The following is a 144,179-nucleotide window of genomic DNA, read 5'->3' as shown; positions in this document are numbered from 1 at the left end:
CGGCGGGTGTCGTGACCCAAGATGCCATGCCTCTCGAAGAGTTCGGTCACACCGAGCCGCGGACGCCGTGCCGTGACCAATCGGCTTCATACATAGACTCCGAGGGATGTACGCAGGCAGCCCCTTGCCGCGGGACATGGGGGCGTCTTTCTTCCTCGTCAAGAGCACTTCGACGTAGCTCTCTCTCTATGCGTGCTGCGTGCAGATCATGCGCGGTGTGGAAGAGAGCTCGAGCAAGAAACTGAGCCAATTTTCGGAACATTCGAGTGATGTTGAAGAGTTCCGCTGCCGCATCTGCAGCTCTTTGACACCACGGAAACGCAAATTATATTCCGCTTTACCCCAAGTGCAAGACAAAAAATAAAGTGACAAAAAAAAATTATGTTGTGTGTGTGTTTACACGGCGGGAAGTTTGTCAGCCCCATCTGAACGTCTGCGACTACGCTGTGGATGAGAAATTTAGGCAGCGCTGTACCACAGCTGACCTGGGACTTTTTTAACGTGCATCGCGCAAGTATAGTGCCACACTACCGCACACCTGGACGATGCTCATTCATGTTTAAATGGGCAGGGGCGGAGATTGCAGTCCCGTTCTTGGACAGACGGAACAGCAAATTAGTCAGCTCGCTCTTCGCATTTCGAAGATTTTTGGGCGCGAAAGCTAGGGTTCAAATCAACAACGGACTTTTGTCGCGATGCCGAAGATATGGTGGAGCGTAGATCGTTTGAATCGGCCTTCAAGGTGCGTGAGCGTACAGGTACCCACGAGAAAATTGTCCCATATTGTAGGCTGTTGTCACGTAACCGCTATTAAACGTCGCTGTTATATATGTTATATATAAATCAAAGGTTCGTATACCTGGAGCTTCTGACACTCACTTTGACTGAAACCCGTCTCTTCATTACTTTATTTAAATCGCGCACGAGCCCACTGTGGCAGTAAGTATTTTATTACCCTCTGCAAACACGTAAAGGAGTGGGAACATTGAAGCACCCGAATCCTGATGCCCATTTTTTCCTTTTAGCGCGTTACTTTTTTGGCTTCGATTCCTTTCATGGGCCTCGCTCCAAGAAAACCAGCTGGTCGGAAAGAAGAACTAGCAAAGAAACCTACTTTTACTACGCCGCTTATGAAAACCAACTATCCTTCGAAGACCATTAGGAGAAAGAAAGTAGCAGCTCCCCCCCCCCCCCCCCCTCTCTCCATGTTTCCATCCCCACGTAGCTATACCCCTCTTTTTCTCCTTGTAGTGTGTTTCCTACCCCTCTTTTTCTCCCACCGTTCTCCTTCCCCAGAGACGCGAACACACGAGAGTCACGCGTCCCGATGAAAAACAATCGCGCACGCAACTTGAAGAATGAAGTGGGGGGAGGGAGGGGAGGGGGCTTCCCCGCAGTGCCCACCTCCTGTTCAATCGTCTCCGTGATCGGCTTCCATTGGCCACCCAGAGGCAGGGAGGGGAGTGCAAAAGGCCCCCCCGAGAACGGCCTCACCACGACGACTCCCGTCACTTGGCCATGGGCAGCTGCTAACGTCAAGACGTGCCTTACCTTTCCACTAGCCGAAGCGGGGCGGAGACTACCGTGCGCTAAAGCACGCATCACGTTGCAGACTTGCGAGAATCGACGAGTGATGAGGTGTGCTTGAAGAGTGCGGAAGGATCGTTCAAGACATCTGGTGCTCAGGTCAGCCGGGCTTTGCGGAAGAGAAGCATGGTGCAGACGATTGCTGCAAATTGCTGACGAGCTGAGTGGACTCTCAAGCTTCGACAAGTGATGTGGTGTATTTGAAGAGTGCAGAAGGACCATTTAAGAGATCTGGTGTTCAAGACAACCCGGCCTGACGGAAGAGGACCATGATTCAGCCGCTTGCTAATGAGTGCTGACAAGCGTCCTGGAGTCTCAAAGTTCCACAAGTGACGAGCTGTACTTGGAAAAGTGCGGAAGGACCGGCTAAGACGGCTGGTGCTCAGGACTACCAAACTTGACAGAAGATGACCAGGCTGTAGCTGCTTGCTGAAGAATGCTGATGAGCTGCGTAGAGTGTCAAGATTCAGCCAGTGATGAGGTGTACTTGAAGAGTGCAGAAGAATTCTTTACGACGTCGGGTGCGCAGATACAGAAACTAACTATGGTGCATTCGCTCGCAGAAAAGTTCTGACGAGCTGTGCGGGGTCTCAAGCATAAAGGTGCGCGGACGCACATCACGCATGTGTGCAGACGGAGGCCTTGGTGCTCCTTGTGTTATCAAGAAGGCTGAAAATGCGCTAGATTTTACTGAAGAGAACCGTGGAGCCCTGCATGGTGATATTTGCTGAAGAGTTACGTTGATGAAAGCAGCTTTAAGCGGATCGCCGGCGAAGAATTTCGTAAAGTCTGAAGAGCTGGAAGATTATTGCGCTTCAAGTTTCAAATTGTCGTGAAGATATACGCAGTGCCAGTGATGAGTTTTGTTGCAGACTGGAGATGAGTCAAGCATCTGCTTGAGCTCGGAAACCTAAAGAGTCCCGAGACTTCAGAAGCGCTGAAAAGGTTATTACTTTCGAGGAATACGAAGAAAAGAAATTTATAAGTAAAACACAACTGAAAAAGCCAACAATCTCTTGCTTTTCCGGTGACTGGACATCATCACATTCTCGGTGGAACTTTCGTTTGTGAACGACTAAACAAATGTGCACACGTGACGCTTCAGGTTGTTTGGGGTAGCATTACAGGTAACTACGGCGAATGAAAAACTGCTGAGAATCCGAGCCGTCAGAAGTAATTTATATTGTCACAGTAGCCTCCCTTAATCTTTAAGTAAAATTACCTTCGGTGCCGTCATGTGAGAACATCCAGTGCGTGAGACAGTGACCATACAACGTTTTCAGCCTGTGAAAATATCCTTAGACAACTAAGGCTGTTTTTAAGTGAGTAAGAGTTTGTGCCAGGAAAATGAATGTGGCAGAACCCCATTAGCAACCCGGATTTTGCGTCACAAAGACGTCTGTCCTCTTTTATCATCACAAGGACCCTACGCCTACAGTGGTTCTTCATTGGCTGCACCGCGAAGTAAAGTAAGTTTGCAAGATCATGCTTCATAGATTATTCACCTGCTAACTTGTAACTGCTATCTAACAAACAAACAAAAAAGCCATTCATAGCACGGCTCGAGTAGTACTAACAAAAGCTTTTTAACTCTAATTGACTCTTAAGATTCCTGCCACTGGACTGTTGGAAAATTGTTTAAAAAGACAGAGCTCAGTGACCAGAATGAATTCCTACCGGATGCTGAGGACTCCGGCAGGACAACACGTCAAGGGAAGTGATCCGCTGAGGTTCCCACGGCGACAGCGTTACCAGCAACCTCACATCATCGCATCGGGCTACACTCAAGCTGTGGCTCGTCGCAACGAGCGCGAACGCAACAGAGTGAGGCTGGTCAACATGGGCTTTGCTGCTCTGAGGCAACACGTTCCCAACTTCACACAGAACAAGAAGATGAGCAAAGTAGACACGCTGCGATCCGCCGTCGACTACATCAAGTCTCTTCAAGACCTCCTCGATCATGGAAGTCAACGTCAGCGTTCAGAGAGGATGGTCGACCACGACGAGGACGACTCGTCAGCCTTTAACAGCGCTGAAGATCGTCAGCAACTTCTCAAGGAGACAGAGAGTTTCTACCTGGCATGTGACGCAGACAGCTTGCTTTCACCGCCCGATGAACAGCCGACCATGTCTACGCAGGCGTCTGCGAACCAGCTGGACTGTTATTGCGGGACGGACGATTCTCAACTCATGGAGTTCTGCCAGCCGTGGCTTGTGTAGTAGCGGCACTGCCGACGTCTCTCTGCTACGTGCAGCGGCAGAAGGGACGCATGGCATATAAGACTCCACGAAGAGCTCTTCAGAGGTGTGTGCATGTTTGCTGACGACGATGAACTCATCATCTTCAGTTTAAGACACTTAAAAAGGGACGATAGCCATGTTTACGTTGATCAATCACTAGCAAGCGCCGCCGCTGTTTCTTTCTTTTTTTTATAATTTCACACAGCCAATTTGTTAATGGCTGGATGTTAAAATATATATATATTTTTATCTATGTTTAAGCGATTGAATATACGGAAGAGTTGTTTCAAGATTTTATTAAACGAACTTATTATTCCCGACTCTTTACTCCCGGGTCACTTGTATTTGTGCTTTAAATATTCAGATTACAACTATAAAACGTAATATTAGGAAATAAATACAAAACAATCGAGCAGCGTTCTTAATTTTAAAGATTTAGCAAAACCGAAGAACACTAACTACCTTTCGCTGAACTTTTGTATTATCCTAACACTGGTGGTATTGGTTTTCGGGCATCTTGAGCTGCAGGGCTAATATGCATTTTCTATTCAGCTACTCAACATATTTAACAACGATAGGCCCTTTGCTGCTCTGCAAATCGCACCATATATTTCTGCAGCTAATTACTCACAGCAGTTATGCGTAATATATGGAGGGTACCACGTAGACCACCAGCGACCTGATTCAGCTATGTAATTAAACTCTTCGGGCCACAGAAACTCACTCTCGACGTCTAGTTTACAGATTCAATGCCAAAAAAGTTTGGCCTTATGATTTAAGTACAGATAGCGACACAGTTAGTAAAAACAAATAAACCACCGCGTCTCCTATTCTTCTTTGAGAACAAGAAAGCTGACATTAAAATTACAAAGTTATCCGAGTCTGCTCATCCTGGAGCATCCATTTAGGGAGTACAATATGGCGCTCGTCAGTATACCCTCTGCAAAGTGCGAAAACCCGTAACTGTCAAGTTCGCTAACTATGTTGTGCAGCTGTACCATCTTATGTGTTGATCACGTTGAAAATTACCAGAAGCTGTGGTAAAAAGATGGGAAACTTGGACGAAGAAAAAGGCCACAAGAAAGAAGCGTCTCAAGGTGAGACGTTCCTTTCCTGGGTCGGTTTTCTTCGACTAAGTTTCCCATCTTTTACCACAATCTCGGGAATCTTCAACATGACCGACACCCACCAGCTCGCCCTCACGCCCACTGTATTTTTGCTAATATCTGTATTTTTGCTAATCTTGGACGCCTGATACAATTGGGCGTTGGGAAAATAGCCTATTACTTTTGCTAATCTTGCACGCGTGATACAATTAGACGTTGGAAAAGTAGCCTGTTTGTGCAATGCTTTTAGACGGTATTATAAAAGACGTTACATACTGTATACAAACGCGAAAACTTCATCATCGAAACAGAAGCGAATCGAGAAACAAAGAAAGCAGTCCATTATCTGCCGCTGGCGCAGGAAAGTGACAACGGCCGACGAAATATCGCAGCATTTTCATTAACGCCATTAATATGTCAACAGTAAAGGACGATTCGCACATACAGCGCAGCGTTTTCATGAGCCGAATCGGCTCATGAAAACGGCGCTGATGCGGCTCCCCCCCCCCCCCCCCCCCCCCCCATGACTTGCACGTGACTTACCTCCGTTTCGGCGCTCAGTGCTGTATACGTGTGAACAGGCCTTAAAGCCACAGTCTCACTGCTCTTACATAATATAAGAGACGCCGCTCTCCGCGGATATTTGTGACAAAATTTTCCGCGGACAAGCCTGAAACATGTTCAAACATGTCTGCAGAGAGTTCATGTATGAACAATGTCGCAGAATCGCCATGCAAAAAAGAAACACGCCCCATACACTGTCTGCAGAACGCATTTTGTGTGACGCATTACCAGTGTAACCGCGGCATAAACTGGTGTGGTCATTCACAAAACAAGAAGCGCGTGGTATCTTCTTTGAATGCCCTTATAAAGCCTATTAATAAAATTCGTGCTCGCGTTTTTTTACAGCCGTTGGCGGGGTGCGAACGCGCGAGACACTTTCCACGAGCGAGTACTGCGCCGCCATTTGCTGCCAAGGGACGCACGGGACAGGCTTGTTTCTACCTGCGTAAGACAAAGAAAAAGCGCATCTATACTCGCATTTACCTCAACAACCGTAGTAAAAAGTAACCCAATAATCGCGGAGCATTACTGATTTACTCCTCGGTGTCGTGAATCAAGATATATATGAAAGTGAATTTTGGCTTAGCTTATCGTTATTTTACCGAGATGTACACGTTTTGAACGCCATAAGCATTGTTTCTTCTTCCGACAACAAAAGCTTATTGTAAGAACTACTTCGCACTTCGTAAATAATGCGCGGAATTTCCTCTTTTTTATGTGAAAATGAGTTAGTGACCCGCCTTTTGTGATGGATGTTTTGACTGCGCACGCATGCCTGAAGGTATGAGGCAACGAAGTATTTATGAAGGAGAAGCTGACGGAACAACTGAAGGTCCTCACCGCCGTTCTTATCCAGGTAGTGGCCACAGGTAGTGACCATAGTCGGTGACATGCTATCAATGCAGTAAAACAATGTATAGTGCTTGCTCTTCCAGACTTTGATAACACTTCTTCGTCTCGTCAGCTAAAGTACGAAGGAAGGAAAGGAGCACGTGCTGGGAGGGGAGCTTCCACTGCATTTTTAACCTGACACGACACAAGTCGCTGAGTGCTAAGAGCTAACGTCGCTGGATCCTGGGAAAAAAGCGCCAGCTCTCCTTTTGGCCGCCATTTCGGTCCGTGGAATTGAGCAGTTTCTCTTTGACACCTCTCTTCTCGGTGAGCATGTCCAAATTCGCAGTGACACGTCGCATAATAACGACACTTCCTTGTATACTAATATTTCGATGTCCCCAGACCCGAGAAACAAATAGTGCGCCTCTTTGCACCACCATTAAATGCAGCATCGGTGCTTGGTGCGACATCGGAAAATAACTTTCCTGCCTCGAAATATTATGTGAGAACAACATCGATGCGAGAGATTCGTGAAGATAAGCATGTTTGATAAGTTGAACGCATGCACAGTGCCAAAAACCTTTACATCTGCGAGGAAAACTTTCAGTACGATGAAACGCCATAACGATATGGCGCGCCTGGTTTAGAGCAAGTTTTTCGAAGCTTCGAAGATTCGAAAGGATCAAAACGGCGATTGGCCATTGCAATGCGAGACCAACAAGCCAATCGCTGCGCGAGGTTTTGGCTTTAACCTTCTGTATATTGGTATCTGTTTGTGTCCTGCTAGTAGGCAGGGAAGCAAATGTCGCTACTTTCCCAGGATCCAGATACTGCAATGCGGACCGCAAGTTCGTCTGCTTCTTGTACAGGGGTTCAATGTTGTCAGAAGGCCGAACTCTCATTGGCTGATTAAAAAAATAATAGTATAGACCTCAAGAACTACACTGCATTGAGGACTACCCATTACACTTTTAATCAAAGCCAATCAGGGTTCAGCGTCATTCTGACGTCACCGCAACTCCTGTGCAAGAAGCAGCCGACTTGCTCTCCGTATAAGAGCCGCAGGGACGTCTTGCAGTTGTGTTGACTCCAGCGCGAACTTGCTGTCTTCAATAAGACCTCGGCGTCTCGTGAACTGCGAGCGTGCACGATCAGTCGAAGCACGACAGAAGACAACTGTGCTGGTGGCTGGGCATCCGAAAAAAAGGTCCTGCGCTCCTTGCCTTCGCAGTGACTTTATGGCGCTGGAAAAGAGGATAAGTGGACAACTTTATGTCACCCTTACCAAAAGAGTAACATTAAGTTGCTATTTATTTTTTTTTAACATGGCGGTTTCAGTGTGTCTAAGGTATGTGTTTGGTGTGTGTATCTTTTCGGTTTGGGTAAATGCACACTGAGGTTTCAGAGAACGGGTGTGCTATAGATTGTAAATTGCTTTCAATTAATCTTCTTCATTATCAAATCTACAGGATTTCGTCACCTGCCGAGCCAGGTACACAAGCCCTTGAGGCTTATTCCGGCTCGCAATAGTATTTTGAAACATGGTTGTTCTATCAATAAAGACATATGTTCTAAGTTCTATAGATAGCATTGAATTTCGGAACGGGCATTCATCACAAGCCCTTTTCGAAGCTATAACCAGCTCATAGTGCCGTGTCGCTGAGCTCATGTTGCCTCTAAATGTAAGCACTGCAGAAAGATACTCCTAATTCCTATAAGGAGCGCAAGTTCGTCTTCTTCTTTTGCAGAGATTGTGGTGATGTCACAACGCAGAGCTCTGATTGGTTCTGATTGAAGGACAGTGAGTAGACCTCAAGGCATGCTTGAATTGAGGTCTGCCCACTGTCCTTCGGTCATAGCCAATCAGAGCTCTACGTTCTGACGTCACCACAACCCCTGCAAAAGAAGCAGACGAACTTGCGCTCCGCATAGGATACTTTCTGCCGGCGACGGGAAATTGTGAAAATATATTAGGGACCTTCAGCAAACCGTTGCCGTGCTCCGCGTACCGCAGCCTATGAAGCATGCTTTTAAGCGCGCGCCCGGGTGGCACCGTGAGCGCAGGGCGCGCGCTTAAAAGCATGCTTCAAAGGCTCCGGTAGTGCGGTACGCGGAGCACGGCAACGGTTTGCTAAAGGTCCCTATTTTCTCCAAATGCACGCGTGCACCCGCCTCCGTGTCGAGTACAATTCGTTATTGAGAGAGGCTCCTCTTTACGAGACATGAATCACGGCCCTTTCAGTTTCCTCATCTCCTTCCTGTCCCGAGCTTTGCCATGGTCCCAAGCCTGGCTGCATATAGCTACCATGCGATACCTGGGTGGGCTCAGCGCTTCCAACGCGCTTCTTTTGGACACACACTTGGCCTCCGTGCACAGTGCCTCCGTATACCACGGGCTACAAAACATTATGGCAACCCGGAAGCGTACAAAAAAAGACGTCTGCAAGTACGACCTCTGGGCTCCGCCATCTTACTTGCTGCCGGCGTGTGTAGATCGTCTGATAACCAAGTCTTGCCAAGGCGTGCACACTGTTGCCAGACAGGCGCCCAAACAAAGCACCTTTCTTTCACGGTGGCCAGACTAGCTTTCAAAGCGTGGCTGCACGCAAGCGCCTCTATACGGTCCAAACTCATTCGTCTAAATAATATATCGAGTTACACGTCAACTCACTCGGCGCGCTTGCGTTGTGGGTATCTACCTGGCTAACTCCAAAACAGTTTGCAACTCCGGCTCGCGGACGAAGCCAATTGGGCACATCCCCGCAGACTCGCGAGCTGGAAGCATCGTAGGCTATGAGGGAACCCACGACGGGGCGCTCAAAATTAGCATCACGAGCAGGCCATTAGTCCGACAGCGGCAGTTAATTGAAGCGGTTCACTTTTGTGCTCGCGCGCCACCGAAAGGGAGATGTCTCGTGGGACGTATCCATTTATCTTTGACCTGTTAGCAAGCGGCGGCACGGTATATAGGCGCCGAAAACCTTTTATAATCATCACGGCTACTCCAGTTTTAGAAGTCGATTTTGACCGTGGTGTCTACCGGCCTCTAAAAGGAGTCATGAGTAATAGATTTCACCTCGAAAACCAGCAGTTATATTTATAAAGAGGAGCGTGTCGGTAAACGAATATACTTTAACGAAAGAGAGACACAACGGGACTGCTTCCTACTTTCAACCTATCTGTACGCACGTATCCGTATTTCAAAACGTAAAACCCATATCTTTTGGAACCACTTTTGACACGTGAAGTGATATCACTCAGTATTTTTTGCAGTTGATGTAATATCACATGAGCATCACTGGGGATTTCAACTGGTTTAAATAATATCACTTGGAAAGTGTTATGGACTCAATGTGATTTTGTTGACATCCATTTGCGGTTTCCTGACACTCGAAGTGTTCTGGAAGATATCACTTTAGAATTACTTGGCCATTCGAGTGTTCTAATTGATGTCACATTAGAATCACTTGGAACTCTTGAAGTGACATCGCTTCTTATTTTCGTCTGGTTACGTTTACTGACTTTCAACAAACGTAGCTGGTGAAGGAAGTCGAAAGGTGTTTTGTTTTTTGCGTATTTCTAGTTTGCGTGTACTAATTACACGTGCACGCTTATTCTACGGAAAATGAACAACTCATTTACACAATTAATCTCTAAGGTAACTCTGTTATGCGTACCGCGCTATGCTGTAGGTAAACAGGTCGTTATCCAGCGGCCACTATGACCAGACTGTGACAAAAACGGGTGTGACAGTGAGCGGAAACGACTGTATACACACCGGCACGTCGCTTTGTGCACAAGGGCGGAAAGCGTAAGCGCTAACGAACTGCTTCGCCTCTTCCGGCTCAAGCACGTCAGAAAGTGAAAGTTGCTTAACGAGTATGTCGAGCGAGGGCTGGGAATACGGATTTTCTTTCTGGTTTTATCTCTCTATTCCATTTTTTTTTTTTTTTATGTTTTACGCGTCAAGACACGAGTTTATGGGGATCCGAACGCGAGCGATTTGCTTGCGAACAACGGAAGCCAACTGTTTTTTGGGTATTGAGTCTTGACTGACTCGTTCCGGTCGATAGGCGCCGGGAGCAGGCTGGGGTGACGAGAGGAACCAGAGACTAGAAGAAGGAGAAAAAACCCGCAGACAATGACTAGAACAGAGACCCTGGGACTCGCCCTGCTCGAAGTTTTCTAACATACTCTGGTTGTTTCCCGGTAAATTTTGAAAAAAAAAGAAAAAAAGAAGCAACAGATGTGAAGCGAAAGGATTCATTTCTACAAAGATCTGCTCCTCGTCAGCAATCAAGGGTGTCATTCTGTATGTTAGAACTCACTAGACATTTTAGTTTTTTTTTTTGTTTTTTTGTTGGTTTTTTTAAACGACGTAGAACGCGCGCGCGTGTCGCTTTGCTTTTTAATGGAGCAAAGAACAACATACCGTATTTTCCGGACTACAGTCCGCGGACTATACATGTTTAAAAGTTCAAAATTCACCCGATGCACACTATGCAATGATTTGATTTTTTTTTTTTGTAGATTGTTCACTGTGACAAGTCGTGAAGGATTTTATGAGTAACGGACTATGTTGATTTATGTATGATAAAGCTCCTTTGGGAGCTAATACAGTATGCATTTGCCAATGTGGGCTGTGTATGATACTTTTTTTTACGTTCGGACTACGCACTAAGGGCGGACTATGGTATATGCACGGGGTGTGGACTATGTACCGGGTGCAAGTATCTAAGCAATTGCTTTTATTTTTGACCTCAATTTTGCCCCTGCGGGCTATGCACCACGTGCGGACCGGAAAATACGGTATTTTGTTGTAAAAGAAACGTTCAGTTTTTTGTTGTTGTATTTTTTTACGTTGATTTTTGATAATTAAAGTATCTAATACAAAAAAAATAACATGCATTGGTATAGTGCGCGTTTAAAAAAAAAATGCAGTCCGTGTATTCGGCGAAATGCCCTGTTTACCCTAATACGTATACACGAAGATTCGAGGGGGCCAAGGTCAACGCCAATGTAAAGCAGACCATCAACAACAACAACAAATTCAGCAGTCCTGTCTTCATCCGCAGCAGTCACAGCGATAGCAGCAACAAGTCACGATGAAGTCGTTGGGGCATCTGACCGTGCTACGTACAACGGCATTTTGTTGTCGACTATTTTTTTCCGCAGACGGAACTTGCAGTGGGCATAGGGCACTACAGAAACCCTAAGTATGGAGTGGGTCGTTAACGTTGTGGCGTAGGTCAGAGGTAACGCCTCCTGTTCGGACACAGAATACTTAGGTTCGATTCCGGCAGGCGGCGGACAATGTCTTTTTCAAGGATTTGGAAACATCGACGACGGACGTCCTACAGGGCTAACTAGACAACAATGCCAACTATGCAACAACGACCTCCACTACAACATAAACTACAAAGTACGACATCAGCTACAACATTAACAACTACGGCATGGCTAACGCTTCTGGGGCAAAACGCTCCGAAAAAAAACATCGGTTTCTCAACGTTACCCCACTGCGATTTACCACAGAGATGCCAGCGGGTAGTGAATGTTTACAGTGAACAAATAAAAAAAAAAACTTACTTCATTAAAAAAAAAATGAAGAGTAAAAGCGGTTCTTGGCAATCTACGCCGCCAGTTTGCAGACGGCCGCACGCGTAGAGAGAAGTGCTGCCGACAGATGGCGTATTCCGCGTTGAGGGAGCGCCCGCCGATTCGGGTTCTTCTGCAAGACTGTCTATAAACCTGAATCGGTCGGCGCTATCTCGACGTAAATTATGCTGTTTTTCGTCTGCACGTTTCGCTACGCGTGCATCGTATGCGAAGTAATGGCGTAAATTGCGCATAACAGTTTGCTTGTTTTTTTTGTTTTTTTTTAACGAGGTAAATTTTTTTATTATTTTTTTTTTTCACTGTAAACTCCACTACCTGATTGCACCTTTGGAGTAAATTGCAGCGCTATACGTTGAGAAACCGATTTTTTTTTGGGCCATATGAAATGCCTTAGAAACGTTGGTTTGCATGCTGTACAACAACGGAAGTCACTCACAATCGCGGGAAGAGCCAATAAAAGCTATCCCTGTAAAAAGCATAAAAAGAATACCCAGGTTAGAAGCCTCTTCCAATGCAAAAGCTTTCAGTGCGAAACTGAGATGAGTCCATGGTAGCTTGGAGCGCTATTTCACGCAATAAGGTGGCATCGGCATCGAAAATCTTCCTGAACTTGCTATGAACGAAGCTGAGACATTATGAGCTGGGGACTGGGAGTATGGTATCACTTTGTGCATTTCTTCGCAACCGCTCTCACAGATATGACAATTTGTTCACTGATTCCTCCGACGAAAGGATATAATGTTATTGCGTTTTTGTAAATCACAACACGAGGTCATCAAAGTGAAATCAGTGAAATTGACGCGTGCAAGGGGAAGATACGGCTTGCGGTAATTCTGAACATTTTTTCTTCAATATTTTCTACCATTTTTTCTTCAATATTTTCTACCATTAGGCAGCACGCCGTTGTGCGCCGATTACTGCAAGAACGCATTGTGATTTATAAAAAACGTGACACGGCGTTCAGTAAACGCAACAAAAAAAGGAACTTGGATTAATGGTTTGTTAAATCTGCAAAACACAGCCTAACATGCGTTGAAGTTGAATAATTTTCGTTTAGAAAGTTTGCCTTCGAAACGCCTTCAGCATGTTTGCCTATGTTAAAAAAAAAAAACAAAAAAAAAACTGAAGGCATCATTTTTAAATATTGTTTTATCATTTAACTGCATGTTAAAGTACAGAGACGTATTTGTGTATCACAGGAATGCACCAGATATGTGCGACAGAAAAGCAACAAACCACTTTTACCCTCGCCTCTCAGCTAATAACCATGTATTACCATCTTTCCAATATTTTACCACATTGTTTAGCGCCGGTCCTGAGTTTCAATGTCGTTTAATGTACAACATAGCACCGCAGTTTAACCAACATCAGGGCCCGTTTTCTCGAACGCGAACCGTGGTTTAAAGTTAACTATTGTCCCTAGAAGGGGGAATTCCAGGTCACGTGACTGGGAGAGCAGGGGCGCCGAGGGAGGAGCAGTACCTAGAAGCAAAATGGCCGTGGCGTCGCTTAATTTTATTTATTTATTTATTTATTGTACATACCCTCAAGCGCCGAAGCATTGTAGAGGGGAGGGGCAAAGCAAAATAAAACAAACTGACAAAACAATAAAAAACAAACAACAAGAAATTGAAATATCAAAAACACACAGCCATTGGCAAAAGCGGCAAGCAATATATTTTACGGAAAAAAATAAACAAAATAAAATGACTCATGTTGGCTCACCAAACAGAAATGTAGACAAAGATTGGCGAAAAAGAGAATAATCAGGTATAGTTGCGATATCTGCTGGAAGGTGGTTCCAGTCGTTTGATGTATGCGGGATAAATGAATAAAAAAAAGTGTTTGTTTGGCAACGTGTTAATCCAACTTTATTCCGATGGTCCAGACGGGAAGAGTAATAGCTAGGCAATGTAAAGAAATGGTCTCGCAGCGACTGCTAATGAGGGCTAATAGTTCTGCTTGGTTCTGCTGAACATTCATTTCGATCTGGCTGTTATAATAATGACTCAACATCAACCTATTAGCACGTCAAGCAAAGCGATAGTTCAGAGGGACTACTAAACTAACCGACGGCAGCATTCCGCGAACGCATCACTCTTCAGCAGTCCGGGATCCAAGACATATGACGGTACATAAGCCTTGCAAGTGTTTTCATGGTGAGTAAAAAAAATGTTTTGCGAACGAGTGTTGGTACATATTTATACTAAGACGTTTAATTTGTTACACTATGCACGCTAACTCGTGAGCAGCGATTAATTTGCGGAGAAAGGGGGTTATCCTCAATAAAGTCTTCGTTCCGGGTGAACAGCTGAGACATTGTACTGTTTTTTTTTTGTCCACAGTGCGCCGACAGTATGCCGACAGCATTGAGGTTTCTACATATCCCCCGTGGCCCGCAATTCAACGGTGACGAGAAGCTTAGCTTCTCGTCACCGGTGAATCGGTTGGGCAAACGGAAGAGAGGGCAAACAGTTGAGATCAGCAGGAATCGCAGAAACGTGCGTCGCAAGGAACGAAAACGAGACTACAGCACTGGCGTTGCCAGACTGGAAGAAACACGGGAAAGTTATGCCTTGTTTATAGCGAAACATATTGAAGGAAATGTTTCTTACATTTTCGAATATTCGTCGACAAACTCTAAAAAAGTAGCTAAAATTTCCTCGTACCATCGGAAGCAAATAAATTGGTTTTCAAGTACAACATTACTATATTTTGACTTAAAATACCATACTAGATTGATGACAACCAGCGGAAAGGATAAACAAAATGACTGGCTTGTTTCACCGATAGATGACGCATCTTATTGCCCATTCAAAAATAATTATTGTTGTTCTATATCCAGCCGTTTATTACAGTACCTAGGTACTTTTTCCTTCCTAGGCACCGTGGTTTACCAAAAAGGGTTTACCATCGCTTCGAGAAAACCGGCCCAGGTAAAACCAACAAGCATATTTGCAAGCTTTGTTGAAGAGCGAAATATTAATGCGCTTCTAAAGGATGTCGTTTCCTTCTTCGTTGAAAGACTTATCTTTCAAATTAAAATTAAAAGTCTTTATTCTTTTCTGTTTGAAGAGGGGGGGGGGGGGGGGCAGAGAAAAAATCAACTCGGCTGCTTAACAAGCTTCTGTGTCACCCATAGCAACAGATCTAGAAACAACATAAAAATACACAATAGTCAAAAACAAAATGCCAAGATTCCAAGATGGCAGCGCCTGGGCGCTGCCACCTTGGAATCACGTGACTCGGCCGCCATTAGAATGCTTGAACTTGTTGCTCCGCTCTCGTTTCCGTGCTTTGGCGCATACGTTGTATTCGTGATTTTCGTCGCGTTTCACCGCGCTTTCTTAACTTAATGGTGGATGAAGAAAAAATAAACAATTAACACTGGGACAACGCAGCCACATCTTGTGGCTGGTTGGTCCAGTGGTTGCGTTTATTCTTTCTTCATCCATCACTTGAACAAACACGCTCTTCTCCCAAGCATTTCTTAACTCACTACGATAAAATGTAGTCCGATACTTGCGTCTACTACCTAATTGCATTATATGATAATGTGCACACCTTGTGCTATTAACTCTGTAGTATTATTTGGCTATTTTAACCATCGGCGATACCGAATGCGCGTGAAGATGAGGTAGAGAAATCAGCGTTAGCACTGAGCCAGATTGATTCTGTAGATGTCTAAGACATCATGCGTATATTTATTTCACGCATTTAGGATTGGAGGTATCAAGAATAGCCAAGCATAAGGGGACTATGTGTGTTTCCTGAAAGTAACTTCCTTTGTATTCATAATAGATCAAAAGCAGTTTCTGTTGGTTATGCGCGAGAACTCCTGGAGGAGATGGGTAACGAACGTTTAACTTGTACTTTATCTGACTCTAGGAATAACGGTACAATAGGCGGTTTGTTTGCTCATAATATCACACTCACATGTGTATATATGAGATTCTCAATATTTTTTGCGAAGCAAACATTTGGTTTGTCGATTTACTTATCAAGTTTAGGAATTGTATACCGTGCTCGGTCCCGTCTCGGCAGTCTTTCGAGTTCTTTTGTTGATTTTCTCTAGATAACCAGTTCAATCACCTCATTTGTTTTAACACAAAATTTGGGACTTCCCGTGTAAGAAACTGCCACGGACAGATTAAGAGTAGCGAGCTTTCGAATAGCGTGCGCAAAGAAAGGGTGTGATATCTATTATACAATTCAAAACACGGATTGGGCTCGACGTAATGCTGTACATAATGACAACTTTTTTTTTTGCGCATTTAGAAAATTTGCACATGGTGTTTTAACTCTCACCAATATCCGGAATTCGCAATATTTAACGCCATAAAAAAAAAAAAAAAGAACCGTCCGCATAACAATTACCCGAGACTACAGCCGTCGATGGCGATTAGAAATTTACTTGCTGGCAACGCAAAAATTTACAAAGCGCGAATCTGTTCAAACAAATAAAGATTTGTTCACGTAGGCTCATGAAGTGGTGCTATAGCGCGAGATTTCAGCCAAACTTTCCGAGGTAATTCCATTGCTACCCTTTAATTCTAATTGACCAGTTTTACAAAAGCAAATGTAGGACTTAATCTGACGCGTCTGTCAGTTTTGCCGAAGACAAATGGCAGACTTAAAGCCGCCTTGGTGGCTCCGAGGCGAGTGCGCCGGCCTACGCATTCCCATGTGGCGGGTTCGAATCCCGGCCGAGGTGCCCGCAATCTGACGGAGGCTTATTACGGAGAAGGCGCCGTGTAACCGAGCTTTCGGTTGCACGTTAAAAGATCCCCAGGTGGTCCAAATTAATCCTCAGTCCTCCGCTGGGGCGTGCCAGATGCCCGTCGTTGGTTTGGCACGCAAAACCTCCAAATTTAAAATGGCAGAATTAATGTGACGGGCCTGTCACTTATATCATATTTGGAGCAAGCAAATGTCCATATACAATAATTTATTTCCTAGGCAAATATTGGTAAATCCTGCTCATGAGCACTTTAGTAAAGTTGATAATTTAAGGATGTTTCTACTTGGCCTAGGCTGCAGTCAAAATATTCCTCGAGTAATCAATTTAAAAAAAAGAATACAAAAGAGGCCGAGACGATACTATTTTTATATAAATTATCTGCGTCATTATATGATTATTTTCTAGACTGGGAAGTTCACTAAATTTGAGTGCCCACGAAGACCAAACAATGAGTAGCAAACTCGCGAGTTCATCTGGTTTGCCCGATTCAGCGCATTGCTAATCAAGCTGTTAATATGCTTCTTCGCATTCACGCGCTAGTCTCTTTATTAGTTTATTTTTCTAGAAACTAGCGTCATCGGATACGGCCTTAGACGACTGCAATCTTCCCTGTACATCAGTCAGGCGTTTCGCAACCCGACAAGAATCATATACATGAAAACAGTTCCTAAGTAAGCCCGCCATTAAGGCTCAAAAACACCTCATAATCCTCAAACCGGCTTAATACATGGTTGTGTGCTACAAGGAAAATAACTGGATCACAAATTTAAGCAGGAACTACATAAAACAGCAATACAGCCGCGTGCACATTGAAACAGAAACCAACCAAATCGAAGCAACCTAATGGCGCCGAGTGCGTCGGCGCCCTCTCTCCGCCGGTCAGGCAACTACTGAGATGAAAAGGTCTTAACGCAAAAATGTTAGAGAAAAAAAAAGCAATCAATTAATCCAAATTTGTGCTATTCACGACGGTCAAGCATTAAACGCACCTTTTTTCTCTGCGTTTGTTCGAGAAGGATTAATGCAATTCAGCCGGATTATTAAAAAAAAAAAAAAAAAAGACAGGGTTCTATACATCTTAAAATCTGATTACCATAGTTTTGGAGTGCGGCACTAAGCACGTGTCTAGATGGTGAGTGTTATCGACCGTTTTTTCCATATTTAGGCTCAAAATGGATATCACAACATTTTTATTGTTTAATATTTTTTGCAGACGAGAAAAAGTTCATAGTTATAGGGATTTCGTATTTGTCCACTATTGAGTTTATTAAATATTAACTTTGTGTGAGTCTTACATGTAGTTTGGCATATAATAGGAACTGTTTGTTTTTCTTTTCTTTTTTTTTGTCCTTTCTGTAAGCATGTATTCTATTAAGATTTGTAGAAGCCGTAATTCCCCCCACTAAAACAGTAATCATATGTGAATAAAAAAGAAATTGTAGATAAGAAGTATAATAGAAGGTGGGATTATATGGTCCTATTTGAAAATAATGCCTAAACTCTTCAGAATTTCTGACATGCATGTGGTGTTGTTTCGCCCTGATTGTACTGATAAAAAATAATTCCTAGCAGTTTTACGCTTCGTACAATATCAATTTAACGCGTTCCAAGAGAAAGCCTGAACGTTCTCTCCCCACTATTAAAAAGGAGAAAAAATAAATGTATCTAGCTTGCGAAGTTAGCCGCTTCATCGCATTCGATCTCAATTAACTTTCACCCTAATGCGGACCAATACCTTTACATTACTGCTTTTGTTATTTCACGCCATGAGCAGCAGCTGCGTGTCCAGACGCGTCTCAGGGAGAACCCTGTCCAAAAACTGCGCAGCTGGCAATGCAGCAAAATCAAAAGCAAACAAAATGCAAACGAAGTTTTGTACGCGAACCCTCATTTCCAGCGTGTGCATAAATTACCACGTCTGCAGATTGCAAGGTATGCATAATGAAACGCAAGACCGCGCGAAGACTTTTTTGAGCTCGCCCAGCGCAGCCAGTAGCTTCGTCGTTTAAAATAAAACACCAGACCGAAAAGAAAAAAAAAAGTACAGCTCAACTTTAGAAGTTTCTACTTTTTATATAAGAGCGCTCGCTGCCAAGAGGCTAGACCCAAAACCCAATCAAGCATTTGATCGCACATCGTGTTACAGTCAAGCCGGTTTGTATATGGTTACAAGTCGGATTGTATAGTCAGGATTTGTACGGTTATAGTTATAGCCATTTCAAAGTTTGACTGCCACTTCGCTTATTCACAGTAACGCGCTCGCTTCCAAGAGGCTAGACCCAAAACCCAATCAGGCATTTGATCGCACATCGTGTTACAGTCAAGCCGGTTTGTATATGGTTACAAGTCGGATTGTATAGTCAGGATTTGTACGGTTATAGTTATAGCCATTTCAAAGTTTGACTGCCACTTCGCTTATTCACAGTAACGCGCACGCATGCGCACACAAAACACACATTGTAACACGAATGTCCCATTAACCAAAATACTTATGCTCAGGGCAACCTAGCTAATTGTTGTTCAATTAACCGGGTAACTGGCAATTGCACGAACCGGGTTGACAGTGCAGAGGAGCAGTCGGATAAACGACGTTACCATACTTCGTTTCCCTTCACGATAGACCACAGCACACGCTACGAGTCACCCTAGCCAATTATGAGCCCTGAACAGAACACGTGACCACGCACCCCGCGAGTCGTTGGGCCCCTTCCGAATGTCACGCGATGCTCACACGGCGTTGGATTGCATGGCTTCGATGGCTCGTAGCGTCCCCTGTGGTCCATAGTAAAGTGAAGCACAGTATGGAAGTGTACCATGCTGACTACAACAACAGGAGCAAGCACGAAGCCGCAGCCGCCCACAGCATGCACGGCAGCAAACCAGAGACACGCGGCTGCCGCAACAAAAACTTGTTGATTAAAACGAACGGCCGTCTCCGCAATTAGGCCCGAGGGGGTGGTGGCGGTGCGACGCTCGCCTTGCCTCTAACCCCCGACAGCCCCCGATAACCCCCCCCCCCCCCCCCCCCCCGAAGGCGGCTTCTTTTATCCGCGGCACCGATCAAAGGCGGATTGGTCGGGTCACTTCGATCCGGGGTCAGGCTAGAAGCCACGGAGGTCAAGCGCCCCTGTTAAACACGCCGAGGCCGCAGTGGCACACTCCCCCCCCCCCCCTCCCCCCTCTCCCCGAATGTGGCGCTCATGCCCCTGCTCTTTCTCCCCCTCCCCTCCAGAATGCCCCTCGTCAAACCCTCGTTTGCCATCCTTCTCTATTCAAAAAGTATCCTCACGGTTTCAGTCTACCGTTAGGCCTGCCTACCTAACCCCACGGGAGACACCGGTCTTGAGAATCTTGAGAAGGTGTCTGGCTTGCCGAGCACGCCCACTGGAAAATTGAAAATGAGCCACCCTCCTAACCGCTGTTGTTGCTTTTGTTTTGCTTTTGTTTTGGTATGCTAGCAGTTTGCTGTTTGAGATGACTTCCCGGCAGTGCGGACCTCGCGAGTCAAGCAGCAGCTTACCCTTGCAAAACAGGTTATTTGTTCTCGGATTTGACCAAACCTTCAAGAGAATTGTCTGTCAGTGTTTGCGAAGGCTGAGTTAAGATTATTTAGAGTGCAGGACCACGAAAGAAATATATTTTTCACGTTAAAAAACAAAATTTTGAAGTAAAAGCAACAGACGAGTCGTCATTACACAAGGATTTTTTTTTAATACTCGAAAATCCGTTTTCGTACTCCTACCAGCTGTCATAAACCTAGAACAACTTGTTTGTGCCCACCTGTCCTGCTCCTTATATTCATGTTTGTCTTCTCAACGGGCTATAAAGTACACTCCGTATGAGCATTCGAATAATGCGTAATATTTTCTAAGTAAGAAAAGAAAAGAAAAAGAGATTCAATAAATTAACACCTATAAGAGCCTTTTTAGGATGTTCTTTGTGTAGCCCCGTACGCGCGGCATGCATCAATCGCTGAAACACTAAAGTGTTTCAGCGACTGTTTCAGAGAATCACTTATAACTTTCGAATAAGGTATCGGATCAGGCCGAAACTTTGGCATCTGCATGGTTGTGACCTCTAGCGCTAATTTTGGGCGGAGAATCAGGGTTCGGCGATGCCTAGTTTATTTTTGCGGTGAAAAAAAACCTGGAAATTTTATTTTCTTACACCCTGTACAGCACACAAATTTGGCATGACTACTTACTATTTTGCACAATCCTTCAAGTACCGCGTTCTCAAAGTAAACACGACACCCAGCCATCTGAAACCAAACGTCTCTCGTGTGTTCTTTTTTTTTTTCTTTTTTGTTTATAGTTGCCCGTTGCCCGTTTCGCCGTCCCAGCGTAGCAAAGAGAAACACAATTATGCTGTTTTATTTACGGTTTAGTAATCATTTCCGGTCCGATTTATACCTTTCATGGTTATTTAGGCGGAAATTAGACAGTATCCCTAAAAATAGAGAATCAAAACGTGACCGAGGGCACGTCCCTCCTTCCGACCAATCGCTGACGCGTCTCTTGTGACGTCGCGCTTCTTGGCCCCGCATCTGTCACGTGACCTCCGCTTCTCCTGACTTCTCCCGCAACTCTCGGGGCGTCGCCGCAGTCGATCCCGGTACGATTATTACCGCGACTAATTGATTTGCGCGGCACACAAGCGCAGGTTTGGACTAAAATTTGGGCAACGTAGCCTGAGACGTGCCTGAAACCCAGTTCAATCGCCAAAAAAATATCCGAAATTGCCTTCATTGTCCCTTTGAGTCTTATACGTGAGGCCTCACTTTCATGGTCCGGCTTGCACATCTGCATGGAACGCAGGAGCCAATCATGCTATCGTATTTGTGTCACATGCCGTTCCCATGCCGTGGTACATGCTTTATTTTCGAGGAGACCAAGATATAGGGAGCGCTTTGTCCAGCTTGTTTTCCCACAGAGCTCGGTGTTTAGTCAGACCAAGGCCTGTTGATTGAATTTGTCGCGTCTTCTCGACAGAACACTGATTAGACTCGACAGTGCTGCGTGAGCGATAAGCTGAAACTCATCTTCAATAGGTGCTTCACTGATTCGACACGAGATCCACCCGAACACCGCGTCAGAAACATAAACAAATCACTTATGTTCTGGCTGTCCCCATAGGTATAGTCCTCAAATCAGCCGCTAGGTGCGCGATGATTCGATCTGGCTCCTTTTTATGCCTTCCCTGCCAATATTACTGCCCGCCGTCTTTACTTGAATGGAATGTTGTAAGCGTTACCGGAAAAAGAAAGCAAGGAAATAGTTTACTCGTTACATACAAATAAGAGTAACGCGTTACGGACCTACTTTACTTCAACATAAAAATAATGCGTATACAGTTCCCGATAATGAATAATGCACGTTACTTCTTTACTTTTTATTTATGAATTAAAACATTTTGCTCTTTTGACGTTACAGTTACGCATACGCGCCATTTTTAAGAAACATTATGTCCATGCAAAAACTTAATATAGTTATCTTTTCTACCTTGCCACATCAATACTCACCAAAAAAACACAAAAAAGAAAAAAAAACTAAAACGTATATGACCTTGCGCCTAGAAATACGAAAAAAAATTTTAATGTAATATCTTTTAAGTCTTGGGAAGATGTGACGAATAATGTAACTACGTTACCCCTTGCTCAAAATTAGTGACGTAAATACGTTATCCGTTACTGTCTTGAAGATGTAACGAGTACAATATTACGTTACCGCAAGAGTTAGTGCGTTACCGGTAATGTCACTGCTGGTAACGAGGTACCGCCAAAACTGCTTGAGGAGTAGTTTACTCCAGCATTTGTTTTTTAATATATACCTTATATATTTTATAACCTTACCCATTAACCTATAAACTGTAACACTGGCGAGTAAAGTCACTGCATTCAAACAAACTTAAGCCATTTCTTTTTAGCACATCTACGTTCACACACAGTGGTAGCCGCTTTATCAAGCAACAAATAAAATGCGGCCGGCGATTTACTTCACTCGAAATCTGTCCGCAGGCCACTCTCTCCGGGGCCAACATGCAAGGTTATTATACTACGAACAAGCGGCGGTTGAGTCGTTCCCCAAACGCACGTCAATTTGTCTATCAAATTAAGGAAGTGAGTTGCCATCCGTCGTACTTAGATCCGGACAGCCCAAGGACGTCGACCTCGTTCTCGCTCAGACACTTCAATAACAACTTGGACAAGTAATAGCACGCGCACTCTCGACACACGCTCAGTATGCCGAAAACACGCACCGGTCCTTGGGGAACCTCATGGAAGGATTATGACTGGCAGGCGAAGCATCTGCTAAGAGCTTCTTGAGGTGTAGTGCCGTATATAGCGTAAAGTAGACTGCCAGTCTCAGTCTTTCCACGTCCTATTAACGTTTGCAAGCATCGACACTTCAAAAGCTAGTCTGTCCACCATGTAAGAAAAATGCTTTCTTTGGGAAGCCGGTCAGTGCAACCGTGCGAGCGCCTTAGCAAGGCTTCACAGCCGAACGATCTCCTTGAACTCCTTAAAAAGGCACTGACACCCCAAAGGTCGTATTTATTTTTATTGTCTAAAACGATGCAAGTTGCAGTCATAGACACGCAAAAAAAAACGCATCGCGAAAAAAATTTTCCCGCGCGCGCGCGCGCCTTTTTATTTTTGGCGTTTGATTTTCCCGCCTCTCGCCTCCTCGCTTCTTTTGATCGGTGACGTCAAAAATCAGGAAATTTAGAAGCTTTGTAGGCGACATCTCTATAACATTTAATTACGGCAATCGTAAAACATGTTTTTTAACGCAATTGCGAACGCACTACGGCCTTTCTTTTTGAAATACCAAAAATCGGGAGTTCGTTGTGGTGCCGTCTCCTGGATTTGTATCCTCCAACGGAAAACAGGCGACACCGCTCAAAACCGGTCCGCCGTAACGCCGCCCTTCACTCCTTTCCTCCTCGCTTTGGGTCGCCATGGCAACTGCAGGGAGTGGTGAAAGAAAGTCGACCCTCAGGTCTCCGCGATTTTTGACGTCAAGGCACCGGCGCCGATCGCGCGGGAACTTCGATCGAATTCGGCATTTGGAAATTGTTTTTTTACTTCACAAATACTGAACTCCCAAATTTCAAATTTTGAGGGTAATGTCCCGGCATCGTTTTCAATCGTTTCGGATAATAAAAAAAAATATGATTTTGATGTGTCAGTGCCGCTTTAAAAGGCATACCGAGTCGAAACTTCATATTTACTGTGAAAAAATTGTAAGGGTGCAGGCGAGCTGGTGGAAGTTAACCATAGTTTTGTTTAACCCGAGACTGGGGTATTTCGGAAAAGGGACGAGAAGAAAAGAGGCCACAAGGAGGCGACGTCTCAATATTGAGACGTCGCCTCCTTGTGGCCTCTTTTCTTCTCGTCCCTTTTCATATTTACCTCTCACGTTCGGAATTCAGATAAACATGGTCAACTCTTCCTGCTGACGGCAATCGCACGCTTGTATTTTAAACGGAGGGCTATATTTTTCCTTCCAAAGGACCGATTCCAGCGAGCGCTCGAAGGTCAGCCTTTAGAGAGCGCGATGCATCGCGAGGGACGTGACGTCAACTGTCTCAGCATGGGCAAAGCTGCTTGGGGGCTGGCGTGGTTATGAGCTCTGCCACTTGCCGTTGTCAACGCGTTAAAACCTGGCCGTTTAAGTTGTCCCTCGCCGCTCCCCGAGGGAGTTGAATAGACAGGGAGAGAAGGGAAACTCCGGTTCGAAGGGCTCGCGCGCACGCAGCTCGTCGCCGTGCTTCCGCTGGGCGGCGCCACTTTTCAGTTTATAGTTACGTAACGACATTCGGCTTATACCTCTTCAAGGGGCCCTCCAATGATTCTTGAACTGGTTTGAAATTTGCGCGCGAACGAACCTCATCAAACATACACACATAGAGATTTTTGTTTTGTTTTGTTTTTTTTTAGTTTGAGTGATTTTGGGAGTTATAAGCAAATTAAAATTGCAAAAAGAAGCAACAAATTTTCGCACCGTGACACAGCCGGCAAAATTCAATGATTGGAGGGTTGGAGCGAAGCCCTTTCCGGAATTCAGTCTGGCCACTTTGATCACTATCATCATCATCTGAAAAATGGCGCATGCACCATACCAATGGCGGCCTTCTGCTTACTGATGAAGGAATAAGTTGAAGATGCTCCTAAGCAGATATACACGAACTCAACTCTCCTACGTCACGCTGCGGTGGTGGCGCGTCGGTCGCATTTCCGGTCTGGGGCGGTGGGCAGAAGTCGCCATGCGAGACATGCATTCCTGCGTTCCTTTGGGGGAAACCAGACAAAAAACCTGCATTCTCGTCAAAATGCTAGGACGGGGATGTACCAAAAGAGTCTGGAAGGGTTTGAAGATCAGTTTTCATGCGTTTCTGCCCGCTCCGTTCGTCCGAGTACGTGGATGGTAGCCGTGAGAAGGGTAAACCAGACGCTGTCAAACTACGATTGCTTGTGCGGGCAACACTTTGTGGTCGGCAGCTGTATTTGTTTTGTTCCAACATGAACGAGAGAAAACCGCCAAGTTGTCCGGGCCACCCGCGGGTCCAGTGCGTCTTCAAATTCACACGGCCGCATGATCGTTCGAACTTTCGTCTGCTCTTTCGAGCCTGCTTTTTGTCGTCTGCTCGTTCAAACAAAAGCGGCCGTGAACTAAAATCTGACCCGATGATTGCACTAAGAAGTAATTGCAGGCCTCAAAAGACTTATGTAGGCTCGGTGTAAAGAGTAAATACAAGATGTTGACCATTGGTACAAGTGGCCATCACCGACCTGTTACGCTTGGTCTGTTCCCGCTTCCGAATTTCAGTATTGACGTCGATCATCGCCGCTACCTTCTACACTTCTGCAGCACGAGCGACGTCGCGACCGAAAATATCTAGAAGAATCTCATCATGGTTTTGGCGTACATTGTGCGGCATTCACGCGATTGAATCGCCGCAGGTCAAATTATTTACGCAAAGTTTAGCGGTGTAACGAGCCTTGATAATTTCGCTCAGGCGATTAAAGTGGCAAGACATTGCTAGGAGGACGCAGAATAGACATTTCCAACGCGAAAAACAGTATGCAGACTCACACAGACGCCGACAATTTGACATTCCAATGGTTTGTTGACGCGGGACGTGGTGCTTCTTGCCCGCGTTCAAGCGTTCGAACTGTCGTCTGCTCTTTCAAACTTGTCTGCTTTTTGTCGTCAACTCGTTCAAACGACAGCGACCCGTAAACCAGACGTTGACCCGGTAATTGCGATAACAACTAAGTGCAGGCCTCAAAACACTCTTGAAGGTTGGTTGGGGTAAGTAGGCTAAGTGTAAACAGTAGATACAAGAAGATGTTTATCATTGTTACCAGTGGCCATCACCGATTTGTAATGCCCGATTCTACTTGCGGTTTTCAGTATCGACGTCCACCATCTCAGCTACGGTCCATGCTTTTGCAGCACGAGCGACGTCGCGACTGAAAATAGCGAGCAGAATCTCATCGTGAGAGTCGGGCTTTAGCGTTTATTCTGCGGCGTCCACGTGAAATGAATCGCCGCAAGTCACATTATTCACGCAAAGTTTTGCCTCGTTAATTTTGCTGGAGCCGCTCAAGTAGTCAGACATTGTTAGGAGGACGTAGAATCAACAATTCCAACGCGAAAAAGAGCACAGGGACTCCCACCGACGCCGAAAACAACGCAATTCAACGGTTTGTTTATGGGCGACGGCGGGCTTTTTGCCCACCGTCCACCGCGCATGCGCGGCGCCGGTGACATCCGCTAGGGGCGCTCCGGTTTGTTTGTAAACATGAGTTGGTGTATACATTCTAGACGTTAGCGCGAAGTGAAACAGGAATGGGATGCGAGAGCTGCGTAAACGTTCATTTCTAACTCGGGCCCAGTCAAATCTGTTAGTAGCACACGCTCGGCTTCAAAGCCTCAGCTGTATAGAACTTCGTCAAGGCGTCGGGGGTTGGCGCTTCGTTCTGACTGGTTGTAGGGTGCCTACATGTCTGTCCGTCTAAGGGTGAAGACATCCATTGTTGCTTCCAAAAGCGCATTTATCTAAAAAAAAAAAAAGTAAATTATTTTCACTGCTTATTTTATCACACAACAAAAATATCTATAATAATGACCGCTCTCCACGTGGCATGCATTGGTAGCTGCCTCTGCAATGCGCACTTACACGTTGCGACGTAAAAGGAAATATATTGGCTCTAAAAGTTTGAAATTGTTTTGACTATTTCTAGTGGACAAAACAAAAATGTCTATAATGATCACCGCTCTCTACGTGGCATGCATTGGCAGCTTCTGGAACGCGCACTGACAAGTTGTGACGTAAAAAGTAAATATATATTGGCAGCGGCCTTCATTTTTAAAGTGCTATAATGCATGAATGCAATATATTTAAGAAGCGACCGTTTCCATTTGTTTAGAATGAAATAAAAATTCTTTTCGGGAAATTAATAGCCCATATTCTTATCAATTTTCCCACTGAATTTAGCGGGCAAAATGATTTGGTGCATAGGTCAGCTGACGTCGAATTTTCCCGCTAAATTTAGAAGGAAAAATTAATTCGAGTTGCAGGTCACGCGTGACATCGATTTCCGCGCCAAAATTAACGGGGAAACAGATTTTGCGTAAATCACGTGACGTTTATTTACTCGTTAAATTTAGCGGAGAAACTGAAATGGTGCTTAAATCACGAGACGTCAATTTCCCCGCTCAATTTAGCGGGAAACGCATGGACAGACCAACGGGCGGACGGGTGGACGGAAGGACGGGCAATACTTGGGGATTGGAATTTTGCCAAAAATGCAATACTTTAAAATAAAATATCTGCTTCAGTGAAGTCTCCGTTCTGGCGTGTAATGTACCGTATAAAGTAAGGAAACTTCGCAGAAGAAAACAAAAACCGGGAAAAAAGGAAAAAAGAAAGCAAAACAAACTACTCGTTCAAACGAGACTAAAACGTTCCGTTCCTCTCTGGAATTTAATCTTGAAATTGAGCGGATCAATATTACGATCTTTCAGCGGAAAAGCCTCCGACGTCGTCCATGTACCTCGCGAGCACTCAGCCATCCGAGCCATTAGCTATACTACGACTTCCCGGCGCGGGCTTTGAGGGCCACCGAATATACTCCGCCGTAGACTCAGCTCGGCCGTAATTGAAGCCTTCCCGACTTTTGTTTCAACGAGCCGCCTCCACCGGAGCCAAAAATAGACGCTGTAAAAACGTTCTCCGGGCATACAATTCTTTCGAAACAACCAACGTCGAATAACGGCATAACTAAAAAAACGATTTTTTTTTTGTGTTAATTATTGAGGCACCAGGGTCCGTATCCCCGAAATATGTTCTCCAAAGCTGAACAGGTTTATATCGACTGCCGTATACATACCTCTCTGGTAACCGATGACGTCTACATGACGTCATCACTCGCCGGTAGCACGACGAAGGATGAGACACCGGCTACCGCAACGGCCTCCCCCTTCGATTGTGAGGACTTGAAAGCCGCAGTCGCCGATTGCTCGCACATCATACACAAAAGAGACGATGTTAGCTGCGGACATGATGACAGAATTGTCTGAAGACACGCCATAAGAAAGTTCGAAGTAGGGTTTCTTCATGCACGGATGTATCCGTCGAGCATGTCTACAGACAGTTCTTGGATGACTAACGTGACAGAAGTGTCTTCAAAGAAGGAACGCTGCTCAGGCAGTCTTGTCTATATGATATACTGTAAACGACGGAATCTTCGCGGGCTCAAATCTTAGCGAATCGGGCCAAAGTTGAAAAATTAAAATTATTCGCGGAATCTAATATTCGCGAATCCAGACTGACACCAGACCCCCCCCCCCCCCCCCCCCCCCCCCTTCCGGCCCGGTTGTCTTTCCATCTTTCTAGGATTCTGCGGCTTCAGTCAATCAGTCAAAATCTAGGAAAGGGAAGACGGCGATAGGTTGTGTGACCAATGGTCCGGAAGTCACTGCCGTTACCCGCAGCTCCGAGACGCCGACAAAGGCTGGGTTAGTGTTCACATCTGTTTTCTTCGATGTGAACCTTCCTTGAGTTCACTTTTCGAGGTCACACACTCTGCATGAAAGGACAACCGCCAAGGGCAATGGGGTCAAACCAGTGTGTGTAAATAAGTTAAGGGTTCAAACTGACTGGGTCACACACCCCTTAACCTTTCTTGGGTTCACTTTTCGAGGACACACACTCTGCATGGAAGGCCAGCGACAAAGGGCGATGGGGTCCAACGATTGTACATAAACCGACTCAAAGTAGGTTTTATGGGCCAATAAAACTTGGCTGCGTACCGTGGTCGTCGACGCCAGCACGCTCTGTGTCAGTGCGGTACGTTTTCTTGTGCCCGTCAATCTGCTGTCCCGCGATGTCCTTATTACGTTACTTCAAGCCAGTGGTCGAGAATGCAGAAGATCATCATATGCCGGGACTGCCTGACCCACAGGTATGCAAGACCACACGTGATAAGCGTTCTTTTATCTTTTTTTTTTATTAGTGGTGAGAGGGAAGAGAGAAATCCCGGTACATGTTGGCCACACCTTCTGTGGGGGGCGAGTCAGTTCCGGGGTAGGGACGGGTTAGGGATAAGGGATCAAAAGAAGGAAGTAAAAAAGAGAAAGGAGAGGAAGGAGAGATAGGGAGTGGAGGTAGTTTGGACTACCTATGAGAATGGACAGTTCACTGGCTCGGGGCGTATGGCACCATGCTTTGGAGCCGGTCTATTAGATCTGCATCTTCTAAGAACGTTATGAGTAAGGCGAATGTTCTAGTGGCATCTCTTACTGAGCCTGGGGGAGAAAGAATGTCTTCAGTTGTCCCGTGGGCAACCCCTGCGAGCTGTAGTCCATCGAGGAAAGATTTCCTCGCGTCCGCTAGATTTGGACAGACCCAGATGAGGTGCTCTAGGTCCTCGGGAATGTCACAGCTTGAGCAGTTTGGGCTGATTGTGGGGTCCAGACGATGAATGGCCTTTGCTGTAAAGGCACAACCAGTACGAAGCCTATGCAGAATGGAGGCGCTGGCTCGTGAAAGCTTTGGTGGCACACGTGCGGGTGGTCTTCCTCCAGAGACTCGCGGGTCAGGATGTTGTCGCTTTATTTCTTTGTGTATAAGTTGTCTGGCCTCGTGAATTTTCGATACATAGAGTGTTGGCACATTAAGGTGGTGCGCTTCTGCTGCAAGACGATCGGCTGTCTCGTTGCCTGTGATGCCAACATGTGAGCGCAGCCATTGAAATACTAATTGCCAGCCTTTTGTTTCCAAGTTTCTTGCTGTGTGGGCAACGTACCGTGCATATTGGGGGGCATCGTCTAGGTTGCTGAGAAGCACCAGTGCTGCTCTGGAGTCTGTTAGAAGGACGGCCTTTTCGCCGTTGGAGATATCGTCAAGTGCTTCAAGGCCAAGCCAAAGAGCTGCTAGTTCAGCGGTTGTGGAGGAGGTATGAAAACTGAGTTTTCTTGATCTGGTCACATTGAGTTCTGGGATGAAGATTGCTGCAGTAGATGATTCACAGCTGTGAAGCACCGAGCCGTCGGTGTAGACATGTACCCATTCTACAAAAGATTCTCTATTAGCTCTTCAGCGAGGCCTCGGGCGACAACTTGTGCCGTGAGTTGTTTGTTTTTGAGCATGGGAATGGACTCATTGATTTTCAGCGGTTGGGCGTATGGCGGTGGGGCTAGGTAGATCATAGCAGGAGCGTCTATAAGCCCTTCAAACTCTGTTGCGAGGTATCCTAGACGGGAGAGGGGACGGCTGCGCAATCGGTTCAGGAGAGAACCCGTTGACTGGCAGGTCGTTTGCCGTGCAATGTGGCGAAGCGTCAGTTCTTTACCGTGGTTTTGAACAAGGTTCACCCTTCCTTCTACCAGCGTCGGAATGTTGGGTGCGTACCTGGGTAGGCCTAGACATAATTGAACAGCAATTCGTTGGAGTGTTTCAATGGCTAATGACTGCGCGTTGCTGATGTGAACTAATGGCAATGCATACATCAGTCTGGAAAGAATCAGGCCCCTATACAGTTGCATCATCATTGCTTGAGGTGTTCCCCATCTGCTGCCTATGATCATACGGATGGCATTGAGGTGTCGGCGACATTTGATGAGTGTTGACTTGACTGCAGGGCGCCAGGAGATGCGGTCATCTAGTAGGAAGCCTAGGTAGGAGTACGTTCGAACCCGCGTTACTTCTGTCCCGCTGATTTCGTAGATTCTATTAATTGAATCTCGGGCCGTTAGATGGTATTGAAGGACAGCTGTTTTAGATGTGGAGAGAGTAAGTCCCAGCTTTGATATTTCGTCAACAAGTATGGTTAGAGCATCCTGTAGCGCTTGCTGCATCTTGCTGTACACCTTTGTGGGGGCAGAAGCCCAGAGGGCCACGTCATCAGCGTAAATTGCAATGTTTATTACTGGTGTATCGATGTTCATCAGCTGTATGGCCTCTGGCAAAGCGGCCATGGCAACGTTGAACAAAAACGGGCTTATTACGCTACCCTGGGGAACGCCTTGAGCTACTGCACGGTTCGAACTGCAGGCTCGTCCTAGGCGTACGCACATTGTGCGACCAGTCAGGAATGCACGTATAAATGCAAGTGCTCGGCCTTGCACACCAAGTTTGATAAGCTGGGTAATTATGGTACTGTGGGGAATTGAATCAAAGGCCTTTTTGATGTCTAGGAATATGGCTGTGAAAGCTTGCTTTGTGGCCTTGGATTCCTCCATGTCTGATACAAGGCCGCTGATCGCGTCCATCGTGCAGCGTAGTTTTCGGAAGCCAGACAGTTGATTAGGAAGGACACCAGATGACTCAAGCTGCCAGTCTAGACGCCGCAAGACCATTCGTTCCATAATCTTCCCCAGACAGCTGGTGAGGGAGATAGGCCTGTAGGAAGAAGTGTCACCGATCGGTTTTCCTGGCTTATGAATTGGAACCACCACGGACTGTAGCCATTAAGGAGGAAGGACAGACGAGCGCCAAATGTCATTGATGTTGTCTAGGAGGCCAGGGAGGGTTGCGGCAGAGAGGTTTCGAAGAGCTTGAAACGTGATACCGTCCAAACCTGGTGCACTGCGTTTTCCAGAAGAACGCCGAAGAGCATGGTGTAGTTCGCCCATTGTGAAGTCCGAGTCTGCGATAGTTAGCGTTGTTGGTACAGGGCCGGCGGTGCTAATTACAGCAAAGCCTGATGGCGGAGCAGGTATGGAGGTAAATTCATCTGCTAGTTGTTCTACAGCTTGTGCCACGGTTATGTTGTGGATTAGTGCTAGTCCAAGAGCAGGTGAGCAGGGAGTGGCATGTCCGGCGAGAACACGAGCCATATGCCACGCTCGTCTTCCACCTCCCGGAGAGTGAAGAGACTCACATCGCTGTCGCCACTGTCTACGTTGTAAGCGGTGGGTGTGTTTGCGAAATGCAGCGTCGAGTTTACGGTAACGCTGGATGTCTTCTTGCCTAGATGTAATAAAAGAGCGGCGCTGCGCCTTGCGGCGCATTGCTCGCAATTTGAGGTAGGTTAGATCAGGGTTAGGCCGATATATTGGTATTGTCACGCTTCGGGTAGCTCTGGAGAGGGCCTGAGAGATGGCAGTCTTGTGGTCTACATTGCCATGAGATATTATCTCCTCGAAGTATATCCGGTATGCGTCCCAGTTAGTCACTAAGCAATTTTTGTGGGTGATCGGACCCTGTGCCGGGGAAGTGATAATTATGGGGAGGTGATCGCTACCCCAGCTGTCTGGTTCGGGCGACCAAAGTGCTTTTATAGAAGGAGTTGCGAAACTCAGATCCAGAACACTGCGTTCAACGCCGGGCCTTACAAAAGTTGCTGTGCCGTCGTTGAGACATTGGAGACCAATGGCTGTTGCCAGATCCTCGAGCAATCTACCTCGACTAGAAGTTTGCTTATCTCCCCATGTCTCGTTATGCGAGTTTAAGTCACCGAGGAGTAATGTGGCTGGTGAGCATCGTGAGAGTATTGTGCGTAAGACAGATGGGTGCCAGTGAGAATTAGGTCGAACGTAAATAGACACAATGGTGACGTCTGAGTTGCCTTTTCTAATGTTCACAGCCACGTATTCAGCACTGTCGTCACAAAGATCCGAGAGATCCACCTGCACCTGAGTCAATCTTCGATGTACAAACAGGGATGCCTTCGGAGCGTCAGTTGATGACTGAGTTGTCCGAGGGGTGCTGTTATATATGACATAGGGAGCAAGTCGAATCGCTCCTTGTTTTATGTTAGTTTCTTGTAGGGCTAATACCTCAACTGTGTGGAATTGTAAATATTGTCTTAGGTCTTCTATTCGTTTTCGAAGCCCATTAACATTCCACTGAATAACTGAAGGAATTATACTATTTTTTTCCAGTAGGAGTATGTATTTTTGTTTGGTGGTGGCATAGCTCAGCTGTCTGAATGGCTTGCAAGAAGGTAGCTGGCTAGTTGTCCCAGGCGGCGACTAGCGGGGTGATAATGTCAATGATTGTAATCACAGCCTGTGCTACAGGGGACTTGACCGAAGTCAGGAAAGAGCGTAGCAACGAAGCAATTGTACAAAATGCGTTTCCTAGGCTTTGAGGCTTGGGCGTGTCGTTTGATCGTGAGTTTTTCTTAGCTGGGCGATCACGAGCCCATTTGGGGGGACTTTGCTGGTATTTTGAAGCTGCTCCATCAGCGGTTGTTTCCGTGCCCCTTGAAGATCCGGACTGTTGTGGTGATGTAACCGCAGAGCTCGTCGTGGCTCGGGACGTCGGGGCATCCAACGTAGGATAGTTGTTGTCACTCATCGGCGGGACAGGAGGCTGTAAGTTTTCTTTCCAGCCATGTCTGTGTTTGGGCAGGGCGTGGTGTTGTACAACGTCGGTTTCTGGATTGCTCATGATAGCTGATTTCGCTGTTGAGTAATCTACGTTGTTGGAACTTTTGTAGTTCGATATTTGTTTTTCCGCTTTGTATGTTGGACAGTTTCGTGATGTTGCATCATGGCTTTTCTTGCAGTTGATGCATTTAGGTTTTTGTGTTTCGCACTTGCTGGTGTCGTGATCAGCTCCACAACGGCTGCATTTTTTGGCTTTTGTGCAAGTGCTTGCGATATGTCCAAAGCGATTACATTTCAGGCATTGTCGCGGTTTCTCGAGGTATGGGAGTACTTGGTATCTGGTGTGCCCCACATAGACATGGTCAGGCGGTGTTCCTGTGGTAAAGATAAGTTTTACCACCTCTGATTTGCCAAGTCTTCTCGCTTGGGTTCCTGGGGATTTCACTCTTATGGATGCCCACAGGTCATCATCTGCGATCTCTACTGATACTCCCCGGATGACTCCGACAGACGAGGATGCGGGAGTAGGTTCGTAAGTGTGAACCTGGAGTGGACCAATATTTTTCAGCTGGAGTATGGCTTTTGTTGATTCCAGATTTCGGGTGTCAAGAGCAAGGAGGTTCAAACGATAGTTTGGTCGAATCTGGATGATGCCGTCTGGTGCCAGACTGTCAAGCTTTTCTTGCAGAACCAAAGGGTTCAATTTCGTGATGAGTTTTGTAGGGTCCATCGGTTTAACGATGACAGTGAGGTTGTGAGAAACTTGAGTGATTATTGTTGCCTCACTTGAATTAGACCCGTGGCGCCTTTTCTTGGTAGCTTTGACGTTCCACGGCGCTTCGTTGTCCGAGTCTTCCATAGAGCTGTCAGAGGGTTCATCAGGGATGTTCGATGTCTCGGCAGATTCGTTTGCGTTGCCGGCGGGCTGCGATGTTTTCGGTTGGCTCATGTTTAGTGATCCGAGAGGGTGGAGTCCGCGGCTTCTGCCTCAGGTGCCTCGGAAGGCGACTCCTCGTTGAAGCACAGAGTTTTCATCCGTGTTTGAAGCAGGTAACTGAAAATAATTATATAAATTTTCCGGAGCGAACAAATCGAGCGTTGCCTCTATCACGTCGTCGTCTTCTCCAGCGTTCTTTTACGTCGGCCAATCAAAGTGTTATTGCCGCTTCTACAGCCGTGGTGTCCCGAAAGCGGAAACGAGGGCCCTACTCTGCTTACAATAACGAACTTAGATGTAAGATTGGAAAATATGCTGCGGAAAATGGGACAATTGCTGCAGTGAGGAAGTTTTCCGATGGAAGAGAAAAGCTTCTCAACAAGAGCACCGTCAGGGGGATGAAGACCTCCTATATCCAAGCCTGCAGGTCCTGTCATTCAAAAGAGCTGGCTACCTTGCCTGGTAAACTTCGAGGTGTCAAGCCTGTGCTTGGAAACTTGGATGATGACGTACGGGCGTACATTGTGGAGCTCAGAGAAGGGGGCGGGGTTGTAAACTCCAGGATTTGCATCGCTGCTGCACTGGGCATTGTGCGAGGGACCAAGCCCACACTCTTGCCAGAGTTTGGTGGGACTCTCGTTCTCGACAGACCCTGCAGGCAAAATCTTTCCTGAACAGGATTGGATTCGTCAAGCGTAAGGCCACGAAGACTGCGCGAAATTTTCCAAACGATTTCGAGGGTGCCAAGAAGAAGTTCCTGCGGACTATCGACGAGAAGAGAAACCACTTCAGTATTCCCGACGACTTGGTGCTCAACTGGGACCAAACAGGTGTCAAGCTGGTTCCGGCCAGCAAGTGGACGACGGAGGCCCGAGGTTCCAAGCAAGTTGGGGTGGTTGGCTTGGACGAAAAAAGGGAAGTCATCGTTTTGATGACCACGACGCTTTCTGGCAAACTCTTGCCTCCTCAAGTGTTATATGCAGGCAAAACAGATAGGTGCCATGCCAAGGTCATGTTTCCAAATGACTGGGACGTGTGGCACAGTGACAACCATTGGAGTAACGAAGCCACAATGCTGCGATTTGTCGACACTGTTCTCCTTCCGTACGTGGAGACATGCAGGAGTCGTGTGGGCGGTGCCAGTCAACGTGCACTTTGCATTTTTGACATCTTCGTTGCACATCGTACGAAGAGTCTTCTGCAGAAACTAGCTGCAAACAACATTGAGTACGTCTTCGTCCCGGCAAGCTGCACGGGACTCCTGCAACCGAACGACCTAAACATTAAAAATGTGTTCAAAACTGCCATGATGAACCGCTTTACCCAGTGGTATGCCGGATGTGTACAAGAGGTGGTGGAGAAAGTACAAAGTGCAGCTGACGTTAAGATCGACTTGCGAGCAAGTGTTATGAATCCCGTTCACGCAGCATGGCTGATTGAAGTGTATGCGGATCTCGAGAACAGCAGAGACACGATCCGAATCGGCTATACTCTGTCAGGAATTGTCTGAAGGTACTAAATAAACTTATTGAGGTGAGCTGAATTCCGACTTATGGACGTTATTTACTTTAGGACGTTCCGACGTTATTTACTTTAGGATACTTTCCATATCATATTCACATATCGAGTATAATGACATCGTTATGCTTTTTGGACGCGTGTTTCCCCGGTGTCTCAATGCCGCTTTCAAGGTGATGAAATTTTTCCCGAATTGTTCGCGAATCGGAGGCGGTTCGCGGAATTCGCGAAAATTAGGTCCACGCGAAAATTCCGTCGTTTAGAGTGTTAGCAGCGTGTAGCTGCCGCCAGGTGCTACACATCAGCGAAGTAGTAAGCAAGGTCAGGAGAATGCTGAAGTCTGTCACTCGGGTCTTCGAGGACACAAATACTGACGCCCTCGTACGCTTTTTTATTCTTTTTTTTTTTTACTGCAGTTTTTTTCTTTCAGCTTGAAGACTGCTTTTTAATATGAGGCCTTCCCCAGGCCAACCTCACCGCGGCATTGGAGAAGGTGCAGCGCCGTGCAGCGTGTTCTATCTTATGCAAAGGTCCCACCTCACCAAGAACCACATGCCCTGGCCTTTCGACAAGAGGTGGTCTCCCTCCGGCTGCTTGCCAGTGTTTCTCGCCCTTATCATTGTCCCGGCCATCTTTTTAAAAGGGAAGATGGGGCGGTTCTGCATTTGAGAAAAAACACTTGAATTGCGTTCATTTGGCCGTTAGAATAACAGATATCACAATTATATTTCAATGAGACTCACCGGAGAGCCATAACAGCAATCTCAAAATAGGGCTGAATCCCCGCCTCCTTAGCCTTGGGCAGCCAAAAGATCCGTCGATGACGTCACGGACAGCGACTGTCTTTCGCGTTTTCTCGCGTTTAACAATTCTTGCGCAGCAAATGGTTTGGGTATTCGGGTTCATAAGGTAAAAAACCACTAGAATTCACTTCTAAGTCATTTTTTTCAAGAAGCTCCGTAGCTTCCCTTTAACTGAGAAACACCGGTAGGCTAATGCATTCCAGCCCGTTTGTCAGGGCTGAACGCCACCGGCAGTCATTCTTAATCTGAACTGTCCGTGCTCTGGCGCTCGCAGCCACACGAACCGACGTCTCCTCGGAAGTGACACAGAACTGTGAAAGAGTTCTGGAGCGACGCGTTTCATTCACAGATGTTAAACTGTACCCACGCCTCCGTCTATCTTCTTTATTCTTTCTTCCTGGCATATATGTATCTATTAGACGAGTGCAAGTGATCACACACCTTCAGGGCCTGCAACCTTACGTTACAGAGGGAAGTAACGAATTCAATTAAACACATACAAATTTGACTTTGGCTCATGGTATATGAGAAACCTAATGGTGAGTGGTAAGCGTTGGTTACAGGAAAAACCATAACGTTCAGTTGCGAACAATAGTTCACTTATGTCAAAATCTCGGCTGTCCAAAAAAATAAACAGCCGCAAAATTGCGTTTGGGAAAGGGCGGGGGGGGGGGGGGGCGCTTACTACGTGGGTGCTGTCGTTCTTGCAATCGGTCTTTCGTTTACTACGCCTTGACTGGTCCCTCTGGTACACGTGCACGTACGCTCACGTCACGTGAGCATTCACCATCACGCATCCAGCCCATTGAACAAGAGGCCCCGGAATGCCCCATGAGACGATAACTGCGCGCCGATTATGTCGGACTATTTAACGTCCGTATCTACACGACGCATCAGGAATCGGGGCAAACAAAAACCGCCGCTGCCACCACATTCATTCATTTATTACAAACTGCAGGGAAGGACTAAGAATAAAAGAGCGAGTCTTCTACAAGATATACAATGCAAGTTACTCACGGATAGTTAGAAAAAAATGAACGCTCAAAAGTAGCAAAAGCCTGTTGCACAAATCCACACAGTGACTACGTCCCCACCATATGGCGCCGCAGAATTAAACAAACCTCACCAAACAAAAAAACAAAACGGGAAAAAAACGCTACATTTTACTCTTCACTGTGTAAGAGAAGACCGCACCCAACTCTATAGCTACAGCCAATGAGACACAAGAGAACTTCCCAGTGACCACGCGCCACGCATACTCTAGCGCGCAACAGGAAGATCACGTGGGACGGTTCGGGCCCCTGATTGGCTGGCGGTAACGCTCCGCCGTCCACTTTACAAGATGAACGGAGTATCGAAGATTGCCGCGGTCCACAGCTATTGAAAGACACACCCGAAAAGCGCACGGTGGGAGACAAGCACCAGCGCCATCTGTGGGTACAAACGGAGAAACAATTGATTTAAATGGAGAATCGTGAGCATCTATCGAACGGAAATGGGGGGGGGGGGGGGGGGGGGGGAACCGCGAAGCTAAAAAGAAAATAGAAGAACAGACAAAACGAGAAGTAGATCCGAAGAGGAACATAAAGGAGGAACCATCTTTCATGTTCGAGCGAAGGAGATGCGGTAAAGAGGGGGGTGGACGTATATTTCATACCGTCTCTCCAGTCAGTTAAGAGGGGCTCTTAGATTTGTAAAGAGCACCCCAATCGATATAATTGATCCGGCTTTACAGAGCGTGGGCTTTGAAGAATGAGGTCAAGTGCGCTTCATACATGACCCTCCGTTGCACAGACGATCTTGAGGATTCCGGTTCGTTTGGAAATTGGAGCGGGCGGGGAACACCCGCGAAAGCGAATCGAACGGATTTATTGAACGCTATTGGGCGACGTCGAGAGTTTTTTTTTTTTTTTTAGCTACGTTGATCCGGGCGGTAGAAAAAAGCTCACCGGAGAAAGGTTCACCGGAAAAAGGCTCACTGCAAGACCATCGAATACGAATAAAAGCTTAAAATCTTTTGATAGGTGCGTAGAAAAGCTCACTTATAAACGATGAATCTTTTCTTCTTCTGGTATATGTCACACGCGTCAGGAATTGAGCGGCAACAATGCGATAAACATTTTCTATAAGGATCATTAAAAATTATATAAAGAGGAAATATAACCTGCGTAGTATGCTGCAGCTTGCGTAGTACCCGGCCTGTATATATTGAATTAACATTCACGCAGTAGCCGACAAGCTGTACAAAATCTTCACACTTTCGCGATTTGTTGATGAAGGTATGCTTTCGATTCTAAGTGCTTCCAATCGGGTCAATAAATAATAATGATTATACTTCCTCCATCACCGCCAAGCGAGAATTAAATATGGTGCGACACTCGTATGAAAACGGTCGCCATGAAAGAGAACGAGAGCTGCAGCAGATCGCCCTGTTCCTATGGGAACCGTGCATGAGAAGGGGCGCATGTACTTTTGGTCGCTTTACTGCTCTAAAGATGATAACGACCACCTTGCATGCGAATTGAATTCAAGGTGAGCTTTTCTCCGGTTCGTTCGAAAGACTGATGAACTTCTCTCCGGATCCGCACAAAAGTGAGTGATCTTTTTTCTCCGGGATTCCGCAGATTTTCGCCCTTCGGACCAACCTCGTTAAAGGAATGCTGAACCGAAATCTGGATTCCAGAAAGCACGGCGGCAAAAGCGTGCAACGGGATGCTACAAACATCAGAACATCAGTCATACGACGATATATCGAACAAATGACCGTATTTTCAAAAAAAAAAAAAAGGAGGCGCATTTATAGATATGTTTGCGTCTTATTTCTCCGAGAAGGAGAGGGAAGGGCCTTGCGTCTTCTCCGCCTCGTCGCCTTGACAAGGCGAAACGAAGAGAGGAGGAAACGAGATATCTTGACGTCACGCGCCTCGTCGGCCTCGTTCAATCTCAACCTTTTTTCTTCCGGAAATACGGCCGTCGATTCGAGATATCGCCTTACAGGTAGTGTTGTAGGGACTGTAGCGTCCCGCCTACATCTCCTGCATTGTTTTCTGAAATCCAAATTTCGGTTCACCATCCCTTTAAAGCCAACTGCAAACTTGAAGACGTACGCGGCGATACCTAATTAGAGTTATCGGCGAAGTGCGCGCAGGATGGAACGTCTCTGAAACATCCCGTGTACCAGAAGTATTCCAATTAACTTTAGACATTTGCGCAGCACAAAAGGACACCAAAGTTATGGCGGATAAAAATTAAGTCACATAGCTAACTGACGGTAATTAGCCACACTCATGCATTCATATGATAAAATCACTAGCAGCTCAAAAAACACAAAGCTTGGTACGTGCTCACGCCTCTTACATCGTGATTGGTTCGTTGGCATTAATTCTGAGCGGCAAATACCGCAATCCCACGGGCTGTGGAGCAATCAGAAGATGGCAAGGGCTCGACACGATTATAATACGAATGATTTTTTTTTCACTTACCATTGGCCACCTGAGAGTAAAATGCATGTGGGCATTACAATAACAAAATTAATAGAACACAAGCTAACACCATAGTCTACGTACTTATGGAAAAAAAAAAAGAAGCGCATAAAAAGACTGGGGCGCAAGGTTTTCCCGTCTGATGTTTCGCGAATTGTAGGTCGATCGCGACATTTGCGAACAGCCGCCACTCTTCGGATATCTTCCGTAACGGAAACATGTCCACCTTCGAGAAACTTGCGCGCGTCCAAAAACGAAAAAGAGGAAAAAAAAGATAAACTTTAGCGAACTAGCGTTTTGAGAAGCCATTTTCTAAGGTCTGAGCCAAGACTTCGGGTGACCCTTCCGCCATTGGGAAGAAGTCACCATTTTTTGTTCAGGTAAGTATACAATATGAGTACCAACTGCTAGCTGACATTCACTTGACGACACTCGCTAGGTTCCCTGGCATCGGCCCCCACGGTCGCCATCTTCGAAATCTCTTTCTATCCCACGTATAGGTGTCAGGTGTCGTCTGGCCGGACCTTTCAGCGTGGTTTAGCAGCATTTTACAAGTTTAAAGCGTCTTTTTGGCCGAAACGAGGGGTTATTATTATACTTTGGTGCTTTTAAAGCGCCGTAGGAATATTTTGGGTGCGTGTTTTAGTTCGTTTTTGTCGCTCTCGGACTTGTCCGCCGCGGCCGCGTTGCTCCCTCGGCTCCATGCTGCGTTCCGTGTCGCGCGCCGTGCCCACGGCGGTAGCTCTTTTGCAAGAACTGTGATTTTTCTACTTTGGTGCTTTTGTAACACGGCTTGATTACTAATTGTTTTGCTAGTTTCTTTATTGTTCTTCTCTACCGGATTTTCTGCACTACGGCCGTGTAACCGCGTTGCTCCATTGCCTCGGTGTCGTATACGTCGTGCCTTCGGTGTTCGTTCCTGTGCAGAAACATACCGTGCGTGTCAACGAGTGTGCAGCTAATGAAATATGCGGCGCATTTTTCATTAGCCCAAGCGATTTAAAAACCGCATGTAAGCGATTTGGCCGCGACGAGACAAGCGACGGCGACCCGCTTCGCTATCGCTCGATCACTCGCGCGACGAGGCAAGCCGCATGAAAGCGACGGGAGCAAACGACCAAGGCGATAAGCGCTAAGTTTTTTAGAAATCCAAAAACCAAGCTGCGCGACAAGCGACAGTGAAGGGTGAACCGTATGTAAGCGATTTAGCGAGCGAGTGAGACAGCGGCGGGAGTCAGCGACGAGCGACGGAGATTTCTCACGGTCGCTCGTCGCGTCGCTCGGTTTCTGGATTTCTAGAAAACGTCGCTCATCGCCTTGGTCGCTTGCTCCCGTCGCTTTCGTGCGGTTTGCCTCGTTGCGCGAGTGACCGAGCGACAGCGAAGCGGATCGTCGTCGCTTGTCTCGTCTCGCCGCTCCTTAAATTGCTTACATGTGGTTCAGCCTTTACACACGGTACTCAGCGGCAACAAGGAGATTAAAACGGCCCGCCCCGAGATAAACTTTTTTCTCTCTTCTGTTCAACGAAACTTCTTCAACGATATCAAATTAGCACACACTACCAACGGACGACCGCATACCCAAGCCAGACAAACCACGACCTCGAAGATGGCGGATCGACGGTGAACTCCCTGGCAAAATCGAACCTGCAGGCTCAGTGAATACCACCTATTAAGAGAGCATTCCACTGAGAGTTTCGTGGAAGTATCGCTACACTCCTTTTAATAGGCCGTGAAACGATATTCGCTTGGAATGTTTTTCACTTCTACACGAGCTGGCACAGGTATACTCGCACGCAACGACACTGACCAAGAAATTCAGGAACAAAAACGATTGTTTACTTTCTTTCTCCCCTTCGCAAAACTTGGTGACGTATAAGTGTCTTTCGTGTGTATGTTTGTACAGCCTGAAGTTAGTCTGCCTCAACTGGTGACTTGTCTCCCAGCTGTAGATGTGCAAATCAGCCTGTATAGTACAACCGCTAGACTGGGGGTCACATCCGCCATGCGTATTTGAATGCCGCTCATAGATTGAACCCGAGCATTGCATGAGCACTCGATTGATATCAATAGCTCGACCAACATTCGCGTAGTGGCCCGTGGCCAATTGTCACAATGGTGGCGCCGAACCGTAACAATGTCTGAAACTCGGCGCGTGTCCTGTGCTTTGCCAGCCCCAGCGCGTGGATATATGTTCACCATTGGCGGAATAAAATAGGCTCCAGATCACGTGGTCGCTTGTTCGGGCAGCGAGTTGGGAAGGTGAACGCAGCTAGTTTTTCTTTCATTTTTGTAGCGTGAGCTAGACTGGCCGAGGTTAGCAGTTTTGCGGGACTCGCATAATGAGCCGTGCTCCATGCTGATCATGAGCGAGGAGCAGTGACGTCACACGGCGCACACCTGGCGCGCCAAAGCCGCCGCCGCCGCGCGCTTCGCCGCCGCCGCGCCCGCCTCGCCGGTCTGCGCATTCCAGAGGAGTGACGTCATAGCCGCGGCAGACGCACTAGCGTCGCCGCGTGCCCAGCTGTGCACCTCTGTGGCGCAGTAGCCAAGTCTGACGCTGCACCGGACCCGCTTGATAGCGCCTGTCTTTTTGTGCACATAAGCTCACGCTACGTATATCCTGGCATAGCCGAGCTAAGCCACTGCAATTTTTTCCCCGACTTTTATTGCGTGTGGTGGAAAACGAACGGTTTAATATTAACGTCAGGGAATCGTACTAAGCGGTAGTTGCATGAAGTACAAAAATCGTCGCGTCGTTCCTTTTATACCTGAAAAACTGAACAAGTTTGAACTATGGCCTTCCGACTTATTACACTCACCTTCATCAATCGACTCCGGGGCTGCTAGGCGAGACTATATCAGGTGATTTTCTTTACATATAAATCTGTTTTATTTTAGCTCATATGATGGACGACACAAATGATGCTATACCGTGTTGGGTGTCTGTATACCGTGCACGTTACTACTTAAAATAATTCGATTGAAAACAAGAAAAGACAAAACCTCTCTTGGTCGATTCATTGCTCCGTCCAGGGTCGAAAACAAAAAAAAAAAGAAAGAAGAGCGTAGACGGCTCAGAACTCTATGCCAACAACCTCGACCCATATAACAAGTCGGTAGGAGGTGTTTGTTCAACGCCGTGTGTGTAACCGTGTTTTTCAATCTGGCTAATCTGGCCATCCGAGACCCCCGGTGAACTTTACACGTTCGTGCCGAGTCACTTAGCCGAGCGGGAGGTCATCCCGCGTGGGCGGCGCTCGCCCTTCGCGCCGCAAGGGAAAAGCCAACTGGCCGAGACCCGCCGAACCGGAATTCGGCACGTTACAAGTGTTACGTACGCTGTTACAGCAAACGACTGGCGGTTGTCGATGGCACTCGTCCCCGATTGCAATGAAAAAGTATAAATTAACCGGATAAAAGGCCGTACTGTCAACCCAGCATCAATAATTCTTTATTATCGTCGGAAACGCTCCAGGGCCAGTTGGCTGCTGCTGCTGATAATATTAATATTAATAAAAATTATAATAATAATAATGTTCGGTCAATAAACCACTCAATCACTTTATTTGAGTGTCTAGGAACAACCTCTAGAGACTTAGTGCTGGCACACTTGTGAGGAGAAAAAAAATGATTAAAACGGAAACACCAGGGCAGTGGTGGAACGCAGTCCACCCAATTGACACTAGAACAGTCACACATTTGAAGACAGTTCGAGCGGTAGAAACAAGCAGAAGAACAACGTAGATTAGAAGTTACACCAAAGCTTGCATATTCTAAACAAAGACAAGTACATAATAGCGTATCGACACACAAGTACTTGTCAACCCTTTTTAAGCATCAACTGCTTGCAAACAACCACGAACCAAAAATGTCGAGTGCACATCAAAGTCCGCTGATCTAAGAATAGGGCTTAATCGATTAAAATTCCGAGAGGTATAAACGATGAGTGATGAGACACATTTAACTTTAAGGCTCACTTGTAACAAGAGGCTGGGAGAGTTAATAAAACCGTGAAGAACTTTAAATAAAAACAACAAATCCGCCTTAGCCCGACATTGATGCAGGCTCAGCAAGTTCACAAGGTCGGAATCAGTTTCTTAGTTAAAGCGATGTACAGAACTCCTAACGTAGCGATGTTTAATAATGGAAATAAACTTATTCTGAACTCTGTCGAGTGCCAAGGAGTTAGTTTTAGAAATGTTGTTCCACACAACTGAGGCGTACTCAAGTTCCGATCTCACTAACGAGAGGCACAGTGTCACAAAAGTAAAAGGATTTTTTTAATTCCTATTTTATGCGACATGTGGCGCCCAACGTGCGGAGAGACGAGTTTACAACCCTTGTAATGTGATCATCAAACGTCAAGCTTGAATCAACCGTAACCCCCAGGTCCTTTATCTCAGACGCACGCGGTAACAACTGACTGCAGATGCTACGAGCGAAAATGATATTCGATGTCTTCCATGAAAATGTCATAACTTTGGTTTTCGATCGGTTAAGGAAAAAAACCATTACCCGAGCATCAATTGTAAACGCAACATGTGTTCTCTTGAAGCCTAATGCAATCATCAATGCTGACTATTTGTTTGAAGAGTTTTATGTCATCTGCATACTGCAGAAATGACGACTTGGACAAAACGGAGGAAACGTCGTTTACGAAAATAGAAAACAGGAGGGGACCTAAAACAGCTTCCTGAGGGACGCAAGAAGCAGCCCTGTAAAATGAAGAGGCGATATTGTTAACCCGGGGGAATGCGAATCTGTTTGTCAGATAGTAGCTTTTAATGCAGTCGAGAAGTGAGCTACACACTGCGGAAAGCTTTGTTAAGAGAATAGTGTGGTTAACAACGTAGAAAACCTTGCTCAAGTCAAAGTAGATAACGTCCAGCTGACCTTTACTACAAACGACCTGAGAAGCGGCGGACATAAAAGCCACAAGATTTGCAGCTGCAGTGACCTGCCAGAAAGCCGTGTTGGTTAAGGATGGCTATGTTACGAAACTTATAAGAATTGGTGTATGACAATTTCAAAGAGCTTGGAAAACGAAGGGAGAACAGAGATAGGTCCATAGTTAAGAACATCAGTCCTATTTCCTGTCTTCAACATCGGAACTACAACGGCTATTTTCCACGTTTCTGGAAATATCCCTGACCTCAAAGGAGTTATTAGATACAGCGCACAAAATGGGCGTGAATATTTTATGATACAATTTAACAATTGCTGAATGTATTCTGTCATTTCCCGCAGATAATGTGGCTCTCATTTGTTTAATACATAACCCAACATATTCTCCATACAACATTAATGTTCTTTAATTAGCAGGTCGCCGAACCCAGTCAAGTGAAGCAACGTAGGCGACGCGCCTTCGGAGCCGTTTTTATAAACTGAACTAGAGTGAGCTGCAAACAACTCAGGTACACTCCCTGCATCGCCTCCGTGAAAATCTGGAGCTATCTCTAGTAAAGTGGTTAGTTGGGCGAGTTGGTAATGATTGAACATGGTTAAAATTGCGCACAAATAGAAAGGTACAGAGAAGAGGGAAGAGAGAAGAGACAAGCGCAAACTCACAACTCGATGTATTGATGGAAGAAAAAAGAACAGCCCTCGGTATCTCCTACCTCCTATCTCCTACCTCACGTTCTTCCCAGGGCGAGAACTAACGTACAGTGCACTCCACTGTTGAAATATAACGCGGAAGAGGTGGCCGGAGAGACTGCATGCGTCATCTACCGGCTCACTCTCGCAGCTTATGCCGCTGTTGTTTTCTGGAGGTACACTCCCAGCTGCGAAACAAATCACCAGTTTGCCAATTCGTCAACGCTACCCATCACCAGCAAATGTAGACGGGCTCAACAAGAACGGAGTTGTCAAGGAGGGATTGCTCATATCATGAGCCGGAATGGCGACCGTATACGGGGAGCTTGGCGCTACTTTCCCACGATCCAGTGACTTCAGGTGGCAGAAGAAATGAGAGGGGTTAACGCGAATACTTTGTTAACTCATCAGCGATGTCGTGCGAGAGCATGCCGCAGAGCATTCGAGATCGATTGGCCGCTGTCCACAGCGATGAGCGGAGATTGTTGAATCAAGGCTGCCGGAGCGGCGTCTATCGCCGTTTCAATCAGACAGGAACGCGTTGAACGCGTCGCGTTGAAGCGAGCAAGCCAACGAACGTTACTATATAGAACCCCTCAGTTGGAAAACTGCCATAGAGACTGCGTCTTTTGTACAAACCCGTCGCCATGTGTCCCTTTCTTTCCAACTGTGACACATCGTTTTGCTTACTTCTACTTGTCATTTTTGTTTTTCCGTCCTTTCCGCGCGTGTTTGGTCGCAGAACAGGAGGATCGGGTTATTTTTCTGAACAAGCTGCCTAGGCCTGCAGATTGATCGAACTAATAATAGCAGCAAAAAAATATGCTTACAGTATTTACTATTGGGTATCGTAATCAACTTATGTGTAGCAGTTGCAAGCGAGCTGCCATGCCGCGCAATTTGTCAGCTACTCATACTGGGCTAAAATAAAGCGCACCCGGCCCGTGAAAATGAGCTTCGGGTCGGGCTGCGTCGGCTGTCGGAAATGGATAGTGGATAAACCAGAGTTCTTTTTCTTGAGATCCCATTGTTTATTTGCATATCAATTAAGTTACATCACAAAGTGCATTACGGGATACGGTGGTTTGTGCTACATGTGCCAAAGACTAGACGTTGACAAGTTAACGCCCCACCTTTGCAATGAGTACCTACAATTATCACGAAGTTTATAAAAAAAAAACGGCGAAATCTTTGCGAGGTGGTTGTACCTCACCACCAAAGGTTGTTCCCCAAACCCGGGGTCACGCTGCTTATACATCATACAAAAGAAAGTCTGCGAACAGATTCAAACTCGAGTCAAATCGAGATCTGAGCTTTGAATGCCGCAAGGCAACGACTTCAGTTAGACACTTGGCACGCAGCATTTGAACCACGGATATATCGTGGTGACTGGTATCTGCAGCTGCCTTTTGTATAATGTATAAGCAGTGTGACACCGCCTTGGAGGTACTTCTAGTAGTAGCAAACACCGCAATACGACCCGCAAAACTTGCGTAATAAATATTAAAAATATTAAAAGAAGGACAACACGGACTTCACTATGTAGTATCAAACCTCGTAAGGCTCAAAAAGCTACGCCAAACAACGTGAAAAAAAAATTGCAGCATGAATATTTTTATTTAGGGAAGTACTATTTTTTTTTCGTATACGAAGCTTTTTTTTTTTTTTGTTTTATATGTGCTACAGATTGCAATCAAATATATCAAAAGGCGCGCTTGTAGTGCTAGCCGCAACCTGTCCAGATGAATATCTCAAATTAAATAATTAAATAAGCATCACAAATTTTCTATCTACGTCCCCAGAGCAGCCGTTCACCGTTCTACCACAATACACAAAAATGTGTAAGTATAAGTTGCAGTAACTCGACGTAACAAGACTTTTTCTTGAACTCTTCAGCCTCGCGCCATGCTGTGGATGACTTAACGTCCCTGGACTCAGTGAAAAAACATCGAGGGACTTTAGGATGACTTAGAGTTCCTGTATATAGCTACCTACGGTAGCAGAGTTGCGCATTCAGCCTCGGCGAGTGGCCGTAGCGGCGGCTTTCCCGCTCGCACTGGATGCTTTGCTCCTCACGTGACTAAATTTGGCGAATAGCGGCGCCGCGCGCGCCGCCGCGCATGGAAAACAGGAGAGGAGGAGAAGGAGGGCGAAAGCAGGGGAGCATACGCCGGGGCGCGAGAAACGTCGGCGGAGCGACCGTAAAGGTGGCTTTCTTGCACGGCGGCGGATGCTTTGCTCCTCACGTGATGGATCTGGGCGAATAGCCGCGTGGCGGCGCGGGGAAAACAAATGCGCAACTCTGCTCCCCCTTCGGGGGAGCATATCGAGGAACTCTAGGATGACTCTCTGGGATGACTTAGAGTTCCTGTATACACTCCGTGCGACGCGACTGGCGCGCCGCCGCGCGGCCGATACCGAAGGTAGGCAGTGATAACCCCAGAGAAAACGAAACCGAAACCACGCCGCGTTCGTTGGTACGCATTCAAGTTGGAGCGGTGCGGTTGCGCTGGGTTCACCGCATGAAGTGCTGCCTTTGCTGCGTCACTAAGTGCTTCAATAGTTATGCGTCGTACCTCGTTTGAACAAAGTTTCACAGTTTTTCAACCCTCGCCGATGTTTTGTGGGACAGCGACAACGATGGATCCGTGCCGTACGACGCCGAAAATTTGGTCTCCCGATCAAGTCTGCCACTGTGTCGGCACGGCTGACATATTCTACGCTACCGTTTTGCGCTCTGCGTTTGTTTTCGTGGCAGTAACGCCTACATCTGTTAGCGCCGATGGGACGAACTGAAATGCCATCCCACACTCGCGGGTATGCAGTGCCAATTTCGTTGGAGGAATGCTCTCCAAAGAAGTTTCGTCTCCATCGTTCGTGTCGATGATATTTCCGGACAAGTATGGCACGCAATTTGTACTTTATGAAGAAAGATTCGAATGGTAAAAAAAAGTGACAAATATGAGTCTAAAGAAAACAACAATGAAACTCGGAATCACTGGAGAATCGATGTTTCAGTATGAAACTTTATGTGGTGTGCTTTCTTTCTTGATCAGCCTCCTTTTGGATGTGGAAACGCTGACACCCCGAGTTCTGTAGACAACAATTTTTTTCTCGGCTTTAGAGCCACCTATCGCAAAGTGCTTCAAACTGGAAGTACCGTCCACTGGTTCCTTCCTACCTGTAAAGTGTGCACCTCTCACGATGAGTGGTATTATCTTGACAGCCTTTGACGGTCAAAACCACTTCCCATTTAGTTACGCCGCCTTAACTAAATTTCCACCTGGTTTTGCTATGCCCACTCTTTTTGGTATAATAAGTGTTGAGTCTAATTACGGTCATGTCAAAGTACTTGTGCGCCGAAAATGAGCACCTCGCACTACACGTTATTACACAACAGCTGACCGCAAAAGTCCTTGTCGGCCAAACCGTGTGTTGGCCGGCAACTTTGTTTTCTCGGCTTTGGAACCACCTTTCGTAAAGTTGTTGCAATCGGAAGTACAGTCCACTAGTCCCTTCCTACCTGTAAAGTCTCCACCTCCCACGACAGTGGTATTCTCTTGACAGCCCTTTCATGGTCAAAACCGGTTTCTATTGAGTTACGCCGCCCAAACCAAATTTCCACGTGGTTTCCCTATGCCACCTCTTTTTGGTATAATAAGTGCCGTGTCATGTCACTGTCAGGTCCAAGCACCTGTGTGCCCAAATCTGCACTTTGTACAGCCCGCTATAACACAACATTTTGGGTCCAATATTTGATATCCCGTACAGCTTTTTTTATTTATTTGTTAGAAGCATAACCTTCACACCTGCTGTTTTAATGAAACTTGGCACACTTCGTGCACAAACTTAGTGAACATCTCACTCGCCTCCAAATAGCATCGTTCCAGCAGTCCTACGTTTACAGCGACGAGCGAAATAAATTTCCCACTCAGAGAAATTATGGTGGCGGCCGTCTTGCTTTTCGGAAACTTGCTCCAACTCCTTTTTCGGCCGCAACTAGAGAAATTACCCCTAATAATTAACGAATCAAATCTCAATATATAAGAAGTGGAGAACAGCTAAATGCCCTTCTGCCCCAGCACTCATGCAACGTCACCCTCAACGTATCGGATCAAAAAGCAAAAGTTTCGTCCGTGCACGCTTCCGCCGCCACAGCTTGGCACGCGAAAAGGCGCCGCAGGCTGCTGAACGCGCCTCACTGTCGAACGCCAGCTCCTCCGCTAGCGGCGCTGCGCGCGTTTTTCAAAGCGCCCCCTATAGTTCCCGCACGGAGCGTTATATCCCTACGGGAGCCAGAGTTGCGCATTTGTTTTCCCCGCGCCGCCACGCCGCTATTCGCCGAGATCCATCACGTGAGGAGCAAAGCATCCGTTGGCATGCAAGAAAGCCACCTTTACGGTCGCTCCGCCGACGTTTCTCTTCCCCCGGCCGTATGTTTCTCTGCTTTCCGCCTCCTTTTCCTCCTCTCCTGTTTTCCATGCGCGGCGGCACGCGCCGCGCCGCTATTCGCCAAATTTAGTCACGTGAGGAGCAAAGCATCCACCTCGTGCGGGAAAGCCGGCGCTACGGCCACGCGCCGAGGCTGAATGCGCAACTCTGCTACCGTAGGTAGCTATACAGGAACTCTAGGATGACTGGGTTGGGAGCGCCTCCCCGCGGAGACACGCCGCCTCCTTCTCTTTTTTCGATTACGCCCTCTTCGCACGAATGGGACGGCCGGAGAAGCGTTCGCGCGCTTCGGGATATCGGAGGCCATGCTCGGTTTTGGACTTTACACACGCGCCAGCTTACAGCCGCCATTACTGACCTTCTTTTATCTTATGGAGATACCGAGCCACTGAAACGGGTGTTGACGAGTTTCCAGAAAGGCGAATGCTGGGTAGAAGGACGCAATAGAATTTAAGATGGCCATAACCTGGCCTGCTATGGTAATGATGAAGTGAAGAAAATTCAATAAGAGGAAACAAAAACTGAAGGTCAGTTATGGCGGCGCCCATGCACAGCTGCTGCAAAGCGTCTATAGTGTGAAGCTGCCGACCCATTGCACTTTGGCTCGGCATCTGGATGCGCTTGGCGCTGGTGTGCTTGGTGCAATACTTGGGTAACTCTGATACCGCTTGCCCGCCGAAACTTCCCGGTGCACTCAACATGGGATACTGTGCTTGTGCGTGCTGTGTGTGTGTTCCGTGCACATGTGTTTGGTGACGACGCCTGGACGACCGTGTGCGCCGCCGGGATTACCGCTGCGCTCACCACTCGACTACAAAAGTATTTCGCGCGCTGCCCTTAGCCGTTACAAGCGAGAGATCGTCGCGATTTCAGACCCAGTCCGCCTGAATCTGAAATCACGACGATCTCACGGTTGTAACGGCTAAGGGCATCGCGCGAAATACTTATGCAGAGTGTAGTGGTAAATGCAGCGGGAATTTTGGGCGAGGCGCACCGGCCGGAGTCTAAAATTGGGGCACCAGTTTCTATCCCGTCTGGAACTGTGCATTTCTAGGCTGGATACAAACTGGTGCCCCAATTTTGGGTCCAGGCGGAACCGGCATTTTTCATTCCGGCCTGTATCCGACACTTTCGTACGGGATGGCCTTAGTTTTGTCTGCTTGCGGGGTTAGTGCCACAAAATCTTCCTTGGGGGTTGGCTTTTCCATAGGGGTCTTAGGTTTATGAATAGCTTTATACCTTTGCTTGCAGTCTCTGCTTCCCGTGTAATGTTGTTCATTACAGATGAGGCAGCGCGGGGTGCACGTTACATGTGACATCACACTAAATTTTGCGAAAATTTTTCCGCTAAATTTAGCGGGGAAATTGATGTCACGTGACCTCAACACCAATTAAATTTCCCCGCTAAATTTAGCGGCAAATTTTTCGCTAAATAGTAGTCGTATTCTGTACGTACCCCTTTGACCCTGGCGGGGTGGCTGTGAATCTCGCCGCAGTTCGGACACATACCAGTATTGGGGGTCGGACAGGCGTCCGATCTATGCCCTAGTTTCTAACAGCTTGTGCATGCTTGTTTGGTTTCCAGATAATCGTGGAAAGGGAAAAGCCCACAGAGAAACTTGATATAGCCGGGAGACTCTTGTGTTCCTAGCGTGATCAAGACGGAGGGGGACCTTCCCATACGTTTCGCATCTATGATGGTCGTATGTGGGTTAGACCTGATGAGGTGCTCCAGCATTTCGGCTTCGTTAACGTCCCCTGTAGGGTCAAGAAATCTCGGGACGACGATGCGGCGAAATCTGCCGGGGGTAGTTCCGTGCCCGTACAGCTCGACTTTCTTGCCGTGGATGGTGAAGTCTTTAATTCCCACATACTTGCATGCTCTTTCCGAGTTGTCCGTAAGTATGAATACCGTATTGCTTCTGCTATTGATCCGGAAGCTATCTTCGAGGTGCGCCGTAGTGACATGCACTCCAGCAGCCTTGATGAGAGAGCCGAGAGCCTGCGACACTCTTCGCGTCAAGGTTTCGCATCCTAATTACAACCGTGTGAGTCTTGTTCTCGTTCCTTACCGCCGCGGTGACCTCCCTCGCTAGCTTAGGGTTCCGTCGCTTGCCGCTGGCGGTTTGCCATTCATTTCGCGTAGTCCAAGAATTTCCTCCTCAGTCATCATTCCCTTGCTCTTGTGTGCAAGATCTTCCAAGTATCTACGGATGTTCTCGTCGTGCATGCGAGCATGCTCGTCGCCTCTCGAATCTCCCATGCCGTTCGGCAACGGCATGGCCGTGTTAGGCCAAGCCATTAGGCCTAGCGCTTCGTCCTCTTCTCGGCTCAAAAAATGGGCCACGGGGGGGAAAATCCAGAAAAGGACGTCTTCCGAGTTAGTGGAGTAGGTAGAGAGGTCAAGGCTTGCAACGCTCACCCAATAACTCCGGTTCTTAGGGCGAAAACTCGGCAACCTTTCTCGCGCCGCACGCTGCCGGTCCGTCACGGACAGCCCTGCGGACGTAATATTTTGCGTCTCACGGACGTAATATTTTGGCTGGGGTCGTACTTTGTGTCATTACAGGATTCCATTTCCCATGTATTTTGTCAATAAAGGCAACGTGGCCGTTATTTTGTTTACATGCCATGCTCGTTACATGGCACGTAAACAGCGTCTCGGTAAGGATCAAGGCCCGGGCCCGGGGAAACACGAGCCCCGATGCCTCCCCCCCCCCCCCCCCCCCCCCTCCCCCGAAGTCTACGCCTATGCCTGTGGGTGCTTTGAAAACAAATGAATGGTGAATGCTGTATCTCTACCGGCATTAGAATAGCTGGAAGCCACGTCACATCACATGATCCATTTTGTCCCACAGTCGGAGAGGGGAAAGCTGCTTTTGTACCAATTTTAAGTGACGGGTTATCTTCTAGAGGGAGGATAGCAAATTCTGGGGAAGTCTGAGACACGCAAAGGAGAATCCCGGTGAGAAGAGTCCTCTTTCTTCTCTTGTCGTCGCGGGAGATCTGACGGGATGACGTCAGGTGCAAGGCAAAATAGCTGTCGCAAGTCCGTCCTCGCTTCGATTATTCAAGTCCGACATTTGGCGAGTATGATAAGTGCATTTTAATAACGAAGAGACTAGAAGACGGGTGGAAATTATATAGGGCATCTAACATAGCTGGGTACAGGCAGGACAGAGGAAAGTAGCGACTGCCTCCCCCTCCTGCATGGCTCCGGCCCAAAGTCTCAACCCTGTCTCCCAGTGGGCCTGGTGCTGGATTAACGCCGACTAGGTTTGACCGGAGGAAAATTAGCAACTCCCTTGCCAGGGGGAAGAGGCGAGGAGCGATGTTTTTAGTTTTAGAGCGCAGCTCTTAGGGGCCCGTTTCCGGCTTGAGCGGCGTCGCCGTCGGCGTAACCGCGCGGTGCATCATGGGAAATGTCCCATAATGCACCGCGCGTGCCCCCCACCGGGGTCACGTGACCTCGTGGGGGGGGCACGTGACCCCCCCGAGGTCACGTGACCGCGCGGTGCATCATGGGAAATGTCCCAGAATGCACCGCGCGAGCCCCCCACCGGGGTCACGTGACCTTTTGGGGGCACGTGACCCCCCGAAGTCACGTGACTCCCCTTAGGTCACGTGACCCCCGCCGATGTCGCGTGACCCCCGATGACGTCATCGTCACTGATGACGTCACCGGCATCCACATCGTCACTGATGACGTCATCATCACTGACGTCACCGGCATCCACATCGTCATCATCACTGATGACGTCACCGGCACCCACATCGTCATCATCACTGATGACGTCACCGGAATCCGCATCGCCATCGTCATCATCACTGATGACGTTACCGACATCCGCATCGTCATCATCACTGATGACGTCATCAGTGACGTCACTGATGTCGTCACCGGCATCCGCATCGTCATAGTCATCATCACTGAGGACGTCATCAGCGACGTCACTGATGACGTCACCAACATTTGCATCGTCATCACTGGTGAAGTCATCAGTGACGTCACTAATGACGTCATCGGTACCCGCATCGTCATTGATGACGTCATCAGTGACGTCAGTGATGACATCATCGGCATTGGGGGTCACGTGACCCCCCCCCCCCGGTTAATTTACCCCCCCCCCAGTGCCCTTCCCTCCTCCTCCTCAAGAGCTGCGCTCTAATTCGGCGTTACAGGGAATTGTAAGTGGCTGCCACTTTTTTTTGCCTGATGTCCCCAAAGGTCATAATGGCGATATCCCACACCGCCTGGTGATAGTTACAAAAGTGCAGAGGGGAAGCGAATTTGCTTAGATGGGTAAAGGGAGGAGTCATACTTTTGGTATTTAGTTTTCAGGCTAGATGGCATAGGCTACTGCCCGATATTAAGGGCACAGCCGTTTGCATCCATCCATCCATCCATCCATTCATTGGAGCTCGGGCCGCTCGGAGAAGTTGCCGAGCATTCGGCTGGCGTGCCGTTCCTGTAGCTCGGATTCGGAGGCATTCCTGGATCTCGTAGATACGATTCAGAGGATTGGAGAGCACAAAAACTACCAGTCGGATATGCCATGAAAAGTTCAATAATCTCAACTCTCTGTCCGGGTTCCAGAAGCGAAGGAACATCCAACGAGGTTGGGAACATCACTGTTGAAGTTACTTCAGTTTCCCAGACATTCTTGCACAACACTTTTGTGGCTTGGTTTGCACCGCTCTATGTGCTGCCTAATGACGCCTTGGAGAACTGTCACTCAATGTGGAGGCCATCCACGCCACCACACACTTTGTGAACCAACTTTATTTTCAGATCCCTCGAAATTCCCCGGCAATCCCAGGTTTGTAGGCACCCCGACGACGCAAGCACAAAAACGCTGACCACGACGAAATGGAACTCACAGCAGCAAGGTTTTCGTTGCATGGCTAGAAACTTTTTTAATTTTCTTCCGTTACAAAGAGGTCCATCCTTGCACGATCCCAACTGGAATCTGCAGCATCCGCTTTGTGCTTTTGACCAACATGCCAGGTAATTAAAAAAAAAACGAAAAAAACCTCCTTGGTAAACATCAACTTATGAAATACAATCTCGAAGTACCAAAAATGATCCCGCCAATGGCGATCCAGCGAGTAGGTTTTTGATACGAGACATCGGAGCTTTGTCACCGTAATTCAGTTTCACCTTTATTTTCAAGCGCCTCCGCGGTCAGGTCCGCTCGATCACTCTTGAAAACGAGCCAGAACCCTAGAGTAGTAGTGCTCTGGCAGCGTTCCATCACTTCCGCGACAGCAGCAAATGCTTCGCTCGTTGCGCAGTACTCAAAAAAATCGTACAAGACACATTTCAAAGTTGGGGAACGAACGCAGCGCATCTGCCATACTCCACGTGATGGAATTTGCGCATCACATCCCTTACAACTTCTAGATTGCGGCAGGGTCTCAAGTGTATTACCTCGACATCCAAAAAAAAACAAAAAAACACAGCGAACTTTAGAAAAAAACAAAAACAGGACAAAAAAGAAATTGCTGCATCATCGTACCAGAAGACTTGAGCAGCTTCCAAGAAATGTAGACAATATAACCTCATACAAGTGCCGTCTGCTACACACTTAAGCGACCCACTCACTGTACTTCTCTCTTGCGAGACAAAAAAAAATATATAAAAGGAACAAAGAATTGTCTGGGTTAATTAAAGGCGATAACATGCAAAACCTCCACAGAAGGGCAATACATACAAGCATTTTTTTGTATATTTTTGTATCTGCATTACACATTCACACGTACACACACATGCATGCCGACAAACAGAAGAGTGGTCATACTGGCAACACGCATCCATTGGGCGATTTGATTGTGTCGCACCAGGAAGATTATCTTGCCCGCAATCGACAAAACGAAAAATGTGACAAGTTCTATGGCCTGCACGACGTTTTGAACCAACTAGTGCCATTTATGTCCTATCACGCACACCGTCCCGTAATCAAAACGACCCAAGTGGCGTGCAGGTCCCAAAAGGGGCAAATTTAACTCTGTCCATGGAACATAGGCGGCAATAGTTAATCTCAAAGGCAGACTTTTTTTTTTCTCTTTCCTCGAACAAATCACACAGAAAACTCTAGGGCATTAGGATACTTAACAACTAGTACTGTTATTCATTCTAAGGCTAAAAAAAAAAAACAATACCCCACCATTGGGAAGAAATGTCCACAAATTTGTAGCATGCCATCTAACACAACGTAACAAGCACACACACACACAAAAAAAAGATTTCCCTTACGAAACTGTTAAGACCATGTATGAACAAATTCCACCAAGATCCAAATAAAAAAAATGCAGAATTTTAGTGAACTCCAATTAAGTTCTTTTCCTCCACATTTTATTGTTTATAAAACTACTCCATCTAACCCCTTTTCAAACCGTGTCAAATGAACCTCTCACATTAGTGGCCCCATTTAGGTTACGAAAGCCCCCGAAATGTGCGCAGGTCTTTTCGCAGTTCCTCTAATGGCCACCTCGAAATCAAACCCCCGTTTTCCGAAAGAGCCGCTAGTCCACAAAACTCTATGGAACTATGGGAGACTGAAAAAGTTAGACGCAGGCTGCAAAAAGGCAGCCGTCATTTGTGTAAAGCTGAGAAAAGACATTTTTGATCCAAGGTGCGGGAAACAAGTGCGACGGTTTCCCAGACTTTGAAACCTCCCCCGTTAATGCAGGCAGATATCAGTAGGCTGCCATTTTGGTTTGGAGAGCTGATGCAAGACAAACGAATAACATCAATTTTCTTTTTCTTTTTAAAGCATCGACATCTGTGCAGAAAAATTAATACTGTTACTCAGTACTTCCTGTCCTCTAATCACAGAGTATTCTTTAAGTCCGCTCGTAAACGGCTTGGCCTATGCGGTCCCCGGTTCTCCCAACGAGGCTAAACCGAAGCAGCCGAAAAAAATCAGATGAAGCCCAGATTAACTGCGATCGACAAGATTTCTTGCCAATTTCTTGCTTCTCTTTTTGATGCCAACAAAACCGGTGAAAAAAAATATTTGTGTGGCGTTAACAACCACTCTTAATTCCTGTCAGTTGAAAACGCTGATAAAAAAACAAGAACAAGAACACATCATTGAACACGTGACAAATCCTCGAAACAAAGAGAACGAAAAAACCAGCGGGCCTGTCAAATCTTTTTTTTTGCATTTTTATCACTTTATAGCTTTCTCACTCTTCTTCTTCACCACCATCATCATCACCCTTCTCCTACATCCTTTTCATTTAGGACAAAAAAAAAAAAAAAAAAATTTACACGAGGTAAACGCGGCACGGCTGGCACGCACGGGCGAGAAAAGAAACGCCCGCCGCACTTCCCAACGTTGAACCAGTTGCTTTTAACCCCTTCCCTTATTCCCATTCGTTTCGTTTTATCAAGGAAAGAAAAAAAAAAACCGGGAGAAACTTCGTTTTTTTTTTTCTAAGCCTCCGTTTCGACCGCGGCAGCAGCCGCCGGGCAGTTCGATGCAGCTTCCTGGGCTTCCATCACACCCTCGCCCTCTTCCTCCCCTTCCCCACAGCCCTTCTCCCCCTCATCCTCTTCTTCTTCCTCCCCCTCCTCGAGCATGTTGGGGTTGGCTTCGGCCGGATTGGCTGCTGCCCCGTTGCGGCTCGCAAAGCCGTTGGTGCCGTCGGGGCCCCGGGGTTGCCGGACGACGATGATGCGCGGACCGGAGTCTTCGGTTGACAGCGTCCGCAGCCGGCTCACGAGACGCTCGGGACGTTGGCTTGGCTGCGACTCCCTGGGAAAGAGACGCGTCACGGAGCAAGCTCGGGTCAGGTACGAGGATTTCTCGACTTTCGGACTTAACTAGAGCATTTGCAATTGCTCACAATGATCTGAAAAACGTGCAATACAGCTACGACAGCTCTTTCCTCGGTTGCGGGAATATGGGCTCGTTGTTAACGCGATGAAATGCGAGTTAGACGTCAAAGAACTACACGTCCTTGGATATTTATCTTATTAAAGGATACTGTGGCTCACACATTTGGGCCATACCAGGTATGGGAACATAAAAAAAAACATCTTATAAAATTGGCAGCCACCTTCACCTCCAAAGTCCTTTAATGAATGGAATGTGGTGCATAAATTTGTTTAGAAGACAGAAAAAATCGTGGTGTCACATGAAAACAAGACATCACGGCTGAGAAGTGATGTAACGCTGCGTGGCAATTGAAGTGCCGGCGCTTGGCCATTTCGATTCTCTTTTGACACTTCTCAGAATTAAATTCAGTGGACAGGAGCTTACCATCTGACAGACAAGCTCTGTAAAGTTTGGTGTGCAATCCGAAACTGCCGCAATGCGGCGGAACAATTAAGAAAAAAACCTGAGCATTGAACCCTTCTTTTTACTATTGCACCATACTCCGTTCCACCTTCAGTCCGAGCGCAGTGGACGCCACGAGCTATCCCAGTCGATCCAGTGCCGGGAGAAAATCGCGTGACCTGCTGGTTGGGCAGAGCGACGCAGGGAGCTCAAGGTCGCATGACACTCTCTCCACACTGGATTGGCTGGGATGGCTGCTAGCGTCCGCTGCGCTCGGACTGAAGGTAAAACGGAGTATAGAAAAAGCTCAATTATCGAAAATTTAAGGGGGTCCGTATCACATGAGCGAATTATGTTTTAGTGAACAGCAGTCATTTGAGCGACTCAATGCTTTAGCAAATAAACTGGGGCACGTGTTAACCCACCCTCCACGCTGTGTTTACCCCACTTCGCGGCGGCAGTCTGCGGCAGCTCATTGCGAAAATGTTAATTTACGTTGGCCACCCGTAAATGCCGCTTAGCGGCAGCCGACCATTCGCTAAAGTGTGTTTTGATGAAAAGTTGGCGTTTGCTAAAACGTCGTTCGACACACTGAGTGCCACCAGGGTTATAGGGGTACTCCACCGATTTTTCGAGCTATCTCAACTAACTATATTTTCTGACTCCCCGGCCTTTAGCCTTTCCGGTATGCTATTTAGCATCGTGAAATTCATAATAGGTATTGTGAAATCGGCAAATGAAAATGGTGCAAAAACCAATATTCAAATATTCGCGCACTTTTCAGTGCCGCGACGTCAGTGGCAGGCAGGCTTGCCAGTCGAGCAAGTAGTCTAAAAATAGAATATGCCAATCATTTGTTCCGTGCTGGAGCGCGGATACTGGAGCTAGCTTCCAAAGCACTCATTTGACACCAAGAAACTGCTTCAAATCCGTTGGGAACAAGTTCTGTAGTCCAAAAAGTTAACCCCTGCCTTCCACTGCCGTCACTTTGTTGTTGTTGCCAGTAGAGACTTTCAGTTTGAAAAACATGGTGAAGACCAAAACTGTAAATTCAATAACTTCGCAAAAAAACAATATTTTGACCTAATATTTGGGATACTATTTTAGCAATGTTTGTTGGTTAGTTTAGCAAAATTTAAAGCAAATCGGAGACAATGAAAAAAACGGTGGAGTACCCCTTTAAGGGAAGACCCTGGTCTGGAAAATATTTCTGCAATTTATGATCTACAGTAATTTATATTAAATTTTCACCTCCAAGTTCTTTTGCTAAGCACACACGTACGGTGACACCGTATTTACTCGCATAATAAACGCACCCCCCATTTGGACATTTTTTTCCCCTCACATAATGAACGCAGCTCCAATTTTCGGCTCCACGAGTCTCGAATTGATCAATCACAAGTCCAGTGTAGTCCTCCACAATGCAGCCAACACCGATATGGGATGTGTAACCCCGCTTCTTCCAGGTGCCGTCATACATCACGTCAATGTTGTTGGCCGGGTTGAGGAAGTCCGCATAGAGCTCCCTCACAACTGCCACACACACTGCTTCACAGGCAACTGCTGTCAGCTCACAGGCTTTCATCACAGTTGGCGGATGGCGTTGAAAGGTCTTGTGATGGAGGACTCTATGTGAAATGTTCAAGGCTGCACAGAAGTCAGTGAGGGCAGCTGACCCCTTGCCGATAAACTGGATGCCCTTTCACGGCTCTCGTGTTCACTTCAAAGGGCGCAATTCTTGCCTCTTCTTGAGGCAAGAAATGAAATTGCACGCGGGACACGACAACTCAATGAAATCGCACGGGGGACACGACAACTCCAACTTCGCAGCCAGGCCATACTGTTGTCCCTTGGATTTCTCCAGCGTCGGAGCAACCGATCCGCACTAGCCACATTTCGTGGACGCGAAAAATGTGTTCAGCACCTTTAGGTCAACAATGATAAACTGAGTAACGGAATCGACCTCTTCATTTCTGCGGGTGACATTCAGAAGCTCAAACTTTCGTTCTGTCCCGGACTTTGCCGCCAACTCCTGCTTGCACTTGTCCACCCACGCCGCGCGTTCCATGCATTCGTCCGGCAAATAAAAATGCCTGTCGACTCGTAGCGTACTACCACCGATGGTGCTGTCCATGTCAGTGTTCGGTTCAGGAGCTGGGAAAAACGATGCAGCCACTGGAAGCAAACCTTCCTGGGAGTCCGCCGTGGGCAACCTGACTGGCGATGCGGGTGAGCTCTTGTCCCACGCGCGTCGCTTCTGTTTTTTGTATGCACGCTGCATAAACCCCTTCAAACAAGGGTCGCTAGGCATTGCAAACAATCGCGATGGCCTCGGAAAGACGCAAAGCTAAACCAAGCAGGCGAACGCCGAAAAACGTGCTTGTTGACTGAAGTCAATACGAAACAATGTGGCCATGGTAGCAGACGACAGCTGCATACGCCGTGCGCGGTAGCGAAGGAGGGAGATTAGGCCACAAAGTTTTGGAGAGGAGGTACTTGCTCTGGCCACCAGTGGTTCTCTCCATGGCCCGCGCTCGGTAACCAATCAGGAGCGCGGTATCTTCGCCGGGGAAAACTGCGATATCTGCTTTCCTAGGCCGACGACATTTTAGATGGTGACAAAACGTAAACAAAGAAAACAGCTTTCCAACGAGACCAACATGGCGGCTATCGGCCACGCAATGCTGGAATGCAAAGGGCACCAGCTTCGACGCCCATTTTCTCTTTCGGGCAGTTTCTTGGTGCATTTCTTGCGCAGAAATGATTGCATATTTTATATTCTGGGATTATATTATGAAGCGAGATTTTGCAATAAGGTGCTCAGATGTACTGTAAAACCCTTTATTTCCGCGGCCCCTACTTTTCGCGAATCGGTCAGAGGTGACATAATCGCGACCACTAAATTTCGCGAATTCCAGACGCCTCCATTGAAAATCTTAAGGACCGAAGTTTTCGCGCGCCCTTAAATTTCGCGAATTCTTCAATTCGCGAAATTCGCGAAAATTAAGGGCTCGCGAACATAAAGGGTTTTACAGTATGTGGCACCCAAATATCAGGCTTTTAAAAAATTACCTTTTTCACAATTTTTCGTGACTATGTGCCGCGACCCCCCTTAATTCGCCAAAAGTCTGATAATTGTTGGGAGGCCCCCTTTAACCCTTCGCCGTCAAATACTCTGACCAACTTAATGGTCGTTCCGGTCAGGAACTATTCTGGACGCATGGGCCCCGGAAAAGTAAAATTATTTCGACGAACAAAGGTAACGTCTCACACTGAACGTAAGGACAGGAAAGTCCAGGAGATTCTTTGTCTACAAACTCCGGAACAATGTTTGTGGTGAAGCGGCCCTGCGGCCGCTGTCTTGCGCAGTCGTTTCATATTCATCGCTACTTTCACTCACGTCAGAGGTCGCCCCTCCATCATCTGAAGGAGGGATATAGTCGCCCTCTTCACTGAAATCGCCGTCACTTTCAATTAAATCACAGAGAGTTACATAGAACGAGCGTGGCTATAACCGCCGTGCCAGCGGAATTGAAATTTGCGCTCTTCTCCAGTGCGCGAAAAAACATACGACATAGAACATGTCTTTTTTTTTTATGAGTAGTCTTGCCCTCCATGAGAAGAAACTCGAACCCTTTCTAGAGTGATGTGATTGAAGTGTTCTTCGAGAGATGGCGCCACCAATCCAGCACAAAGAGCGAAGGAGCATGTTTAAAAGGACTCTGGAACGCGTGTCGGGCGTCGCCCGACTCCTGACCGGAAGTGCGTTTCTCCGATGTCGGGCTTGGCCCGACACATGCAAAGGGTTGATGTGCTGGACCAATTTTTGGGGCAAGTCAGTGACCACCAAAATTTCACAATCCCTTTTGTTGCGCCGTTTCGTGAGGCGCCAGGCTTCATTCCTAGCCTTAGAAACATGCCGTGCGTTAAGAATCCAACCCGCGACTACTCACCCCACTTTGACGACGCTGCAGGCGGCATACTTCTTGGTGCGCTGGTGGTGCACCACCACAAACTCCACACGGTCCCCGACCTGGAGGTGGGCTGAGTTGCCACCCTTCACCTCGGACATGTGGAAGAACAGCTTCTTGCCCTCCTCGGCCTCGTGCGACAGGAACCCAAACTGGCCCTTGATGGCCTCCACGGTGGCCTGGAGGGCAAAGAAGCTGTGAGCGTCGGCCGCTCAGCCTGCCGGCCACGGCAGTCCGCGAGATTGGCGTGTCCACCGGGACGACGTTTTCAAACTCCCCCACTTTTGCGTGCTTTCCCCGACTATTCCACACAAGTTTTCTGAAAACCTTCGGAGATCAAGGTCCGAAGGTCAATTTTCGGGTGGAAAGTGTGTGTATATCCAACGGCCGAAGAAGCAGTGGTCGAGCACCACACCCTACTGCCTTCTCGGTGTATTCTTGATACGAGATAATACTGCGATTTGTTATATAAAAGGCTACACATATGAAGCAGATATTTGGTGATTTCCTCTACACAGGCGTACTAATCATAAGCAGGTATGCCACACATAAAACACTGGCAGATGTATGAAACACCATGAAGTGTTTTGGACAAACAAAATTAAGTTTGTTCATCCAGCAAAAAAAATGGACTATTTGCCCTGTTAAACGTGCTTCTTACCGAGCACCGGCGCATTGTGGAGAAGCAACACCCACGAAAGTGAGCTGTGACGACGGTGTTGCTTCTCCGCGGTGCGCCAATGCTCTGTAAGAAGCGCACTCAACGGAGCCGCGAGAACAGAAAGATGACTTACACGAAAACGCCGCTCAAATTAAGCGGCTAAAAATATACATTGAAAACATAGTGGGACAACCAAAACTTTCGAAGTTGTCTGAATTAACCAGAAATTTTTTTAAATATCCGAGTTTGAATTATTGTGGGCCCACCGTAAACCCCCCGGGAAATGTACTAGTGCGAGCACAAGGAGGGAATTTCGTCCCGATGTAGGCATTTCGGGTTCCGCCGAGACTTCAGTTTCCAAACAGAAATTTATGCCGGCACACCTACCGCACTGCGTACAATGTCCGAATCCCCCCGACAATTCCGTTGAAAGGCACCCCGGAGACACTCAACTAGAAGTATATTTAGCTCTTTTTATGCTAGGACAAGTTTCAAGCAGGGGCTAACAAACTTTTCAATCCTCTGCTGCCTCGAACGGTGGCAAGTGAATTCCTCCCACGGCCTCTTAAAAGCAGTGGAACAGTGCAGAAGCTCCCAGGTATTGTAAACAACGACGCGGCATAATGGGGAGTGTTGGACCCACAGCTACACATCAATGAATGGTTTGGATTTACTAAAATAGCAGTTAAACCGGCAGAATACTTTAGTATTCTTTAAATTTTGTTTTTTTGGGGCTTATTATTTTTTTTTTTTCATTTTGTCCATGTTGTCGTATTTTCAACTTACTGTCAAACAACTTTATTTTCACAGGTCGATGCTTTGCAAATATTGCAAAACGTGGGTTTAGAGAAATATTTCGCAGGCACAAATTGTCACAGTTGGGAGCGGTGTGCCACGCGTTCGTTACGTTCAATTTTGTGTTCAATTTTTTCAATACCAAAATTTCAATGTTCAATTTTTCCCAATGTTATTAGGTTGCAAAATTTGGAAGAAAAGGGTCCTTGCGAAAACTAGATGGTTTATGGTGCATTGCGGAAAAGAGGTGATGGAGGTGGGATTCCTCTACCTCCAGGGAGCGTGTGCGAAAGCCAAACACCTAGAAAGCATTCTGCCACTAATATGAGAAGGAAAAAAGTTAAGGGGTCCCAAAGAAAAATTGTACGGCTGAGACATTTCATAAAAACAGTCTTGTACACATTACTAAAAAAATAAAAGTAATCGATTAGATTAATTATTGCTCCTGGTTAAAAAGTATTCGATTAGTAAATTACTCGGGAGGAAAAGTGATTGAACGTAACTTGGAATACTAACCGTTACTTTTCCGATTACTCCAGATTTTCGAAACAGCACGTCTTTCTGCCGGTTTGAAAACGGGCCTCTCGTTACTGCCCAGTGTCGGATTAGAATCGCCGGATTACAAACTCTTCTACATCCACCACTTTATCTAGACAGTCCCCTTGTCGAAAATTTGGTTCGAGAATTCCTTGGAAGGAAGGTTGTGAAAGCAAAGGGCACCATTGAGAAGGAAAAGGGAAATTAGCGACGGTTAAAAGTAATTTTATTATATTTGTAAGTAGTTGGATTACTCTTACGATTACTACCTCATGAATGCAATCAAACGACCACAAAATCACTCCAAAAAGGTAATCGATTACGAGTAATTTCGGATCCGAGTTACTCTGGCAAGTCGTGTCACGTGACAACACAGATTGAAAAACGTTGGATGCGGGTAGGTTTTCGAACGCCAAGGTTTAAAACCTTTACCCCAGAGCAAGATCGAGGAAATCTTGGAACACGGCCAACGCGGCACCGTGATGTTGAGCTTTACTAAGGGCCCACACTCAGTGGCCAGATCGGTTGTATTAGTGCAGTTGCTCGTAAACGTGCGCGGAGAGGTTGTTAAGAAGCCTAGCGGGAAGAGTCTGACCTGGACGCGAGCGCGCACGGCCGAGATGTTGACGGCTCGCTCTACGCCGGCCCCGGTGACGGCCACCTGGAACTGGACCACGTCCCCCTTCTGTAGCAGGTCGTGCTTGTCCGCCAGGCTCGTGATGCCGAACTCGTAGGTTGGGGCGGTCTCCCCTTCGTCTGCACGCAGAACCGAGCACAGGCATTGGGCCTCGCGCGTTCCCCCATCTAGCGGTATGTTGGGGACTGCCAAGGGGCAGATCAGTTTTTAATTACTGTAAACGGCACAAGGCATCTATTGGCAAACGACTAAGACCCTCAAGACAGCTCGTGTCGTCTGCGTTGGCTCCTTTATTTTGCGAGGTACAATCCACCACAAAAACTCACCTGCGATGAAAATGATGTGCTTTGAGCAGGCAGCTACTGTTTTTGTCAATCGCCTCTTCTCAAATATTTTTAACCGACTAAAAAAAATGCCCTGTAAAATGAATCATACTTTTGACTTGTACCCTATTTAAATGAATTTCTGATCAATTAAGGCGGAGCGAGAGCTTATGGGTTCCGAAAATTCCACAACTAAAGTAAGGCTCACGAAATTTAATTTGTTATCAACAGTACATTGTAATTACACAAAAAAATTAAATAAATATTTTTTTTTTTTTTTTTTTGGTTTGCTCTTTTGCATATGGAACCTTGTTTATGAATGGTGTAGTCCTTTCTACCAAATGTTTTGCAATTTTGCGTTTATCCCTAGAGCTGGAACGAAACCAGAGTCGATTGTTTATCTTTTTTCCAATTGTTTTAATAAATACTAAATGGTAGAAGGTAATTTTATTTTGTCGAATGTAAAAGAATTTTGTCTTATCCATTCTTCTTTGAAAGCTCTCTTTTTGTACCAGGCATGTTGGAACACAAGAGCTCTCAGGCTACTCATTTTGATAACACTGCAATGAGTAGTTTCGTGTAAAACAGTATAAACAAAAATAACACAAAAAATAAAAAAGTCAAATACAAATTTTAGTTTGCTTCTATTGTTTTATGCATATTACCATTTATTGATAACAATTATATTAAACCTAATCAGCCTCACTTCAGGTACAAAAATTTGAGAACCCACTTCATTATTTACACTTTCAGACTCTCACCCCACCAGGGGCACTCAAGTGTTTTTTGTAAAAACTTGTTTTTGATAACATATCCTTTGTTGGGCTTCAGTCAACAAAAAGTACCAGTTCTAGGATGGAAAAACTACCTAATAAACTCGCAACAATAAAAATACATGGGCATCCTCAACACCCCCCTCCATAAATGTAGACGAATGAAAATAGTTCATTGCGTGGAGATCCTGAACGTTACTATTATTGCACTTTTAGGCACGTTGTGCATTATATTATGACAGAAACCTCAAATCTTTCTGTGTAGGAGGCATAATACCGGAACTGTTTTGTTAAAACGCCGTCCGATGCCTCACCCCGGTGCCTGCTCCAGGGCACACAGAGTGGTGCGTCATGACCTTTGATTTGATTTTTAATAGGAAAATCATCATCCTTAAAAGTACACTGAACCCGAGAAAACAAAATTTTTCATTTTCTACCTACAGGGGTGGAACTCATGAAATGTACTTGGGAGCAGCCACGGGAGCAGCTGAAACAGCTGTTTTAGAGCAGGTTGGGAGCAGCTAAAACTACATTCTGGAGCAGGCTAGGAGCAGCTCAGATCAGTTTGCATTGCACTTCAGCTTGTGTCTTAGACAAGCACGGGAGCAATTTCAATTGTGCTTAGGAGCAGAGATGAACATTGGTGGTTAGGGACCCAGGTAGATCGGATATAACAGTGTAATAGATGCGAAAACTTGAAACTTTGTGAGCCTTAATGTGAATCAAAAAGCTAGTACCTGATGTTTCTGAAGATAGCGTCCTTAATATTTTCTTAGTGGCTTTCGGCTGCTCAAAATGCAAACCAGCACTACTTATCGCACAACCCGCACGTGATTGACATAGTAATTACATGTGCGAACCATGTAACGAGCGTAAACAACGGACATGCAGTTGCACGGAGGAGCAGGGCAACAAATTTCGAGTTTATCCTATTGCGCAACTCGATATCGAAGCAGCAGGCTACGATTAACGAAGTTATCGTATTTGAAGCGATAAGCAGGAGCAAGGTTAAAGTACGCCGAGCAGATAAGTAGAGCTGCTGGCCGGCAAGGTAAGAGCTGCTGGCCGGAGAGGTTTCGGATCGGACCGCGTTTCAGTTCTATCGAATCACGATTTATCTTGCGAGAATGCGGTTCCAACTCCTAAGGATGAAGTACTAAAAGGAATCTTTTGCTCATTTGCTTTCGACTGGATGACGTCCGGATCCCGGGCCGCAGAGCCTCATGCAATCTGACGCTTAACGACTCGACCTCACCTCGGCCGACTTGCCCTACCGCTTATGGTTGAAGAATAACAATCCAGTCGCAGGTGGTGTAGCGCTTAGAATCCGAGTTTTTTTTCGCGCGCTTCCGACTCGGGATAGACAGGGGGAATAAACACAACAAAGGATTGCAAGGCCGATCAGGCTAAACGCCCTCATTGTTGCCAATTGAGTCGATAGAAACCGAAACTAAGACGAAATAAAAAGTTTTTTGGCGCACGTCTTGCGATTTGGCGTATAATGGCGCGAGGTATTGGCTGTGGCGCAGTTTCTGCAACATGGCGCAGGATGGTGCAGACACATGCGTCTGGCGCAAAATGGCGCAAATGGCGCAGCCGTTCCACCCCTGTACCTAGTTCGGAGGGGCATGTCTCGAAATAAATGTCAGTCAAAAAAAAAATATATATATATATATATATATAATACTTTTTTTTAAATATTTATATTAAATACAAACTTTCTTATTTGCAGGCGAGACCGAAACTGTATTTATGTGGGATGATGATGGCAACGTTTGTACCCAAGTAGTGTGCACTCCGAGGCCCGGCAAACTCTGAGCGCAGACTAGGAGGGTACAAACGCAATAATCGTCCTCCCACAGAAGTACAATTTCATTTTTTGTCCACAAATAAAAAACATTTGTATTGTACCGTAAATATTGGACCAAAAATTTCCGTTTTCCAACATGTATATTGAGACTTGCCTCTCCTTAAAGGAGCTGTGCAACGATTTTAACGTTGAAAGAATTGGCATTTTCTGCTTTTGATATTGTTCACTGTGTCACAAATGGTAGAAAACACACCTCCTTTCATCGCAATGTTGCAATTCCGCCGCGTAATAGCGAGGCAAAACTTGGAATATTTCCCGACCTGCAGCCACGAGCGGCGGCCATGAGAAACAAGCGGCGTGACGTCACTTGGGTCGTTGTAAGAAAGATAGCAAGTTGTGCGAATACCTGCTCGATAAAAGGTAACTTTTTTTATAAATCTTGTCGTTCCAACATATATATAAATGCGTCAACACCCTGGTATCATCGACAAAACTTTTATTATACGGAGTTTTAGTGGCGCCATCTATCCTAGGTCCACAAAACCGCGAACAGCCGCCAGAAGCCGGAGGGGGGAGGGACAGCGCCGGACGGGCAAGGACGGGTGGTCACGCGGTCGGGAGCGGATGAGTTCTCGCTGCTCGCTGATGGCTCTAAAGAGAGAACTTTTCCGGAACTCCGCGCCTACTCTAGTGACGTCACTGTGCACGTGACCCGGAAGACGATGCACGAGTTGAGAGGTGGCAAAAACCTGGATCTTTTTCATTTTTTAAAGTAAAAACTAGGGTATCCAGGCAAAATCTGTTTTCTGGAGTTCACTGCAGAAGTGTCAGGCATCAACTTCCACAATTATTTAAGCAAAGCCCTGAAGTTGTTGCACAGCTCCTTTAACCAGGTAGAAAAAAATAAACCATTTTCCCCCTAGGTTCATGAAAGAGTCCAAATTAAAGAGGATCCACCGTCACGCAGTACGCAGAGACTGCAGGGGGAAAAGAGGCGCCGCACAACAGCGCCCCCACTCACCGGTGGTGGCCAGGCGCACCACGCCTGCGTATTGCTCCTGGTCTGGGTTGAAGCAGCGCACGGGGCGCTCCACCGTGCCGCTCAGCAGCTCCGGCCGCACCGTGTCCTGGCCGCCCAGGGTGCCCGAGGCCAGCTTGCGCACGCACTCGGCGCTGCGCTTGGGCCCCTTGTGGCTCAGGGCGTACTCAACCTCCTGGCCGGGCTCCAGCAGGGTCGGGTTGCCCTCAAACACGCTGCACGAGCAAAGAGGGCCCAGAAAATCACGAGTCGAAAATGTAGAGCCCTTCATTTCACATGAAGATGGGGGACCAGCAGAGCTGTTATCTTTACGACGTCTAGGACGACGTTTAGAGGACAACGTCCTAACATGACCTCAACGACGACTTCTTGGACGACCTCAACGGTGACGCCTAGACGACGACGTCTAGGACAACCTCAAGGACGACGCCTAGGACGACCTCAGGGACGACATCAAGGACAACCTCAAGGACGTCTTCTAGGACGACCTCTAAGACAGCCTCAAGAAGGACTCCTAGGACAACCTTGAGGACAATTTCTAGGACGACCTCAAGGACAATGTCTCGTATGACCTCAAGAACAACTTCTAGGACAACCTCAAGGACAACTTCTAGGACGGTGCCTAGAGAAATTCAGCCTTTCCACTCTGGTGAAAACCCGTGAAACGTATTTGGTGTACGTCGGGTATTGCGAGGATACGAATTTTGTTTTAATTATCACATTAGAAATTCATGTAAATATGATGCAAGATAAAATTATGAAATGTCATATGTCACAAAGCAGATATTTAGTGATTTCCTCTCATAGGCCTACTGATCATAAGCAGGTATGCTAACCATAAAACATTGGTGAAATATATGGCATAAGTTCATTTATCCCTCAAAAATGCTGTTTACCGTGGACTGTTTAGACAGCAGATCACAACTCAAAACAAAATTAACTTTGTTCATCAGGCCAAGAGGTTGTCTAATGTGGACTATTAAGCAGGGAACACATGAGCAATGAAAACTGGCACCGCGCAGCAGTTATCATAGCAACTTGCGCCGACGCTGTGACGTGGACCTATGCCATTCCGCCACGTCACAGTGTCCGTGCAAGTTACTATGGAAATGTTTGCGTGGTGCTTGTTTTCAGAGCTCATGTGCGCCAGCTTGAGCCCCGTTGAGTGCGCTTCTCACCGAGCACCGGTGCACTGCGGAGAAGCAACACCCGAGGAAGCACGCCCCGCGGTTGTTGCTTCTCTGCAGCGCACCAGTGCTTGGAAAGAAGCGCACTCAACGGGGCTGCGAGAACGAAAAGTATGAACTAAGCGAAAACGCCGTTCGGATTGAGCGGCTTATAAATACATTAAAAACATAGCGGGACAACCAAAATTTTCAAATCTGTTTGAACTAACCGGAAGTTCGAATTCTCGCAAGCCTACTGCAATTTAAAAAAAAAACAGCCACGTGGTCACGCATTGTAATATTCGGATAGCTCACCTAAAATCGAAAGCCAATCGAGTGAAAATAAGAAGCAAGCTAACCTTTGGTGTGCAATAAAAGAGTTGAAAAAACACTAGTTTTAGGATTTGTAACCTGCGAGACTTGCAATCGCAGCCTAAAATCCGACACAAAATCAAAGACAACTGTCCTTCCCAGTGGGCAATGTTGTTTATCTCCCGCCGTGGCTAAGTGACACCATTTCAGTTGAGGTCACCATTGGACTAGGCCCTGCAATTACTAGAAGTGGACTATCTTTTGGCGTTTTTGGAAAATTAGCAAATCCTGCCAAAAAAAAAAAGAGGGCGGGATCTCGGGATATTACGGTAACTTTATGTTGCTGTTCCGTGATTATATGATTTGACGTCCCGTGACCACATACCTTGACACCAATGCCATTTGACATCCCTCGGGGTCACATGACAGTCGCGACATTGGTGACACATAACACTACAGGGGCGGTGTCACGTAGCCATTGTCCGCTAAATTTAGTGGGAAAGATGGAGTGCCAAAATAGAAACCCCTCAGGTTCGCATCTTGCGCAATTCAAGCCGAATATATAGGATAGAGGTGATCATCTTTTACTGTTTTTCTCTTAGAACAGAAAAGGTATTGTCGGAACCAACGTTGCGACGCCGTTGCAATGAGGAATGCCCATTCGGGGCTCCAACCTGAGCTGTAAAATTGCGTGCCGGTCAACAGCTCGCTTCGGTAAAATGCAAAGAAGCATCGATGTCTTATTGAAATTCCGTCGCACAACGTGCCATTCTCGATTCGACCCAGTCGCAATGGTCTCGGTATTCCAGACAGGAATTACTTGTCTACACGCAAAGGAACGACTCCGGCTACGAAGCAGCTGGAAAAGGAACCGGCGCGGTCCTGCTCACCCACCTGAAGTGGAAAAAGACGTCCTGGTTGTGCTCTTCGTTCTCAATGAAGCCGAAGCTTTCCTTGAGGGCGGCAATGTAGCCGCGGTGCGTGTAGCGGAAGCCGTTGCGGCCCCCGGCACGACCCTTGCCCGCCTCACCCTGCGTCGAGGAATCTTTCTGCAACCGTCGTCCCGCAAGGAAGTTGCAGGCGATCCCACAAAACGAGGCGAATTCGGGGGTTTACGTGCCAAACCCGCAGAGGGCGTCTGACACGCCCCACCGGGGGACTGAGAGTGGTTTAACGACCCGACAAGAAACCAAAATCTTGGTTACCTTCTCTGCAACAAGCCTACGCCCCGTTGCGGCCACCTTGGCCGGCGTTCAAACCTGCCAACTGGGGATCCTCGGACCAGACAAAAGAATGGCCACTGCCTTTTGGCAGACTTCATTGTAGTTATGTAGTCGTAGTCCCAAAAACCCGGAGAATTAGGTAACAGTCTTAAGACTCGTTCAAAAACTAATTCTTGACTAGGTTGCAAGGACTTACGAGTTAGGACCCAAGTCGCCGGGTAGACTGTGCTTCGCGAGTCGTGCGAGAACCAATGAAAAAAGTAGCGTCACAACGACACCCAAGCGACTCGTGGTCTTAAAGGAGTACTCCACCGTTTTTTTTCATTGTCTCCGATTTGCTTGAAATTTTGCTAATCGAACCAACAAACATTGCTAAAATAGTGTCCCAAATATTAGGTCAAAATATTGTTTTTTCGCGAAGTTATTGAATTTACAGTTTTGGTCTTCACCATGTTCTTCAAACTGAAAGTCTCTACTGGCAACAACGAAAAAGTGACGTCAGTGGAAGGCAGGGGTTAACTTTTTGGACTACAGAAAATGTTCCCAACGGATTTGAAGCAGTTTCTTGGTGTCAAATGAGTGCTTTGGAAGCTCGCTCTCGTATCCGCGCTCCAGCACGGAACAAATGATTGGCATACAGTATTCTATTTTTTAGACTGTTTGCCCGACTGACAAGCCTGCCTTCCACTGACGTCACGGCACTGAAAAGTGTGCGAATATTTGAATATTGGTTTTTGCACTATTTTCATTTGCCGATTTCACAATACCTATTATGAATTTCGCGATGCTAAATAGCATACCGGAAAGGCTAAAGGCCGGGGAGTCAGAAAATATAGTTAGTTGAGGTAGCTCAAAAAATCGGTGGAGTACCCCTTTAACTCACCGTAATTTAATCAAAGGCAAGCAGCACTTCAAAGCCCATTTTACGGCACACCAGAGACAGGTACAACCACCTTTCTAAAAACTGGCGTCTACTTTGAAATTATTTCAAAATATCGGCGAGTTAAAAAGAAAAAAAAAAAGAAAAAAAAAAGGGAAATAGTTTGGCACGTTTGACACTGCTCCACCCAACACCATCAATCAACCACCAGTAACGGAGAAAGAGACGTACCCGTGCGTTGCGCGACCCTTTGCCGTCCGCCTCTGACCCGTTCAGGGCTGAGGAGCCGTCGCCGTTGGAGAGCGAGCGACGGATGCGCTGTCCGCCGCCGTCGCTGTCTCCGTCGCACGACAGACGCCGGATGCGAGTCGCCAGGAAGCGGCTTGGGGAAGACGGGTCCTGCGCACCCCACACCCCACCCTTGGAACCCGTGCCCCAAACGGCACGTGCAGCCCCGTAAAAATGGGGGGACGTTCCGTAGGCTACGTAAAACGGGACGACAAAGCGAACGTCGCACTCTTCGTTCGAAGGTTTAGAAACGGAGGCCAATGATTCCATTTTTGGAAACCGTGCGTGCATTGTGCAGTGAAATGCAGAGCATCAGCCCCCGTCACGCTAAATGCTCGAACCCCTTGCTTAAAAAAAAAAAATAATAATTTAGAGTTTTCTATTTTGACTTTTTTTTTTTTTTTCAAATTCCATATACTTTTTTCAGTTTTTATTTTGTAAGAAAATATTTAGCTTCTTTCGGTAAAAATGTATATACATATGAAAGTTTACCGGTCTTTTGCAGATAAGTGCGACATTGCCTTTCAAACCCAAGAATGTACACATTCTCTTTTATTTGTCTATTCGCAAACTTGCAACGCAGTGCTCGATCACAAAAGAGAGGAAAGCTTTAAACCTCCCCCCACCAAGGAACCGTTTACTGTTGGACCCTCCCAACGGTAACATAGGGCAATCCCAAAGGTAGCTGACAACTCAATAAAAAAGCGAGACACAAGGTCACACGATGATAATGCCACCCCCCCCTTCCCCAATGCCCCTCACTTGTGCCATATTAGCCTAAAATACTAACCATTTTCAGTTAAAAACGAATACCGAAAAAATTAAATAGTTTATTGGTTTAAATAGAGAACACCAAACATTAAACATAAGCGAAGCTCGTATCAATCACTCCCCCCGGACTTCTGAGTCCACTTGGCAATACTTCATCTCAGCCCAAGTCCAGACGCAGCCAATGCTACAAGTGCGACCTCCGGCCTTTCAGTGTCCCTGCCAAGCACGCGTGCTCGTGCAGTCCAAGCACTGTTCGAGGACACATGCTCGTGCTCGGAGCATCGGCTGCGTCTGCACTTAGCTGAAACGAAGTATAATCTAAATGCTCCTACACGTTAACCACTTCTACGAGCATGCCAGTGCCAAGCGGCGGAGCCCCCCTATCATGCGGCCCCCTTCTGCAGGTTCTAAGAAGCACCCATGCCCCAGTCTTTCCGGATAACCTCCAAATTTTGGGTGGGCACTTGCTCTGTATATTACGGTAGTTTCCCAAGAAACTTTGGGATGTCTAACACAATTGTGTCTCCAGCTTCAATGACTTTCCCACACTTTTCCTGTCAACGAACACTCCGCCTCAATCTAGTATTGAAGCCAACGTCAGTCTGAGATGCTAAGAATGCAACGCTAGCCATTTCTCTAACCCGTGCATACTTTACCCAAGTATAGTGACATTCTAAGCAGCCACGTAGCATTCCGACACATTCTGACGACCCATCAGTCAATGCCAAAGACCATGTCACTTTTACCCTTTGCACTGTACTCCAGCAATAACATCAGTCAAAAGGTAAAGCAAACGTGTGATATCAATTGGTTGATGCAAAGCAGTAGTAAAAAATAAGATTAGCTTGTTTAAACTGTTGTAACCACCACCATGCGAAGAGCAAGCAAGTAATGACTGCATGCCAGCAATTAGCTACAAAGGGGTCAAACAAAATATTCATACTGCTTTTTGGAGAGAAAAAAAGAAAGGGAGCTCAGTTGCAGCCAAAACACTGTTCCTTTCTGACGAAAAAGAAGAGCACCTCAAGAAATGATGGGGAAATGGGGAAGGAACATGCCTCGACCAACAAAGGACTAAAAGGAAGAATATGTTTTCAACTGAGACCAAGTTATGTTCCGAGCCTTCAGCTAAGACAAGTACAAGTCAAGCCAAATCAAGCCATAAAAGCACAAGCCCAAAGCCTAGCAGCAGTGTTGCTACCACTGCACCTATGCCGGCTCAGACTTAGTTCAAAAGTCCTGCAGCAATCCACAGCCATGCGCAAGCCAGCAACAAATACATTCGCAAGATCAGGCTAAGCCACTTTGGGCCCAGCCAGATAGACGAAGCCGAGATGATCAAAGTCGATGGGAGGGCACTTGGAAGCCTGCAGGAGATTCGATTCCTTACTTGGGCCACTGTAAATTCCACCTCATCGCTGGCGTGTAGCTGGACTTCGGGATCCAAAAGTTCGCAAGTCTTGAAGTAGATCTGGCTGTCCCGAGCAGGGCAGCTGATGAAGCCAAAGGTCTCTTTCACCGTCGCAACAACGCCCTGGTGGCAGACACGGGAGTGGGGAAGACAACCACATTGCAGACAAACCCAAATTACCCTGTCTCCTGGGTTCATCTAGTTACAAAGTTGCCCCATACCAAAGCTGACTACATAGCAAAAAGAATAACTAAAAGGATAAAGGAAAGAAAGAAGAACAGCAAAAGTAACAAGTCTCTAAAATCACCTTAGTCGAAAATTCCTGTGGTACATAAAGTGTAGCCGCGGTACAAAGTCTTCAATTGTGTAGCTCTCACTACGAGCATGACCCTCACCACACTTCCGAAAAGCAAATTGTTTTCTTTCACAGCTTTGACATATTTACTTTTTTTTAATTCGAATTTCTACCATTGCGGGGTCGAGAGGAGAATTATAAATTCACCAAGTTACGTCACTCAATATTGCCATCCCTGCTGTATTTTGCTTTTGAGACAAGTTCAAAATAAATTTTGCAAAAATGCCAAAGAATGCCCATTGAATGAAGGCACTTAGGGCACTTCAAATTAAGAACTAGTCGTAGAACCAAGTTCAAGAAGCCGAGGTAAACCATGAAACCAATCAACAACACAAATCGAGAGAAGAATCCAAACCAGAAAATGAAATCCCCCATCGAGGCCACTACTTCATACCAGCACCATTTCATAACACTCTTCCATAGAAAATACCGACGCACAAAAGTACTGTCTCCGAGACACTAAAGCAGTAAGAGCACACTTATGCTGCGATGACGCAAAAAAAGTACTGTCTGTAAAATACTATAGGGGTACTATCGTGGACACAGCGACCTACGCGCTAGCACTGGCTGTCCCGCATTCTTAGTGTCACGCTCTCGGAGAGGAATCAAACTGCCATTTCTCTCGGAGATTGATTGTTTTTCCAGTTAGTGGTCGTATCCACAATTGGTCGTCTGCTAGACGCGAAGCAGACAAGGCCACAGCACTACCTAGGTTATAGCCGGCCGTGTCTGCGATAGTTTATTTGTACCGCCATACTCCACAGCCCCATTTTTACCGGCAAAACAAATGCCATTCCCAGACGAAAAGAAGATCGCCGAGGAATCTAAATGTTGGCGGCCGACCGGGAGACAAAACGTCTTCCGAACGACCCCCTCAAAAAGAAGCGGAAGAGAGCAGAACCGTCCCAAGGGGTGGAGCCACTCACCACCTGGCGCGTCTCGTTGGCAAAGGACTGGTCGACCAGCTCTATGTTGGTGGCGCGCTGTAGGCCGTCCCTCCGGTCGGTGGCGATGCAGAACTGCACCCGGTCCCCCACTTGCAGGGAGTAGTCGCATTTGGGGTCACGCTCTCCGTACGAGATGTCCAGCTCCCTGCATGCATCAGCACACCTTTCGCTTCAATTCCGTGCAAGCACCGAAGCAGACTGACACCAAAAGAAGACACACGGGGTTCTTTGATGGTACCAAAAGGTACCGACTAGCCCATCTACTTATCTTATTGCTCCTGAATTCACTTACAACAAGTCTCTTTTACTGGCCATGAATGTGGCCTTTGCTTGGTTCTGCAGGAGACGCCGTTAAGCCGCAAGAACGGTCCAAACAGACTGAGAGTTTTCAAATAAAAGCGTGAATGAAACTTCCTCAAAGCTGAGTTTACAGCTGTGAGAGTATGTTCGCCCAAAGCTGTGCCTAGAGACAAGTTTCTTTGAAAGGTGATGTGGCTTGGAGCATTCTTTCATATCACCGCGGGGTCATGTAGTGGCCTCCTGTCACATAGCTAACTACCGCAATATTTGTGGCAACCCTACCATAAGTACTGGCTATTGCCACTCTTCCGCGCGATGCCATAGGGGCTGCACAGCCTTACGGCACACTGAGGAAAGAATGCGACACAGTCCTAAGGCACCTTGTCAGGCTCGACCGACTGCAACTAAACGGCAACGTAAGACCGCATCTGGTAGAATGAATGAGGGGATGACTTGGTCGGTGCTATCCACACCAAGGTCGGCTCTCTGACTCGCCTTGCAAGTTCTAGATATAGTTTGCTTGCATCCGAACCCGCCTGACCTTTGGCCGCAAGATATACACAGAACGCAGGGTCTCGTGCGAAAGTGTAAGCACTTTACCCATGGTGAGAAGGTGAGCCAATTGGTTGTGGCATTTTGGTTAGTGGGGAACGCCTGTCTGACGATGCGTCAAGGATTTGCCAGTCCACTTAGAGGGGATGGACCAACGAGTGATTTTGGGTGGAAACGCAACAAGTGAGTTTAGTTTGTGCTGGAGCTCCAGAGCTGACACTTAGGAATCGGGTCAGGTTGCGGGATACTGAGGGACTTTTGTCCCCGTATTCAGAACGTAATCCCACGAGCCAGCCAACTCCCGAGCACCTCCTTCCCAACCCCATGCAAGGGAAGTCACCTTCTTGCAGTATTGGTGTTCTCTTATTCATTTTGTTCGCCACAAAAATTTTAAATTGTTCATTGAAAGGTAACTCCCCAGTCCAACTGACTGAGTTAGTCGTCGACCGCCAAGGGAAGCTACTTTGTTGTCGACAAAAACTACCCAGCTCCCCCACAACGAAGTTCGTCACCCCATCCGGACCTGGCAACCCGGACGGTGCAAAGTGACCCTGTGAACCTTTACTCCTACCATATCTAAAAAAGCAGAAAGGTAAAAAATGCATAGCAAAACAGCTAAAAATAAAGATTAATGCAACGTAAGCACCTTTTTCCTTTCAGTGCGCACACGTTCCGTCCAACGGGTCGACAGGACAAGACCAGGACAATATTTATTCTTCGCTCGAGTCATGCTGCCAACCAGATAACCTCCTCTCGGTTACCCCCAGCTCCGCAAAGTCCATTTTTCCTTCACCGCCTTTAAACCTACCGTAACATCCTGAGACAGCCATACTAAAATCAATAGAAAATCGGGTGAAAATATAGAGTGCGCTAACTTTTAATGTGCAATTGTGAAAAGTTGAAAAAAAAAATGCTATTTCAGGTTTTGTTAGGGGCGAAGCTCCTTAGGCACTAGCCTTGTCCGTCCGTCCGGCATCCATGCTCACATAAAAAGAAAAAATGTTTGCGCAGTCGACAGGATTCGAGCCTGTGCGGGGAGACCCCAATGGATTTCTAGTCCATCGCCTTAACCACTCGGCCACGACTGCGGGATGAGTAGGGGACTCTGAGACGTGGTAGTAACTCAAGAGCTGGGGTTTCCGTCATGGATGAAACGATGCATGTAGCCGCTCAACGTATATATAGGAGAGCGCGCTGCGGTCAAATGCGTATATAATCGCGTTAAACTTTGCATGCATTGGCTTAACGTTTATAGACGATAGGGCGCTGCAGTCAAATGCTCTAATGCATATATAACCACGTTCCATACCACACATTCTCTTTCTGACATGGACCATTGACTTAAGCGGTGGAGGTGCGTTCCAACAGCTTCTAGCGGATCCAAGCTGATCCGCTAGAAGAACCACGGGCTCTGCATTTCACTGACCATAAAGCAGTAATAATGAAGTGAAAATGCAACCCGGAACTCAGCACTACCTATGAGCAATAAAAAAAAATCAGCACCATCAGCACTACCTATGAAAAATAAAATCAGTATCATCAGTACTACCAGAGCTTTGCACCAATCAACATCATTCACCACCTGGAGATGCGGTCATTTTTCTCCTTCCAAGATCGTTATTGTTGCGAGGGGCAACGAAGCAAGGACGACTGCACTTCCCAGTCAGCAACGTTCGCTCGTATCCCACTCCAGCTAACAAGCCACATTTACACCGAGGCCATCGTTAATCCCAACACCACTATTACTAGGAGTGGACAAGCTATCATTCGGGGGTGGGACATCTCCTGGGATATTACGGCATATGCCTTTTCTAAATCCGTTTTGACCCAAGGTGCAGAGAGCGAGGCCCCGGTGGCTCAGTTTGTCATGGGAGAAAGCTGCCGCAACGAGCAACGGAGTTTCCTTCCGACCGGGGGCTTGCAGGGACAGTACTACGGACTACATAGGGGGCAGCCTCACCTGTCTCCGAGGGTGTAGACGATCCTTCCCGGGAGTGGGTCCGAGGAGGCCGAGGCCTGGGCGCCGCCCTGCCTGGACCGGTCCGCGAGGGCGGTCACCGTGCCTTCCAGCAGCTCCGTGCCGGTGTCCTCGAAGACCACCGTGCCCGTGGGCAGGCGCACGATGCCGCACGCCACCTCCTTGCCGTTGCGCAGCTGCACCGAGAACTCCACGTCCTCTCCCAGCGACAGCGAACGGAAGTCCCGGCACTCGCTCGAGTGGAAGAAGATCTGGGGGAGGGCAAGGACGGGACTCGTGCAGACGTCCACGACGCGGGTTCTCGATCTGGGTTCCCACGAACGTCGTATTCTCCGAACTACAGACCATTCGGCTAGGCCTCCACGTTTAAAGGTTCTGGCGGTACGGCCAAATACGATATAGCTTCGCCAATACTGGAAACTCCTCCGAAAACACATAGGAGCGGCGGCGAACGTGACAGTGGCGCCTCTAGCGGACTCGGAGTCTACGGAAGCAGTCGACGCAATGGAAAAGTATAGGCTCCGCGACGTCCTCGAGCTTTACGAGCCCCGTTTCGTCACCCTAACAGCAAAAACAATTTATTACAGTCAGTCCGCTTGCAAAGCGGAATCCACTGATCGCAACTGCAACGACAATCGAATAACAACGCGCGCATAAACAAAGATAGAGCAGTTTATTTAGCGGTCTCAAACGCCTCCACTGATCTCTATGTGAACACCTCCCTGGGGATCACACGCGTTTGAAACGCGTCTGGGAAGAGGAAAAAAGGCGTTTAGCTACTTGAACTACGTCGTAATCATTAAAACATGCAAAAACGGCATGTTAATATTACCAGAGCAAGCGCACGAGCTGCTGGAGCATAAAAACAAAACAAAAAGTAAGGATAAAAATGACTGTGCAAACACTTACCGAACTTTACAGAAAAAATGGTGTCGCCATTCCCAACGAAAATAAAAAGAAACGGGAAAGAGAAGCGAACAACGGCGAATAAAACAAAGAAGCTATAGTCAGTTACAAGTCAAGAAGGTAGGAGAAGCTCCTACCTTCTTGACTTGACGTCGCGTTGTCCGCGACGTCACGGAAACGGTGGGACGGTATTGGATGCAAAGGTGGCGGAGGGATATCTGATTCCCTTTGAGGGGCATTTGATGCTACCTTCTTAACCTGTAACTGACTATAGCAAAAAAACTATTTCAACGACAACGATCGTTGCGGCGCTTATAAAAAAAAAAAGAAAGAAAAATGGAAAGCAGCAAATGAATAGCTGGTGGTCGCCACCGGTGTTGAGTTCACGACAAACAAAGCGGAAGCAACAGACGAAACTAATGAAAAAAGAAGAAAGCGTCCTTTTTTTTTTTTCAGCTGCTTGTTGTACATTTTTTCATTTGCTTTCGCGGCGTAGGTACGAACTAAAAACAAAGCAGGGGAAATAAATAGCGTAGTGCACCCCCAGCTCACAATGCCCGGTAAAAAGTCGCAGAAATGTTTTGGTCGCAGGCAGCAATCTTCTATACGTGCTAGCAGTGAGTAACCTTTTTTTTTTGCTTTCGAATTTCTTTTTCCAGTGACTTTGGCGGGTTGTTCGTTCGCTCGCTTGAAGAGCAGTTTAAAAGTGCATTCAAGTACTTGTTGATGTAGGTGTCCGTAGGTTGACGTAGGAAGCAGAAGAAAGATTTTCCACCACATCGCACAACTTGTTCTTGCAATGGTAGGCAGCACATAGCATGCCTGCCATCTCTAAGTATGCTCTGGTGTGTGCTCGAATGCGGCCGGTTGATCAACAAACGATGACCCGTAGCAGACGTGCCGGCCGGAGTACACAAATAAAATTCGAATAAAAATGGATACCGAGCTTACACTTCTTAATATATTTAATAAATATCAAAAAGCACGTATGACGATTTTGGATTAGAAACTCAATCGAAGGCGAAAATAGGAGGTTATCGCAGACGACAGTGGAAGAAAACAACAACAGCAAAGTTGCAGACGGCCCTCAGAATGCCCGGGCCTAGCGCAGACGAACCGGGGGTAGTAAGCGCCGAAGCGAAGGAACGGGAGTAAAAACTAAGCCAAACAAAGCAAGGATACGCGATGATTTACACGTCGGGCAAAAAAAAAAAATAACGCGGCAGAGTGGCGTCGCCTCAAAAATGTAAAAGAAAGAAGACTCAAAAATGGAAAGAGTGGAGACGGTTCAACGGGCGTCGGCCTTTATCGTAAAAGTAAAGAAGCAGCGAAGTAGAAGATGTTGGTCGTCCCCGCGCTAACAATCGGAATTTGTGCACTGTAAATAACGTGACTGCAATCACCTTTTTTCGCGGGGCTACGACGCTCTCCCCGTCTTTCTATGCAAGCGCGAGAAGTCTGCTTTTTTCGTAACTCCGCTTTTGTTAATCTATAATCGCGTTAGATTTGCATATGCATAACGACTTCTTTCGGAGCATACTGACATCGCCGTAACGTACGTGGTTCGAAATTGACTTCTGCTTCTTCATCCGGAGACGATCTTAACGGGATTAGCCAGCTCGCCTGTTCGACGAGACGGTTATAAACAAGACATTCATGAGAAATGGGAATTGCAACAACAAAACGAATTGACTGATAAGAACAATAAAGTTGAAACGAAGCTATGTTCTGAAATGTTTGTACATTTCCCTTTTTCACGAAACAGCGCGAAGGCATACATTCGTGTTTTGCTTAGCTTACATAAGTTGTGACAGAATGTTTTCTTCGGGAGAACTCCAAAATTGCACACAGAAAGCTGTAACATCTTTCCCACGCGAAGAGAATGTCCTTCACTCATGAGCTGGCATCCATTTTTTAACTTTCAAAGCAGCGAATGTCCGTGACAATTTTTTTTCGTTGGTCACCTCGCACGGAGATAGGCAAAATTAATGCATTTTGGAGAATTTGTCTGCCAGCGGAGACTCCGAGCTCGCCAGGGGCGCTGCAATCACTTTTCGTCCGTTTTCCGCGGGAGTTGCCAGTATTGGCTTCCACGGTATTTGGTACGGCACACCGGAACTGCCCAGACAACGAAAACGGCTGGTGCCCTTTCCCTCTTTTACACCGCCCAGTTGGCCGAGATGCCCAGGGAGGACCGCCGTTCGACGTCTGCTGTTGGGATTGGGGCACGTGCGCGTTTCTTCTTTTACCCCACGATTCCGTTGTAGTGTACGGACGTATGTGGATGGCACTGCAGTCAAACAAAGTGGCGCCGCCCAGAGAGCCCTCACTGGAATGGTCTACGGTCAGTGGACTGCACGTGTTGAAGTTTATGTGATGCGCGCTATCCACAGGTGTAGACTGCACGAGGATTTATTTCCAGAACATTCATTATGACAAGACACAACAAAATTTTGTGAATGACACAATGTGTTAATGGTGATTTTGTGCTACAAGCTTCCTTGTTACCTACTAAACAAGCACTTGTCAAGATGAACATGCAGGAACGCCTCGGGTGCAAATTATGCACTGAGTGCCAACTATGAACTGGGTGCAGACTATAAAACAATCAACTTTTTTGGTAACCAAAATTTGCCCCTACAGACCATACACCAGCCATGGTCTATATAGTAAAAAAAAAATATGGTAAGTGTTCTAGTATAAGCACCATTTTAGAAGATCCCGGTCGTCCCAACAAAGCACCACTGTGATCCAAGCACTCCGTTGTTAAGAGCCTTACTGTTGGCAAAGTCTGTAGGCATCTGTACTGCTTCACTGCATCAAAGCCAATATCAGAAGGTGCTCTTCGCCTCAATCAAAAAAGATAGGGCCACCTCAAAAAAAAAAAAAAAAAAAAAAAAGATATTTTAATGCAAAAGCATTAACTGTCCCATGGAGAGAGCCGACATCATCAGTCTGAAGCGCGAAAACTGATCCCAGAGGTCCCATTGACTGGTGCGCGGCGACGAGGCTCCCATTGGCCGCTACACGCGTCAGTTTCAACGACCACCGCCAGACGGCGCTGAGTGTCAGTGCCGCCAGCATGCTGATAATACTAACCACCCGAACCCCATGCCACCACGGGCACCACGGCGGTTAAAACGGACACGTTGATGCGCGCTCGGAGGCTTCTGCTCGTCTTGCCACCGACCAACATGCCGTTGCCTTCATCACCCCCTCGCCGACGACGAACATGGCGCCGCCTCCATCATCTACATCGTCGCCAGTGCTTCTGCCACAACTCGAAAACATTACTCGCTCCACAAAACTCCGCGGATCACACTGCAGCGTTCCATTGGACCTTCATGCTTTCGCATTCAAAACTCAGAAGTGCACTTTTTAAAATTCATGGTGTTTAAAAAAAACATCTTTTTTAAAGTATTTGTGGTTTTAACAGGGTATTTATGCTCGCTGAGGATTTTGTCTGAACATGACCTATAAGACCACAAGTATCCAAACACAATTCGAGGTTGGAAATTCATTTACTTTCTGCCCGAAAACAGCCGGTTGAGAATTGGCCGGTTTCAGTCGCGCTCACTCTCGTTTCCATGGTCACGTGGTGTTCAAAGTATGAGCACCAAATATATTAAAAGTCATGGGCTATCTAAGACGCGCATTCAATATTAGAAATAGAAAAGAACATGAACCACATTTTCCCCTGTGGCCCTCAAAAAACTGCAAAAACATTGATAAAAAAAAATGTTGCACAAATTGTTGGAAGTACACGTACACGTCATTCCGAATACCTGCCAATCGATCATCAAGCGCATCAGAACATCGAGCGGAAGGGATACCAGTGTGAAACAATTGGCCAACAAACAGTTCACGCAAGTTCGTCCTTGCATCTGCTTTGGAGTCTGGAGAAGTGGAGGAAAAAAAAAAATGCAGGCGGGTGTAGCCACGTAACTTCCGGCCATGAGCTACTACCTCGTGTTTCAGTTTTCAGCAGTTGATTTTTTTGGCTTTATTAAAAATGTATGCGACTCTGCAGCAAAATATTGATTGGGTAGTCTCCCAACATCCTATCAAATTGCCTAACAAGAAATAATTTTTAAAATATTGGGGGGGGGGGGGGGGGGGGTGTCAGTGTGTCCTTAAAAACCCACCCCTGCCTGTTTTAATCTAGACAGGCATCATACGAGCGCGCGGCCATGTATTACCGGTATGTGATGCACATTAAAGACCCCAGGCCTGCGGTGATACCGCACTGGCTAAATGTCTCTCCTACAACAGAGACCAGATGCCCACAGGGACTGACCAACTTCACCCTGCCTAAATACACGCACACAACACGATGTCAACAGCCGAGGCTCACCTCCTTGACGATGTCGGCCCTCTCGATGAACCCGAAGGTGTCCTTGAGCGCGCACACCACTCCCTGCTTGCGCTGCGACGACCCCTTCTTGCCAGCGCCCCCTGGGGAAGAGCAGACGTCGTCCGTGCCCCTTGTTGCCGCGGCGACCGGCGCCTGGTGTTCGGGGCGCACCCTGCGGGCGCACAGCGCACCGGTGTCTTCGCACGTCGCGAGAACAAAGCGCACATCGTCGCCTTGGTGCAGCGTCGCCCCCTCTTCCACGTCGGATTCGGTGTAGGGGAGGAAGAAGCATTCGCCACGGCGCTCGTAAGCCACGCGTCCCTGGAGAGGGGACAAGTGAGTGAGCACGAGAGCGTGCAAGAGCAAGTGGATGCGAGAGAATAAGAGCAGGCGACCGTGAGTAAGCGGTCAATACTTCAGATTGGGTGAGTTGGTGGTTCGTGCTTACACTTCCCAGCACAGAAGGACACACTTCAAAAGCTCACTCCCACAAAGAAAGAACACCCACACTGCAATGAAACAAGGTCATAACTTCTAGAGGTAGCAGATGGACTCTGATGTGTGCTGTAAGGTACTATAAGTGTGAGTAAGTGATTGTGAGGGGTGAGTGAGCATGATAGTGTGCAAGAATGAGAGTGTGAAAGTGAGTGAGAATGAATGTGGGAATGCAGAGTTAATTTTTCGACACGCGTGTCCCAACTAAACTGTTAAAAAAAAGTTTTTTTTCTTTTCAGGGGCTCTTTAAGGTGCAATGGTGGGTTCACACTTGACTCAACTTGTTTTGACATTATCTCAGCTTCACTTTATACAAGAAACTTTGAACTTTCCAGCTTGTTTCTATTGTGTTCCCGCTGGCCGCTTAACAAGTTTCATTTTAAAATGCTAAAGCATGCTCCAATTATTACAAAAAATATTTATGCTTCTTTTCAACAAGATGCTTAGTTGGGCTAGTTGGTTCTTGCCTGGATAGAAGCGCCGAAGGTCAATAAAACAGACAATATTTTATCGATTCTGCACACACAAAAAGAAAAGTTTTGTACCATTTTTTATGTTTCGAGAGTGAAAAGAGCGATGCAAATAATGTGTCCGTAAAGTTTTTGGAAAAAGACACAGAAAGGGTGGGAGCGCCTTCAAGGTGACACCTCCTTCATCGAAGCCCTTTATGTTTCGTTGCCTGCCAGACTGGAATGCGTTCTCCAAGCTAGCGGTGCTATGATGCACTACTAAATCATGCTGTGTGCGAAAGTGTTTGAGCGGACAGCCGTTAAGACACAATGGTCTCAATGGCTGGTTTCCAAGCGCCGTCAATAAATTAAATTTAGTGCGCATAGTTTTGTTCCACAATCTCATGGATGAACAAAGAACTCTAGTTTCGGTTTCAACGTAAATTTAAGCTTCGGCACAAGCTGGTGAGATGACAAAAATAGTCGTGGGAACAGTGGCTGCACTTGACTAACATGCCTACCTGCTTGCATCAGTCTTTGTAACAAGGATGGCATTACAGTCTAAGCTCGTTATAACAGACCTTCATTTTTACCAAGATTTCGGTCTGTTGTAAGAGGAGTATGTTGTATGCAGATATGAAATTGAGTCAATGGTGCATAGAGGGAAGCCAACCAAACTTCACAGATCGGTATGTTATATCCAAATGTCTGTTGTAACCAGGTCTGTTATAATGAGCGTAGACTGTATTTACACAACTGTATTGAGGCATATTTTTTAGACCACAAGAGCCCTGGGGACGCTTCAAACAATGTTATTGGCATTGCTTAACAGATGGTTGTCGGTGAGCACCACAATAATTTCCAAGGCCGTCCTAAGCCGGCGTGCACGTTTTATGTTCCCAACAAGGTGCACAAAAATTCTAAATATGCGAGAACTGCAATCAAGGCCATGACAAATCCAAGGTAGGGCACAAAGAAAGCATTCTACTGGGAGTGTGAGGTACCCTATCTGTGTTTCACCAATATAGCATTCCTTCGTTGAAAAGCACACGTGTTACGGAGGCTCGCTTTCCGACGAGACGAAAATAGACAACGCCAGTTAGAGTACACAAACTTTCAGAAGTAATAACTGTGGGATTTTCTATATTCAGAATTTTTCTCATTAGCCGTTTAATTTGACATAGCTATAGAAGTTTCAGCGCTTATATGCACGCCTTCTGCACACACTGCATTTTTAAGAAATTAAATTTGAAAATATTTTTGCCCACATTATACTAACCTCTGTTCCTTTTAAAAGCAGTCTTGGGTAGTAATGCGTTACTGCAATTTCGTTACTTTTTTGGTAACTTGTAACTGTAACGAGTTACTTTTTTAAAATGTAACTTGTAACTGTAGTTCTATTACTTTTTATGAGGTAACGATGAAAGTAACGACGTTACTTTTCAGTATCTTATGAATAATTTCACTGAACGAGTACAATTTAGATATTCCTTGCACTTTTCAAATCGTCTATTCGGACATTTCGAGCGTCAAGTTGGCCTTGCACAAACTTGTGAATACGTTCTTTCTCACGAGTTACGACCCAAATATAGCCACGTGTAGATTTCATGAAAAAATATCTAGTTATCTTTACGCACGCACTTGTACTTTGTGACTGAACACTTACATTTTAGTGTCTTGAAGCACCATCTATGTTGTGGTTTTTCTTTTTTCTGTGAAAACACTTTTTAATCGGGCGAATCAACCGTGAAACAAAAATACACGCAGAAGGGCACTACGCATGTTTCGTATTTTGATTAGCACCAGTACTCTCACTGCGCATGTTTCGTAATTTTATTTGTACCACTACTCTGGCGTGGAAATTTTCAAACACTAATTTTGAGAAGCAACTTCTACTAAGATAGAATATGAAGTAAAAAGCATACTTTTTAATTTTATGCAATAAAACTTCAAGAGGGACGTTTTCTAGTTTTTCCTATTTTTTTTTGTTATAGAAAAGTAACTGTAACGAGTTACTTTTGTTGCGGTAACTGTAACGGTAACTTCGCTACTTTTTTCTGAGAGTAACTGTAACGAATTACTTTTTAAAAGTAACTTACCCAAGACTGTTCAAAAAAACAACTAAGTGACTACATTTTGATGTGTCATATTGCTCCATACGCTAGTTTGAAAAATAAAAGCGTGTGCATAAACGGATAAAAGCGCCTCACAATGTTTGTCATTGTCAGGTGCCGCGCAACGCACTATATTCAGAAGGCAGTCGGTGATGAGGGAGGGGGTGGGGGGGGGGGGGTGCCAGCAGTGGAAGGGGATGCCCCATTCTCTCCACCTTGTTTCTAAAAGTCACAACAATGTGTCGCCACAAGTGTGGTTCGAGGATATTCGCTATGCACTCTTGTGTTCTCTTTCACATTGCTCACGATAGTATATTAGCCATTCTCTCCCTCCGTCCCCCTTTTCAATGGGACTGATCAAATAAGCTTTGTACATTTGCTTTTATGCGCAAAGAAGCTGTCCGAAACAAGGACAGCCAGGCAGACAAGCGCACAGCTTCACGTCTTTGCCACACTTCTGGTGCTTGACAGGGGCCTGGTGTCTTTGAAAATAATCTCCACGACAATAAGGCGACACGAAGGATACAGTATTATGAGGTCGGGGGGGGGGGGGGGTAAGCCACACTGAGAAGTTGATTCCAGTGCAGTGTGACACAATGTGACACTGTGACAAAAAAAAAAAATGCGTTCAGTGCAATCATGCACTACCATGATCTATGCACGCCCTAGTTAGAACAGCTTAAAAACTCTGACAAACTCAAAACAGCGAACACTACAGCAACAGACGTCACTTGCAAACCTCTTGACGAACGGCTTCGCGAGGTCTTGGCAGCGGGAAGCGTTTATATCCGTTTAAATTGTGTTAGCAAGTGTGAAGACAGTGGCAGCACCGTCCTCACACTTGCTTCACTTTAGAGAGCGAGTGAGAGGTGGCGATTGGGCAGACCTCAGTGCCGTCCTTGGCCTCGGTGGTGATGAAGCCGGACGCCACCTCCTCGCTCATCACCTCGCCGGACATTGCTTCCGACGAGATCTTCACCACGCAGCTTGCAATGGGCTTGCCCGACTTGCGGTCGTACGTCATCTCAAACTCCACTGGGTCTGCAACGGACGCGGGACGGTCGTTGGAGGCCACACACCTCGCCTCAACTTCTCCACAGTTCACCCAAAACTAGTAAACAAGGAGACGACGGTAGAGGGTGACTTACCTCCTAGTCTGAGATGTTCGATGTTGCCTGAAAACTGGCTGTAGTGGAAAAAAAGTCTTGCCTGCCGATCACAGCACCGAATGAATCCGTATGAATGCTAGAAAAATAAAAAAAGCAAAAAAAAAAAAAAAAAAACAGATGTAATGCAAGTGGATAATTGTAATTAAATTTTAAAAAAGTTAGCTGATGACTATTCGTATGTCTGTCCACTTTTCTATGTGTTCTCGGTCTCGGGCTTTCATATTTACAAAGGCCTGAGCATTAATTGTTATGCACCTGAATCTCACCTAACAAAGTAAATAATTAGGACTTCAACGGCGTCGCAAAGTACTTTCTTAAGAAAAAAAATACAAAAAATTCCTTAGTAATACTTTTTCATGCACATAAAAAAAAAAGAAGCAAACTAACAATGCAAGCAATAGGTGGGCCATTTCTCAGGATATTACGTAACTAGCTACAGTCACCTCGAATATGTTAATTGAAAGTACATATATTACAATTGCTCACAGTTTATACAAATACACAAATTTCTATTCAATCTTTACTACAAGCTTGTGCAGTAACAAAACAATACAAAAGTGCCCATAGTTAAATACAAAGGTGCCAATCACGAAGGGGCGGAATATCAACTCTTGCGTTTAGAAGGAAGCTGATGAAGACGGTGCACATTTTTTTTAAACGATAAGATACTAAAATGTATCATACTACAATACACAATAAAGACAAGTACATTACAAATGGTTGTTCGACAAAAAAATGTGCAGCGCACAAAACTGCTAAATGTAACGGGTGAGTGGTGGTCAAAGCAAGTCTGAGACGTCCGGCGGCGAAACTTGAAACTGTGCTTCCGTAAAAAATAATGCCCTGCCATTGCCAGACAGGGCCAACACACGATGCAAGTGGTGTCTTTGGCCGCCTCTAGCGCATTACATTTAACCGTCATCCACACTGTATACACGTAGCCTAAGCACAGCAAAGCCATCACTACCAAAAAGAATGACAGTAATGTTTAAGGAATTACAAAATTTCTTTTTACCACAGCAGCACAAAAACGGGCATAGAACAGTTGTATGCTTTAGCAGCCGCTGGATTTCAAAACCGGTAAAATCTTCGAAGCTACCGCAGTCGACGCTCATTCCACCCTCTGCTGTCACGCGACAACCAACACCCGACTATCGTTCGAAACAACTGCTACTGCATAACCTATCCTAGCGCTTTTTAGAAACTTGATAAGAAAAAATAATTAAGCGGCTTGTTTTGGAGTGCAGCGAGCGGCAATCTACAAACCCTCGCTCCTTGAGTGCGCAACTTCTGGAGTCGAACCGAGCCGCTCAAAAACGGAGTGCAACTGACGAGACAAAGCCGCGAGCGAGTAGCATCGTACGTCTTCGTGCAGCCAGATCCAGGAAAACTCCTTAGGGTTTATTTCCTTCTTGTTCGGAGAGGAAGAAAGATGGAAGAGGTGCAGGCCACCACAACAAGACAGGTCCCCACCTCACCCCTAAGCTGCAGCATAACTGTGAATACGTCACGCAAAAGACGGCCTGCAGACTCTGCCCGAGCTGTGCTCCTTCCTTGTACTACGACGGCCCTGAAATATTGGACGTGCAAGAACCGTCTGCAGACTTGTTCGAAACTAGGCGTGTTTGTAGACGACTGTCATCGTGTCTACAGCGAACACTGCGTTTCGCACGATGCACGAGCATATCTGCGGCTCAAGAGATGGCCACTCACCAGCAGTTTCTCGACAATACCGGCCTCCCGTGAGGCGTTGCTAGATTTTCCATTTTGACCTTGGGACGCAGAGGAACGGTCAGGTTCCTCCTCTCCCGATGCAGAGCTTGTCTGCAAGGAAAAAGAAAACTTTTCGGCTCTCGTAGCACCAACACAGCCAGACCAGATTTGGCGCTTTCAAACCAACTCCTTTTTTTCGGCTTAACAGCCCCAACCATTTAGCAAGTTTAAGAGTAATCCCCACTCTGAGAGCCTGTTAAAACGAATCAAACATGTTACGAAACAGAGTGCAGGAAGAACGGAAACAAAAGAACACTTGTGACAAACGAGTGCTCGTCTGTCATGTGTCTTGTGTCACCATCCTTTGTGCACTGTTTTATAATGAATCGGTACAAATGGGGCCCAGTCTTCGACACTTCTGAAATCAAATTTGGCGTGGCACATTTTGCGCATAGATGTCCCTCGCTTAATAAATAGCTTTCGCAACAGAGCAGTTTATCAGAAGCCAGTCCAACTGCATTTCAGCTGAGAAGCTTAATGGGAAAAAGAAATGTTCAATTGGGCTAGCTGGCACACTAGTACAAGGAATGCGGCAGAACCAACCCAAAACAAGGACACAGAAATGGGGACGTGGAAACAAGGACACCGAATTGAGGACAATGCATTCCTCTGTCTTACTTCGATTAAAAAAGAGGACAGTACTTCCCTGTCTACAAGTCAGTGTGACTTATGCACCACTTCATAAATGGACGTTTTCACAAAAAAATTTGGTATAAAAGTCGCACCTTTGTACGAGACAGATATATTTTTAGGGTACATGCGGCAAAAAAGTGCACTGCTAAACCTACATGTGCGTATTGGAATCTCGATGTATGCACAAGCGGGAGCTAGTTTTAACATTCTCGTCAACAAATTGAACGAGAAAACTATAACCCTCGCAACAAAGTTGCAGTTACGGTTCATACGTGAAGTAAACGATGCACACGAGTTGCACCGTTGTATAAAAGGCACTGTCGGAAATTTTGCGAAAACAATACGACTTGTGCATTGGAAAATATGATACATAGTCCGTCTCTCTTTACCCCCCACCCTTCGAAGAAACTCACCTGCCACTTTGAGCTTGCCATTTTGCTAAGATAGCTTGAAACTTCCTGAGGACAAGATGACGGCGTTCACTTTTGCGATTCCCTTGATTCGACTTTGCTTGCACTGTTTCTCTGGGGAGGGGACTTCCTGTGTTTGGAGCACTTGGTATCCTTTTTCTTTTTTTTTATTGACGTCTTCTGATGGACGGTTGCTTCTTTCGAATTCGTAGATGGCGCAGTCTCTCTTTTCGTTTTTTGGAATGTAGATCAAACCAGATTTGTCATGTGAGTGCCTCTTGGTGGTGGAGTTTGCAATTTTAGAGTTACTTTAGTGGTGAGATGTGCTGCACAAAGACAAGCAGAAAAAAAAAAAAAAAGCAATTTAGGCAATGCCAAGTACGTCAGTTTGAAGATGTTCTCATGTATCAACTCAACGTTTAAGCGAACAAAGGCATGCCTTCGACTTTTCTTACCTACAGCGTATCCCGGAAAAAAAAAAGATTTGCAGTTTATTTCGCCACAAAAATAAACTATGTGTCGCCAAACAGTTACTTTCCGTCCAAATGTCGCGCCAGTAGCCCAGACCAGATGCCAAAGTTTTAAAACTAACCGTTATCTTAAAAACACCAGGAACTTGTTTTTTTCGGGGGACACTGTAGATTTGTTTTAGTCACCTAAACAATGAAGAGTAGTTGAAACTCTGCCACCAGGGAATAAACCACTGCACTATATTTTTTGTTCCTGATCATAACTCCCATTCAAAACGAGACACTATGGCATACAGCGGTTGCCTCAGTTAGATGTAGGCAATCCACTTGACACTTGTTTCTAGGCACAGCTCTAGTTTTAAGTTAATGACAAATGCATCTATGCCTACAACATGTTGTAAGGAAACACATACAGGAAACAAAAAGACGACACTGTATTCGAGTCCTACTAAAACATGCCAACTGATCCATCCTTTTCTGGCACATTGATGCTTTGTCTAGATGTGAGCAAACTCGCGACTGGTAAGGTCAGAATACAACAAACGTCGGGAACTCTTTAAAGTTTCCATAGCTTTTGAATGATTATACACAAGCAAAATAAGTCAGTTTCGAGAAAAACAACCGCTGAAATCAAGCGGTTCATTGCTTCATTGCAGGGAGCAGCTTTTGCACATTTGCAACTGGCAGATAGCAGCTGTGGGCGAACAGGATGAGGCATCCCCAGAGCTACTTTGTGCTATGAAACAAATATCGCAATAAAGGTCCCAAGTTTCGCACGCGGTACTATTAATCAACTTGCCACACAACCCATACAAGTACTAGCTTTTAAAATGCGTCCCTCACAGCTTAACATCGAACCTACAAAAGCTGAACGTTTTTGTTTTTTTAATAAATTGAACAGCTACAAAACATGTTTCAACGGTTCGCGGCACATTTAAGACAACTATAACTGAACAGCACGCGTGAACTCCAGAAAGAGCACATCGTATCCCAACGAAAACATCGTATCTCGATCAAACCACGTGAGCGAAATACGCCATCGCCAACATCGTCCGTCTACGAATTCTTCGCTTCCCAAAAGGCACACAAGTTCACTTGATAAAATACTAATGCAACCATTCAACGCGTCGAGCTGACTGACCTACCAAACCGTGGCGATGTTTTCTAGCGCTAGCATTACTCATCACTTTCGTCCAGAGGTCCCAATACACACACCCGACATTCCGCGACACAAAAAGAAAAAAAAAAAAAAGAAAAAAAAAGTGGACACTTTAGGGGTGACATGCAGCGCGAGCTGTAAAGTACCGTCTATTCTGCTAAAAGCGAATACCGACACCCTAGAAGTAGCACGTCGTGCGTAGACGATGAGATATGCAACGCCCGACACACGCCGACGAACCCCAACACACGAGACGGTAAAGGAAGAAAAAATAAATAAAAAAAACAAGAGTGCCAGAACCAATTTTGTAAAGTCCGTTTCTCGGCAAGCTTAAGACAAAACACCTTACAAATTAAAACCCTAACAACTCCTACACATATAGTTCCTAGGTTAAACCAACACGCAATGTATCAAGTGCGGAGTCAGAAGGAAGCAACAAATGATGAGCGCTTCAACGTTTGGGCTGCTCGTCGATGCGAGTTTTACCGGCAAAAAGGCTAAAGACATTTAATTTGCCCGTTCTTTTCTTCGCGCGGACAAGCCTGATCATCGAACTAGGATCGTGCACGCCGACGGCGAGGGCTCGGATCCTGTTAAAATGTTCCGTTCAGAAAAAAAAATACCCGACGAGGAACGTAGGCCTACCGGTACGCCGCATGATAGCTGGTCGTTTTGTCGTCTTGCGCAACACACGACAACGGGCAGGAAGACGCGGTCTCTACGAAAGCACGCGCTTCACGAAAAGCGGTAAAGAAAAACGTAGCCCGGCTCTTTCTCTCACCTACTTATTTTCACAAAAGAAACCGACAATGACTAGGCATCTTTTGCTGTGCTTTTTTTTTTTTTTTTTGTCCGTACCTCGGGCTAGACAACAATTTCCAAAAGAAAGGCGCTCGGTAGATAGGGTTTACCGACGCATGGCTGGACTAATTAAAGCAACTAACTACATATTACTGCAACTGGGTTCGTCCTGCCGCAGAGTGAATTAACATACTCGCGATTGGCGGCTCGAAATACAGGAAAGGAACGAAAAATTTACCTCTCCACGGCACACCACAGACGACATGCCGCCATGTTGGCTCCTGAAGTTTACTTTTCAACCACTAGGTGTCTCGGTTTGTACTTCCAGTTTCTTTTTCTTTTTTTGTCATGGAGAGATATTCAACTAAGCTGTGAAGCCAGCAGGGCCAGCACGGCCAGCACTCAGCGGTGCTTTTCGCTACCTCGTTGGCTTTTCTACTGACAAAAAAAAAAATGGTTGGTTGTGCCGAACCCCAAATATAAAATAATTTTAATTTTGGCCAACTACTTTACGTTTAACTGTTCATATGAATGACAGTTTTAATTACAGAAAATAAACGTCCTTTCATCCAGTACAAGGGGGGTGCAGGGGGTGCTTCAATGTGGATTTTGCAAAATTTTGTAACCTTATTCGTGCATCCACCGGTGCATTTGGGACACCAGCAAGATGGCGGCGCTGTTGGGTCGTTCAGGGCAAATTGCGATCAGAACATTTAATTTTCCACTAGCTGCAGCCACCCGTACTGCGCATTGTGAGTATTCTATTCTGTTATTTTAATTGTGTGCTTTTAATTGAAATGCACGGCATTTAATTCAGCTTTTGCCGCAGTACGGTCATAACGCAGTTGCCTCAGTGGTGCCTTGCCTCGAATCCCCTAAGGTCGAATTCTAATCGTTACGTATGATGAGTAGCGAACGTAAAAATAAAAATCTCAATCTTCTTGACCTTCAAGCAGCGACTTCTACTTCCAATTTTTGCTTTTCCTTTTGAGTTTGGACGCTCTTTGCAATCCCGCAGATGTTACCGGGTATCGAAAGACCGCACTTTGATTTCTAACCGGATTTCACCCCACCGACACGCATTCCAAGTGTTATTTCTAAAGTTGCAATGACGAGAGGAATCAAACAGCAAATCTAAAAGTAATTAATAAACAAAAAGAAAAAAACACAAAAAAACGCTGAATTTTTTTTAGCTATTCTTTCCCTCAAACTTTTGTCACACCATGTTTCACAACCTTCCTAGCCCAGTAAGCCGCCACTTGAAAGGGCCAATGAAACGAATTTTGGGCTGGGATAAATCAGTTTAGATTGGAATTTTCCTAATAGTACATCGTTCAGTGGGCCAAAAGAAAAAAAGTAGAAAGTCGAAAGCCTGACTTTCGGTACGAAAATGTGAAAACACAGCAGACTATTTCGTACCTCCTTCCCTTCCAGAGCCCTCTGCCTTTTCACTGTGATACATCCGCGGTCCCCAAAGCGCGTCACATGGCACCGGACCTCACTTATTCCCTTCACCCCTAAGCTGACATTGCGGTGGAAGCTGCATGCTTGCCGGACCAATCAGCCATCTTCCTTTTATCACCTGACCTTATTCTCTGTGCGTGGGTATGCACAAGAGAGCGCGATCACGTGGCAGAAGTGTGGCCGGCCCAGCAAGCATGTAGCTTCCACAGCACTTTCAGCTTCGGGGTGAAGGAGGTGGGGAAAGCAACTTTTGTCTGAATTTTGAGCAACGGGCTAATCTTCTAGGGGGAGAATGGCTGTGTCAGGGTACACAAATGAGGGTCCGAGCAAGAGGGGACTCTCCCCTTTCCGTCTTGTTAAACTGTTTGGTAGAATGTGCGATTTATGAGTTGAGGAAAGCTAAACAGGAAAAAGTTGTAAAATTGTTTCTTGGCCCCTTTAAAATATCCCTCCTTGCAACATTGTGCGCGTCACACCCTGGGAACCAGTTGGATACGGAGCAGAGTGACATGGTTTCGGTTTCGATTAGATAGCTGCTGTCTGTACTCCTGCAGCCAAGCACGTGAACTTCCAAGCCTGCATAACTTTTCTTCATGCGCATGCGGGCGCTCTTGCGCGACGGGGCACCAGCAAGGACATTGCAATGCATCATTCTACATTTGCCTACCTTTGCCCGAAATCCGGCACATTGGAAACCACGAAAACAGTGCCAAGGTGTTTTTTTTTCGGTATCTCTCGGCAACGCCTACAGTACACCTATAGGAAGTCGCAGCAATAAAAACGCAAGCAGCGTATTCCGTCACGACATAATGATCATGACAAAATCTGAAACTGAGATCAAAACTAAGTGGCTGACGGTATCCAGAATTCCTTTCGTGCCACCGTGTCACCAGGGGCGCTTCGATTCGGGGAAGAGGTCTGTTAATGACATGCAAAATGCACTGCATTCTCCAATATTAATTCACATTTCCTCATCAATTGTCACAAATGCCAATTGATGAGGCGATGAATGACTGAAGGAAACTTTTAATGGGGCAAACGGGTGCCCAAAACAAAATATAAGAAGGCTAGCGTCGATAGCGGCGTAACAGCAGGATTGGTCGCTGGGGCCAAACTCACTCCGGCGCGTGGGCTTCTGGAACCATCGGCGTAGAAGGTTTGGCACGTAGAACGTTCAGACCTTGAACAAGCAACAGGGTTTTTGGATTTACCAGAACACAACATTTGGAGAAACAACAAAAAGGTGCATTTGCGGTTAGGCACCAAATGTTGCCCCTTTGTGTGGAAGCCAAGCACGACAACCGTTCAGCCATAGGCGCGCTTGCTCTGAGACGCGCGTTGCAATATTAATAGTACAAAATACATTAGGACGATTAAAATAAATCAACTATGTAAATTTCATTTTCTTTGGAAAAGCAGGATGCCACGAGTACCCGATGCATTTTGTAGTGTCCTGCTTTTCGCGCTTCGACTACACTCTGTTTCGCCATACGAAGGACCGTAGGGCTCATCAGTAGTTTAGCCCCGTGTTGCAGTACAAGAAAATTTGTCCAAATGGACTAATCTCACTCGGCGTTCGGCGCATGCGTGACGCCGGCATAACTTTAGTCCACAGGGGGCAGATGGCTGTGCATGCAAGAACTTGTGCCGTCTCGTGCTCTACACGCGTAGAACTCCAGCAGGATCCACGCACGTGCAGAAAGACTAAAGTTCCTGTGATTGATTGCGGCAGCGGTGGCGTAGTCAAACTGGCCGGTGAGACCGGTCTATTGCGAGCTAAAAACATACTTTTTGTGTAAGGCTCGTCAGAATATTAGGTGCTGAAAGAAAGCACGTCTGTGTTAAGTCCTTTGTCAGACTCTTTTTCAGTTCACGTTCCTCACATTGTAGAACACGACAAAAGAGCCCAAGTATGCACCTTGACTCGTCGTTATGGCGTCAAAGCATCTCTGTTATGGAGGTATGCACAAATATGTTGTTTAAAGCCAGCAACCCCACACGCCATCTTCGGAATGTCATCTGCCAACACTATACTAGCCAAAGTCTGATGCGCCGTTGTGGAGGTCAACACTGAGGGCGGAAAGTGGTCGCCTACGAACCCTTGGCAGTATGGACAAGGTTTGGTGCGTGCTCGGGCCCGAGATTATAATAAGGATTCCGCGAGCGAAGCGAAGGGTGATTGTGCACAGGAAAGTCTGTTTGAAAGCCTAGCATGGAGCCTACACTAGTGTGGCCGCATTGGTAGCAGCTGGCATTTGGAAGATGGCGTGGCTGAAGCTGGCTTCGGACGCTGCATTCGCGTGTATGTCTATTGACATTCGGTAACCACAGTAGACGGACTTTGTTGTGCGAAAAAGATGGTGGTGTAGCGAGGTCAGGTGCGTACTTGAGCTCTTTCACAGTGCCTTTCGATGGGTGGAACGTGACAACAAGAGTTCAATACAAGGACTTAGCCTAGACGATTGATTTGCTCCAGTGCCCGATATTTCGACAGGCCTTGTTTTTTTATCCCCTTAAACACGGGACTAAAGTATCAAACTGGCGACTGCAGAAGACGCTACAAGTCGCTGAGGACAATTTCAAGCCTTGTGCGTGTCACGTGACCATCAAAAAAAGTGCAGTGACACACGAGGCACATAGTCACGCGATAGGTTCACAGTGCTGGATTGACTGGGACGGCTCGTGGCGTCTGCCGCGATTCGCCGTAAGGTGACACGGACTATTTGCCAACTCGACTCTTCAACGTCACGCTACTGTGGTAACGCTGCCGTCGGCTCAGCACATGCGCAGATGGTTCACATCGCATAAATCTGTTGTCCGCGCACGCTCAGTGCCGACACCTGGTATGGGCAAATATTGGCTCGTTCGTAAACAGCACGCTGGTACATTGTTACTGCTTTGCCTAAGCTCGTGCCACTAGCGGATGGAATAACCCTATCGATGCTCGATTACACATGCTAGTTCCTGTCAAACTTCGCAGATGAGACACCGGTGGTTTTTTTTCCCTCTTATCGACCGATTCCGCGGAACCTCAGCAGCACCAAAATAGAAAGGGGAGGAATCCACACTCGCAGCACTGCACGCATCGCCACAAGATCACAAGGACACCACAGTGACGCAATGCTGCGAGGCGGAGAAGAACCAGTCAGTCTCCCCAGCTTCCGTTTCCCCACCAAATGCACTAAATTCGGCAGAGCGTCGCGACTCCACACGGAACACACAGGGAATCCGCCGTGAAACCCAATGGTGACTGCCACCGTAAAAATATTTTCTGGGAATGGACCTCTGTCTGGTTCCAGACTGGAACAAGGACTGGAAGCCCGGCCCGTACCCGCAGACCCCGGAGGAGAAGGCGGCCGCCGCCAAGAAGTATGGCCTGCTCCCAGAGGACTACGAGCCATTCCCGGACAACCACGACAGCTCCCGGGGGGACTACCCCAACCTGCCCGACATCGGCGCCACAGAGAGGGACCCCGAAGAGAGCTACGACTTCCCCTACCTCCGGAGGAACTACGGGGAACCGGTGAGGGCGCCGCTTTCCTTGGCCTCGGTCCTCCCCCTGTTAAGGTGTGGTGCCCGTAACTAGAGATCAGATCAGGCTGGAATTTTAAGGCCCAACCCAGACTATGATTCGTGAACGTCAACCCGAACCTGGCTCGACCAACGAGCATTTTGGTCCGAACCCGGCAAGGTTGTTATTTTTAACGTGAGCTCAGTCCGAGCCCCTTTTCTTTTAACAAAATGTGTTTGTGGTTGATAAATGGCATTTGCTGGAACAGAAGTGAGGTATGTCGTTCTTGGGGTCGAAAGTGCCCGTCATAATTGTGAGGTTTTGAGCTTGTTGAAAATGGTCACTTCGGCAATATTTTTTAGGTATCCCAACTAACTGTATTTTCAGGATCACCAACATTTACTCTTTCCGGAATGCTATTTTGTATCTCAAAATTCAGAATAGTTATTGTGAAATCAGCGAGAGGCAAATTATGCCAAAACCAACATTCAAATATACCCACTCTTTTCAGTGACGTGACGTCGGGGGAAGGCAGGCTTGCAGGTCGAGCGGGCAGTCTAAAAATGGGCTATGCCGAGCATCTGTTCCGTGCTGCTGCGTGGGTGCTGGAGCCAGCGTCCATGGCATTCATTTGACACCACTAAATTGCTAGTAGTCAGTTGGGAACAAAGTCTACAGTCCGAAGAGTGAACCCGTGCCTTTCCCCGACGTCACTTTTTCATTGTTGCCAGTAGAGACTTTCACAGAAAAACACGGGGACCAAAATAAAAAATTCAATAACTTTGTGAAAAAAAAAAAATTATTTTGGCCCAATATATGGGTTATTATTTCAATGATGTTAGTTTAGCAAATTTTCAGGCAAATCAGGGACTATGAAGAAAATGCCAGAGTACCCACTTTAAAATATTAACCTTTTCAACTAAAACCCAATCCTAAAAAATGAATGCAACACGCGTTTATTAGTTTTTATCGGTTTAAATCGAAAACACACCTGGTTGGGTTAGGTGACAAAGAATAAAAAGCAAGAAAAATAACTATAGCCTGTAAATGAACCGAACTAGTGGTACAAACCCCTTGAATTGTAGCGCGTTCCAGCCGGCAAATAAGGTGGTTTGCTAATTTTTCCCAACCCAGCTATGTCAGAACTGAACATAGAAGTTAGTCTCTGTTGGCTCCTGGAGGGGTTCGTAAAATGCTATTCAGGGCACAAACTAGTTCCTAATGATCTATTTAAATGGTGAACTTTTTATCTTTATTTTTGGTATGTTTTTGTATAAAGGTTCTGGCTCGTTTCTGATGCTTGGAATGTGGCAACTCTGCAATCTTTCTAGATGCACCTGTACGCCGAAGCCATGACTCTCGAGCGAATGGACACATCGAGGATGAAAGTCCCATTGTAAGTCTGCGGCGCTCTCTCAAATTGTCGACGAAGGCAATGACAAATTGTTTGAGCAGAATTGACCCTCAACGTTCACAACCTACCAAACATGCATCAGTGTTCTCTATAGGCAGTGGCAGTCGCAGAAAAAAAGATCGCGAAAAAACAAACTGCGTTCACCCCGTAAAGTTGCAGCCAGAAGAAGCGACCCCCTAATCTGGCGCCGATCCCATGCCACAAATGTCCGTCGTGGCCACGTGCTGGGGTCGGCCAAGCACAGATCGCGTGCCGAGCTGCAGACGTTAGAGTTGGGCTACTTCGTCGTTGCAGTGATCCGAGACGAGTCACTATTAGCAACTCCAGCCTGCCGCTCGCTCTCTCGCGGACGAGCGAAGGACCAGAAGAGCGGAGATGGTGGCGCAGGCGGGGGCTGGGACTACCAGCCTTGGTGGTTTTACCGCACGGTTTTGGTCGTCACGTCGATGTCTCCGTAACCCGTGATTTTCCCCTGCTCCGACCGCTTCGTATTTGTGGCCAGATAGATTAATTATAGCACACTGACCAGCTTGGGCGAGCAGGCGCGCGGGAAATCCCGGAGAAGACATTCCCGTCCCTTCCGCTGTCTCGGTGCCTCCGCCCCACCATCCGTAGGGCGTCAAAGTTGCCGGTACCCGAACGCTCGCCGAGGCATAGTTTGGCATGAGCCCTCTTCCGAGGGCTCAAGTACAGTGGTCGTGTCCAATCCACGAGCCGCACTCAACTATTGCAGCGAGAGGTTACCCCTGCGACCACGTCGTCGAGTTTTGCATTGTTCGTGGCACTGTTACACGTGCAGAACCCGAATTCACAAAAAACTGCCTTTAATCGGCTATTTTTTTTTTCTTTTTTTTTTTTGTCCACTTGGCACAATAATCGGGCAACGTTTGACCCCGTCCTTGAACACGAACGCAGGGTGGGTGCTTTTGGTGTTAATTTATTCTATTTATTTATTTATGCGGGTACCTGCATTGCCCAGGGGGCATTATTGTAGGGGGGTTACATGAACAAAAAACACGATACAAAACAGACGTGAAATAACAGACACCTATTGCCAACAAAAGTCTTGTAAAACTCGGAAGAACATGTTTTGTGGAGAACTGACAATAGCGCTGTCCAGGCTATTCCCCTCATTGATAGCAACGGGGATAAAAGAGTGGGCGAAAACATCCGTCCGGTTTCATCATTATGAATAGTGTGAAAGAGCTTTAACCGTAAACATTTTGTACATTGGCAAAGAAGACTCCGACCAAGTTATCTTTTTAAGTATTTACGTTTGAGATGCTCGAACGAAAATCATAGCTACTTGTTACAAGACGAGCTGCACGGTTTTGATTTCGTTCCACGTTATAAATAAGATATTGAGAATGAGGATCCCATATTGTACAGGCATATTCCAGAATTGGTCGCACGTTTGTTGTATAGAGCACATTCTTCAGGGACACTGGCGCAGTTTTGAAGTTGCGTTTAATAAAGTTAGTACCTTGCTTGCTTTATTAGTCACGTAATCTATGTGCTTGTTCCACGTCAGATCAGGTGAGAACAGGGATGGGCAGTATTTCAAATACAAGTATTTGAAATACGTATTTGAAATACTTTGTGTATTTTTCATTTTTATTTAATTACAAGTTGGGTAATGTATTTGACGTGTGTATTTAAATACTAAAACGTGGGTATTTTAAATACAATTGTAATTAAATACAATTTTGTGGGCGAAAATACATCCCTCAAATTTATTGTCACTGTCCAGAGCAGGAAGAAAACTCTGTTCTGAACCGAATGCAGTGTCTCTCAATCAAGCACAAGCCTTTAGTGACTTTGTGATTACGGTGCTAGTCCAGGGCAAGAATAGTGACGAAATCAACGTTCACAGGCAGACTGGCTTATTAAGTGAATGTGACAACTTGTGATTTCGGAATTAAAAACAGCGCGGAAAGACGAAGACCAGACAAAGAAGTGACACGGACGTAGCGCTACGTCCGTGTCACTTCTTTGTCTGGTCCTCGTCTTTCCGCGCTGTTTTTAATTCCGAAGTATGTACCAACTCGCCCAAGCCTCAACTTTAGCAACTTGTGATCCTTTCCAGCCGGATTTCCATCCATACTTTTGCCAAATACCGTTGAGAATAATACAGGAAACTCCGGGCTAAAATGGGAGACGGAAGTAGAAAGCGATCCTGGCGGTGTGGAGTGGACAACTCGCCACTTTCCCCGGAAATGAATCAAGTGGGGCTGACTCATTAGAGAAATTGATAGTCTATGAAATATTCCCATTTTTTGACGGAGCATAGGCAGCATAAGCTCGTGATATTGGACCTCTTGGTATTTTGATGTCAAAATACAGTGTGTTGTATAGACCAGTCCGGATTTGTATAGCCCGATTTTGTACAATCTAAATAATTATTAACCTTTTCTGAGCTTGTTGATTTATTTGTTTTATTCCTACCGAAACATGTCTTATTAGATGCCCTTGGCTCCAAGTGACCAAAATTGGCAATAGGCATAACTTTTTTATGAGACCGACTTGAAATGACTCCAAGTGACTAGAATTGATAATTATGTGATTTTCTTGTGTGCTTACTCTTATGAACGGCTTCAAGTAGCTTTTGTTGGCTATTAGCATCTTCTTTGACCAGATTGACCTTAAATGGCTGCCAATAGCTATTGATGAGATAATTGACAATTACCCATTTCGGCATTGGTGAATGCACATGGTTTCAACTGGCTATTATTGCCTATCAGTCTCTACTCATATATATTTGATAGATATTGGCTACATATATTAATGAGTAATGAAAACTGAGCTATTTCTGTTTATAAACTGGAATGACTTCAGGTGGCTATTGTTGGCGATTAGAATATATTTCTGACCAGATTGGCTCAATGGCTACTAATGGCTGTTAGTCAGTATAATAGCAATTATCTGCTGTCTGAGTGTTTACGAATGAGAATGGCTTCAAGTGGCTATGCTATTATTGGCTATAAGCACCTATTTTCGAATAGATTGGCTGCAAATGGCTACAAACCGCTATTAGTAGATAACTATTGCTTCAGCTATTTTTTTTTTATTTAAGAAATGGAATGGCTTGAAGTGGATAATGTTGGCTATTTGTAATTATTTTTGACCAGATTGAATTGAAATGGCTCCTGATGGATATTGATGAGATTATTAAACAATTACGTGCTATTTCAGTACTTAAAAATGAATATGGCTTCGAGCGGCTATTATTGGCTTATGCATCAAATTTTGGATAAATTTGATTGAAATGGCTACAAATGGCTATTAGTGACTAATGTTGATATTTATGGGTGTTTTAGTGTTTGCTAACTGGATTGACTTTAAGGGGCTATTGTTGGCTATTAGGATATATTTCTGACCAGATTGGCTTCAAATGGCTAGCAATGGCTATTTGTAAGTATAATTGACAATAATGGGCTATTTCAGTGTTTATGGATGGAAATGGCCACAAGTGGCTATTACTGGCTATAAACATTTAGTTTTATTGCAATGGCTTAATTTGGCTACAAGTGGCTATTAATGACTACTGTTGATAGTTATGAGTGATTTTTGTGTTCACCAACTGGACTGGCTTTAAGTGGCTATTGTTGGCTTCTATCATCTATTTCTGACCAGAGTGGCTTCAATTGGCTAGCAATGGCTATTAGTGAGAATAATTGACAATTATGTGCTATTTCAGTATTTTTGGATGAAATTGGCTACAATTGGCTATTACTGGCTGTATGCATTTAAATTGGCTTAAAATTGCTACAAATGGGTAGTAGTGACTAGTGTTGATATTTATCAGCAGGTTTTATGTTTACTAACTGGGATGGCTTTTAGTGGCTATTGTTGGCTATTAGCATCTATTTCTGGCCAGATTCGCCCCAAATGGCTTGCAATGGCTATTAGTGAGTATAATTGACAATTATGTGCTATTTCAGTGGTTTTGGATAAAACTGGCTACAAGTGGCTATTACTGGCTATAAGCATTTAGATTGGCCTAAAATTGCTACAAATGGCTAGTAGTGACTAGTGTTCATATTTATAAGCAGGTTTTATGTTTACTAACTGGAATGGCTTTTAGTGGCTATTGTTGGCTACTAGCATCCATTTCTGGCCAGATTTGCCTCAGATGGCTTGCAATGGCTATTAGTGAGTATAATTGACAAGTATGTGCTATTTCAGTGTTTTTGAATGAAACTGGCTACAAGTGGCTATTACTGGCTATAAGCATCTAGATTGGCTTAAAATTGCTACAAATGGCTTGTAGTGACTAGTGTTGACATTTATAAGCAGGTTTAATGTTTACTAACTGGAACGGCTTTTATTGGCTATTGTTGGCTATTAGCATCTATTTCTGGCCAGATTTGCCTCAAATGGCTTGCAATGGCTATTAGTAAGTATAATTGACAATTCTGTGGTATTTCACTGTTTATGGACGAAACTGGCTTCACGTGGCTATTATTGACTATAAGCATTTATTCTTTATCGAATTGGCTTGAAATAGCTACAAATGGCTATTAGTGGCTAGTCTTGATAGTTATGAGCAATTTTAGTGTTTACTAACTGGACTTGCTTTTAGTAGCTGTTGTTGTCTATTATCATTCCTTTTTAATCAGATTTGCTTTAATAGGGTAGCAATGGCTATAGCAAGTATAATTGTGGATATTCATGAATAGCCATTCATAGCCATTCAATGGATATTCATGAATAGCCATGCATAGCCATTCGAAAGAGATTCACGAATAGCCATTCATAGCCATTTGAAGTCATTCCAGTAAAAATTAGATGGTAAAAGCCAAAACTAGCCACATGAAGCCATTTCAGTTTGTAGACAAAGAAATAGCTGCTAATTATAAATACCAGTCACTTTAAGCCATTTGTAGCCAATTCAAGCCGTCCAGGTTAGGAACAGATGATCGTAGCCAATAATAGCCAATCCAAGCCAATCAAGTCAAGAATAGATGCCTATAGCCAATAATACCCAGTTGAAGTCATTCGAATCTATATAGACTCCAATTGCATAAATTCTAAATAATAGTTGCTGATAGCCATTTTAAGCCAATCTAACAAAAATACAAGCTAATAGCCAATAATAGCCATTTTAAGCCAATCTAACAAAAATACAAGCTAATAGCCAATAATAGCCATTTGAAGTCATTTTCATTCATAATCACTGAAATAGCATAGAATTGTCAACTATATCCACGAATAGCCATTCATAGCCATTTGAAGCCAGTCTGGTAAAAAGTATATGGTAATAGCCAAAACTAGCCACATGAAGCCATTTCAGTTTGTGGACAAAAAAATAGCAGCTAATTATAAATACTAGTCACTTTAAGCCATTTGTAGCCAATTCAAGCCACCCAAGTCAGAAACTGATGATTATAGCCAATAATAGCCAATCCAAGCCAACCAAGTCAAGAACAGATGCCTATAGCCAATACTATCCAGTTGAAGTTATTCAAATCTATACACACTCCAATTGCATAAATTGCCAATAATAGTCGCTGATAGACATATATAGCCATTTCAAGCCGATTTAGCTAAGAACTGCCCATAGCCAATAATAGTAGACACTTGAATCCATTCATATTCAAAACATCATGAATACCATGTCACTAAATGTCACCAATGTTCATTCTGAAGCGATTTAAGGTGATATTGTTAAGATGATATGCAATTGCTAACAATAGCCACTTGAAGCCATTTTCATTCATAAGTATAGAATAGCAGAATATTGCAACCAATAAGCACTAATAGCCATTTTTTGGCAATTCTTGCCAACCAGGTCAATAGCAGATGCATATAGCCAATAATAGCCATTGGAAGCCAACTCAGCCTGCAAAAAATCAAATAAGTCGAAATAGTGACTGATCATCATTGATAGTCACTAGAAGTCATTTCGACCCCAAATCCGCCATATAATTTATAAGCATGATAATATAGCCAATAATAGCCATATAAAGCCAAATCAGTCTGCACACAATTAGGTAAGTCGAAATAGTGACTAATAGCCATTGAAAGTATCTAGAAGTCATTTGGACCCTCCGAATCTGCCATATAAATAAAAAAATATGATTGTATAGCCAATAGCAGCCATTGGAAGCCAACTGAGCCTGCATAAAATCAAATAAGTCGAATTAGTGACTCATAGTGATGGATAGTCACTACAAGTCATTTGGACCCCAAGCCCACCTTATAAATTTATAAACATAATCATATAGCCAATAATAGCCATATTAGGCCAACTCAGTCTGCACACAATCAGGTAAGTCGAAATAGTGACTAATAGCCAATGATAGTCACTAGAAGTTATATGAACCACGAATCTGCCATATAAATTATTGTATAGCCAATAATAGCCATTAGAAGCCAACTCAGCCCGCACACAATTAAATAACTCAAAATTGTGACCAATAGTCATTAATAGTCAGTATAAGTCATTTGAACTCCGAATCTGCCATATAATTTATAAATATAATCGTATAGTCAATAATAGCCGTATGAAGCCAATCAGTCTTCACACAATCAAATAACTCAAAATAGGGACTGATAATCATGGACAATCACTAGAAGTCATTTGGACCCTAAATCTGCCATATAATTATAAATATGATTGTATAGCCAATAGTAGCCATTGGAAGCCAACTCAGTCTGCACACAACAAATAAGTTGAAAAAATGATCTATAGTGATTGATAGTCACGGAAGTAATTTGGACCCCAAATCTGCCATATAATTTATAAACATGATCACATAGCCAATAATAGCCATATGAAGCCAGCTCAGTCTGCACACAATCAAATAACTCAAAATAGTGGCCAAAAGTCATTAAAAGTAACTAGAAGTCATTTGAACTACATATCTATCATGTCAAATTTTGATCAAAAAGCCAAAATTAGCCATTGAAAGCCATCTCAGGCCACGTACAATCAAATAACTCAAAATAGTTACAAATAGTCATTGATTGTCATTAAAAGTCATTTGGAACGGAAATCCGCCAAAAATTAGGAAATAAAATCAAATATCAAATAATAGTCATTCAAATCCAATCTGAGACATAGCATTACAAATATCACGAAATGGTCACTAATCGTCATTAAAGTCTATCACAAATGGAACTACCTAATAAACAGCTGCTTGATCTATATGCCCCGAAATAGCTTAGGATATTGGCCCAGAGCCATTAATAGCCCTTGGAAGGCAATCTAGTTTATACTCGTTCAAATAACTCAGAAATATAATCCAATAGTAATTGCAGTCATTAGAGGCTAACCAGGCCCCCAAAACGACAGGTAAAACTGAACCGGACACTATTTCTACTTCCTTATAAATACTGACTCTTCGTTAAACAGCCAGTGTAGCATTTACTGGCTGTAATTACTACGTCGTGTAGCATTTCCAGACTCATTGGAAGTGACTCTCATGCAATTTAAAATAATGAACCGTGGAGCAATTACATATCTGAATTGCTGTGCTTTATTTCTAACTGCAAAGAGCCAGTCATTACAGCTAGTAACAGCCATAGCCTTTAGAGTGGTCCATAAACTTTCAATTTACTAGAAAGTCACTAATTGCCAGTAGGTCATTTGTACCAGGTGTAATACATAGGTCTATATAATCTAAATACTTAGTACTAATATGAAGCGCACCTCATTATAAGAAATATCATGTATCAGCTCTTGCCCAACTGAAATCGGCACACCGATTTGCCATATATTCACAATTCCTGATAGTGTGAAGAGAAGAAATAGTGTACTGAATGACGGTTTTCCTTTTAATTTCGAGCGCATAGTTTACCATCCCACACCGAGAGATGGCAGCACTTCTGTGTCTCCCGACAACCCCATGTATTTTGGCTCGAGTTTCCAGTATTGTTAGTCAATGGTATTTGCTTTTGCCTTGGACATTCTAAATGCGCGGGTCATCCAGATTTTCGTAACTGGTGCGAGTTGCAACAATAAAAAATTCTCTAGCTAGTGCTGCGCGTCTTGGTCGTCTCGGTTCTTTGTGGGCCTATATCAAAATGTAATCGACAAAAAAAGCTGCTTGAAGCTCTGTACTTTTTTCACCTATTGCGTTTAAGCTGGGTACATTTTCTTGTGATTATATTTCTATTACGTTACTAAAGCCTCGCACGCTCACTCCCAAATGTGCGATTCAAAATGAAAATGAGATACCCAGAAACCCGTTGCAGGTGCCCTGAAGTCGCTGACGCAAATTTTGAGGAATGTATTTGGAAAAGTATTTAAGGGAGAACCAAATACATTTGGTTGTATTTGTATTTTGTAATTAAATGCTTTTTTCGAAATGTAACTAGATTTGTAATTAAATACATTTTTGACGAAGTATTTTGTATTTGTATTTCGATACATATTTGCATGTATTTTGCCCATCCCTGGGTGAGAAGTATATACCTTAATACTAGAAATTGTCAACGTGATCAAACAAGTGGCTGCCCAGATGATAGTTTGATAGGAGAGGCTTACTTTTTCTGGTAAATTGAATTAAACAACACTTTTTGTTTCATTTAAACTCATTTTCCACCTGTCACACCATGCTAAGACAAGATTTAAGTCATGCCGGAGGGCTACGACATCTGATGCATTTTGAGCAGTATGGCAAATGACACAATCATCTGCATAAAGCTTCATATTAGATGATATTCCGTCTGAGATATCGTTAATATAAATGAGAAAGAGCAAACGCCCCAAGACCGGACCTTGAGGGACTCCTAAGGTTACTTCGACGTAAGATGACGTCACACCCTTAACATTGACACTGTTTTCTACCGGACAAGTAGTTTTCCAGCCATCCAAGAACATTTGCAGGTAATCCCAGAAACAACAATTTATGCACAAAAAGGGAATGTGGAATGGCATCAACAGCCTTCTGAAAATCTAAAAATAACGAATCATCCTGAAAACCTTATCACATGAAGCCAAAACGGGGAGTTTTAGAATAGCGCACGCTCAAGCTTTGCGTGCGCAAAGAATAGCGTCGTCGCCACTGCGCATGCTTCAAATGCAAATCAGATTTTGCGCTTTGCGTGCACAATTTTAGCGTGCGCTATTTCTCGGAAATAGCGTGCGTACGCAAGGAGTCTTTGCGCTTCTCCAAGGAGGATTCGTGATGACAAGTTGGTTAAAGCCAAGAGGAGCAGAGTTAAAAAAAATGGCGGCTTCCAGGATTATGTTGGCGGCCACTTTGGCGGCGTCGGGAGTGGACGTCGGCGGCATCCTCGCGACTGCAATTTTCAATACGGGGCGACATTGTACTCGGTTTGGCAACGATCACCGGCAACTTGCAACAAGCTTGTTGGCAACGTGATGCTTGCGACGCGCGAACATTTCTCGGCGAAGGTGCGATGGCCTGTACACAAGACCTCTCTTGCCGAGGCGAGGCAAGCGGACACGACCGGGGAACCGCTCGTGTCGCATTCTCATGTTTAAACAAATCTAAAATGCTACTCTGGACCAAAAAACTTTTTTTTTCTAAACTTGCAGCATTTCGTCTGTGAAATAAAAATTGTTACTGTATCTTGGTGGCGTCGCAAGTGCGAGATGCTTGGGCTTTTGCGTCGCGACGGAGAAACGCTTTTCTAAAACTCTCTTGCGTCGCGTGCGCTAATACAAGAGCTAAATTTAGCGTTTGCGTGCGCTAAAATTGCGTACGTTATTCTAAAAGTCCCTAATGTCGTGGGTGACCTCACTCAACTGGGTAACACAGGAGAAGCCCGATCTAAAGCCATGTTGGTAAGCTTCTAGATGTTTCATGTTAAAATAAACAATATATTCCAAGGTTTTACAGCACACACTCATGAGTGAGACAGTCCTATATAGTTCATGGCACAGTTTTTAGAACCTGATCTGTGTATTGGAACAACATTGGCAGTCTTCCATTCGCAGGGAGTTAATTGTTTTATAATGATTTATGAAACAGCATAACCAGAAAGGGTGTCAATGCACGGGCACAAATCTTTAAGACATGATTCGAAACACCGTCTGTTCCGGGCGCAGCACTCGGAACTAAGCCCTGTAGTAAGGAAAACTCACCGTCCTCTGAAATAACGTCGGACATAGCCTCAGAATCGAACCCCGATGCAGATGGCATTACACCGTTATACACTTGATTCAATCACCAACATTTCATTCAATCCCCGGCATTTGATTCAATCCCCTTTGCAGCTGGAAGCAGCTTGTCTCCTTCCTGGGCGTGGTCATTGGCTACTTTGTGGCCGTGAAGGTCTTTGACCACGAGAAACTCCAGTGTGGCATGAACCCTCCAGTGGTGAGTGGCGCCGGCGTGCACTTGGGAGTGCCGCTCAGAGATTTGCACGAGCGGGAAGCACACATATCTATCTCTGCGAGAAAGCACGAGGGCATTTGCACTTGGGGCAGACCATACTGATTAGAACGCCTGTTCAGATGTGTGTTTGTCTATGTGGAGTGCGTTGTGATTTCTCGTCGCAGCCGGCACACTGGCGCCGTCCGTCGGGTAGACCTGAAACCACCCCGAACTCGTATCCAACTATACTATACACGCCGCGTCGAGAAAGAAAAGGAAGTTTTGCGTGCAATTTGTGTGCCGCACAAAGTAGCTCTTACGAGATTCGATTGCCGAAGAAAGAGACTACGCTTTTGGCATTGTATGTCTCAATAAAACAATGTAAAGCGAATGCAAGATGTACCTGCCGACATCTTAATTCGGCACACGAAGGAGTGAATTGGCAACGTTCTGCGAGGAGGCGGTCTTGTTTTTCCTACGGTTTTCGAGGCGAATACGGGAATAGTCCGAGGGATTTGCAGTGTTCGCGAGGTGATGTCTATGCATCATTTATGAGAAACAGTTGCATAAAGCGTTGACATTGCCGGAATGATTTTGAGGCCACGGCGAAAGATGTGCGCGTGAAAAATTGTAAAGACGTATATGCAGGTCTGAAGCGTTCCCGCCCTACCGGATAGGTGGCGCCAGTTTTTGCAGGAGATCAGGAGTCAAACACAAATGTGTGCATCTGCCTTTACACCTCTATTTTCTGCGGATGCCGGCCGCTTAGAAGTTGGTAGACACGTTCTCAATATATTCCCTCTGGAACTGAATGCACTAAACTCTTTTCGGCGACTATGGAAAAAAACAAATGTCTTGCGCGACTTTTCGTTAATTTTTTTTCTCACGAAACTGCATTAGGTTTACAATATGATGCGATACATGACAATGAAGCTAAATAAGTGGCTTTTCGAACGATGCAAACGCCAAAGCACGGATTTATATTCAAACACAAAATTTAAGTCATCAGACGCAATTTTTTTCTAAAATAAATGGTCCGAATTGGGTATGTATGGCTATCTCGCGAAAGAAAAAAAAAAAAATGCCTAAGAAAATTAAAAATATACGAAAGGTTCCCCATTTTGACAACGAAAAGCTCCGCAAAACCCAATTCTAGCTCAAAAGGATTTTGAGCTACCGAAAAACTAATGTCTCGATGTGGTGAAGCACAGGTGGGTCGTCGGAACTGAAATATGATGCCGGAGTCTTATCCATGACGACGACTCGCGGTAGGTTTCATGCACGGCTTAAAAATCGCCGTCCCACTGAAATAGAAAGAGGAGCACAGAAACGAAAACTGTAGTCTTTAAACCATTGAGTTATTATAATATACGCTAGAGGTTCAACTGGCGCTAGTGTGCTTTTGCAAATTGAAGCAGACAGCAAACAGTTCGAAATTGACTTCCGGTAATGCATTTCTACGGAAAAAAGCGAGTGCAATTCCTCTCTGCGCTCGATCATAAGAGCAAATATCGCGTATAATTCATACCCACTAGGCACATTAGAACATTTCCCAGTCACGCAGATGAAATAATTGGTCAGTTACGGCGTTTTTATTTTAAAATCGTGGCATGAAAAACGGTGCTAAAACCGCTTCGTACATGTATTTATGTGCACTGTCGGACACTGTTAGCGCGAACACGGCGCCGGCGCTTTCCAGCATGGGGGTATACGTGCCAAACGAACGAAGGACATGTGGAAAACCAAGAGAGACTGCAAGAACTACGCAGTAACACTGGATAAGCAACTCCTTGTGCTTGCAGACGATCAAAATAAATTGAAAGTCACGTAATATAGTCCGATTTGCAATAAATAAGTACTGCTTTATTCTTTCTGCTCATGAATATATGCGAATATGCTTGTTCTGTGTTCAAATCATCACCCGCACGCTCCAAATCTTTGCAAATAGGGGGAAGCCAGAGGACAGGTGCGCGATAAAAACTGCCCTACGTAGGAAATAATAAGAAAACATACCTTTCGTAGCCCACATGCTTTATTCTTTACGTTTCAAATGTTTTTTTTAACCACTCGTTAAGATGCACAACGGGGTCATTCTCATATAGTGAGAGGACAGGCGTATTAGCAATATATAAGCACCAACTGAACGCTGGCGAACTTTGAACACAGTCTAGATTCCTTTCGATCGTTATTTTCATTAGAATCGTCGCTCGTTTCTACATACCTGCCATAGAACAGAGGTTTGGGCCTGAAATATAGCGAAGTTTAACATCGTTCAGTGGTAAAGGAAAAATGCTGTAACTAAAGCACTTACAGTTTCACATATTAATAAAGGTACGCACTATCCGGTACAACCGAAATAAAAGTTATTCATGTTATTTTCCAGCAACGAGACAAAATTCACGCGAGTTTTCCCATAGGAATACACAGGAAGACTGGAAAAGTAGACTGCATGCTGTCTGCTTCAATTTGCAACCTGAAGTCCCGTAGACACTAGCGCCAGCTGAGCTTCTAGCGTTTCTTATAATAACTCTATGCTTTAAACTACCTATGAGGAACCGCAGCAAGCATGGGAGCTCCGCAGCAGTTTTGAAGTGGGCCTCCGTCCTATGTACAATCCGTTGGAAGTCATGTCATGAATGAGTACAGCCCGACCTGACCAACCCACTGATAATCACCCATTCAGGGACACGAAAAAAAAAAAAACACCTTGTGGGATGCCGCTTCGCAGTAATTGACGAGCTGGAAGCAGTTATCCAGGTGGGGTTGTGATGCACTACCAAAAAGTGGTTCCAACAGGGCATGAAAAGGCTGCCATGCTGGCGGCGCGAGTGCCTTCAGCTTCGGGGGAATATATAGAGAATGTCGTAGACACATCTACCGACCTCTAAATTACCAATATCTGAAGCAAGAAAAAAAAAAAAAAAAAGAATGCGTGATATAGGTTTGCGTGGGCGGAGTACCGAGTATTAATTTGGACCATCTAGGGATCTTTTTGATGTGCAGTCAAAATCTTGGCTACACAGGCATCATCTCCGCATTAAGCCTCCGTCAGATTATGGGAAAAATAAAAAGTAAATCAGTATGGTACGCCCCTTTGTAGGTTCAGCCACCCAGAGTAACAGAGGTCCGAGGATCAATAGACCGATCTCACCAGCGAGTTTGACTATGCCGCCGCTGTCACAATGCATCGAGGGAACTTTAGTCTTTATGCACGGGCAACAACTTCGCTGGAGCTCTGCTCGTGCGAGCACGGAATGACACGAGCCTTCTCGTGCACTCCTGCCTGCCTCCTCCGAACTAAACTTATGGCTGCCTCACGCATGCGCCGAAAGCTTAGTGAGATCAGTCTATTACATCCATAGACCAGTGTCCAAAATCCTAGCCCCCAGCGATAAACATGGGAAATACTAATAATCTCAAATGCAGGCTCCTGTGAAGAGAGGTGCTGTGCATAAAACAAGATTTTTGCTTCTCACAGCACTCTTGGCATCGGTGTTATTCTTCAAGCTTCGTGGCTATGCATTTTTGACGTTCCTGCCCTGTGATACGTGCAAAGGTTTAAAAAAAAAAAAAAAGTGTTACAAAAAGCACAGCCCCCTGCTGTGTCATGCCATTGGCATAAACAAACATGGCGGCACCCATGGCGGCACCAGAGCATGGCGGCACCAGAGCAGACACTGGTCTATACATCATTTAACCTAGTCTAGATACAGCCAACACAGCAAGCTGATGGGACCAATCAAACAAGATCAAAAGTGCACCAACATGGTGTTCCGTCATGTTTCTGTATGTGTACTACCATTGCTGAACCAATTGTGTGCAGGGAAGAGCAAGTGATTTGCGCTTTTGATGCCGTTCGATGGGTACCATAAGCTTGTAGCATCGGCTGTATTCGAACTTGAGGTAAAAGGAAGTATAGCCTGATTGCATACTACCATTATTTTGGAATTTGAGATCCCCATATGCCAGCATTACAAGTGTACTTTGTCTCGCTAAATCTATATCCTCCCTATGTCATTTGTGAATTGCAGTATCCTTTCTGAAATTGGAGTTTAACGAAAACTTTTAATGAAAATTGTTCATTATAGCATACCTCAGATGCTGGTACCATTATTACAAGCGTACCTTGCTTCACTAAGTTCATATTCTCAGTGATCGGTTCTACTTGATTGCAGTTTACTTTTTTTGCATTTGGGAAATGTAAATGTGGTTGATGTTTCCTCTAAACAGCCATCCTTTTTATATTTTCAGCCCCGATGGGAATTGCCAATGGGCGGAAGTGTCGTACACTACACCTTTGAGCCGGAAGATTGAGGTGCCATCAGGGAGGTTGACTTGTCTAATCTAGAACTTGTGAATAAATATAGAACACCAATGCAAAATTCTAAAATGGTCAGTGTCTTAGTTTGGAAGAAGAGAGACAATGGAGGTGTGAAACAAGTTATTCCATGAAGTTTTTGTCGAGAGTTCCTGAAATGACACTTTGATGACGGTGAACTTTGGCAATGTTTAAACTGGAGGCACCCTTCCATAAGTTTCCCATTTAAGCCATTCAATGTATGCAAGCTGCTAGGGCTGTGTCAGCATAAGCTTAATAGTTCCAACAAAACATTGTCCATATTCCACATATTTTCCGCGCAAGCTTTTGAGAGAAAAATTATCTCGGCTCGTTTTGGTCGTCGCTAACGTGTATATGTATCTTGCACATAGGATGATATAGCGTCGCGCAGCATGGTCACAATGTCCTATACCGCCAAATTTAACGGTATAAAACTTCCATGTTGCTTTTCTTTAAAGGGGCCCCGCAATCTTATTTGTCTACCTTTTTTGCGGTTTCCACATCTCTTGCGGTTTGGGCAACCCAGCGGGCACGGAGGGAGTAAATAAATATTGGTGCGTCATTTTTAACCTAACGATGCGGAAACCTTCTCCTTGTGACTAGTCCGAACTGCTAAAAGCTTTTTCTTTTTAATTAGAAATACAAAATATAAGTGGCGCAAACCATTTCAATTATTTATGAAAGTAGTTTTCGTTCAGTATTTTAGATGACAAAAGAAACAATTGCAGTTTAGAAAGTATGGAAACAAGAAACAACGTGCAATGACCCATCGAGCTACCTGCCACCAAGCAGTGGAAAAGGTGGCGCAGGCGTCCCCCGCATGGTTCCGAAGCGCGCTTGCTTCGGCATCTTGGAGGCCATGCTGCGCTGATCCTAGCAGAAGATGCACGACGCCGGCGGCACAATTTGCAAAAAGCGAAAGTACAAATGTCTTCTTGCAAAAAGCGAAAGTACAAATGTCTCCTTGCAAGAGCACAGGAAACGTGCCCGAAACTTGAGCGCCGTCGAGTTGGGGCAGAGATGCTTCGCCAGCGCGCTCCAGACGCTTACGAGTCTGTTGAGACGCGGCAGAGGTGAAAACTTATTCATGCGAGCATCCCAAATTCAACAGTTCTGCCCCACTCCCAGACAGCACTCTCTCCTCGGCCTCACCTCCTTTCCCCGTCTTCCCCTCCGCTCCCCACATTCCTCAGTCACCGCGGTCTGCGGGCGACTGGAATTCCCCGATGCGGGAAAAGGGGGGAAAGATTCGGTTAGGCTGGCTAGGCCAGGTCCGTCAAGCAGTCGCGCGTATGTGTGGCGCGATATGATCACATGTCCTCGTACGGTAATACTACTGAGCTCTGCACTTCTATCGAGGATTTGGAACTCCAACTCCGACAGACCTGGTAAGTTCATGCCGGTGAGCGCAGTGGAGGGCTGAAGCAAACAACGAGTCGTTGACGTGCACGTGGCTCAGGGAAGCAGCCATCAAAGTAAGCTGCAGCCGACTGGCCAGTTGCTTCGCTTCTACAATTGGCCACCCAAGCTAGGACGAGGGATGTCATGGAGGTTATTTTTGTGCTTGTTTTTGTAATTTTAATGTGCCTATAACTTCTAATATAAAGCCAATTTTGAGGAAAGTTTTACCAAGTTACTACGTTCAGTGCGCTCAGGTTCAGTGAAAATTAAAAACCAGTAAAAAAAGTCGTTGCAGGTCCCCTTTAAAGAGCAATTTGTTAAATAAAGCACCAATGAAAATCTTCCTCGCTGTACTAGTGTCTATATGGTAAAGCCTGAATCTTTAAATTAAATTTCAAGATGCACTAGCAAAGGAAGTAATTAAAGAGCTTCCAATGCAAGCACCCTCTCTCTCTTAATGACTCCGTGTCACTGTACCTTACGAGTTTCCAAACAGTTTTTAGGAACCAAGATGTTCCCCAGGGTACACACAGGAGTCCTCAGAGCCCCTGAATTTCTTCAACCACCCCTGTCCCTAAGTAAAGTGTTTTTACAGTTTACACACTATTTTAGCAAAGCTGAGCCCCCGTTCAGGCACAATAACGAGTCAAATACACTCTGTGCGGAGCGCAAGTTCGTCTGCTTCTTTTTTGCAGGGGTTGTGGTGTGTCAGAACACAGAACTCCGATTGGTTCTGATCAAAGGATAGTAGGTAGACCTCAAAGCAAGCCGCCTTGGGGTCTACCCACTATCCTTCAATCAGAGCCAATCGGAGTTTGGTGTCCTGGCGTCACCACAACCCCTGCAAAAAAGAAGCAGACAAACTTGCACCTCGCCAGCTGCACGCTGTGCAGTGGAAGCCACGGGCAGGAGGTAGAGGAAAGTCGCTTCTGTACGAATTTTGAGGAATGGGCTAATCTCCGAGAGGGACAAAAGCGACCTCTGGGATACACAAGAGGATCTGGGTATCTGGGTGAGAGGGAAGTTCCCCTTTTCCCTTCTACTGATTGGGTTACAATCTCGCTCCAGTATGCTCGGTTAATGGTGCAAGCAACCAGCGAGATAGGGTGTGATGGGTGCATCATTGGCTGGAACATCCGTAGGCCACTGCACTCTTTCCTTACATCCACACAAAAACCACGAGAGATTACTTGATATAGAAGATTTTGAAAATTCTTGCTCTACCCTACGATCTTTCCAAAAGACCCTAGCGAAAGTGCCGAACCAGTCGGCGCGCGAAACTCGCGAAAAATCAAAAGCACTTCCTTTCTCGCTGCAGGAAACGGATCAACCCCCTCGTTTTAATTACTTAGAAAGAAAGAAATGAATTCGAAGGAACCAGGAAGTAGATAACCTTCGTTCTCCGACCCAGCGGACTTTTTTTTTCCGTCGTCGTGCTTTCTTTCAAGAAATCCTTTTCCGTCCGGGCTCGTTCGCGGTGGGAGAGACGCTTCGGCGTCCAGAGGCATTTCAAAGCGTCGCAGCGCGATAGACTGTGAGCTTCCGCGATGACGACAGATGCCAATCGGGTTGCAGACGACCGAGAACGATGCCTTCCGAGTAGTTTTCGTGTTGCTTTGGTTTTGGGTTTCAGGGTCACGCCTCCGCCTTCACCGCGGCGTTGACGGCGGCGGCTTCAGGGGGCGAGGGAATGTCGTTGGTCGCATTGATCTGGTTCGAGCAGGCCTCTCCGGCGGCCCCCTCCGACGGCTGCATGCACTTCCACAGGCCGTACGTCTTGCCCACTGTTGTCTGCCAGAGCCTCAGTGTCCCGTCCTCGCTTCCGCTCGCGTAGAGCTCGCCGTCGGGCGAGAAGCGCACGCAGTGCACCGGCCCAAAGTGCCCCTTGAACGATTCTGAAATGAAAAAACGACCAATCAACGCTAGCCACGTCTGTTTCCCTCGTGCAGCAGAATGTCTCTATACGGTGACCAAGTTGACCCAAACATGTCCCTTTGCACAAAAGGGAGAAGTTAAAACAAAAAAAAAAATCTTAATTTGTTAGGCGTTAATGTGAACAAATGCTTGGAACAAACCAGACATCTGACCATTTTGTTTTGACCGCTTCCTTTTTTTTTTTTGTTCCAAAGCACATGAAAGTGCATCTCCCAGCACGAGCTCCTGACATTGTAATCAACTATTTTTGTTTGTTATCATTTTGTAATCAATTACTATTTTTTTTTTCTCCCGAGAGAGCACATGCAGTGGGCATTGAATGCTAAAAAAATCTCTCGGTATAGAGTGGCTGATTAACACCTTGGCGCAGCTCCGTGATAATGCCTCCGAGCACAGTGAACCCAGGTTCGATTCCCGTGCGGGCAACGGGCAATCTTTTCTAAGGATTTGGCAACATCGACGACGGATACCCCACTATGTCAACCACAACTACAGCATCAACAACTACAATGTCAACAATGGACATCGTTTCCAGCAGTGGGAAAAGTCTAGAACGGCTGTCACTGTAAAAAGTTGGGAGGTCCCCTCCAGAGAAGGCAATGCAGCCATTGCTACGTCTAAAACGAGGACGGCAGGGATATTCTCCAGTTGTCATTCCTCTGGTGCGAGCTTCCTGCCTTCGCTAGTGCTTTGCCGTCTGGTGAACCTCGAGCGTGGGTGTGCAGTCAAGGCATGATGGAAGGCACTGGAAAGAGACGTCCCGCTGTTCTCATTGTATCGGTGACTACAGCTGCATCTGTCTTTTGCACTCAAAAAGCTTTTTCTCAAAAAGCTTTTTTTTTTCTCTTCATTTTACCATTTTATTAAATTTTTGTACGTGTTTCAATGTTTTGAGAAATTAGCCGTCCAGATAGGACACGTCACAACAAGCACTCTGCCCCCCCCCCCCCCCCCCCCCCTTCTTTCTCCCCAAAATAATTTAATATTTATTTATTGTTGGCAAAGCACGAGAAAAGGAGTCCACGTGATGCAACAAGAAAAGGTGTGTACCATTTTGCCAGGCACATGGACTCTTGCATGAAACTCAAATTTCTAGAATACATTTTCTTTAATATGCAGTTCCCTCTCTTCAATCTTTGAGGGCGACATCTGGGGATAATTTCCCATTATTTGGTTGGGAATCCTCGTGGGCAGAGGCAGCGTTCCTGACAACGGCCAGGTGAAGCTCGGGTAATACCTTCAAATACATTCCCAAGAAATTCCCAAGGTAATTCTAGTCGAGAGTTTTGAACGTTCACTGCAGCACTGTATGAGGCACGCACGGGCACTATGGTCAAGCAAAACCTACGCAGAAGGCTCTGGATAAAAAGCACACGGAATCGGTGGCGCAAATTATCGGCAACCGCGCACTGGAGCCATTCACTGTCGCACCCCTCGTGAGCACAGGAGGTGAGCAAACCCATAGCCTCATTTTTCAATTATTTTCTCCCGAAATGAAAAAGGAAACCGAAGGCAATGGGCACGCTCCACCCTCACAGGATACATTTTTCTTTGTGTTCACCAAGTCTGTTCCGTAGCCTCTTACCCAGTTCCGCTCCAGTCTCGTATTCAAACTTGTACATCTTGAAGTCTTCTCCACCACACACAAAGACGGACTTGTCTGGGAGCAGGGAGGCAGAGTTCACCTGGTTGGGCACCTTGAACTCCTTCACCTTCTCGAATCTGCCAGCAGGGCCATCAGTCACAGTAAACCATCAGTCACAGTTCTGAGGTTATGCCTAGTTTCTCTCCATTGCACACGCTGCATGAAAATACTAAAACCATAATGTAAAGAATCGGGCGACTCCACAAATGTACAGACGAGTCTAGTCAAACCAAGTTTGGATGTTTTACAACCTTTAAAGGGGCCCTGTAATCATATTTAAGCGTCTACCTTTTTTGCGGTTTCCACGTCTCTTGGGGTTTGGGCAAGCCAGCGGGCACGGAGACAGTAACTAAATGTCAGTGCTTCATATTTTAACCGGACGACGCGGAAACCTCCTCCACCGACGAGGGCGACCCGCGGTACCGAAAGCGCGCAAAATTTGACGTCTTTGGTCTTGGGCTTACTACTGGTCAGAGCCGCAAGAAGCTTCTTTTTAGTCGAAATACAAAATACAAGTGGCGCGAACCGTTTCAATTATTTATACAAGTAGTTTTTGTTCAGTATTTTAGATCAAAAAAGAAACGAACGCAGTTTATAAAGTACAAAAAGAAGATATGACCCGTCGACATACCCGCCACCAAGCGGTGGAAAAGGCGGCGCATACTAGAAAGGAGTAGTAAGATTAGGGGCCGACACGAAAAGGTCCCGGATGTACGCGGCGGCACTGCGGTCGTACGGGCAGGAGGATCCAACCGGCTCCGAGCGTTCCGGAGGCCTTCGGAGAGAAGCTTTGTCTTGCGGTTTGGCCGTTTCGCGGTATGGCGGCGCGAAGTAACTCCCATTCTGAATTGATCTTTACTCCGTGTTTGCTGTCGTTTGTGGCCAATGAAGTGTCATGCCGAATTAGTGTTTAATCGCGCAGCAAATACAATGAGAGCCGCTCTGGCTGCCCGCTGCATACAGCCTATCCACAACACGCTTTAGTGGCGCCCTCTCGCGCCCTCGACAGGGAGTGCGGCAGCCGTGAGCGCTCGATGAGCTCACTACTTCTCCTCTAGTTCACGGCAGCTCTCAAGCAACCAAGGACGTCATGAGGGAGGTTATTTTTTGCTTGTTTTTGTAATTTTAATTTGCCTATAACTTTTAAAATAAAGGGAATTTCGAGAAAAGAATATTTTCACTAAGTTACTACGCTGAGTGCGCTCAGGTTCGCTGCAAAATAAAAATTGTAAAAAAGTCATTGCAGGGCCCCTTTAAGGTGCCTTTCCTCACAACCACCACAATGGCTCGATTGACGGTCCTATTGTCATAGCTACCCAATGAATTAATTCGGAAGAGACGGAGTCTGCAACGATTCATCAGTTCTCATACACAGAAGTCCAACTGCACTGAGATTATGTCAGATTTTCCGGTTAACACGCAGCTCTGTCATTAACCCCCCCCCCCCCCCCCCCCTCCCTCTTTTGTTCCTTCCTCAATTTACACAGGAAAAGGTAAAAGCCCGAAAAAGTGCAACCCTGACGGCTCTACCGAACCCACTTCCTCGGGGAAGTGGGTTTGCGCGCTCTGCCATCGGCAGAGCGCGCAAAGGGAGAGTGTCACGAGATGAGAGTGCGTGTCATTAGAGCGTGCATCATGAGTGCTGAACAATAGCTGCAGTCACTAAGGCCTTTCCCAGTGGCAGAACATTCAAGTATCGAATCCCTTTCTGTAGTAACTGGGTTGTTATAGAAAATTAACTGTTACGCGACAGCCAGCACTGCACAATATGAGAGTACAGCTTCATATTTCGTCATCAATCATAGGAACGAACAATGATTTCCAGCGCGTTCCAAATTTAACGTTTTCCCAACATTTGCCAGAAGTAAATGTGATGATGATGTAACACCTGCACGCACGGTATACTCCTGTAGACCGCATTTTTGTTTCTGGGGGACAAAAGTGAGAAGCAGAATTATCTCAAGGACGAAAGTAGTGACCAATTTCAAAAAGAGCACTCTACGAGCGGCAGTGATGACGGCTGCGCAGCAACATATTGAGTAAGGGTAGATAACCTGAACAAAATAAATGATATTAACTGGTGTTATTGCAGACCGCTGCGTTCAATATGCTTGTGCCACTTTGCCCAGCTTAATTCATCGCACAAGGGTGCTTTCATCTCGATTCACAGCACTTTTAATTCAATCGAATTATTATTTTATCTATGAGTTAGTCGTCACTTGAACAATAAATCAATTATATCTTGATCAATTGTATACGTTACTGCGCTCTACGGTAGCTTTACTGCATCGTTGTGTCAACGTCTTCATGTATTTTGCCGTCAATTTAACGAGACAAACACTTTGAATTCTAGCGCGTTCCAAAGCTGTCTGTGTGCCTTTCTCTGCTTCTGTCAAAAGGGGTGGCGAGCTTTTTCCTCGCTAGCTAGTTTTGCAGCGAGTATTACTCAAGGGAGCTTTCCTCCGTTGAGCTTCTTTCGTGCCTTTTGAACACACAGTGTCATTTTTTTGGCTTCCATTAGCCCGCAGTATCGATCATTCCCAAGGCGCGCATATGCGCACTCGTGACGCACACTCTCATGTCGCGGCGTTCCTCTGTCGTGCGCTCTGGTGTCGTGGCGCTCTCCCGTCGGCGCTCTAGTGTTTTGCGCTCTTGTGTTATACAGCCTTGAGACTGACGCTCCATCTCGAAAATTTTGTGTAAACAGACATGCAGGAGCGACCGCATAGTTTCAGGAAGTGCCGTCCTTGCCTGGAAGTCGGATTACGCATTTGCATTTGAGTGTGTCACTGGTGCATAACATTCCCTCATAGCCCCTTATTACGAGTGACCACAATTGGCACAATCTATGGGGCCCGATCGAGAAAATTAAATGCATTTTTCTGGTCGCAATAATAAACTATGCGTCGCAGAAAGCTGAAACTCTGTGAAAATGTGGGCCAAAAGACGAGATAACAAAAATTCTCAGTGAGCAACACCTATCTAAAGCCTGATATTCATTGAGCCAAGAAAAAAAAAATGATATTGTGGGCACCTGCAGCATTAATTGCAATGAAAAATACTTGTCAGCGAGAAAGACAATTTTGTTTTCTTTTGCCTGACAAGTCTTTTTCACACACACAAAAAAAGAAAATGCTACAAACACCCACAATGTCATTTCTTGGTTTAATAAACATCAGGTTTTGTGGACCCCAGCACACAGAGACATTTTGTTTTCCTCTCGTGTGTTTTGATCCAGGTAGTAATGTCATGTTCTCAAGCTTACGCATTTTGTCACCACCTCCAAGCGTCGCATTCTCGCAGAGTTTCGACTTTCTGCTATGCATAGTTTACTTTTATGGGCCGAAAAACTGTGTCTCATTTTCTCTGTCGAACTCCGTATATCAGTTAGCCCTAAAACTCTCCGTGTATGTTTATAACGAGACCGAAGGTTTTGCAGCATTGGCGAAATCAAATCTATACACTGTCATCTAGGAGAAATGGTCTCTTACGGCATTGTCAAATGCCGTAAGAGACCGTGAAACGTGCTCAAGCACACTCATATGCAAACGTGTGAACCAGCCCTAGGCTCTTGTACGCCCCGCGACACCGTAAGTGCGAACAAGCTACAACCAATTTTTCCTCGTTTTCTTTCAAAATTGAAACGCCGTCATCAAAACTCTTGGCGTATGTTGAAAGAGCTCATAGGGGGCACCGAGTTGAGCGGTGAAAGTTTGATTTTCGTCGACGCTTTAACCGAGCAACGTGCGAAAAAGCAATGTTGCCTCGTTCCCGCAGTCCGTTCCCACGCCCACAGCTTGGGCGATGCTTCCTGAGGAATTCGCGAGTTTGAGGCGTGGGAAGGGTGAGGATCTGCACTCACGTCTCCGTGCTCCAGGTGCTGACGGTGTGTCCGTGGGTGACGAGCAGCATGCTCCCGTCAACGGTGATCTCCAGGTCGCTCGGCGCGCTCGACAGTTCCAGCTTTGCCACTTCCGAGCCACTCACATAGTCCCAGAACCTTGAACAAAAAAAAGATTGCCTATTTCAAACGTTCCGTCGAACGCGATGAGGGTGCGATGGCACTAACACGCGGTTCGTAGCCACACCGCCGCGGTGCACGAAACGCATCTCGGACTGGAGCGTTTGCCGCATCTAAAGAAGTGGTCCCCCTATTTTTGGCAGACGACGTGACAAAAGTGTCGTGCCGTCGCCCCACCAGGACTTGCCACTGGAAATGGAGAGCTCCCTGGTTCGATACCAGGACCAGGCGGATTTTTTCGGTCGCGCACCAGTCACTTAGCTGTGTTTGGAGATTTCTGTTCGTCCTTCGTCCCCCTTGTTCTTTTTCTCCAGGGATTATCATAGTCATATGTATAGTTGCTTTTGTCTTTGGAACGCAAGCAGAACAGACACACACCGGACAGTCTTGTCATCCGACGCCGAGACAATGCGCTTGTCGTCAAAAAGGAACAGCACTTTCTTGATGGCAGACGTGTGACCCTTGAGCATCGTCGGAGCTGCAACAATACATGGTGAGCGAGTTAAGTCTGGTCCCATGCCCAAATTAAGTCAAGCGGAGCATATCATATAACCAATAGTGTACATTCAACTAACATGCAGTTCTGAAGCGATGTTCTGGATGAAAACGACCGATAAGTCTAGAACACTTGGCAAGCACAGAGTGTGGTAGGTCGTGCGAAAACACATTGTTTTCAGCTGAGGGCTTTAGGGAACAACTTCAATCAGACAAGACATTTGAACTCCTCTCTGACACTGGAGTTCTGCACGAAGCAAAGTAATCACTCGGTGTGCCAAGGCAGCACAGGCGTAGGCAGTCGTCCTAGCAAGACTGAAGATCTTGCCAGCACGAACTGTCGCCTTACTTCGACGCAAGCGTCGGTCCACGACCACATCAAACAATTTCAGACAAATCAATCATTTCACTCGCAAAAATATTTCAGCGTTTCCATGGGAATGATGCAAACTACGCGGATTTAAGCCTCACCTGCATCTTCTTTGTTGATGTCGAAGACCCTGATTGTCTTGTCATTGCTGCCGGTCAAGAGCCTAACGCCCTCGGCATCGAAGTCAACGCATCGCACGATGTGGGGGTGGGTGAAGGTGTGCAGCTCTTCGCCAGCCACGGCATTCCACAGCTGTGAGACATTCGGCCGAGTCAAGATCGAGCGAGCCACTTGCTTCCGGTGTTGAAAGCGAACAAAAAATTGCTCGGCTCAAACATGCCGTCAAATGCAAACGAAGGAATGATAGCACTTGATGAAGGTGTTTAACAAGCAGCACTTTCTATCGGAATTTAGCACTACAGTGTCACGTCACACTGTTATATCACGTAACACTGGGATGCCATCTGACACTGTGACATCAGTAACACAGTGACATCACTAACACTGTGACGTCATCTGACACCATCTGACCCCTCTCCTATGGCCTCGCTACATTGCAATTAACGCCAACAGGAGCAAGCACGGTCCATGCGAAGTTTTTACAAAAAGAGTTTGCCTTAAAAAGGAACGTCCGACCTTTGCAGTGAAGTCGGCGGCGCCGGTGGCGGCCCTGGAAGCGTCCTTGTTGAGTGCCACGCCCCACACCGCCCCCTTGTGACCGACAAAAGTGCCGATCCAGTCCCCGGTGTCGCCCTGCCTGAGCATAGGCTTGCCATCTGGAAACACGACCACCAGATTCGCTCTTGTCACACAGACGGCGCATAGCATTGCTCCCTCTTACGATGCGACCACAACCTGTAACCGCATTGGCTGTCCGTATACCTCCCAGACGTATGCGAAACGACAATCAACCGTCTTGACATGCTAAAAAGTAGGAGCTGACATTTATAACGACATCAGCTGTGTTCACTCGAGAAACATGAACAAAGCAGATTGCACTGCATCATGGCAACTGTCAATAGGATTCCAGCGAGAGGAAGTAGGCATAAAGTGGCCACGACGTCTTAAAGCCTGTCACGGTTGCACATTTTCTCTCGCATTTGACACAACAGTCTCTGCAGATATAAAAGATCGCCTTGGAGCGCGTAGCCGTGACAACGGCTCGAAGATGCTTCATCAGTGCACACAAAACTTGTTTGGCTGCACCGTCGATTTTTGCTCCCCTCGGAGCGATGTAGAACTGTCTGCAATATGCGCTGCACCTTCCACCAGCCACTGTTTCAGCCGCGCACCACTGAGACCTCCGAGAAACGATTGTCTGGGGACGCTTCGAAAGTATGAGCTGCCATTTGTAAGGATATCAGCCGAGTTCACTCTCAAATCACCAAGAAAATGTGGGCTCTCATCCGTGAACAAGGTCATGACGGTTACCATGAGGTGGCGCGACTGGCAAAGGAGCTTGCACTGTGCTATGCTAAATGTACAGGGGTCTCCAGCAAAAGGAAGCAGGTGGAAAGCTTTAGGACACTGCCTTGACACCACACTAATGTGAAGCCTGTTATAGTTAGCAATTTTTCTTTTCGTAATCGCAAATTACTGCGACCTTACCATACGGCGACAGCCTTAATAGAATGAGCTCTACGCCTTGTGTCCAAGCTCATTTGGTTCAATGAAGCCCTGGGACCTGAAACCCCTCGGGCAAATGTTTTCTGGACCAAAATTTGCTGCGAACTGATTTCTGTCCACAAGCATTCATGATGGAGAACTGAGGAAAAACAAAATGGACGGTCCTCCCAGTGTTTGCACAAAACCTGGGGGGGCTTTGTTCAACAAATGTTTAGTTTCTCCTATAAAGAAACGGAAGTGATGGAACTGACAATATCGCATCTGATTGGTTAGAGGCTCAAATGACGAAAGTTAACATTTGTCGAACATAGCACCCCCTCCCGTTTTTAAATTGAGGTAGTGAGTAACAATTCATTCAATTAAGATGCCCACTAGCCGTTTTATTTATTTGCCCACTCGTGAGAGGCAAAGCTCGGCTGATACTCCATTTGTTGCTTATCCACTATTGATTGATTGCTCGATAATACCTAAAAAGGTTGATTTGCTGAGCCTTGGCAGTGACACAAGGTTGGAGAACATGTAAAATAATTTTGAAACCAGCTAATCCACAGAATTTTTATACGGTTACGTGATAAGAGCTCCTATAATACTACTTATAATAGTGACATTTCTTGGCACCAAGCAAGCGCCCAAGTTATCTGAAAACGCTAGTTTTCAAGAAGCACGTAACGCAGACACCCTTGTTCTGAGAAAAACCTGGATTTTCATAATTTTTTTATATATACACACACACGCACAAAAAAGAACACACACAAAAAAAAAAGAAAATGAAGTTGCAGTTGTGCGACAAACGATGCCGCAGAAAGAGCATAGGGGCGCTACCAAAGACGAAATGCGCCGGTACCTACACTTCACGGACTAAGGAACGTCGACTTCCTCAATAACCAAAATAAACAAAACAGTCGGGAGAATATGTTCATGCGCCGTACCGGCGATATGACACGAAGACTAAAACCAAGAGCCGCTGCGCCATCCCCGATTCGAGTGACGAAAGCACATGGGAAGGCCGGCGGCAGCCCCGCTACTGCGTGGTTGGGGGCGAACTACAGTGAAATGTAGTGAACGGTACGCGAAGAAGCGTTCACCTTTGCAGGCCGATATTGAGTAGTAAGATCCCGTCGGCGATAACTTGGAGAAACAGACGTCTACGACGGGTCGAGTGTGGCCGGAGCAAGTCAGCGGCGTTTGCCTCAGACCAGCCATTTTTCGAATACGACCGGAAGTGAGTCGATGGCAGTCGGCTTCCGGCGAGCGACGCACGCCGCTGACGTCTCTGACGCCGGTCGTCCCTAGATGGCGGGACGGTCGCTTGGGGTATTTTGCGTTGCGTGTGTTCTCGCGCGAATCTTTAAATCTAGTGTTGCATAGTTGCACTGCTCGAACCCATTTCAATAAAATGACCGAGCAAAAAAAAAAAAAAAAAAAAATTGCTGCCGGATTTTGCAGTCGCATTTTCATCTCCTGTCCGCCTGAGGACTTACGAGCTGGCGCTTATGATATTCTCGTGATACCTAGATAGAGTATGTCACGTACGCGCTCAAAATTATGAATACTGGCGCTTTTAAAGGGATACTTCAACGAAATGCGAAATGTACCCGTCGTGTTTAGAAATAAGCTGAATATGATCCACAATATCTGTAATTGACAATCACACGTTTGTATTTTGAGCCTGATGGCTGTATTTTTGGTTATAAACAGGCCACTCAGTTAAGCGCTTGGAGAGCAGCCAGCGGAGAGCATGTGATATCCGCCACAATCGTGACGTAGATTGTCTCGAGACCAGCAAAGCTGCGACGAAGATGATGTCGAGAAGATGTCCTAGCCGTTCCAGCCTCCGAAGCGGCCGAAGCACGCCAGCGATCGGGCCACCGCATCTAACCCCAAAGCTGTTTTTGTACGAATTTTGAATGACGGGTTAATCTTCTGTTCTTGTAGAGAGACAATAGCGACTTCTGGAACACACGAAAGAGAGCCCTGGCCCGCAGGGTGGCTCGTTCCGCTTATTATAAGCGGATTCGCGCTTTCCAGTCGCTTGTCGCGTTTTTGTTTGGGCTTATTCGCGTTTTTCCGGTAAATATTGTTATTTTAGTGCTCGTCGTGCTCACTGGCAGCGCGTTTGTCGTCAAAAACGCGAAAAAAAGCATGACCGTTTGGCGCCGCGGTTAAGTGGCGCACGCTATCGTCCGTCACAAAGTACAAAACTATTACTATCCATTCACGGCTCTGAGTCGCGGTCGTTGTCGACTTTCCTAGGTTGGGGTGCCCACAACAGCTGTGAAATGAGCGACCATCGAGTCCAGGCTCCCAGGCAGAAAAAAGCGTCTTTATGTCGTGAGCCCTCCGCACGTGTCTCCTGCCAGCCACGTCGCACGTGGGTCACTCAACAATCACCACAGTCGTCGCGTCTAGTTGCCATTGTATTTTGCGCAAAGTGGCTTCGAAGTCGTCAAAGTATGGCAAAAGATATTGTAAAGAGTGGGAAAAGGAAACACAGCTGAAGGACTGGCTACGACCAGTCACCGGAGACGATAAAAAAGCAACGAGCAAGTACTGCAAGTGCGAGATCCGCGCTCATCATGCCGACCTAGTTCAGTACATTGCAACAGAAAAACACGTGAGGAACTCTCGGCTACTTTCCAGTGCACGTTTGACTACCATGGGCTTCACCAAGTCGTCGCCTCCAGGAACGATACCAGAACTGGAGCTCAAGCTGGCATGTTACTCAGCGTGCCATGCCACTATCCGCTCTGTGGATCATCTCGGCGAGCTGATACAGCCGTCCACTGCGTGCGAGGTAAAGCTGCACCGAACAAAATGCGGAGCACTTAATAAAGTTATTGCCCCTTGCCTGTTTGAGGACCTCGTCAAGGACATAGGTGTCTCGCAGTACTCATTGTTGATTGATAAAAGCACGGACGTATCAACACAAAAACCGGTCGCTGTCGTAGCTTGATACTTCAGCACATCACTAAAGAAAGTGGTGTCCACGTTCCTGGGACTATTCACGCTCGAGGGTCAAAGCGCCCAACAGATTGCACAAGGCCTTCTGGACTTCTTGACCAGTGTCGGTCAGGATTTCATGAGGTGCATTGGAATTGGAACGGACGGCTGCAATGTTATGGTTGGGAAAAACAATTCTGTGTACACGCATTTGCGCCGAAAGAACGAGAACCTCGTGCTTGCCAAGGGCGTATGTCACTCATTTCAGCAATAGAGAGTTTTAGAACACGGGGCCCCGAAGCTTGGGGCCTCCAAAGAAATAGGGGCTCACCACTGCGCATGCGCAGAACCCAAACTCTGTTAGGGGCTTTGGGTTGGCGCTTGGGCCCCTGGGCCGGTTTGCTCATCTTGCGGCTGCGGTCGCGGCTGCGGCCAAGAGGGATTTTTACGTCACGTGACCAGCTCCATGGGGACGGCGGGGAGATCCACATCGCTTCATGCAGAAAAGCCTAATTTCGCCCGGAGAAACTGATTGCAGGGACTTTCAACTGGAGTCCAATTGACCGCCCCTTTATACTGTAGGAGCGGCATTTAAAGTTACGGCTAGGGAGAGTAAATAGGAGCCAAAATAAAGAAAAAAACCACATGAGATAAAAGCAGTAGCAGTATATTTATATACCTCCGCCGGCGCCCGCGTTTCGCGCCTTCTGCTATGGTCCAGAGGTTAAAACGCCGATACTTGTCGATGAAAATAATCCCTGGAGAAGGGGAACAAGAGGGACAAAGGACAAACACAAATCTCCAAACACAGCTAACACTTGTCGTCGCGGCGTGAAAGTTTCTGGTTCAAATCGCGCTAGGGACTTTTTTTTTTTTTTGTCTATTTTGCGCGTGTCTTACTTTTTAACTGTGGTGCTTTTTAGGAAATTATCCACTTGCACTACTGCGCCTTACACGGTTTTTACTGTTAGTCCCACCTGTTCAATCGAAACACCGGGAAGAAAAAAAAGATCAACGCAAGTTAACGCGCTAATACAATCATTTCATAATGTTCATTAAAAGGAAACCAAGGTAAGAGCATCGGTATGGCTTTCACACAAACGGAGCCGAAACAAGCATCCTTTCCCCAGCAACTAAAATTTTATCTGTTTTTAAATAACGCTCTTGCTACGATTCCTTTTAATAACAAGAGACGCCTATTTAGGACTAAAAAACTGCAGTTGTGACAATAAAAAAAAATAATAAAAAAACAAGCAAAAAGAAAAAGAAAAAAAAAAAGACTAGCAGCTGTGGATACATTGATTGAGCGAAATCCTACAGGCAAGGCAACAAATCAAACGTCTCAGAAAGTAGTAAAACCGAAATAAAAGAGATCATACTTTTACTTGCATGAAATGTGATAAAAAGTATATTTATACTCTTTACATTTTGTTGTGGCAATCGTTTTGTAATATTAACACATTACTTGTTAAATTTTAGTTAGAATCGCAGACGATCACGACCGAACGCAAAAATGAATCAGGCGTCGACATCGCAGACCCTCTTTCTAATGCAAACACCTAAAATGACTTTGGATCAAGAAATGGAATTAACTAGACCTTGAACTATGCAGAGAAGGCTGGCGGCGCGCATGCACAGCTGTGGCGTTTTCTTCGGGGATACCGTAGCGGAGGAGAAAAACGATCAACTACAACTCCACCTGCAACAAAACTAGTTTCGAGGATTTCGCGGATCAAACATTGCGCGCATCCGGAAGGAGATGGAAGAAACGCTTTTGAACGAAGCAACAATAGACACACAAGCAGATTTGGGGAAGGCCAATCTAGGTCACTGCAGCTCAATAAAGCCGTCAAAATCTAGATCCTTTGGCCGAAGGAGTGCCGGTGCTCGCCTAAAAACGTGTTCGCGCATTTTCACACAGGAACCTCCTAAACCAGCGATTTCCGAAAATGGCTCATTGCGATCGTATACCAAGCATTGGCGTTACAATCTTCCGCTGACGGAACCACTTTAGCTCCAGAAAAATGACGGGCTCTGCGTCTAGAATCAAGATGACGTCACCGACACTCTTCTAGCACCAAACGTGACATGCCATATATATATATATATATATATATATATATATATATATATATATATATATATATATATATATATATATATATATATATATATAGAAAGAGAGAGAGAGAGAGAGCTTGTGCCTTGTATTTTCTTTGGCGTTCGGTAGCTCGTCTGCAAGTTTGCAATCGGTTCAGCTTTGCCCTGGGGTCTGATGATCTTCCGTGGATTGTTCCGGCGGAAATGTTTTTCTAAGGTGGAAAAATGTATTTCAGATACTAAGCACAACATAGTAAGAAATGTAATTAAGATAGTGTAGCATTATGGTGCGTTTTCCGGGTGCTCCAATTTTTCTTCTCGGCGACTTCAATTTCCCATCTATATCATGGTCAAACGACGTTCCTTGTGTAAATGTACATTCTGAGGAATGTATTTCGTTTATTAACCTATGTCTAGATTTTAGCCTTTCACAACTTGTTCTCCATCCCACCAGAGTTACCCAGTCGACAGCCAATGTATTAGACCTCATTTTGACCAATCATCCTGAGTATGCAACTCCCATAACATATCTGCCCGAGATTAGTGATCACAAAGTGCTGCATTTTTCTCTAAAAGCGTCGGCAACGAGACCCACTTTTCAGCCAAAACAAATTCGTGATTACGGAAAGGCCAACTTTGAGCAAATTAATAATGACCTTGCCATTTTCTTGAACCAGTATCTAACAACTTCTTCGGGGCGTTCTGTCGAAGATAACTGGAATATCATAAAGTTGAAATTTATCTCTCTTATCAACAAGCATGTCCCACTAAGAAATATATTCGAAAATACCCAGTCACCATGGTTTACGAAAGCCCTAAAACGGTTATCAAATAAAAAAAAACGCTTATATCGTGCTGCGAAGTTTTCAACGTGTGGGCATCGCTGGGCTGCGTATCAGTTGTCTGCAGAAGTATATAAAAAGGCGATTGCAGATGCGAAATCAATTTTTTTTTCAAATACTCTCCCAAATATGTTAATAAATGACCCCAAAAGGTTTTGGAACACTGTCAGCAAGAAAGACACTTTTTCAATTTTACTCAAAACGTCAAGTAGTGATAGTGCCTCTAGTGATGACTGCGCTAATATACTAAATAATGTGTTTATTGAATCATTTTCCAATATTAGTAACATAAGCTACCCTTCAATTGTGTGTGCCGGTTATTTACCAATGGATGCTATTCTTGTTGACCCTATTGGTATAGTTAAGATTATAGATGGGCTGAAATTGTCTTCTTCTTCAGGAGTGGACGGCATTAATTCAAAATTTCTTAAAAGCACCAAGTTATATTCTTCAATTATTCTTGCTAAATTATTCGAACAGTCACTCCAAGAGGGTGACCTACCCTCCGACTGGAAGGTGGGGAAGGTGGTCCCTATTCCAAAAGCTGGTGACAAACATTCTCCTCATAACTATCGTCCCATTTCGTTAACCAGCATCCCATGTAAACTTCTCGAGCACATCATATTTTCCCATCTTGTAAACTTCCTAGAAATGAATAATTTTTTCACCACAGCTCAGCACGGATTTCGTAAATCATTGTCATGTGAAACTCAGCTTCTATCTTTCACTCACGACATTCATTCTCTCATTGACCAAGGCTCCCAGGTGGACTGCATCTTCTTGGATTTTGCAAAAGCTTTTGATAAAGTGTGTCATAAACTATTACTATTGAAACTTGCTAAACTTAACATTGACCCTAACGTTCTTGCATGGATTCATTCTTTTCTTACTAATCGTTCGCAATTTGTAACAGTCAATAATGAAAACTCTCCACTTGCGTCAGTAAACTCTGGTGTTCCCCAGGGGTCTGTTCTAGGCCCCTTACTATTCTTAATTTACATTAACGACCTACCAGTTAATATGTCATCATCCGTCTGTCTCTATGCCGATGATTGCGTAATATACCGTGAAATCCGAAGTAACCAAGACACGCTCACACTTCAGTCTGATATTAACTCTGTGTCTCGTTGGTGTGAGTTGTGGCTAATGAAACTAAACACTAGTAAATGTAAACACATGAGAGTAACCCGTCAGTTTAGTGAGAGTCCTTCTTACTACCTTGATGGCGACTCCTTGGAACAAGTGTCGTCATACAAGTATCTTGGTGTTAACTTAACTTCTAACCTTTCATGGAAACCCCATATAGAATATGTCACTAATCGTACTAACTGCATGCTGGGTTATTTAAAACGGAATTTTTCTTTAGCACCTGTTTCACTTAAATTGGTCCTCTATAAAACATTAATAAGACCTAAGCTTGAGTATGCAGCATCCATCTGGGATCCCGATCATATTACCCTCATCACTGCTTTAGAATCCATTCAAAATAGATCAGCTCGTTTCATTCTATCGAACTATCACCGCACCGCCAGTGTCTCGTCAATGAAGAATAATTTATCTTTACCATCTCTTTCACTTCGCCGTAAAATTTCACGCTTATGCCTTTTTCATAAAATTTATTTTCATAATCCCCTATTACGCGACCATTTCATAACTCCCCCCTATTACATCTCGCCTCGTGTAGATCACCAGCACAAAGTTGGAGTCCCAAGCTCATTAACCAACACATTTCATTCATCTTTTCTACCACGCACAGCTCAAGAATGGAACCACCTTCCCGGTTTAATTGCTGCCATAACAGACTCTAATCTTTTTCGAAGTGCCATAAATAACCATTTTTGCGCTGATTTCTGACCTGTTTGTTCACTTTTTATTTGTTTTAGTATTGCTGAATTGTTATATTTTCCCTGCCTACGCTCTCCCCCTCTGTAATGCCTTCGGGCCCTGAGGGTACAATAAATAAATAAATAAATAAATACTCCAGACGAAATGTATCACAAGATACCAAAATTCAGCCAAACGTATTTGAAATACATTATCTTGAGTAGACCTTTTAGGATAGGCACAAGTCTGTATACAAAGAATACTTGCTTACCCGTAGTGCCCCAGGCATTTGCCCAGAAGAAAACTTTTCAGTCACCAGTACTGGACTCAAGCGCATATCCGCTAAATAGGTGCGTCTCCTTGTCCTGACGCAACACATTGACCTGACGGAGCGCATTGCCCTTTTTGAGACATTGACAGTGTCCTTCATTGCGCAGCAGATATTCACCTCGACGTTGGTGGTACCAAGTGATTCTGGAATATGAGCGCTTATAATCAATGTGAGAGTGAGAATGACAGGGTGTTTCTTTCGAACGGCTGCAGCCTCCAGCACGCGCCCGCTGCCTTCCATTGTGCTTTTGCTGCAGGAGCTCGTTTGAGGTGCATTAGACGCCGAAGCAATGTTGAACGTAAGAAGCTCTCGCAAGAGACGCTGAGGGACTTTTCTGCCGTACACACCCCATCGTAGACTATTTGTGACGAGCGCCACCGAAGGCGTCCCTGTGTGTGTGCTATGTATGTGGGGCAGACTATACGGTTAACCGAGGCACAATATTTTTAGTAGTCTGTTTAGTTAGGTGCGCCCGCGTGCAGACACAATATACCCTTTTTAAAATTCCATCAATTAAGCTACAATGGCGGTCGCCATTTCTTGGTCACGAAGCGTGTGATTCGATCCGAGACGACCCCGAACGCTGACGCAACATTCGTTTTGAGTGCAAGCTGAACCGAGTGGACGCCGAACTCAGATGGCTGACTCATATTGGCTATGCCCTTTGTAACGGGTGGTAGCTTGCGCCACCTAGCCTCGTATCCAATACTAGGTCAGGGTCGGTGACCGAACAATGGCTGACTCGGTAAAATGGCGCGCTTACCTCAGTCTGTTAAGAGTCGGCTTTCCCAGAGTTTGATACCAACAAACGCCGTGGACACGTATACAATACGCTGGTATACTTTGTCTTCCTTGATTGACAACTGTGCGGTGCGTATACGTCTATGCATAAAGCGCTCGCGATCCACCAAATATTTGATTTCAGCGAAGCAGTCATTTTTGAGAGCCGCTTTATTTTCCCTACCAGGGCGCCGGGTCGTCGTCGACCGTGCGTGTTCTCATAGTTGCCAGCGCATGCCCTGGGTTACTCTTGGACATCTCCGCAATTCTTTTCGCAGTCCTCGATGGTCGCGAACTTCTGGCAGTTGTGGGGTCCTGTCTCCGACGGGATGGTCTCACATTCCATGGTGGTCGGGTTGTACTGCGCAGTCGCTGTCACGATGTGGTTCGGGTCGTTCTCACCCGGATCGGTGCAAGCTGTTGGACAGGAAAATAATAAAAAAAATTAATATTCGAAGTTTGTTTGTTCTTTTTCCGTTTCCGGGGTATTTGATGAAATTTTCACGGCTATAGGATACGACGGGGAATAATCTTTTGACTTACTCTCGAAACACAACATATATTTCCTCTTTCCCTCTCTCTGTCTCTTTCGTTTGGCTAATCAGTATGGACCATAATTACTGGCGAATATTTTTAATTGAAGTAGTTTTATGTGCCGTCAATGCTAAATTCTAACTTGCTGCTTGGAAGTTGGAAGTTTCCGTTGTGAATAAGTAATTTAAAGAGAGCAGTGTTTTTGTTAACATAAAGATCAAACTAGAAATGCAAAAAAAAAAAAAAAAATTCTACTTATTTGAAAAGGCCACGCGACTGATCGAACTGAATTTTTCACCAATTGTCGCCACTAATCATATTGTCTCGTCTCAGACCATGAAAAGAAGATTTCATGTACAGTTTACTATCATTAAGCAGCTAGCAAGTTTTTTCTTCTTTGAACACCGATCGGTTGTCTGTTTTTGCGCACGGCTTTACAAATTATTAATCAAATCTGAGTATCCGTGAATTTAAGTAGGTTTTATATAGCATAGAAAGCAAGTAAAACGGATGATGCAAGCGAAAAAATACAAAAGTACACAAAAACAAAAACAGACAAGATGAAAAGAAACAACAAAAGAACACAATAAAAAGACAATACAACAGCACGTGACCTTTTTTTGTCTCTCTCAGTGTGAATTTGTATTTAGAGTACTGAATGATGTCGATTCTAAATAAGCAAACAAAGAAATAGAAGGTGTCGGGCCCGCCGAAAGACGGCGAGCTTTTACTAGGCGAGCGTTACGAACATTGAGAGATCGCCGATTTGGTGCGAGACGTTGCATGGAAAATTACAGTATACGCGGACGCTCCGCTCATGCTAGCAAGCAGGCAAACAGAAATGCAACGCCGAGAATCGCAGAAGGGGGATCCCAACAGCTCAGGTTTTTGGAGGATTTTCTGCGATCAACAAGCATGCTCTATATTTCTCAGAAAAGCCTGGACCAAACATATAAATCGACATTAGCGACGCCAATGTACCCCAGCCTTATGGTACACACATCTGTCTATGAGCAAAGTAATACCAGCGGCTTTTAAAGGCGGCTTTTAAAGGCGGAACAAAACATTTGGCTACAGCATAATCTGATAAGACCATTGTCCAGCAAGACCTGCGTCACTCACTAAAAAAAAAAAATTGATTAAGGGGCCGAAGAAACCTAAAGTGGATAAAATATATAACCATTCGCAGATTATAAAGCACGGCAAATGGCGTGTCCCGAACTTTTATTATCGATCCTCTACCAATAAGTTTGAGAAATTGGCGTACAAGAACGCATTAAAAAATTTGAAGCAAGAAGCGTGATTTTATTAAGAGATGTCCCGCGTTTCTATAATGTTCTGTTGCCATAGAATGATGAAGACCATCTACTTACTTTGAGGATAGGCGCAAACATGCTGAGGACCGGCGGTCACAGTTTCTGAAACCAAGTAGAACAAGCGGGTTTTATAATGAAATTGACTACCACAATTTTCACAATATAAAATTCACATTCGCATGCCTGATATGTTGCACCTTCATTCCGTGGTTTGTACCATCTTTCTGGAGGCTCTTACTTAAATGGCAATTCGCGCAGTTGAGTTTGACTTCGTTTAACTACCATGCACATTGTGAAAAGATACGACGGCGAGTTAACGAATGCAACCAAGTGATGCAACGATTAGCTGCCATGCTAAACCCAAGTCGTATCCTGACTGAAGCACGAACAATGTGGTTAAATTCAGTTAAAATCAGCTGTGAGAATAGGCGTAGAAACGACATTCTTCTGAGCCACACCAAAACACCCTTCTTTTATTCATCAGATATATTGCAAGAAGTCTCGGTATAGTCAGGAGCTTTATTAAAGACGCATACAAATATAAACCTTCAAGGAAGAACATGGCGTCCTCCAGTTGATTCAATGCCGTATGCTACCATTGCGTTCCTAAGAAACCTGCAGCATCACAGTAGTCGGTATAGTATTCGTCTGAAATTTAAATACCCGAGCTCCACTGACCAACACTCAGTAGATTCTGCATCCAAGAAATCGCACTATCAAGTTGATGAGTATAGGCGGCATAACAAATGTTCCATGGGAAACTTTACAAGGCAGTGAAACTGCAGAACAATCTAAAGCAATGTGTACATCATAGGACTCGAAAATACTCACTGCAAATCAGGACGAAGCAGATTGCCAGCAGGACTACCACCTTGGAAGCGCTCACAAAGTTAGCTGCCATTATTTCTGCTTGTTGTACGACTGTTGAAGAAGACCACAGATGACGATGACTACGGAGGTAAGCCGTGTCCTTTTATACGGTTTTCCTACCGTGCAATCTCTACTCCGCGTGATGTTGAGCAGGAAACGAGAGATTGATCGTGTTAATAAAAATAAGTTTGACTGGAACGTTCGAACTCTGTCATGCACATGGTTCATAGTAACAGTAGGAACCATGCACGATTCCTGGAAGAGTAGGAACAGTTTTCTCGGTAAACGCTTCTTATGTTCGGAAACATGTAATGAAGTGGATAATTATAAAAAAAAAATGATATTCTCAGAATCAACGATGAAAAGTTTAATCAGCGTGTACGATGGCTTTTTCCTAGAAAGATTTCTACGAAAAAAAAAAAAAACCTGCCATATGTCAAACATATATGTCACGCCGGAAAACGGGGACAGCGCCTGTTGATGCAACTTTTGTGTACCATTCAGTATTTTGCCGTTCTACCACCAACGTACGATGAGTGATTTGAAAGGTTGCGTCTATGGAGCCATTAAATGAGCATCGCCTAGAGTATCGGGACTCCGTTTCCCGACATTGTTGCGGGCGCCGCCATTTTGGCTCGTATGCAGAGCAGACGCAACTGCCGATCGTCATGGTTCAAAAGTGCGACTTCCCCAGCACTATATTCGGCGTTAGGAAGGTCATGTAATATTGCTTTGCTCTGTCGCGAACTGTTTTAACATTTGTGGAGGGCGGAAAAGCGTTTCCTGTGATTTCAGATAGAGCTTCAAATAACTGGCAACCATGATTTTAAGACACAATATGGCCAAGCGTCGTTACTCTGAAGCGTAGCTTATTTAGTGGCACTAGTTGCGTCCGGATTACACATGGCCACCGATGGAGGAAAAACCTGGGACTTACGGTCCCTGACATCTTAAGAAACGCTGGGCTACCTATGTTCACAGTTCTTTGCTTCGTGATTGGTTCTCCGTCGTTTTCATTGACAACGTGGTGCGGTCTCATTGGCTGGGGGGCGATAATGAGATGCTCGGGACTCACGTACCCAGCGCCACCTACAGGGTGCGGCCGTAATTGGACCAACGCACATTTCACATGCAAAATTCGAATAACAACCGTCCGTCCTAACATTCGGCCATTTGGGTTCCAGAAGCGAAAAGTCAACAGAACTCACTTTATTAAAAAAAAAAAAAAGCTAATCTTAATTAACATGTCAAAAAAAAAAAATTATTACCTTGAGGGTCTCTCGATCTTTGAAAATTTTTCGACCGTCGAAGCCAGGGGCCGCTCCAAAATGTTTGGCTAAGGGACCGGTTTTGGGGATCTGTCGCAGTGTTGAGGGCCGTAAAATAAATAAGTAAATACAGATGAGGAACTGGTAAATAAATAACACTAGATAAGCTTATCAATACAAAATTAAAAGTAGAGCAAATATTTAAAAGAAGGCTGCATGTGTGCATATACTGACCGAGCATAAATCAAAGCTCAATGAAACTTTGGCATATACTCACACAAGGTACAAGACTAACGAAAATGGCAGAACTGATGGTAAGAATATGCAATAGTTAGGACACAGGACACCAAGCACAATATGCTGATAACGTGGTTATCAGCATATTGTGCTTGGTGTACAGTTAGATACGTTGTTAGATATCAAAAGGGACTGCGAATGGTGATGGTGGTGACGACAATATTCAAAGGTTAACATGGCGAAGGGACCCCCGTTAAGATAGGCCATGGACCGATCCGAAGACCTCTGTGGGCTGCATTCGGCCCACGGGCCGGGGTTCGCAGACCCCTGGCTAAACCGTAAGACTGCTTCTTAAATTAAATGCATACGGTGTGCGAGGTGTCGCCTCGACGATGATCGAGAATTTTCTCAAAAATCGTTATCAATGCGTCGTAATAGACAGACAGCGCCCCAACCTGAAGAAATGGACGTCAGATGAGTGTCGCAGGGAAGCATCCTTGGACCCCTTCGTTTTAAAGGGACCATGAAATGATTTTAAAATCGAGTTTCATCCACCGCACGTCGTAAAAGGTGTGAAAAGAAACACAAAAACACAAAAATAGGGAGCCCAAAAAAATCATTTGCTATAGAACTTTTAAAAGAAAACTGGACTCTTTTGCGCCTTCCTTCCTTCGCCTGTTCACTACGATGCATACGCAGAATCGGTGCACGTCAGCCGAATCCACATCGCCTATTGGGTAAGAGCCTACCTCACCAGCACCGCGATCGTAAACAATAAATAGCCGGCGAATGTTTCCTAAAAGTTTTGTTAAATAATATTCAGATCCACATTTTGTAGCATAATTAGAGATGTGTGGCGAAAATTGCCAAATTTGATAATGCTGAGAGCCAAGCGCCATCTATCGTGTGGTAAACGAAGCAACTACTGCGCGTGCGCAGTAGGGCAGGGCCGCCAGTTACTTGGGTGACGGCGACCGACGAACATTTATTTTCTTTGTTTTCCTTCCCCTCAAAACTCTGACTGACTGAACGTTTATTTTTCTACGTGTTCTTCCCGCGCGTGCCGACTTCAAGCAGCAAAAAAACAGTACTTAAAACAGACCACGACGAACAAGAACGCTGGATTCACCGACTCCGACGAAGCGTATAGGCCTAGCAGGCATTCCGACTCGGCGCTGCGTTGCTTCGTCGCAAGACCGTCTGCTATACGACCGGCTGGCGTGCTAAATGGAATATGCCCGCGCGACCCTTGTGGACCCTTCCCGTATTATAGTTTGATCACTGACCTCAATTCTAGATTAAGAGGTGAGGAGGTCAATCTCTTCCCCTTGTTTTCCGAGGCAGTGTTGACGAACACTCGTCGAAAAGGGACTCTCGTCGATTCTATCTTCTTGTTTTGTGTGATATAGAGCTGAAATAAACGCCGTATGGATTGCCTTCGTAACACGGTATGTACACTTTGTTATTGGTATGCCATTTTTATTCTGACAGACTGCACGTGTCGACCCCGGTCCAACCTTTCTTTGCCGAGTGTCGCGTCAGTATCGAGTTGCAATCGTAAAAGAACGGTCCCGAAGCGCTTACCAACAGCGCGAATACAATACTTCCATCAAGCGCGCGCGTCCGCTCCGAGTGTAAGCAGGTATTTACGTGGCTCTTGCTGACACTCGTAGTTCAAACGTATCTTTTTTAACGTCGGCTCGCTCCTGCATCTCCGAGGCCGCGAAAAACGCCATCTACGTCGCTTTGCAAACGACTGACACGGGCCGGCCCTTCTGCCAACAATGACGGGGTGGTGACAAGACTCGCTGCACTTCCCAACAGGCATACCGGCGTATGGGACTAGTCCCATGCTGTCGCTGTAGCGCAACATATCTCATTGAATTTCGCTCAGCTGCGATGCGGCGATGAGAGGCGCCGATTCAGGAAATACGTCGGTGACATCAGCGCAGTAAAACCTACCGGCGCACCCCAACTCGTTGCCGCTAACACTCCCATTCTCCTACTGCCGAGAGAACTTCCGGTTCCGGAAACGGTCTACGTCACGGCTTCTTTTGCGGTCAGTTGGAGAGAATGAAAAAGTCGATATTTCAATAATTTTTTGTGTAAAAGTTAATAAACCGAGACGAAAACGGATGCCTGTTCGGCATTCAGTGAACATTGACGGTTTAATGTAAAAGTTATCTGGAAAAAGTAAAAAGGTCATTTCATGGTCCCTTTAACTTATCCGTAAATGATATAGTAAATATAGACGTCCGCGCCGATTTTATAATATACGCAGACGACACCAGTTTGTTATTTTTTGGGGGAAGTTGTTGAAGAGATTGTGTGCACGGCGAATAACTTGCCACAGAAGATAAACGGTTGAATCATTTCAGACTTTTTAGTAATTAATGCCGATAAGACGAAGGCGGTTGGATTTCGTTCAAGAAATACACTTTGTTCATTTACAAATGCATTCTCTCGGAGGGTGCAATATTGATCTTGTGCCAAATGTGAAGGTTCTTGGTGTTATATTTAACAGCTGGGACGCGGAAGTGTAATGTACAATTATAGTGGTAAACGTGGGCATTGTGTATAAATGTCAACCTATATTTACCGATCTCAGTCATAATCCTTCCTTATAACTCCCCGTTTTACTCGGGCTATAATTACTGTTTTTGTTTTATAGGGAAACACGACGCCTACAAATATGTATGCACCCCTTACATGTTTTGCAAAAAAATAAAAAAAAATAAAAAAAGAAAAGTCATACGAATTATGTTTAAGCAGAATTCAATACTCAGACGCTATCATGATTCGAAAATCTTGGCATAGTGGCCGTTACGGACCATTTTAATTAAAACCCATTTTAATTAAAAACCATTTTAATTAAACCATTAAACCAAATTTAATTAAACCATTAATTAAAAAAACCAAACAGATCATTTTAGTTAAAAAGTGCCCCGTGTTGTCCACATCTTCACTTGTCCCCGTTTCTTTGGCGCTCATTACCAGTCATGAACCAACAAGCCCAGCTAAACATTTTGTTGTAATTAAAAACCTTTTACGTATCAGATGTCTGCAAGTCAAAATCCGCTTGTTTTTGTTTTTATCGCGAATATGAAGCAAAGAGTGTCTGCATATGCAAACAGTTGTGTCGACATTGCGTCAACGCCTCGATCAAGGAAAGACTATGGCTTCCAGGTGCTGCAGTTTTTGCTACCAAATGTATTATTAAACAGTTTGCAGATATATGGAATAGACCTCATAAGTTTTAGCAGAAAAGACATTAGATATTTCTTACTCTAGTGTTTGACCTTGTCTGTATAAGTCCATTCTCGTGTAGGAAAATGGTTTGTGTCTTTATTTTTTTTGTATAATGATGCCGTAAAATTTATTACTATGTATACTCTTTGTTTTCCTTGGTGCTAGTGGAGAGGAATCTATGTCAAGACACAACTATCTGCTTTTCTTTTTCAGTCCCCGTATCCACTGGAGACATACAATAAAGTTGAAAGTTGAAAGTCGTATCGCAAGCAGTTTTTGTCTATATTTTTCTCGGAGCTCAACACGGAAGTACAAAAATGTATATAAAAAAAGCAAAATCGGAGGCTTCGTATTTCCTATGTCCTATACAAGGAATTGCAGTGAAAGTGCAAGCGAGCTGGTCAACTTTAAACATTTTAAAACCTGAGGTGCACCGAAGGAGTTCTAAGAAGTTTTGAGGCCATAAAACAAATTACTGTATACTTCTCGTCAGGGATGGGCAGTATTTCAAATACAAGTATTTGAAATACGTATTTCAAATACTTTGTGTATTTTGCATTTGTATTTAATTACCATTTGAGTAATATATTTGACGCGTGTATCTAAATACTAAAACGTGGGTATTTCAAATACAATTGTAATTAAATACAATTTGGCGGGCGAAAATACATCTCTCAAATTTATTGTCACGACAATTCTTGTTTTTATGCATGTGGTTGTAAGATATAGTCTCCATCCTTTATTCGGCCATGGGGTTTTTTTCTTTTCCTCTTCCGGCTTTATTTTAAAGGCACTGTCCAGAGCAGGAAGAAAACTACGTTCTGCACCGAATGCAGTGTCCCTCAATAAAGCACAAGCGTTTAGTGACTTTGTGATTACGGTGCTAGTCCAGGGCAAGAATAGTGACGAAATCGACATTCACAGGCAGACTGGCTAAACAAGTGCCTGTGACAACTTGTGATGCTTTCCAGCCTGATTTCCATCCATATTTTTTCCTGGAACATTCTAGGTGCGCGGGTCGTCCAGAATTTGGTAACTGGTGCGAGTTGCAACAATAAAGAAAATTCTCTAGCTAGAGCTGCGCGTCTTGGTCCTCTCGGTTCTTTGTTGGTCTATTCGCCCCGAGATCGAACCGTGTCGCCACCGTGCGGCCGAAATTGGAAACGCGCGAAAGCGGGGATACCGCCGTGCGTCGTCTGCTACGGGCACGCTCAGAAGCATGGATCTCGACGACGCAAGCCAGTTTCAGGCTGAGCTTGACATTCCTTATTAAATGTTTTATGTTTTTGTTGCCGTTTCT

General features: G+C 45.7%; 6 protein-coding genes and 1 pseudogene across 6 annotated transcripts; 2 read left to right on the top strand and 5 right to left on the bottom strand.

Moving 5' to 3' along the window:
• Window positions 1–3,252: 3,252 nt before the first annotated feature.
• On the top strand, window positions 3,253–3,807 carry LOC115321465 (achaete-scute complex protein T3-like). The gene has a single exon (XM_029981688.4). The coding sequence runs from the start codon at window positions 3,253–3,255 to the stop codon at window positions 3,805–3,807; it is 555 nt and encodes a 184-aa protein (XP_029837548.1).
• Window positions 3,808–33,159: 29,352 nt separating this feature from the next.
• Window positions 33,160–34,488, bottom strand: LOC120845248. The gene has a single exon (XM_040217070.1). It carries the CDS (start codon window positions 34,486–34,488, stop codon window positions 33,160–33,162), a length of 1,329 nt encoding a protein of 442 aa, XP_040073004.1.
• A 2,021-nt stretch (window positions 34,489–36,509) lies between these two features.
• Window positions 36,510–52,630, bottom strand: LOC120836069 (annotated as a pseudogene).
• A 2,589-nt stretch (window positions 52,631–55,219) lies between these two features.
• LOC8034392 (cold shock domain-containing protein E1) lies at window positions 55,220–94,419 on the bottom strand. The gene is made up of 15 exons (XM_029981684.2): window positions 94,317–94,419; window positions 91,652–91,974; window positions 90,546–90,656; window positions 88,812–88,908; window positions 88,550–88,704; window positions 84,606–84,926; window positions 79,328–79,596; window positions 76,495–76,660; window positions 75,193–75,336; window positions 72,975–73,142; window positions 71,535–71,671; window positions 69,145–69,377; window positions 65,176–65,336; window positions 62,570–62,766; window positions 55,220–58,091 (listed from the first exon to the last, which is right to left on the bottom strand). Exons 2-15 carry the CDS (start codon window positions 91,670–91,672, stop codon window positions 57,770–57,772), a joined length of 2,502 nt encoding a protein of 833 aa, XP_029837544.2. The 5' UTR covers window positions 91,673–91,974; window positions 94,317–94,419; the 3' UTR covers window positions 55,220–57,769.
• A 285-nt stretch (window positions 94,420–94,704) lies between these two features.
• Window positions 94,705–115,140, top strand: LOC8034395 (NADH dehydrogenase [ubiquinone] 1 beta subcomplex subunit 8, mitochondrial). The gene is made up of 5 exons (XM_029981685.4): window positions 94,705–94,830; window positions 98,842–99,065; window positions 100,385–100,449; window positions 110,657–110,759; window positions 115,008–115,140. Exons 1-5 carry the CDS (start codon window positions 94,746–94,748, stop codon window positions 115,068–115,070), a joined length of 540 nt encoding a protein of 179 aa, XP_029837545.2. The 5' UTR covers window positions 94,705–94,745; the 3' UTR covers window positions 115,071–115,140.
• A 2,661-nt stretch (window positions 115,141–117,801) lies between these two features.
• Window positions 117,802–127,898, bottom strand: LOC8034397 (serine-threonine kinase receptor-associated protein). The gene is made up of 7 exons (XM_029981686.3): window positions 127,674–127,898; window positions 125,599–125,738; window positions 125,064–125,214; window positions 124,476–124,575; window positions 123,939–124,076; window positions 120,017–120,153; window positions 117,802–118,391 (listed from the first exon to the last, which is right to left on the bottom strand). Exons 1-7 carry the CDS (start codon window positions 127,789–127,791, stop codon window positions 118,132–118,134), a joined length of 1,044 nt encoding a protein of 347 aa, XP_029837546.1. The 5' UTR covers window positions 127,792–127,898; the 3' UTR covers window positions 117,802–118,131.
• Window positions 127,899–135,558: 7,660 nt separating this feature from the next.
• On the bottom strand, window positions 135,559–138,174 carry LOC115321468. Its single transcript, XM_029981690.4, has 3 exons — window positions 138,087–138,174; window positions 137,313–137,357; window positions 135,559–135,822 (listed from the first exon to the last, which is right to left on the bottom strand). Exons 1-3 carry the CDS (start codon window positions 138,154–138,156, stop codon window positions 135,650–135,652), a joined length of 288 nt encoding a protein of 95 aa, XP_029837550.2. The 5' UTR covers window positions 138,157–138,174; the 3' UTR covers window positions 135,559–135,649.
• Window positions 138,175–144,179: the final 6,005 nt, after the last annotated feature.

The sequence above is a fragment of the Ixodes scapularis genome, unplaced genomic scaffold (assembly GCF_016920785.2).
Source record: "Ixodes scapularis isolate PalLabHiFi unplaced genomic scaffold, ASM1692078v2 PGA_scaffold4__175_contigs__length_147842914, whole genome shotgun sequence".
NCBI classification, from domain to species: Eukaryota; Metazoa; Arthropoda; class Arachnida; order Ixodida; family Ixodidae; genus Ixodes; species Ixodes scapularis.
The sequence above is the reverse complement of the archived record's forward strand: the minus strand, read 5'-3'. Positions and strand labels throughout refer to the sequence as shown.

Excerpts from the sequence above, each read along its gene's own strand:
- LOC115321465 (XM_029981688.4), top strand. The coding sequence starts at position 3,253 with ATGAATTCCTACCGGATGCTGAGGACTCCGGCAGGACAACACGTCAAG.
- LOC120845248 (XM_040217070.1), bottom strand. The coding sequence starts at position 34,488 with ATGAGCCAACCGAAAACATCGCAGCCCGCCGGCAACGCAAACGAATCT.
- LOC8034392 (XM_029981684.2), bottom strand. The coding sequence starts at position 91,672 with ATGGCAAGCTCAAAGTGGCAG. Across the intron at positions 88,909-90,545 it reads GTATTGTCGAGAAACTGCTG|CATTCATACGGATTCATTCG; the intron begins GTGAGTGGCCAT and ends TTATTTTTCTAG. Across the intron at positions 88,705-88,811 it reads CGAACATCTCAGACTAGGAG|ACCCAGTGGAGTTTGAGATG; the intron begins GTAAGTCACCCT and ends CGTCCGTTGCAG.
- LOC8034395 (XM_029981685.4), top strand. The coding sequence starts at position 94,746 with ATGGCGGCGCTGTTGGGTCGTTCAGGGCAAATTGCGATCAGAACATTT. Across the intron at positions 94,831-98,841 it reads AGCCACCCGTACTGCGCATT|ACTGGAACAAGGACTGGAAG; the intron begins GTGAGTATTCTA and ends GTCTGGTTCCAG. Across the intron at positions 110,760-115,007 it reads GTGGCATGAACCCTCCAGTG|CCCCGATGGGAATTGCCAAT; the intron begins GTGAGTGGCGCC and ends TTATATTTTCAG.
- LOC8034397 (XM_029981686.3), bottom strand. The coding sequence starts at position 127,791 with ATGGCTGGTCTGAGGCAAACGCCGCTGACTTGCTCCGGCCACACTCGA. Across the intron at positions 125,215-125,598 it reads CCGCCGACTTCACTGCAAAG|CTGTGGAATGCCGTGGCTGG; the intron begins GTCGGACGTTCC and ends AATGTCTCACAG. Across the intron at positions 118,392-120,016 it reads CGAGACTGGAGCGGAACTGG|AATCGTTCAAGGGGCACTTT; the intron begins GTAAGAGGCTAC and ends TTTTCATTTCAG.
- LOC115321468 (XM_029981690.4), bottom strand. The coding sequence starts at position 138,156 with ATGGCAGCTAACTTTGTGAGCGCTTCCAAGGTGGTAGTCCTGCTGGCA. Across the intron at positions 137,358-138,086 it reads CTGCTTCGTCCTGATTTGCA|AAACTGTGACCGCCGGTCCT; the intron begins GTGAGTATTTTC and ends ACTTGGTTTCAG. Across the intron at positions 135,823-137,312 it reads TGTTTGCGCCTATCCTCAAA|CTTGCACCGATCCGGGTGAG; the intron begins GTAAGTAGATGG and ends CCTGTCCAACAG.